The sequence below is a fragment of the Lissotriton helveticus genome, chromosome 3_1, assembly GCF_964261635.1.
Source record: "Lissotriton helveticus chromosome 3_1, aLisHel1.1, whole genome shotgun sequence".
Taxonomy (NCBI): domain Eukaryota; kingdom Metazoa; phylum Chordata; class Amphibia; order Caudata; family Salamandridae; genus Lissotriton; species Lissotriton helveticus.
The window spans coordinates 1,409,716,168-1,409,860,346 of NC_136061.1; the positions used below are offsets into that span (position 1 = coordinate 1,409,716,168).

General features: G+C 43.8%; 1 protein-coding gene across 2 annotated transcripts; it reads left to right on the forward strand.

The window, feature by feature from the left end:
• Positions 1 to 6,063: 6,063 nt before the first annotated feature.
• Positions 6,064 to 111,958, forward strand: TFCP2L1 (transcription factor CP2 like 1). 2 transcript variants are annotated; one of them, XM_078682068.1, is made up of 15 exons: positions 6,064 to 6,357; positions 20,744 to 20,892; positions 55,951 to 56,027; positions 56,850 to 56,955; positions 65,334 to 65,440; positions 65,551 to 65,703; positions 66,326 to 66,436; positions 68,246 to 68,337; positions 72,059 to 72,107; positions 72,203 to 72,296; positions 76,264 to 76,354; positions 76,438 to 76,538; positions 90,360 to 90,502; positions 92,383 to 92,434; positions 110,779 to 111,958. In XM_078682068.1, the coding sequence occupies exons 1-15, from the start codon at positions 6,296 to 6,298 to the stop codon at positions 110,814 to 110,816; spliced, it is 1,425 nt and encodes a 474-aa protein (XP_078538194.1). In that variant the 5' UTR covers positions 6,064 to 6,295; the 3' UTR covers positions 110,817 to 111,958. The 2 variants fall into 2 exon arrangements, with proteins under 2 accessions (XP_078538194.1, XP_078538195.1); XM_078682069.1 differs by lacking the exon at positions 56,850 to 56,955 and having other exon boundaries at positions 6,128 to 6,357; positions 65,318 to 65,440.
• The last annotated feature ends 32,221 nt before the right edge of the window (positions 111,959 to 144,179 follow it).

Consider the following 144,179-nt stretch of genomic DNA (forward strand, 5'->3'; position numbering starts at 1 on the left):
TGGGGCTAAGTCTGCCATGAAAAGATTAAAAAGATGCGGTGCCAGAACACAGCCCTGCTTGAGGCCTTTACTGGTGTTGATTTTTCTTGAGAGCCGTGTTCCGTTCCCCAATTTTACTTCCATCCAGGTGTTGGAATAAAGGAGTAGGATTCCTCTCAGTGTTTTGTCCGGGATGTTCCAGCTGCGCAGTTTTCTCCATAAGATGTTACGATCTACGCTATCGAAAGCCGCCTTTAAGTCGATGAAACATAGGTGGAGGGGCTGTTTTTTCCGTAGATATTTGTCGGCTAACACTGAGAGAGACAGGATGTTTGTCATCGTCCCGGTCCCTTTCCTGAAGCCTGTTTGATTGAGCGGTATTCTCTTTGTGGCATCAGACCAGATTGTTAGGTCTTCCAGGATTAGGGATGCAAAGTATTTCGCCTCCGCATCCAGGAGGGCGATCAGTCTGTAATTTGCCGGGGATGTTCTGTCTCCTCCTTTGAAGATGGGTGAGATTATGGAACCCTGCCAGCTTGATGGAATTTGATTTACCCTTTCTATCTCGTCAAATAGTTTTTTTAGTTTTCCGCTCCAAAAGTCCGGATCAGTTTTGAAGATTATTGGTGGTATCCCGTTCGGGCCCTGGAGCTCCACTGCCGCGAGTGTTTCTTAGGATTTTCCTTATGTCCTCTTCGCGGAACCTTGTATGTTTGGGCTTGTTTGTTGTCTCCTTGATCTCCGGTGGCTGAACCATGTCATGGTGAAGACTTGTTATGAGGAGATCCCCCTCTGATGATTGGTTTGTTCTGCCTTCTTCCTTCGGGTGTTGTGTCTGCCTGCGATAAATTTTGAGTTCACCGCTGGAAACGATGCTCGCTTTGCTTTGTTTGTCTCCTTTGTTGGTATTTTGTTGGTTTGCTTCTGTGTTGGGCTGGTCCGGGGTTACTTGCGAGAACCTCTGTATTAATAGCGCGGCCCAGTCCGCTTCTTGGACGTTAGATGTTATTGGATTTGAGGGATGGTTTAAACTGTTTATGATCCTCCAGAATGCGGTTGAGTTGGTGTTCTTTGTCGTGCAGAGTAGTCTTGCCCAGAAGTCATCCTTAACTGATCTTTTATGTTCCCACATTTTCTTTTTATACTCTTTCTTAAGGTTCTGTCTTTGAGCCCAGTCTTTTGGGGACGTGGTAGTCTTTGTTAGTGCTCTGGCGTTTCTCCTTATTTCTGTTTTGAGCTTTACCAGGTTCTTTGGCAGTGAGTTTTTATGAATTGGGGGCCTTATTTTTTTTGTGGTCTATTTAGTTGTTGTTAACTTTTTCGCAAAGTCCTCCCATTTTTGTATTTGGTTGTCTGTGGTTGTCTCACTTTCCATTTTTAGTCTCTGTACGTTTGCCTGCAGCTCGTCGATGTTGGCCGTTGTCCAATTGAGTCGTTTCAGGTTAGTGGTAGAGGAGCTATCTCCCACTGACTTGAAGCTGCGATGTTTGGTGAGGTTTAGATTAAAGTAAGTGTGCTGGTATGAATGATCACTTTTTGATGTGTGTTAAAAATCCTAGAAAAAGAAGTTAACTTTCAAATCTCTTTCATAAAAGGTAATTTACTTATTGACAATGTGCTGCTTGGCTTCTGACAACTCCAGGAGTTAGAACTAGCATTTCTTCCCACTGTCCGATGATTTGTGGCTGACTTTTGTTCAAGGGGTTAGAGTAGCCTTAATATTACTAATTCTTGGTCCCCCATTTGACACTGTTTCCCAGCGTTGCTTATAAATCAACTTGTACAACCTAGAATTTAAGGTACTCACCTGGTGTGGATTACCTCTAGCCTATTTGTCAGTCATTCAAAGATCTTTATTTCGGCCACTAGGGCCACAAAAGCACATATAAAATAAATACAATACATTACATGCACATTGTTGGCAGTATCCTATAGGTTTTTTAGAACCCGATAATACCTCGCGGAAAAAATGTACATCTCCTTCTTGAGATCTTGAGTTGGCAAAGTCAACTCCTCTTATCACCATCCTAGAAAGGATTTTACAATGTACACATAGTATATGGCCTTTACATTAGCCGCAAGATAAACAATAAAGTGCATATGCGAAAACAATGGACTGGTTTTAAGAGAAAGGTCAATTTCATTCAGATGTGGGATCTTAAAGAGGCGCAAAAAGAATATATTTATGTAACAAGGTATCAAATTATGATGTTTAAAAAAGACAATTTCAATAAAAGGACAATAACAATGTTAGGATAAAAATGTGGGCATAAAAATTTTAAAGAAATCCATTAAAACACTGATTATTTAAAATAGTGCTAGAACTAGGAAGCAGCAATTAAGTTCATTAATTTCAAAAGGAAAAGTATAGGTCCAGTGTGACATGATAAGTAGTGGTGAGCTGGAGTATGAGCGCTTCTTTAAAATGGCACTATGAGTACACCACAGAGAATACAAGAAGTGCGAGATAGAAAACACAATGGGTATATCTGTGTCGTACTTAAGTAACCTATACACCTAGTAACAGTGTCTATACCCCAGGTTCCTGCACAACTGTAGCAGCCAACGAGACCTTGACCAGGGCAGAAAAATAGCACATGAATTTCAGTTTCCTCTTCTTTCTCGCATGCTGGGCAATCCAAACTATCCTATTTGGGAAAACTGAAACAATCTGCTCACTACCTATTTCCGTTACCTACTAAACCTCTAACTTGTGGAATTTAGGTCTCTGCTGTTTAATCTTTATTATTCCCAGTTAGCCTTACTCATACAGTCCTTTGGTTTCTTGATGACATCTTGCCTATTGTGATAACCAATGCAAAAACAACAATTGATGGACAGAATGCAGAACAATGTCATGCATTCACCCCAGTACATAGATATTGGCCTAAATCCATCGTTTTTTTGCTCACCATGCCATTCCAGTTAGAACCCAGCCATATGCAAATCAGTCTTGACCCTGTGCTCATTCCGTCCATCATTTGTTTGCGTAGCACTTTTTACCCCAAGTGGAATGGGTATGCCCAGACGTGGGTCCCTTGCTCACTATGCCACTGGATTCAAGCTAGCCTGGCTAATTAAGGGTAATACCCAGAAACTGGTCCAAGGATGCTTGTTTCCCGTCCAAGGAGGACCTGGCTTGGCAGTTCGGTCTGGACTGTTCCCATGAGACACAGGGTCAAGACTGATTTGCATATGGCTGGGTCTAAACTGGGGTGGCATAGTGAGCAAAAGATCAATAGATTTAACCCAGATCTCTTGGCAGGGGGTGAATGTATGATTTATTTAGCCTACCGTCCATCATTTGTTTGCATATATTGATACCCAAATCATAATCCTCAGTGACAATCTGGTGTCTTCCCAAGAATATGTTTGGACTTGCATTCTAGCACTTGATATCTGGATGAAGACAAATGTATTAAAACTGTATAGTTATAAATCAAGGGTCGTCATTTTTAAAGGATCTCATACTATGTGGTTTTCTCTTTGGTGGCTGGTGGAACTAGGTAATTCACCCACACTGGAGGAGTCAGCAAAAAAACGTGGATTTATTTTCCAGCATCTTCTCTTTTTTCAGAACAGACTAACCATGTTTAATTCAACTGCTTTTATTACATCCATAAGCAACACAAAATAATGCCTTTTCTTCCCTCTCACTACCCTGAGACTGTTGTACTGTCAATTATTTTCTCATTAGATTATGCAAATTCCCTCTATCTCGCACGTCCCACCTTTTTGTGTTCAGTACCCTTCAAATCATTCAGAACAGTGCTAGGCTCCTCATCTGAGACTGCTGCATCGCTATACCATTCCCTCTCATTGTTCTGCTGTCTAGTGGGTTTTTGGTTCACAACCCTCTATCTGCAAGGCACTGTGTATTTGTCATTGTGCACTGCAAAAAAAAAGGTTCTACCTCTCTACAGCACTTGTTACATTCATTCCAGAATCCTATAGCCTATACCAACCAAACTCCTGTGCCATCCTAAAATACGATGTTCCTGATTGGAGGCAGATCTTTCTTTTTTCGAATTGTGCAGGACTGGAACTCTGTCGCTTTTGAGCTACGGTTAAACGCCAATCTGTCTAAAAACACTTAAGACTGTCTGTTCTCCACTGCACATCTCCTTTGGAAATCTCTTAGTTCCAGGATGCTGTTAGCGTATCATTTTCTATCATCCCATTCAAAACAACAATAACTAAAGAAATGTGCTCAAATGGCACCATTTGCTACAATGTTACAAAATGTCATGAGGAAAGGGGGAGGTGAGGAAGGCTAAATACATTGCAAACGTATTTTGAAGGCCTAGTAGGTTGAGGCCAACGCATCAGCCCTAGTGTGTTAAACAGTGTTTAAAAGTGCAGCATTTATCACTAACTGTCTAAGAAACTAAGAAACTAGAACTATACATGTCACACTACAAGTTACACTGTCCCAATTTATGCACTAATATGGAAAAATTGAGTGAACATCTGAGTAAGTGTATCACTTTTGGAGAGCTGTAAGCCTAGCTTTACCACCTAGTTTAATTAATGTAATGTATTCCCACTTAACAGAGATTTAAAATATATGCAAGGCCTCTGGAATTATGCAATTGAGTGGCGATTTTCGCCCAATTATAGATTTTCCACCTTTGCCACATAATTCATCATCTGGCACATAATATGAAGATTGGAACAAAAAGAATATTGTTTCTACCACAGACGGTTCAAAAGTTGCTAAAAATGTAACAACACATTTTTTCCAGCAGTGGAAGGCTCTTTGCAAAGCTGGACTGGTCACCTTTCTGTTGCTTATTGTTATATTTGGGAGTTAAACTGGTACTAATGAGGTGCAACCAATGGCCAGAGCGTATTACCAAGTATAAAAATGTCAGAATAATGAAGTAAAACTATTACTAAATGTGTAACATTATGCCCCATTATTTGCCTTTTTGCTGCTTAATTTACTCAACCCTGCATCATAATTTGGCCCTCTTCTGCCACATAATTTCAATGTCACTGAATATATGTACATATTTTATTAGGATTATTAGTAATATTTTTAATCATTCTACTGATATCTAAACTAGGTAAGTTGCTTCTTGCAGACAAATAATGGTCAATTGATTGGATGTCACTTCCTGTTGTCACTTCCTGTGAGGTTAAACCTTATACAAATAATAGGGACCTCGCATGTTCGTATTCTGCCCAGGGCTCCACAGAACCTAGGAACGGCCCTGCTGAGCAATGTGTGAAAACGGTGCACCTTCCGTGTTTCATGCCAAGAAGTTGCAGCGCAGGTGTCCTGCAACGTTGCCAAGTCTTGACCAAAAATGAATATCACAAAAAGTAAGAGCTGAAGGTGTGCTGTTGGTTATTGTCCACTTTTAAGAGCTTTGGATTTTGATCCCTGTAAATGTCTCTGGTACGGGATCGTCTAAACAGTAAATGATGGGTGTAGCCTTGGCTTTCTCATGGAGTGTACTTTACAAAAGTACAGAGGGTGCGGTTCCCTGCCAAAAATTGATGTACATTATACAATATAGTCTGACGTAGTTACCAAGCGGAAACTATTTAAGTCGGTAATACCGAAATATGAGAGAGGGGCCACTGGAAAACAGTTCCCTGAAACTCGTCCGACATATCTACAACTCGCAGCTAAACCCTGAGGGGTCACAGGTACGGTTAAACCTTGGTACTTTGTTGCGCGATATTGAACTGGGTCTGCTGACCAGAACAGCTGCTCCCTTTCCATAAAAGTATCGTGATGTCACCACAGCACTTCCGGAGAACAACCGGAAACAAGGGCTTGTGAAGCAGTGTAAAAAGGTTCTTTGGCAGCTCTGGGGACCGTAGAGTAGGACATATTTACGACGACGTCACTCACAGAGATACTTCGGCGGCAAAGGGCTACGACGTCACCCCGCAGCCTGAGCACGTTTTGCCAAACGTATGAAATAGTGTGCGGCATTAGTGTGACGTCACACAGTAACTCCAGGGCAAAGGGAGCGAGTGGGCGGAGCGTGACGTAACGAAAAAGTACAGTTTCAGAAACCAATGGAAGGAGTCGGAAGGACGGGTGCGGGGCGGAGGCGTTGTGACGTCACGGGGAAGGGCCGCGAGGCCGGCAGGGCTGGGCTGGGACATAAAAGCGGCGCGCGGCCGGCCACAGCCGAGAAGAAGAGGCGCTGGCTGTAGGGCTCCGACCGCCTGCCCAGGTGCACCGCGCCGCGGCCGCTGCAGCCAGGTGGGGGACCGCCGCTGCCAGCATCGTCCGTAGGTCGCCGCCGGCCCCTGGGCGTCTCCCCCACCACCTCGCCGGCTGCAGCCTGCGAAAATGCTGTTTTGGCACACGCAGCCTGAACACTACAATCAGCACCCGAGTGGCAGCTACCTGCGGTAAGTGCTGCCTGGGTGTGACCCCTCCTGAACCCTAGCTTCCGCTTCCAGTATGTCGTACACGGTCCCTCCACTCTGAGTTCTGACCTTAGAAGTCGCCCTCACAGTGAAGTGGCGCCCACTGGCACGTTCACCCTCAGTTTCAGTGACCCATGTCTTGACCCACGTTGTGTACAGTTCCCATGATACCCTCGCTTGCCAGTCTGCCCACCGCCCTCAGGTGTTCCTGTTAGCCCCCCTCCCCCCAGCCACACCGTTTAGTTTCCACCCACTTCCTCAATCTGTATGCTCCATTGACCCTCACAGTTGTCAGTGCATGTGCACCCCCACAACGTGTAAAGCCACTTCCTGCTGTCTGCACTGATCTGGAAATCTAGCCTTTCATGACACCCCCACATTGAACCCCTATCGCAGTGTGGTGTTGTGTAACTCTGACCCATCTGCTTTCCCCATTTTAGATTGCCTTAATCATCCGGCTCTTCAGCAATCTCCCAATGCAGACCGAAGGGCACCTTAAGCCCCTTGACATAGACTTAATGACGCCAGCTTCCAGGGGTGAAACGCATAATGGTGCCCCCCTCCCCCAAGTGATATGCGGGCCCCTAAAGTCTTCCACATTCATTTGTCTGGGGCTGCATTCGCCCGCCTGGAATAGTCGTTTGGCCCAAGACGGGTTGGGGACCCTCTTGCGCCACAAGCTGGTCTGCGTTACTCCCGTCTGAGTCCTCACAATGACCTCTTACCTCCTTGGGTAAATATTGACACTGTGGATGTGCGCCGCAACCCCCCACGACCACACCCACGGTACCCTCTGTAGCATTTATGGTAGATAAGCCCCCTCCAGTCAAGCACGGGCCGACAGTGCACAAGCAACCATCTGAGAAGCCAGTCTTCTGTGATATAGCCTTGGTACAAAAAAAAAACGCACTTTGCTCTCTTTTGCCCAGGGTCCTTAATCCGACCCATTGCTCCCAAACTGTTGCAATACCGGCAGTGCTTAAAGTGGGCATGTTCTGTCAAATGGTGAGTAAGTTCCCCTACGTCTTCCGTTTGAAAGGGGGACTACCACCACTCCCCGACACTTCTGCAACCTTTTATTGTAACTGTATTTGTATAGCGCTTGCTATCCCTGACCAGGGATTATCGAGTGAGTACATGCTGGGGTGTAACACACAGGCTCATGCGGTGCTGGGGCTCATCAACTATTCAGGGGGACCCTCGTTCAGCCCAGAACCACTGAAAATCTGAGATACGGCAGTCTAAGGAGGCAATCTTCACATTGTCAGGTGGGTCCCATCATTTAACGCCATTGATTTCTTGCACTTCTACGATTCCATTTCAAGCACTGAAACCCGAATATCAGTGACATGTTCCCTTTTGGATTTAGTGACGTTCCTGCTGAAGGAGAACGTTGTTTGTTCCTTTTTCTGAAAGTGTTCTTGATATGAAGATCTGTCTGTGCAAGGTTTGCTCCCCCGCCCCCAGTTCTTATTGTGTTCCTTTCTCCATTTAATCGAGCTTTGTGTAATTGCTGTGTAACCAAAATACCCCTTCCCACACCACGCACATCCATCTCACATTGCTTGGATGCAATGGTACTTTTGTGCTGTGCAAATAACAAGTAGTGATTATTGCAAATAACATTTCCCCACTTCTGAGACATAACCTGCACTTTCTGTGACGAGAGTATCACACGTGGCACGTTACAGTGCATTTCCCACAAAAGTGTAACATGGGAATTTCGGGCCAACGATATGTACATGCGAGGCCTCGGTGATTGTTACAGCGCAGTGTGTAACGCATCTTGAAATTCCATGCTGCATCGGACAGAGAAGAATACATTCTTCAAGGGTTTAAGAAGGCCAATAAACCAAAGGGGTTCGAATTGTCACAAGCATACCGTCAATGCGGGGTAAATTTAGGCCGAAGCCTCCCCCCCCCCCTCCCCCTCCCGGCCACGGCCACTAACGGCGAACAAGGCTTATTTGAATATTGCGCTTGGTGCAAATTCCTAATTGGTCGGCAGTGAATCCAGTTACCCCCTTAGAAGTGATAAGAATGGGGGTGACAGGTGGTGTCATGCATGGTGCAGTGTTATGGACCTACCCTGCATTATTGGGGGGGGGGGGGGTTGTTAGGTGGGGTAGTGATTAAACCGCCCATGCACGGTACAGGGTTCGGAGTTGGGGGAGGGCAGTGGCAGTTCCACCATTCTTTAAGAGTTGGTGGGAGCAAAGGGCAGGTCACACTTAAAGTAGGATCAAGCTGGGGCAGTGGGCGTTTCCCTGGAAAACAGGGATTCGCATGTCGAGGTTGCTGTGGTGAGCGCGTCACAAGTGTAATGTTTCAGAGATCGGGGCAGTGGGAATTTCAGGCACAGGAACTACAGTTTAGATCCGAGGGGAAGGGCAGTTGGTTTCATAATTCATCGGTCTGCAAAGGGCAAATTACACGCGCTGGACTATTGAATAACAAAATATTAAGTTCTTGAACGGGAAACCAACCGTCAGCGCGCCTAAAATATTTGATGATTAAATTACAGCAATCAAACACTCGTGAGCTGTTCTTTGTAGATCCGTGTTCTGTTAAAGTAACATAGCTGAGACACGGGGCCTGCCTATAGAATATCACAACTTCCTTATAACGTACTTTTAGAATAAAGGTGCGCATACACATAAGGTTTGTTGAAATGCGTCGGTGGGAAAAGGATGTCCTTCCAGGAAATATAATTTACGTATGGTTGTGATGACGGAGGCTGTCGAGTAGACGGGGCGGGGCATTAAATGTCACTGATGTGGTGTTTCTGGTCTATTGCACGGAACGGCCAGCTGTCCTCATCTGACCACATCACGAGACGACGACACAACCGGCTGATACCTATGTCTCTGTTCGGGGCACATCGACTTGCCCCACCTGCGGTTCCTTTCCGTGTCATATTGCCCCTTGGTTGGAGCGGGGCTCCTCACCGCAGCCAGCGGCCCCTTTGCGCGCCATAAAGAGCGGCAATGAGGGGCAGTTTGCTTGCTTAGGAGATTCCATTCACTCTTGTACATTTCACGTGTGATAATTCTTGGGGAAGTGTCATTTATTACGATTTGGCGGGGAAGCGCCTGGGGGATGCCATTTATTTTGCGACCTTGGAGTGGGTTAAAGGGACGGGGCTGCCTTGCAGATAGTACTGAGATAGCGGAGCGGATTGAGCCCTTGCTATAAAGCTTGGCAAATCTGATGCTGACGGCACAAAAAAAACTCTGTCCTGAAAGTATCAAGAGTGTTGACTCTTATGCTAGTCACACGATCACAGCAATTGCTTTAGTTTTTTGTAATACTCTTTTAATAATAAAATGTTCTTGCTTGGGGCCGAGGTGCCCCTAGACTATCAAAGATCGGGCTGTTGGTTACATAGACAGCTTAGTCTTCATTCCAACTTTTTTATCCATCAACACCCTGCCTGCTCTTTTCTCACTCACCCTTCCAGGTTTCTAGTTTCCTCCACATGGAGGTTTTTTCCCCATCATTCTCCACTTCCTACCCCCCCCCCCCTGTGTGTTTTTCGCTCTTGCTGTGGGTCAGAGGTCGATGATGAAAAATAGGTGCCGATCCCCAAAATTAATTCTGGTGGGCTCTGCCTGCATCAACGGCCATAAAGACCAAGGTACTGCATCACGAGCCTTCAACGATCCGTGCAACAAGAGTTTTCATTTACTCACAACCGTGGCCGATCCCCCCCCCCCCTCTGAGGCCTGACTCTGAGCCGGTGTCCAGGTGGTACCATGCGACCTGTAGTAGACTGCTGCACGTTCAAGCGGAGACCGGCTCTAAATTTAATCCCCACATGTCGGTTGTCTGTGGTAACACATTTAATATTGTACTCTTTCATTTTTGTGCTTGAGTAACTGCCCTGACACAGAAATGAATGAAACGTGTGGGTGTGATAAGCTAGCTCCAGTTTTTTGAGGTTTGGTTTGAGTACTTAAATAACGTGGTCCTTAATAGCATGTCAATGTCCCAACAAGAAAAGATGAAAGGTGGTTTGCGCGTTTCCAGACTTCGATTGGTACTCTCCAGGCTGCATCCAGATGTGTGCACTCACCACTCTGTTGATTGGGTTGTGAGGTTTTCTATAACACCCATATACCAGCTTCTTGGCCTTTGACGCTTTTGTTTTTAGTCTTCGGTCTGTAGATGACCTTCTTACCAATGGGGTTTCCAGTGCCAGTTTAAAAACCGAGCTACAGATTGTTGTGGATAGTTTGAAGGGTCATTTGGTCTTGCGATCTTACAGTCCAACCTGTGTGGAAGGGGCTGCCTCTGCATTGTGGCTCACCTTCGGTTTCCTTCTTACCGCCCTCCATCTAATCTGACAGCTGTCATTCGATTGATGCAAGTTTATTCTCAATAATCGTATGCAAATGTTGTGTTCTCCAAATGGAGACTCCCAATGTTACTAAGAACGGAGTTGGTTTTATTGTGACGTGCTTCTATGGAATTTTAACGTCTCTGCAGAGCCCCATATTGCACCAAACGACCCAAAATATGAGCACATCATGTCCGCAAAATGTGATCAATGGACTCCTGGGCTTCTAAACTTCTGGTAATCGTCAGTAACCTACACTTCACCTCTGTATTAACCACCAATCAAGACTATTCTCTCAAATGTTTTTTAGACTTTGCCATAAATCAGCTCACTTTTTACTACTATTGATGGTAATGACGAGCCTTCAGATCAGCGGTGGCCACTTCACTACTTAAGAATCCCAAAAAATCTTCTCCTCCCTATCTATTCTCTTCACTTGAAGCTTTCACTTTTCACCAATTGTAAAGCCTACTCTCCTGGCTTTGTTTTATTCATGCAAACTCATGTGCTCTCCTCTGCAATCTGGCTTTGAAGCTACTCTTAAGCAATAATGCACACCAAAATTGACCCTTTCCTCACTCCGCATTTCCTTCACATCATGGTTGCTTTCCACAGTAGATTGTGCTCCAACGTGAGCCTTAGCCCCCCCAGAGAGCAGCAGTTGTACAAATCTTCCCCATAGACGCCTACTTTCTCTTCTGCTGCTGCTCATTGTACACCGTTTTACGCTCCTCCCAGTAGGTGACCCCTGGGTCCTCTTCTCTTTATCCCTACAAATGATCTCCTTTGCTGATGCAATTTGCTCCTTCAGTTTTTTTGCACCCTCATATGGAAACCATCTCGATGCTCCTATTACCCTCTCCACCCTTATAATTTGGAATCTCAGACTGCCTGACAACACTTATTCACTCCCCCGACAACAGATATCTACTTTGGCCCCATCTACCTTGCCTCCCGTTTCTTACATGTGCCCATTTCTCTTCTCCAGCCCTTGACTCCGTCAAAACATCCTGATGGTGACTCATATCTACCCCAGCACAAGAAAGCTGTGTGCCAGTCTACTCAGCATGCATCTGCAGTCACCAATCGTATGCTTCAGATACTATCATTAAAATCTACCCTCTGCTTTACAGACTACCATTCCAATATTTATAAACTTTCCACTAGCTTTGGTTCAGACTTCCCCCCCCCCCATATATATTTCACAAATTCCCACAACTTCTTTTCTCAGCCTTTTAACATCTCCCCTTGCTTTGAAGCCTTCCATGTGTTCTGGTTCCTCCATTGGAATGCACACTGTAATCATTAACGGGGTGCAGCCCACTCTAGTCTTGCCTTAAGGGGGTCCAAAAAACTACCTGCTGTGCTGACTGGTGCATCACAGCAGGTTACGTGTTCCTCAATCTCTTCCTGGTGGTTGCTCACCATCCCGTCACTTTGGTAGATATGTAATATTTTCCCTGATAATGTCACTATTTACACTAATCTCGCATCACGTCTCATCACCTGTGTATCCCCTAAACTGATAATTATCCTGTGTATTATACACATTCCCGTGTACATGGATGGTTGGTGAAATGTTTTTGTTCTGATAAATACGAAATTCACATACAAGTTTTACTAGATTGTCCAGGGCTGTCTTGCGCTTTCACGTGGGTAGACTTTAAACAACATTTATTCGTAATCTGGACTCTATAAATGAGTTAATTGTTCATGCTTTCTCCATTATAAATTCACGGTAGTCTCCAATTGGACACATTCTTACCCAATATACATTACTCAGAAACGAACGCAATCTAGGACCTATTGCTATATTCCATCTCTCCCCTCACCAACCCCCCTCATCCCAAATCTGAACTGTCGGGTGAGACCAGTATTTTTGTAAATTTAAGCGCACTTGCTCCCAACAGCTGTATAGATGACACAGGTCATAGCAAAATTGCTAAGGGTGTTCAAAATGTGAGTAGTTTACTTTTACACAATTACATGACATTTCAGGAAAATTACACAAATATGGCATTTTGCACAATGCGTGTGCCCTCCCATCCCAAGCCGATGCAATGATTCAGTTGTGCGCTGCCAAAAATTGCACCCAAACATCAGTGCCGAAAACAGGAGCCGCTCATGTTCTGTCTGTCGTGTTATTCTGGTGCTTCCACAATAGATTTTTTATTTATTCTTTAATCTGAGCAACCTTCAATTACTCCACATGGTGTAATGGAGTAATTTTTCACAAAAAAGCGTAATGTGAGCTGCCAGAAATTACACCAATTATGTTAGCGTAATTAAAATTTTGCTCAGGATTGGAAATTGGTAATCTGCTTTTCCAGAAAGAACTTCAAACATTTTAGTTCAGCCTCCTAAGAGCAGGTTTGAGATGAGCGTGCCATCTTGTTGGAGGCTTCTACTCTGGGTTTAGCTTCACACCCGCAGTAGCTTGACTGAGTCTTTTTTTGGTTGGCTTGAGTACGGTATTTAGCTGTATGGGAGCACTGCATTGATAAAGTAAAGGGGATTGTGAGATTTTCGCATTTTACAATGCTTTATGGTGAGTGGTGCAGGTTGTTACAATGCAAGTTTAGAAATATGATAAATGCCTATATGGGCACTGCTTGGATTCACACAATCCATAGAAGTTACAGAAGAATAAATGGGGGCTCAAGCCCCTTTTCTACCATAATCAACAATATGGACATGCATAAGGATGGATGGATGGACAGACTGACTTTGCTTTGCGCTTACTGCTGAGGCTTGATACTGCAGATCAGGATTTAAGCCCCCCTTCAAGCACTGCATTTAATTACTGCGTACTAGGGCGCCGAGAATTATGCAGCAGGGGAGTACCAAATTACTTGCCCGGGTTAGTAGAAGTACACTTGGAGTTTTATAGATACAGTAGAGAGTTTAATTTCCATGTTCTCCCCCTGGCACAGTTTAACTTGAAAAAAAACTTTGCTTATTACGTCAGAGATTCCATGTCAGAGAAACTAACTGGTTGTTTGCATGGGCAATTTTATTGGGATTTTATCTTGCTGATTAGCTTTAACCTAATTGTGCTCTCATTCCTTTTAAAATCCTAAATACTTTGTTACTACTAGAGATAAAAAACAGCATGGTGGGAAGTAAGCTGTGCTTTGACCTGCAGAAAGGAATGTGCTCTATATTATAAACAAGTTTAGGAAACTCTGGCTGACATACTGTGTTTAGGTGGAGAGCTGCTTCCTCTTGTGGAGTTCATCCTCAACGGGGCCGACACTCCAAATCTGCTCCCCCAAATATGTTTTTCTAGCAGAACTTTGAATGGTAGCATCTGCTCATTTGTCGTCATTGGTGAGACAGAGAAGCAACAAAGCCTGCACCCATTAAATCTTGGAGCAGCTAGGTAGTGTCCCTGCAAGCTAGAAAACGATCCTTTTATACATGGTGATGCGCAGAGTGTAACCTCACAATTAACTCCCTGGGGTTTTGGGGGCTGTTGGCCAGTAGAATTATGCCGTTTTGCTGATGTTTTCTCAATATTTATGTATTTGCTGAAATGCTCACATAACCAATCACTTGTGGCATCATAAGCATATAAAAAAAAACACTACTTCATGTGTTGATGCACGGTGGCAAGTCTTTCACAAGGGTTCACTTGTCACTTTTCAGTTGCTTATTGTTGTATTTGGGCTTTAAAACTGGTAGTAACGAGGTGAAACATATCCCGGATTGTGTCACACTGTGCAAAAATGACACAATAATAAAGTAATACGACCACAAAATGTGCTGCATAATTTAGTCATCCTTGCTACATAATCCAAGTGGCCCTGGGTATGACTTTGAGGTGAAACCTCAAATGGGTCAAGGCGCCCCTCCAGTCTTAGCTCTTACACAATATTGACTCTGCATACGTGCCAATCCACTCACATGAAGGCTTAAAGGGAAACATGCAAACGTCCTACATGTGTTGTGACCTTAGTTCTGGTAGTGAGCATTTTTGTACACAACCATTTGGTAAATGAAGGGAAGTGAAGCACAGGTGAGTGATTATTTCTACAGGGTCCCACATGGTCTACCAGTGTTTAAGACTACATTAAAACTCCAGTCTTCTATTCCGATCAGCGACTTTAGCCACCAGACCACCAGTGCTTAATTTGAGCCAGTGGTTTCTGGTGCTCGGCACCAGCACTTAACTGTCAGCACCAGCACATAATTGCCAGAACCTGTACTCATGACACCTGCCACATGGTTGTTATGTTTGTGCAATTTAAAGATGATTAGAAAACAGTTTGATAATTCAATATACATTGAAAACAACTAATACCTGCCACCCAAGCCATTCTTAAAGCTTTGGCAGTCTCAAACAGTCTGACTTAACTTTTTGCAGTGTGATGGTTAGTAGTTGTAAGTACAGTGGCAAACTGCGGTGGCCTCTTGAGGAGGGCCCATGCACTTTTTTTTTTTTTTTTTTACAAATTAAGCACTGCAGACCACAATAGCCTCAGGAAATCTGTCTGCCTGACATGACTTTTCTGAGAACAAGCTGGGGCGGAGGGTGGTGAAAGCATTGTATAATGATGTACAGCACAGCTTGCTTTAAGCAGTTTGAGTAAGATGATGGATTGGGGACACCAGTTTCAGGGCTTGTTGGAAGCGGATTCAGCCTGCTCGTCTCATTTCATGGTCTAGTTTTCCGAGGCAGCTAACCTCTGTATGAGGTTGCTGGGTGGGTAGAGCGAAGGAGAAATCACTGCACGTGACACTCGAATGACATCAATACAATGTGGGGACTTTTTTCTATTTTTAATAATTTTTTTCTCTTTTTTTTGATGAGGGTAGTGAACATTTTGGCAGAGCTCCCAGGATGGCCTTGTGAACAGTGATGTTGACGTTAATGATTGGACTAAATGATACTTTGTAGTTATCTCTTATTGCTTAAAATAAACTCCTCTTATTGTGCTTGCTTCCTAAACGTCAAAGCAGAACGAGTGTCTGCCTGAAATTCCATGTTACTTAACACGTCATCTTATAGATGGTCCTGGGCCCACCTCCTTTGAATCTCACCTTCTTGCACCTGGATCCAGTCTGCAAACAGAGGATGTGACTTTAGGGCCAGAGCTGCGACTATAGAATCGGGAAACCAGGTGTGAGTTTCGTCATCAGCTCAATATCCTGTGATTATGTGCAAATCACTTAATCTCCCCGTACCTAAAAAAAACCCAAGAATGTGATCTTGTGTAATCGAATTGGTGCTCATGTATAGCAATCCAATACCTTCGGGTTGAGTTTGCGCTAAATAAAACTGCAAATAAAAACCCTCACATTACCTTGCATGGTTTCACCTACCCTGAAAAACTTTCCCACCAAGCAAGAATACTACAATTCTGTTAACTTCAAAAGTATGGCCTCCAAAACCACCTCATCTCATCCTCTTTGGAAACTAAAGTTCAAGTGCTAAACTCCTGTTTTTTTCACTTTGGGAAGTTTGGGAACAATTTTTAGATCTTGAAATTTGGGTGTAATTGAGTCCTGGGTCTCTTTTGGAGGATCGATTCAATACATATTCATTGGGACCTGAGGTTGTAGTGCAGTCAGTCTTGTGGTGTAATAAATGAGCTGCTTAATCCGGACCCCACAGGCCTGGTTTGCACATACCTTGGATGAGTTGTAGATATATTTGCTGGAGGCTAGGCAGTGGACTACGGTCACAGGCGAAGATTGCAGAAAGCTGAAGGCTCAATTGTGGCCTTAGAGCCCCTGCTAGATCTTCTAAAAAGAGACAGCAGTCTCCAGAGTGCCTCGAGATTCCTGGTCAATATAGCTTGTATAATGCAACCAATGAAGACTGCTCGCGAGCAACATATTAAGCCAGATGGCAAGTCATCTGTTTTCTTTCCTAGTGCCCCTTTGGTCTTCTGTAGATGTGAAGTCTGTAATTACACTATTACATTGCAGCCGAGGTTGTTTAATGCATTCCCTCCACTCACTTTCTCTATCCTCATGATCAACGTAGCAGAGACTGGCAGGGTTCAGGTCTACAAGGACTACTGCCTGGTGCCTCCTAGCAGTTTAGGCTGTTTCATGCAACATGTTGGGTATTGCACACGATATCTTTAATACAGTGTGTGGAGTAATTTTTGCTGAACTGCTTTTACAGGATCAGCCTGCTCTGACCGTAAACAGGTGCTGGGACTCATCTGTATTGGGGAGTGTTGCAAAATAGTATAGTGGGATGCTGTAGGGAATTATTTGATCCTTCAAGAGGCGGTTCAGGGAGCCATTCCACCATCCACAGCTCCGGATCCTGGGACACTGAACGAGATTGGCGGGACACCCATCTCCTTTGGTGACTGGCTTCCCAAATCGAGCATTAACTAACAAAGCAATATTTTTGTACTCATGTCCTTTGACCAGTTTCACAATCTTTTCTAGAATGGGCTGAGCAGTACACGTTTCGCACTCAGTCCGCCATTACCACAGTATAATGCTTCAGTATGGATTGTTTGTGATGTCATTTAGGGACGCAGATTTATGTTTGATTGAGTTGATGGTTGAAGTGCAGTGAGCAGGAGCATGAATATTGATGATTTGACAGTGGTGGCCAAAAAAGGAGATGGTGCAGCAATCTTTATGCGAAGTGGGATGGAAAATTTGACCTTGAACTACCCATTTCTTGTAGAGGGTTTTAATTGATCCTTTAATCCTGGTATACTTTTGTGGCTTCCATCAAAATGTTTACTTTTTCATCACAGCAATATTTGAATGCCTTAATTTGTTGATGCAGTGCAGCAGGTTAGTTGACTAAATGAGACTGCCAGTGGGGTTTTAGCTTGTGGAACACAACCAGGACCATAAACCCAGTGTTTGCCTTACACTGTCTGCGTTGAGTATGTACACGAAAATGAGCGGTGACTAGTGTCTAGTTCCTTAATGGCACAACACATTTAAATGTTCTCAGTAGGCTGGTAGTTTCTCCCAAAGGTCGGAACGCCTTTAACACTCAAATTCTAGGTATGTTCTTGGAGAGTTAATAGTGCCTGAACCTGCTGACGAATGGATTATATCTGCGCTGTTCATCTGAGGCCTAAAGCTTGCTCTTCTGACGCGACAGTTATCACATTTTGTAGTGAATTGTTGCCACTGCTAGAAAATGCACCTAATGTAATCTTAAAAAAAAAAGTAATTTTCTTTTTTTACATCCATGAAGCCAAGCAATGGGTTACACCCATGACCTAGGTAGTTGACCATGTTCTGTTCTGTTTATCAATTCAATTGAGTGGTTTTGGTTGAGCAATCTGTGGTAACACAGACGCAAAAGCTATTCGCTCAAGGTGAAAAGAGACAATTATAGACAAACTGCGGTCTATGCACAGCCAGCAAAAAATAAGTGTTCATTTGCACCTAAATAATGCATAGAACGTGGTGTGCACTGGTGTAAGAGCTATACACTCAAAACTCAAATTTTCACTTGCTGCCAATGGGCAGCCTTGGCCCTGAATAGTGCACGACATAGTGTAAGCGGAGGCTGTAAATTATGCTGACATCATTCATTGAGTGACACCAGGGAATTTGAGTGTCTTGTACAACTATAATGCAGCTCTGTATTCTGCACCGCAGTGTCGCAACAGTGTCTTGCAGGACAATTTACACCTCTCCCACACCTCTGCACGAGGTATGTGGGATGTATCCGAAGATATAAAGGGTGTGTCAGCGACCACGGTTGGCTTTCCTTCCATCTCAAAATAAAGTGAGCAGTGTTTTTTATGACTTTGGTGGGCTGAAGCAGCGTGCATTTAATATGCTGGACTTTAGCACACAAATGTGGCAATATTCACACAATGGCATCACAAAAGACTTGAAGCAAACATTTACACCCATTTGAGCTCAGTGGATGGTAATTTGGAGCATTGCGTGTCTTCATATTCTTTTTCATCTATTTATTACGCATTGCCTGCTTGTTGATTGTATAGTCATCATTGATCAGCCCAGAACACCTGTAGAGGTTATGTGCACCCTTCGGGCAACCCGCTTTTGTAGTAGAACTTCCCTTAAAACGACTGTAGGAATATAGAAATGCATTTTACCATCAGCACCCTACTTTGCTGCTTCCATGGCACATGAGTCTGCATTTTCATATCCTTTGGTAACTAAATATTTGTCACCTTCCCTGTTTCTGTGTGATGTATAGCATTTCTCCCCAGCTGAGTTTGAACATTAAAACACTGGTAGAGGAAATCGGTGACCAAAGTGCTACCATCATAAGGTATGGTGGATGTAGAAGTGTGGTAGATCCATTAATGGCGATGCCCACTAAATATCTGGTAGGTTTGTCAATTGTAAAGCTTCAGCGTGATAAATTGGATACTGCATCACTAGATTAGGCGTATAGCAAAAAGCTTTAAAATATTAGTTTCAGTTGCTAACATGAAGCAGGCTGTTATAACTGACTTTTGACACCTACTAGGCATATCCTGGAAAACTCGTGATTAGAGGCGGTCTTTCAAAAATCCAACAAATGCACCTTAAACCAGATTCTGATTTCTCTCAGCTTGAAAACCCCGTTTACTGGGTAAGGTTGGTACATTATTCGATGCTCATGAACACCTCGCAAATAAAATGCACTTAATTGGCTTGAGCTGCATAGCCAGATTTACAATCAGTTTATCCCATCTCCCGATTCAAGAAGCATTTGGTAGACAAACATGACTGTGTGGATATTTATTTTACTCTTGGACTTCTGTTGTCGCTTCCTTTTTCTCAGTGCACATTCCAGAATAGTAGATTACATTTTAGCAATGAAAGTGTGAAACGCAAACATTATCCTTATTTCATGAAACGTTGAGTAAAATACTGTCTTTTTGATGGAAGCCACTGCTTTGGAAGAGGTAAGTATTAGCTCATAAATGTGATGCATCCCAAAAGACTCTGTGACCCCCTAGTAGCAATTGAAGCCTACAAACAAGCTCCCGTGCTAGTTTAAATGCAGAGAAAGATTGATCGTGTTGAGTGGTATATTTCTGGGTGTTAAAGCGAAGGGGCTTGAGAGAACTGCGCCTAATTAACCCCCTTAAAAATATATCTGAAGGTCAAACTGCCAATCAGTCAGAAAGGTTAATCTTCAGTGGCTACATACAGTTGATCCTCTTTTCTCTTGGTTATTACCATTTTAGTATGCTGGAAATCAAACAGTTGGAATATGCGGAATTTGATATCAAACAGGCCCTTTTATGCAGAAAAAGTGGGAACCTCACATTTCTAGGCAGGTGTGACATATGCTATTTATCCTTTACAGTGTTTCCTGCTCATTATTAGCTCTTAAGGATGTGTCTGCGGTAACCAACACACCGTAGAAGGCTTTGCTATTTAGTTCATGTTCTGCAGTCTACTAGCCAGGTCCATTTTTAATAATTAGAAAACCATTATTGCTTTACTTCTTTATAAAAAATAGACATCAATTATTAAGCTCTTCGTTTTACAATAAATCTTTGGATTTGACGTTAGTATAAAAAAAATGGGCAATCTGTTTAGAATAACATTCTAGCCAAACTGGTCAATTACAGAAATAAGTTGATGCTGACTTGGTACAGGTGTTGCACATTCCTTAACAACAATATATTTCTAGTCTTGCTATGACATAATGTAACAGTCCAACTAGGGTATAAAAGTTTGTAGATGTAAGCCAAATAGCCATCAGATTACGGAAAATAAGTTCAATTCCACTTCCTTATGAAATGAGAATGGAATGGCAATGTTCGGGATCATATGCTACTGCTTTTGCCTACTTTGTTTATTGACCCTGAATACATCGAAAAATCAGAGAAGGGGAAATTATTCAGTCCGAACAGACTCCTTCAAATCTAGGTTTTTGCAATCCATTCTACTGTTTATATGAGAGCAAAATTAGATTTGGGAATGTGCTCCCAGTCTCCTTTTATGTATTAACCTGCAAAATTTAGGAAAGCGTACACATGTTTGTCATTTTAGTAATAACTTTAGTGTTTGAGTTCAACATAGCTTTATGGTTAACTAACTGTAAGCATTCTGTTTCAGTGATGTCCTTGCACTGCCAATCTTCAAACAAGAGGAGCCCCAGCTGTCACCTGATCACAGCAAACTGAGCCCTTTCCAATACGTGCTGTGTTCATCAACTTCACCTGCTGTCAAACTACATGAAGAGACCCTGACCTATCTGAATCAAGGTGAGATGTGTGTGGGGTTGGAATAATCCATCAGGTGTGTGAAGGGGTAACCAGTTGTATGCAGTGCAATTTGCTGATCTCAAAATACACCAAAAAGTCAACTGCTTCCTAACTTCTAACAGCTTAATTCAAGAAAGTTCTGAGGTTCGTGTTTGGACAGGAAAGTTTTATCTGGCATGGGAGATAACCAGGCAAAATTCTTCAACATCTACGTGTGAATGTGTGGTTATTGAATATTTCACTAATAGGTTCCAGCCCTGGAGTGCCCTTAAGTTAGGGATTCCGAGGTGAAACGAGGAATAGAAGCTCCACCTTTATTTCATGGATGTGTATGGTAATTCTTTTTTTTCTTCTTCTTATTCCTCGTCTAATACCACTTTCCAAAACACCACCGCCCCAGCAATTGCATCTTTCCATATTATCTGGTTAATGTCTGCTTGGTGGATAATCCATCAAATTTGGTGCTAGAGCATGCATGGAAATCCTTTTATTCATGCTGACTAAGATTTTTGTGAATCCCTTTAAGAATTAAATTATAACATATCTGTTTTCCATAGATTTCAGGTTTACGAAGTCTCTTGAAAGTATGCCACTCTTGGGATCGGAAGTCCTCTGAGTTGTACTGCTTTGAGCAACTAAATCCATCCCTTTTCCTGTTAGCATTCTGCCTGACTTCCCAGTGAGTAAATGGAAAAAGGCAAGGGATTTATCAGTTAGCATCTTAATGATTTCACATCACACAAATGTCTTGTCTCAGCTGATATAAACTGGTAACCTTCACCCAGTAGAAGTGTGTTGTATTACTGTTTAGTGAACACAGCTCTCTCCATCTCTTACCTCTACATTGTTATTAATTTACTCTAAGGCCTCTCACTCCAAAGTAAGTTTTGTCACCAGGCACAGTGATGTGCTGTTTTTCTTGGTATTACACTAGTGACTGTCAACCTTCCAGCCTTGCCGCTTTGCGCTGAATTTACTCAAATCTGCTTGCAACATACCAAGACCAGGGTAACTGCATTACTCTATAAACAATACTTCCATCTTCGACTAGGTGATGTTTATTACCACAGCTCTGGCTAGTGTGTGAATCAGTCTTAAAGTTGCAAGAGCAATTACTTAAAAGCATTGGGCCTCAATGACAGAATAATAGATCGAAACAAAACAACCCCCATAAACCAGCATTTACTTGGCTTCATGTCAGAGAAGAAAACTATTCAAAGAGTGCACACTGATGCAAGCATAGTAAAAGGACCACTTGAGGCCCAGTCACAAAATCTGATGGGCATGCAGTTGGAGACAATGTAAACATCCATGAACTAAGCAAATACGAGTAGATGGACGGAGCGCTGAAACTTTTCAGACACTCACAGATCTGGGTTGAATCCATAATCCTCCTTTAGTTCACTTCGCCACCCCAGTTCAGACCCAGCTAAATGCAAATCAGTCTTGACCCTGTTCCTCATGGGAACAGTCCAGCCCAAACTTCCAAGCCAAGCGTTCTCTGGACTGGTAACACCCCTCATCAGCCAGGTTATCTTGAATAGAGTGGCAAAGTGAGCAAGGGACCCACATCGGGGCATACCCTGCCAACTTAGGACAAACAAAGCAAACACAAGGAGATGATGGATAGAGCGCTGAAACTTTTCAGACACTCACCTCCAGTCACAGAGCTGGGTTGAATCCACCATCGTTCTTTAGCTCACTTCACCACCCCAGTTCAGACCCAGCTAAGGAAGGTCAAGCCAGATTTGCATACGGCTGGGTCTGAACTGGGGTGAGCTAAAGAATGATATTGGATTCAACTCAGCTCTGTGACTGCGGGTGAGTGTCTGAAAAGTTTCAGCACTCCGTCCATCATCTCCTTGTGTTTGCAACATACATGAACTGCCACACCCTTTATGGACTGCCCAGCCAAGCCATGCCTAATCATGAAAAACTTAAAAGCCAATGAATCAATGGGTCTGATTCAAAGCCCAATCTCTGTGCACTTTTGTGATTTTTTTTGATGAATTGATGACATGATCTTCTTTGAAGTCCAATGCTTTCTGTAGCCAGACTTAAAAAAAAATTAATGTAAAATCCTTTAGTGAAGGATGAACTTCCACAGTAAAATTTGGTCTGGAAGCTAATCTATTCTGGCTAAATCTTTTTAGGTAGAGCAGTAATTAAACGTAATACATCCACTGTTTGTTCAGTGTAACTTGAGTTTCTTTCTTTTGTTATTCCTTACCAAGCCCTACCATTCTTTGTTGCGAAGTTAGGCAATTGGCTGAACCTATTTTAAGTCTTTCTTCTAGGACTAGGTGGATCTAGTAAGAATGTCACAACATTCAGTGCATTGTGATTGTACTCTTTTACTGATCACCATTTGCATCCAATTTATTTCTGTAAGATAGAAAAAATGTATCCTTTAGTTTCTTAATTATATCAATACATGATTTCACGAGTGTCCCCCTGCCAATCCCCATATATAATATATTCTTCTCCCCACCCCCTGGACCTGGCCTACAGGGGTGGGGCATATAAATCCAGTGCAAATACCTCGCATGTGCAAGGCTTTTTTTGTGTGTTTTTTGTTTTGTTTTAGAGGATTTGGACCTGGCCCTGAGTCCCCAAGATGGCTGCCACCACTTCCTGGTTGTAGTGGTGACAGACCATTAGATCTCGGCTTGAGATCTGTCGGTTATGCAGATCTTCTGCAACCATAGATGTACATAAATCAAATTTTAAAAACCCCAGTTATTTCGGAACCAAGATATACTTTCTGCAAAATTTGGTGTAATACTGTTCAGCGGTTTGGGCTTTTGTCTTGTTTCAAATCATATGGGTAAATTGCATCGGGAAAAACGTGTTTTTTGGACACCCGTTTTCTCGCCCACGTTTGAATCACCGTAAACCTTTCCAGACAGCAGCTGAAGTGAATGGCAAGCTTGTTTTAATTATGTGTCAAATGGTGCCAAAGCAATTAGCAAATCAAACACTTTGTATATGGAAATTTTTCTAGCCCTAAGTAGAACTACCTACTGGCGACCATGTGTTTGCAATTTTTTGTAGATGTGCTCACGTTGTTTTCTTGTATATCAAGGTAACCTTTGTTGCAGCATAATTTACACTGATCTTCCTTTGTGTATAGACTAAGCCCCAACAACTTTTTGTTAACCTACAAATGAGCACATTAAAAAAAAAATTGAATTTGGGCCAGTCAATTCTCCCATTCACCAAAAGAATACATGTAGAAGTAGACTGCTTTGAAAGCTTATATTTTTCTAATGTACTTTGCTTTTTCACTCTACGAATTAAGAAATTCAAATCTAAAATGATTTTGGTAGTCCAATGTGCATAATACGTTGTGCAGGGATTTCATTGACTTTCTCTCTTTGTATAGTATGTTTCTTCCAAATTTAGAATATCCTTATTACCGTGGGGTGGAGCAGAAGGAGTTAATCTTATGAATGAGCAATCTGAATGATTTGTATTAATTGGGGGATTGATGGAATGCAAGTTATGTCTCACTTAAAGTTCCAGAGGGATTCCAAAATGTTGTGATTTTCAATTTCTGAAGTTTTTTGAAGCCCGTTCATACCAGCGCGTTTCACTGCTTAGTCTGTTCATGAATCTCTGCTTTGTCAACATGAAATTCTAGGTACTCGGCTAGCACAGCAGCCATGGTGCTGTGATGGGAAGTTGTTTTTTATGCTAACTAGTGGCTATATTAGTTTCCTATGGCATCCTTGAAACACTTGGCACCTAAATGAATGGCCTTCCTTCCAAACTGCTTGTACATCAGGTGGTTAACTCCTTCTCATGCGGTTTTATTTTTCCAAACAGTCAGCCTGAACTGTTAAACTACTAGGATAATTTCCAAATATAGCTTATGCATAAAAGCCCCAGTAGAAAATTAAGATGTCATGTTAGCATGTAAACTGCAGCATAACACGAAAAATCCTTTCTAGATTATTGCATTTGACTTTTTTTATCTCTATTTTTGGGGGATGAAGCCACACGTCATGGAAGTGGCAGAGAGCTTATACCGTGTATACGTGTTGTCTCCCATTAACTCTATGCCCTCCACAGGTATCTTGTTTCAGTTAGAATACTCACTGTACAGTGTTATACCCACCGGAACACGCCCTTCGGCTTGATATTTCAAATTACACATGGAGAGCAGTTCAGGCACGGTAACTCTGAGCGGCTTGTATTTGTAGACATAACTATTCAAACTCTCAAGCATTGTTGTGCTAGTACACTGGATGTCTAATAGGAAGTACATAAGCGGTCATTAAAAAAGGGCAAGTGGGACAGTGCCACAAGTCTGACTGCAAGTGCATGCAATCAAAAAACCAGCACTACTGACTGCTGTGTTCATGAGTCCATTTAATTCATGAAGCGTTGAGATGTGTTGAAGCAGTTGCTCTCATTGCACCTGTCCCACCACTGTCCAAGATGGGAGTTCATATTTTTGTTTAGGTTATTGTAAATCGATTTGACCTTGTGCCACACACTGGTATGGCGGATGTATGCTAAAATATTTCAACACCACTATCCAGGCCTTTCTAACAAGTTAGGCATATACCTGGTACATACACAATACATGTATAGGGTTTTACCAGTGGTGCATTTGCACATCCTTTGGTGTAGTGTAGTTCCTATTATCCCAATAGGCTCTGCGCATTGGAATAATACCTCCAATAGTATAGACCTAGACCAGACGTTAACTAGGTCTTCTACTGTCGATATTAGACTTAAAGTTTTGGGTTTGCCAGCTAGCTCAGAGTTCACTAGAAACTTTCTCGAATAGGCAAGGAGGAGTTGAACCTCCCTGGATAGACAAGAAGGGATTTAGTTTCTGACAACCATAGAACATGACAACTTTGCTCTCCCCTAATCAAGAGTGTATCTCGAGAGTCGTGTGAAAACAAAAGACAACTTATTTTACTCAGTCAGTACGTGCATTCTTAGTTTCACCAGATTGTAGAGAAAAGGAAGAGACGGGCGTGTTCAATAAAAGATGTTATTTATTGATCAGTCTCTTTTCTCGTACAAGAGAAATGAATCGATATTATTGCAATACTTATGGTTAAGTAAAGTGCATACAATAAAAGCAGAAGTATAAAATAATACTGTAAAAACATTTATATGGTTTCTAAGCCATATGGTGGTTTAAAATGGATAAAATAGATACATACATATAAACATTTGACTAATCGTACTCAACTGGTGCTTCTAACTACGCCTACCCCAGTGTACCTGACCTAAGCCTAATACGTGGGCGGGGATAGAAAGTAGTAGTTTAAGTTAAGTTTGTTTTGCCAAGTGACTGATTCAAGAATTCTCTGCAAGGGGTTATTCAGTTCCGTACCTTGAATCTAGGATGATTGAGGGATGGTATCTCATCTTTGGTCTCGCTATTCCAGGTTGCCTGCAAGGGCTGCTCGGAAGCGCCGGAGCTGGATTTCTCGGCAGGAGAAAGGCAGCGTCTCGTTCTCAGCGCGTCAGGAAGGCGGGGCAGCGTCAGTGGGCTTCGGCAAGTCTCGCTGCTCCGATCTCGTCACCACCGCGTGTGTTTGCTTAAGGCAATATCGGTAATATTTATACCTGTAAGGTGCCGAGATTGACGTAAGGATGGACATAGATACGTCAATAAGGATGTCATACGAGCTGGTCGTTAGCACATTCTTTTACTGAAGTTCTCGGTGAAATCAAAACAATGGCCGCAGGGTTTTTCCCAGGTTGTCATAGGTTTGATTTGTTTTGAGAACTCCGTATGCCTTATCAGGGGCTGGAGGAATATTGCTTGCCTAATTAGATGGCAAGCGTTATGACCTAATCAGATAACGCGCTCCTGTGCCGTGGTCTGGCTTAATCAGATAACGGTTTCTGCATCATGGGATGGCTGCTAGTTAATTTGTTAACCAGAATAGGGTCAGGAATAGGGGGATCGATACAGAACCTATAGGAATACATCACGCTGGTGCTCGTTGCCATGTTTTCCCTGTTGCAAACTAAGATATAGAGCAGTTTGCCTATACAACTTGACCCAGGGTTTACAAGACCTAAATGGTGCAAACTGAGGGCAGAGTTTTTATGAAAATTGTGGCACAGCAAGTCGCCTTGCTGTGGTACTTTGTGGCACAAGGAAAGGGTAGGAATGCACCATATTCATCCAAAATGGCGTATTCCTATCCTCTTCCCTTGCGCTGGTGCAGTTTTGGCAGCCTAACGCCAACGCAGGGACATCTGCATCATGGTGCAGTGGTGCTTGTGTTGTAGGCAGGTTTTGTTTTTGTGCAGGAAGTGGCAACTTTGTGCACAAAGAAACCCAAGAAGCCGAATGCAGTACACAGAGGAAATTACGAAGAGAAATAAAGCGTTCTCCATGTTACTCCTTCCCAAGGAAGACAAAAGACTTTGACGTATTCCCAGGTTTACAAGTCCTTGTAAATCTGGGAATGTGTCAAAATCCATGGGAGTTGCGTGTAAACACCCACTGCAATGCCCATGGAGAGCTTACCCAGGACAGAGTAAGGCAATGCAGAGATTTGCACTGGGTTGCCTTACTCCAGATATATGAAGCCACTGAAAGTGGCTTTCTAAATCTGTCGAGATTTGCACCACGCATATACACCATTGTGTGGTGCAAGCATGATACAAACCACATAAATATGCCCCATGATGCTTAATTTGTCAGAACCTCAGTTTAGGCAGAAGCAGGAGTTTACATCCAAATTGACAATTGTAGATCACTTGAACTGAGCTTTTAAGTTCTAAATGATAAGAGTTACACTTGTCTGCCAGTGTCCCATGTGGTCATGGGGTTTGACTGGTCTGTATTTTTAGGTCTCACCTACGCAGCGGACATGCGTTGCACAGGAGGACCTTTAGCCGACGCACTGCTCTTTTTGGAAGAGCACAATTGTGCTTGTGGCGGCATCCACCTTGCGGGAGCGAGCAGGGGCGCACCACAAGCACAGTGCTTGAAAATGAGTAGATGGCACACACATGCACACACCACTCCCGGGCTCACTCCTGCTCCCCCTCTCTCACGCAGATAAGCAGAACAAAAGCAATTCTAAAACGGAGCTGTTTTTAAATGCTCATGTCTGCCTCTGAAACGGACCTTGGTTTGAATTGTATAGTTTATTATTTCCTCATCAGAAACATGGCAACGGTTTTGCTGTTTCGCCATTTTTTATTTCATTACTACAGAAGAATCATAACTTGAACACACTTCAGTTTCATTCTGTTGGGACTGCTGTTCCATGAAATCTCCAAGATTCCGAGTTTTGTGACTGCATGCATTTACTGTCTTGTGACAGATGACCTTGACAGACTCCATGTGGTGTAAATTAAGTCAATTCTGGCTGCTGACTGGCACACACGGGGAGCTGAAAAATACAACCAGGTTTCACAAGACCAGTCAGTACACAAGATGTCACCGAGCTCACACTCACCTGAACAAACTGGGCGTCTAGATGAAAGGAGCCTAAACGGACTGAACGCCGGAGGCAAACTAGTTTCTTTTCTTTGTGAGCCACTCTCACTGCAGGCACAACGTGTTTTTTTTTTTTTTTCATCAAAGGAGCATTGCGTTTCAAATTTTATTGTATCTAATATTTGGCCTTTCTGCTCTCCCATGTGCCCCCTTCGAGATCCTCTTCTCCGTCCGCATTCTGCCAGCACACTCCTACCCAATAGTCGTCCACCACGTCGACCACCACCACCACGTCGACCACCACGTCGACCACCACCACCACCACGTCGACCACCACCACCACGTCGACCACGTCCACCACCACCACGTCCACCACCACGTCCACCACTGCCACCAACCGTGATGGGTAACTTGTCACTGGAGGGCAGGGGTAATAGGAGTGTCAACCCCGGCTGTACATGGGACATTTAAGGATGCATTGGGTGCGAGAACTGGAACAGGAGCTAGAAGTATTAAACCAGACCCAAGATACATTATGAAGAGGCGCAATGTCACCGGGGCTCCTGTAAAAGCACTCGCAGCATCTCTACCTCTCAGTGGCATACCTGCACAAGCCACTCACTCAAAACAAGCATTGACGTAGCCAATAGGTCTCGACTTTGGGGACCTTATAAGGGTTTAGCAACACTTGATGTTGCACCAAGGGTATTGTGCTGGATAATTAAACCACTTATAAGGTCCCAAAGGCGAGACCTGTTGGCTAAGCCAATGCTTGTTTTATTTGTATTTTGTTATTGAATTTTACTCTTGAATCAGTCTGCAATCCAGCACGTAGAGGTTTTAATAATTTCTTATTACTTGAGTTCAGACTATACATAGGCTATGATAACATTCATATATCACTTCCCAATGCTTTGACGCATAAGGTGTTACATCAAAACTTGTTATGCATTATGCAGATTCAGCACTTGTTTACTTAGTCTAGGTGATGCATCCTATATCAAGTTGGAGTAGAGGAAGGGTCTTTCTCACCTCCTGCTAGCCGGTTTGCCCCAGCCTCTGTGCCTTTTATTTGGTCTTATTCTAGTGACTGTTTTAAGGTTTGTTAGATTACTATGGGCAGGATTAAGAGTATGGACTGCTGAGCCCATGGTGGAGGTGCAGTGGCTGTCGGTGTCCACCGCACCAGTGATCCGACCGCCGTACTAAAAGTATGGGGGTTGGACTGTTTTGGGACCATTGCCACAGATGGGACTCTGCGATCCTTGGCGGTGGCGCGGCAGTGTGAGGCCGCAATATGCTTGGTCGGACTGCTGCAGCGCAGCCAAGCATATTGCGAGTTTCCTCATGGTGGTGTTTGCACCATGAAACTGCTTCCGATGAGGAAACTAAAGGGGCCCTACAGCCCCCCCGTTGCGTCTGGCCATGAGGATTCATGCAGAGGGGGGCATGTGGTGACCCGTCTGCTTGCGCACACATTTCCTGCATGGCATGAACTTAACAGTCTATGCCATGCAAGAACTTGCTTCTGTGTTCCAATTGCGCTGCGTTGGGAACACCAGAGGACTGCCTGCCTGACTACTAGAATACTTGTAATCTGTCTGTCAGTTGAGTTTGGCAGGGTGGGGGCATGTTGCCCTGCTCCGGCATGGCCAAACTCCTAATCGGGCCCTAAGTGTTTGTATTAACCAATGTAATGGTTTGACACAGTAGAAACTGTCATGTGAATTCAGATCCAATGGCATCAATATTTTTTAGGTCTGGCTTGCTATTGCAGCAGAGTGTGACCTATTACCAATTCTTCAAGGTATACAAGGTGAACTTTGGGTGTATGCCACACACTTCATTTATAGAGTTGGTGGTTGAAGAGCATTATTCCTTTACTTGGAGTACCTATGAAGATGTAATGCTACAAGTTACTATTAGGGAATGAGTAAAGGGGTCTTAACCACCTATGCTACATTCTTCTGACTATCTTTGAATGACTAGTAACTGAGGTTGCTCCGGGTGCATTCCATAGATATTTAGTATTGGCTAGCTTCCTCCAGTAGGCTTGTTCACTTTACGTACAAGCAGTGGCGGCCGAGGCGGGGTTAAGGGGAGATGGAGGGAAGTGGGTGTTCATTTTTGTTTTTTTAAATTACCTTCTCGCCTCATCTCTCCTCATCTCTCCTCCATAATCCCTCACCCGGCCAGAACAGGAAGCACACCCAGGCTCCCCATTACTAGTCCCCACGTTGTAATTGGTATGAGTGCTGCGGTTTGGCGCTTAGACAGGCAGCGGGGTGTATGTTCTCCACCCAGGATGCAATACAGCCTGGTTGTAGAACATGCAAAGTGTGCTTAAATGTTTGGCCGGCCAAACATTCACGCGTACTTGCTCGTAGAGTAGAGCAACCCCGCACAGCTTCAGCAGGAACAAATACAATTATAATAACGTTGAGTTAATATCCTTTTATTTTTTACCTTGGCAGAGGAGCCGCCACTGCATACGAGTTCTGCTTCTGTGTGATATTTATTTTTCAAACTCTTTATTTATTTTTACCTAGTGTAAGTAGCAGCATGCAAATGACAGTGGCTTTTAGCATTTCTGGGACCAACATTTGAAGTTAGAACCTCGACTATTTACACAGTTGCAGGCAATACTGTGACTGCATTACACGACAGAGTAAAACCAGTCCGACCGTCTGGGCACTGAAAGGGAGGTTTTAGGGCTAAAGGTATTGAGTCCCATTTTATTATTTTACTTTCATGTTGGAGATTGCAGATAATCAATACTTGCGTAACTCATTGTAACTTTTGCGTTTTGCCCAAATGTGAAATATTTAATTTGGGAATAGGCAGTACCCGTAGGTGTCTCTACTTTTCTTGTAGAAGGTATGTATTCCAGGTCTGCATATACAGCGGTTAGTTAACCACTCTGATAATTTTGTTTGTTTTTTTCTTTTTGTTTATAATCTTGTTTGATCATTTTCTATTGTACTTGCGAAATGAACTAGTTTTAACACTTTAGGCATGTAAAAGGAGCATATTGTGCATGTTGGAAACCGATTTACTTTATGGGGACTAAGTGTACGTGTCAATTGCATGTATTTTACTCTTGTTGCACCATGTTTCGAATCTGAAGGATGGCCCTTGCTTCGTGTTCCAGTTCCATGAATTTATGGAATGGAGCATCAAAATTTCAAGGTCTTACAATACTAAAGAATTTGCAAGAGCAGATATGTGTGTATTTTGCATATATTCTTTCTTAATTTGAACTTTAAGGGGCATATTATGATGTTGGGCGAACGGGACCGACTGACCTCCGGTCAGGGGTCCTGACTGCCTGATCATGATGTGATCGCACATGGTGCAGTCACATCCCCATATTTCCCTATGGGAGCATGTGTTGCGGCTGTAAACCGGCCGTAATACATGCTCCAATAGGAAAATGTGAGGTTGTGTTAATCCCTGCACCCTGTGGCACGCACCTCAAGTTGCAGGGATTAACAGGGTGGCACCATATGTGCTCCTTCGGCCCCAGCTGGAGGCCCCAAGGGAAAGTGAGCCCTGCTAGGGGCCCACAAACACACTTTCAATCCTGCTGGAAACCGTGCATCGTAATCCGGACAGTGTAAACCGCCGTCCATTTGGATTACGGGCTGGCTCTGACAGGCTCAGCCCGTCGGAAGCCAGCCAGAATGACTGGCCGGTTTCAATTCTGACCAGCTGTATCATAATCAGCCAGTCAGAATTGGAACCGACTGTGTGTCGGAAAGCCTCCGACCTGAGTTTGGAGGTTTTTTGACACTCATCCTAATCAGCCCTTTAAAATTTGAGGGGCTCTCAAAATGGAAACACTAGTGAAGTTCATATTAAATAGCCTACAGATATAAATGATTTGCATGTGCGTTTTTTTAAAAATGGTGGATGAAGTCTTTTTTCCTATGACAGTATACATTTGAGTAGGTGTGTAGGTATTCCTCCAAGTCCTGCAATCGCAAACTAGTTTGCTCTGGTCTTTCACGGTTTCCACTCGGACTTTGGCATTCCTTTTAACTTGTGTAGAGCTGTAATGCAGCAACTCAGCTCAAGCCCGCATTGGGGAGTATGATGTGCTAAACATTGAAAAGAATGCTTTCATGATTAAAGTCAAGAGAAGCTGTCTCATGTGGAATGGATGTTGACACTATGCTGCAAACTCACACTGCTGTCAGCCCTCAACAGCACTTTGCTCACCTCTCGCTTTGCATTTGGGTCCGAAAGCAACACGTTAAGCGTATTCTTGGCCATTGGTGGTCGTCTTGAGCTGGGACTAGCATTTCAGTAGGAGTTCGCTACTACCTGTCTATGGTTTGAAAAAGTTCACTCCGTTAAGTTAATCAGTCAGTGAGTTTGCTATAGACTAACTTCAACAACAAAGGTATACACTTGTTCCAAGAAATCCTTCTTTAAATGGATTGATCATCCCTGCACTACTTTGGTTTATTGAGGTAGATCCAGCGTGCAGTGCAGTTTCGGACTTTACTGCAGGTTAGCTATCATTTGTGGCAGCAATGTCAAAGGGATTGCTTTTTGGTAACTACAATGAGCACGAAGATTTTGACGAATATACATAGGCAGTGTGGTGCTTCGTGGTGGTAGCTACTGCTTTGAACTGTGCAGCAGTTGATTGAGTCCAGTTGGGTCTGAAGTGTTGCCTCACAATCATTGATGGCTAGTAAACAGACGGTTCTAGCAAAAGGTAACTTCAAACATTTTTTCTTTTCTTGTTTTGAACGTTGATAGGATTGTTTTCGAGGTGCTGAATGTTCAAGCTGTCTTAAGTGATCCATTTAGAGGTATACATAGAGCTACCAAATGGACCTTTCATGGTAGGAGCCGATGCTGAAAGGATTAGACTTCAGCCTAGTCCTCAGGGCAAAGTGATGCCCCTCTGTACTGTGTTATGGGGTATAGAAAATAAGGGAAGGAAATACATTTATCAATTTCAATTGACAATTTCAATGGGTTTTTCAGATATTGATTACAGAAGTGCCTTCGTACTTGTGACATTGTGAAATGTACATGTAGTATCCACTCTCTAAGGTAATAGAATGATTACACCAACACTGTATCCTTAACTCTACCAGTTATTTCTGCTACTCCCTCAACCCTGTTTTGTAATGGGATGCAGACATGATACATTGCTGCCATTGCACCGAAGAGCTGGGCAATCTAGGCACTCTGACTACAGTGTGTGCTAAAGGATAAAGGGCAAAGCGATACAAAAGGGGATGATGGACAGAGCGTTTGAGCAAATCAAACACTCACCCCCAGTCAACTGATCTGGGTTTAATCCATCACCATTCTTTAGCCCACTCAGCCACCCCAGTTCAGACATGGCCATATGCAAATCAGTCTGACCCTGTGCCTCATGGGAACAGTCCAGCCCGAACTGCCAAGCCATGTCTTCCCTGGACCGGAAACAAGCATCCTGGGACCGGTTTCGGATTCATAATCCTCATCAGCCAGGCTATCTTGAAAAGGATAAAGGGCAATCAACAATGGCAGGCGTTTGCCCTCAGTCTACTGCATTGGTGCTCATTTCATGTTACATAATTCGCAACTAAAATTAGGGATGATTTTCAATTGTTTAAGGAAAATGTCTATTATACTTGCCTGTCTAATCACTTCTGCAGGTATCTTTTAAAAACAGACTTTTGAGTCCAAGACCACTTATTTGAAATTGTCGATTGGCAGTTTATCAATAAACTTGTTTGTTCACTGTTGGGTATTGGCATGAAACACTGTTAACAATATTACATTAAGGGTTATATTTATGTAATATATTTGAGATCTTTTCTGGAGGTCCTTTCATTTTGTTTCTCTTGATTTATCCTACAGTAAATTAATATATTGAAGAGAAATATCAATGTAATCAATTAATTTTTTTATATCTTTTTATTAAGTAGCTAATGTTCTATCTGGTTCCTCCCATCAACATCATGCACAGCCGGTTTTGGTTATGAAGTTTATAAAATCCCCTTTCAAAACTCTTTACATCAGCTTGATTGCATTTGTATATTTGCATTTGTATACCGTGACCATCCTTTATGTGGTATCATAGCTCACTGACTAACATGACGCTCTTCTGAAGACAATTAGATCAAGCCCTATGCTTGTTGTTTTTTGAGGGAGATTAGTCGAGGGTAGGGTCCATGTATATTGCTGAAGTTTGTGTAGATTAGTGCAAAATAGGTTGAGTAAGATCCTAGGTGATCTTTGGGTTGTGTATTGGCGAGGCTGTCTAAAAAACGAATGCTTTTTTTTTCTTGCTTTGGGTGATGAGATGGCTATTGCTCGGCTGGAATAAGGTTAACAAACTGCTGCTAAGACACAGAACAAGTATATTAGTTTGGTACAATGTCCAAAGCATTTTACAAATGTGATCTATGTTGCAATACAACTGCAAGACTATGCGCCATTCTAAAGAACCTGCTAATACTTCTATGTAAATAAAAAACATAGCTGTTAGAGAACAAAGTGCGATCTTAAACCCTTCTGAGCTAAGTACATTTTAATTGGTGTCCCTTCAACTCTTTGATGCCCAATAGCTATCTATTTATTACATGCATTGTTTGCTGTGTAGGAAACTCATACTTCATACATAAGCTACTGACAATCAAAACAAAATTCTAAACCTACACCTGCTACACGGATTTAGTATTTGTAGCTATGTTGGATAATTTGTGTTAAACTGGAGCAACCCGCTTAGACTGTGATGGCTAATTTCTCTTCCTCTTTGAAACCTGGAGGAACAGCCAACAGCCAACAGCTAGCAGTTAACCACTGGCTCTTCCTTTTACAAGGGTTTGGGCTAGGTGGATTTTTCCGCTACCATGTCACCATCAGCACTAGGTGTCAGACACTTGCAACTTAAGTTACACAGTGCATCAGCTGCTAAAACAGGAAACCTGGAATATAGTTGATCGTTGTTAACACTATCGTCGGATCTGCAACATGAGGTAAGGGGGGTTGGGGAGGGGACCCATAGCCAATGTAAGTTCATTTAAGTCTTGCAGCTACTTAAGACAGTATAGATTGAACTTGTTGTATGCACACGATTGCTATTTTTGGATGTGTCTTTAATTAATTTTGACATTTCAAGTTAGTGAATGTGTGCAACTGCAACCGATCCATTGTTTGGAATTGCAAACTTCTTTAGGATGCAGTACATGGAGTAATAGATGTAGGTGTGTTAATTAGGTTCAGTTACTTTTTAAATAATGCCCCTTCCATAATTCACAATTATTATATTGTTTAGTTGGCATAATTTCACGCTTCCTCCAATTTAAGATTAATGTACAATCTTCACTTGCAAGAGGCTAGTTTGAGCACTGAATCTCTTGTAGGAGCTGGTGAAACTGGATGTGAACCTTGCTATTCGGTTACTTGCTATGTGTGCGGAGCTTTCACCTATCACTTTAAAATCTATAAACAAAATGACGAAGAGCAGATATTTTGCATGTAGGGGACATAGCACGTACATTCTTCATGCAGTTAAATGTCTAGAAGAATACACATAATCTTTGCCAAACTTCGTTTCGCTTACTCATAATGTTCAGGCAGTTTGAAGAGTTATTTGTTTGAACAGTCACTTTTTATTTTGTTAAATTGTGTATTTAAGTTTATCTTTTTAACGTGATCTCCTGAAGATGGTGTTGTAACATGCTATGTAGATATTGCTGCATTACGTTAACGGTAAGACCATTTTTGGCAAACTATTATGTTTTTCCCATCCATCGTGGGAAAAAAATCAGAATAGCAACGATGCCTGATTAACTATACTGAGTGACATCGATGTCGCTTTTGTAACCAGTCAGTTTAGTCTATGAAAGTAGATTGTGTTTGTGAAATACTAAAATGCTTGTAAATTTGGAATAATGCAATGCTTGTAAATTTGGTCTGTTACAGAATGTTCTATTGCATTTGCAGTGGTTACTGTGATGGCCCGCAGATCAGTTTCTTAATGGTACTCCGTTTCCAGGCCCACAGTTGCAGCTCTAAGTTCTGTATGTCTGCGGCAGTGTTAATTTGCCGTTTGACTCCAGCAGTGCAGCAGAGCCCATGCACAAAGACCTTGCCGCATGCCACCTTCTCTCTGTGCAAGCTGGCAGAGCTGCGAGATGCCAGAGACTTCCAGCAGGGTTGGCTGCACGGCCTGGTGTACTCCAGGCCTAAACACAACCCCCTCCACCCTAACTGGCTAGAGTCTACCTTCAGGTTATTGTGGAGTCCACCAGGAGCTGGGTGTGATAAATGGTCACCGTTGGCACAAACATTCATCTTTGTTCTCAGGAGACACAGCGGGATAGGTGGTCATGATTCTCTTACTCAGTGCTGTGTACTCGATTCAGAGGTGTAGCTTCAGTGGTGTGGCAGAGGATCCATTCTAGCCCTCTTGCAAGCACAAGTCCATGACACAGTGAGGGTTTATCCAATTTGATGTTTACTGAAATTGCTTGGTGGGTTAAACATGGTTTAGAAACTGTGTGGTTTGAGAGAGTTCCTTCAGCTGAAAAAAGCACTCTTATTTTAATTGTGTTGCAAATGAATACTGCTGCTTAGTACTCCCAGGTTTTTTTCGCTGATTAGTTTTGGACCTTTATGTCAGGCGAGTCTCTCTACCAGAGTCCCAGTTATTTCATGGTAAAACAAACTGCACATGTTTACTTCCTGCGTCACCTTTTAAGATAAAGGCTGCTGTAATGCAGCTAGGGTAAGGGGCACTGGGCTGATTCCACATGAAGACGTGTGTGTGTGCGTGGGGGCACGAGTGTGGCTGTGCACACAATTTTAAACTGCACATTTCGCTTGTCAAAATGCCCCTTTTGTCAGACCTAAAGCTTAATTTGTTTTAAATTAAGCAACCCATATATAGGCCTTATGGCCCGTTAAGGCAAAGGGCAGATATTTAAGAGTAGGACATGGAGGAATAGGTGTTAAACATGTTCCTACAGTGAAATAGCCCCTCCCCCCAAAAATATTTTCGCCGTAGCAAGGCTAGCTACTGCCCTAAGAAATCATCATGCTAGATTGTTATACTTATTAAATGTTAAATTCAAATTGGTAACAGCTAGAAAAATACTGCTTCCACTTATTTTTTGACTTATTTTTTTATTGTAATTTAAAGTCCCCCTCAATGGTGAGGTTTGATGTGAAATTATTATTTAACCCCTTCGATGCTCATGACGGAACGGTTCCGTCATGAGCTACGGTTGAGCTGTGCTCATGACGGAACCGTTCCGTCACGACCACACCCGTTTTTATTACGGCCCAGCACCGGAGGGGGAATCGCGGTCGTGCTGAAAAGGTTAAGAGATGCCGTGTTCGAAAGTTGGCTTTTTCTGCTAAACATTTCTGTGAATTTCCATCTACCTGGACGGATGAGACCTCTCTCACTAGAAAATGCATATTGGAGCCCGACGGCGCACAAAGGGGCTGGAGTGTAAAGTGAGTGCGTCTTCGAACAGAATGGCTAGGGAGGAGTTGGGACCTGCCCTGATTACACTTCAAAGGGGCTTTTATCAGCACATACAAAGCCATCTGACGCAAGCCTTTTGACCAGAACTGCAATCTGGAAAGTGAGCAGATTAGACAAAGGGGAACCCCCACCCACAAGCTGAACTGGGCATGAAAGTGGCATCCCTGAATATGAGGTAGAGAGGCCCTGTACCTGGACTGACCGCGGCAACACCATGCACCCCAAGGACACTCCCCCCTGATGTCCTATTGGACTTAGGAATCAGTCTACAGCTGTTACCAGGACTAGAGGCTCTCTAGGACCAGTAATGTTGGCTCTTACCCTCCCTGAGGACCAGTTGGTTGAGAACGTGAACACCACTGCCCCAAGGATGCCCTGGAAGATGGCCAGGAAGGTCATTGGGTCTGTGGAGGGCTCAGCAGAGGAAAAAGCTGGTGCAGGTAGCCAGTGAAACCAGCTCCCTGCAGTGTCAACCCCTTATAGACCATAAAGTCTGCTGCAAATGCTCTCGATGGCTAGAGCTCATTACCAGGAAAACAAGTCCAAGATCATTGGAATCAGCCCACCTGGACCGGAGGTAATCCTAGCTAAAACTTTATGACCTTTCACAATGCCGAGAGAATGTAGTTTGTGGGGTTCTGCTGCATTTTGCAGAAAATACCCCTGGGTTGGACCATGGCCCGGTCCAAAGCTATCTTTAGTTCATTCTTCGGGAGCTTGCATGGGGCCCAGACTTCCTTTGGGCTCTGAGACCCCATCCATGGACCAGCATCACTTTGATGGGTCCCAGGACGGGGCGTGGTCCCAGCCACACAGGGCTTGTCCCGCTGGGAGCATTAAACAAGCTGTGTTGGCTGTCCACAGGGGTTGTAGGGCTACCCCTACGATCCCAAATGTGGAAACTGTCTTGGTGTCCCGAGTGGGACTGGACACCCGTGACAAGGCTGCATGGATAGAAAGAATGCACCTGAAGCCGCTACTAAAATATCCACGGCTCCTGGGCTAGGAGCCCCCATAATGCTTTGTGGGTAGGCCTATCTGCATACTTGCCTTTTGTGGTGCCCAAAGAAAGCCGAGGCACTACCACCATGCTTGGTTCATGCAGAAACGCAGCAGCCCCCTCTTTGATTAACTTTTTCAAACTGACCCTTTATTTCTGGGATCATAAAATCTATGCCACCTGCTTTTCCTTCATTACACTGAAGCATGCTTAAGGATGGAACGTTTGTTATAGAGCCTTGAAGTACAGGGCCCATTAGGGGTTAGTTTTGATGGAATTGTATGTGTCCTAAAAGTGTATGTAATACATACACCCATGTTATAATAATTTTGAAATGCATTATTGACAATATATTTTTGACAGTGATTTTGGTTTTTAACAAGCTTTTCAGTACTTTATTGAATGTAATGATTACATTTAAATATACGTATTCATTCCAATGCCCAAGTGGTTCTTTTGAACATGTGCATCATTGACCTTTTACGTGGTACACCTTCAACAAAGCCAAAAGGCTTGCATTGTGTATTAACGTGATGACCTTTAAAGTGGGCCTGTTGGCTTTGTCAAAAATCACATTCATAAATAAAGCAAGCCCATTATAGCTTTGTCAAAGTGATGCCCCTCTGTATTGTGGTGATCTATCTGAGATAAGTGGAGGTGTACTATGATTTTGGGGGTCATAAGCTCGCGATCCATTAACAGTCGAATGTAATTTCAAAAGTTCATCTAGGATATTTTTAATTGACTTAATGTGTATATATTTGTAAATTAATGCGCACTGCTTAGTAGTGTGTTTAATAATAAATGCACTTTTCCTTTTCCAAAGAAAAAGCACCAGCAGGACAATCCTTTATTGTGTACCAGCGAATGGTGATTACTAGCCCACACGGTCTCCCCGAGTAGTCCTTAGACTGCTACGACACCCTGAAAGTCAAGTGCTACAATGGGGTGCTTTGTCCCCAGTATGGGGAAAATTAATGACCCATTTCTTTTGCCAGGCCAAAGTTCGTGGCTAACTAATAACCCAATTTCTTACAAATCTAATTTAATAGAACTTTGTAAGATCGTTCCTTTTTTTTTTTTTCCCTCTTCTCTTTAGAGACTATGTGGCATGCACCTTCACCTCCCTATCACTTCCTTCCCACCCACAGACATTGTTGGCAGTAGAGCAATGGTTTGCATTTTGTAAAATTGTGATCGTAGTTGCTCTAAAGATTCTTTTTGTGTGACTCCCAGTGGGTGTCTTGGTATATACCAGTAGCGCAGCCATGAGAGGAGTAGGACTAGCGTGATTTATGAGCTTTGACTTGTAGTACCTTTCTAACTAATTTTCTAAAAATGTTTAGAGTGTGCTTTGAAGCAGTTTCATGTAACTTGCCTTGTTAGAAATCAAGTGCACACCTGTTTGACATGGCTTCAAATCCTGCTCGGCTAAATTGTTCTCCATATCGTTTTTTAGGTCTCGCCCTGCGATTGCAGGCCAAAGGCCTGCTGTCGCAGAGCGAGACTATTGTTATCATTCCGGCTTTCAAGGACTCAAAGGGAGCCGGAGAGGACAACAGACTGTCACGCGCACGCAGCAGCAGCAGCAGCCTGCCGGGATCAGGTCGCGCGCATCAACAGGCTCTTCACAACACATGCACAACACACATACAGCCCCCCCACGCATACACACACACATACATACATACATACAGAACCCCCCCGCATACACACACGCACACACATACACAGAGAACCCCCGGCGCTTACACACACATCCCTTACCTCGTCTCGGCGTCTTCGCGCTCCCTTGCCCCCGCTCCTCTGGTGCGCGCGCACCACTAGTTTCGATTCCCGCGTCGGCTCCTCAGCCAATCAGGATGCAGTACTCCTTTTAGACATGCTCCCTCTCTGGTCCGCTATCATTTCTAACTGCAGGGTGCGTCGTGGCCCCAGCAAAAACGGCAGCATGGGCCAATCACCTTTGTTTTTGTAGTAGTAGCAGTTTAAAGAATCATCGATGTCTGTAGGTGTGTGGCTCTGTGTGCCTCTTGTATGTGTGGCTTCGTACTTGTATGTTCTGAATGCAATATACAAAAGGCAAACATTACAGGTGCCCGTTTCTACGACGCTTTGTACTATTCCTGTTTCTATTGTGCGCACACTGATCACACCGAGAAGAAACACGACGCTCAGTAGAATAAAGCGTGGTCAAACTGGAGTGCCAGGTTTAGAACGTTAGCAATTTAGACACATCCTCTCCCTTCTGCCCCAATAGTAAGGACTGTCCCTATAAAAACATCACATGGGACAACCAGTGCTGGGACAGACTGTGAACCAGCACGATTCTAGTTCAGGAACAGCGATGGACCAGAATTCAGGTTGGTTGCACTAGATCTTTCCCGAATATGCCCCAGCGCCTGACACCACCACACATTCGAGGGTTCATGCACATTCAGTTCACTTTGATGTTCAATAGTGCATCCTGAAGGCAGGCACTGTCCATCGCCCGACAATAATTAACTTTTTCTGTTCGAGTTGTCTGCCCGCTGGGAGCAGCTGGGTGTCAAACAGAGCAGCGGAGGTGGAACCTTCCTCTCAGATTCAGCAACAGACAAAGGTACACTTGAATGTCACTTCACAAGTTTCCAAGATATATACACACCATAATATGTACTACCATCATTAACATCCAAGCCCAGTTTAGCAATTCAAAAATCAAACTTGCATTACAAAAATTAAGTTAAAAATCCACAAGGTCATGTTGACTGGAAATTTTCACATTGTAAAAGATCAATAAAATATTTTACAAAAACCACAAGGATTAAAAATTATACCATACAGGATACATGCAGATTTTTGCAGTAGGCACATCAACCCTCTGAGCTATTTAATGATTCAAAGCTATAACCAAATATTGCATACAGATCTAAGCAGTTGTTCTAACCACAGAGTTACCAGTATCAAACGAGTAACCTCACCTCCCTAAACTATCTTAACATTAAGTTTGTTGCTAGAGTAAATTCTTCCACCATTGGTGAGTGACATCCCTACCAGGGCAGGTATTCAACAGCCCTGGTGGCAGACACACTGTCCATCTCGATTTGGTGTTTCCGCTGTGCTGCGTGAATGCCACACTCGCCGAGTATGCCTGTGTGTATGACCAGTGTCACAGACGCAGGTGCCAAGTGAGCAATCTGGAAAGTTTCCCTTTTTCTGGCCTTTGTACGTATACATTTATAGTGGGAAAGTACACACAGAAATACCACAATGCAAAGGGATGAACGTACGAACCGCACCAGGCACACAGCTACTCACTGAGATCTTTCATTTGCACTTATTTTCTGGCGCTTTTTTGCAGCGTGCCTTTCAAGATCATCCTGCACGTGTCGCTAAATCCGAAATAACTTAAACTATCCATACCAGATGCCTGCTGTTGCCAGCCCCAAACTGCTTCACGGGGTAAGAGCGGTCACTGCGAAATCCGCGCCGGTGTTGGTTCCCTGCAGCCAGTTAAAGAAACCATGCTCAGAGCCCTCTGCTGTTCCACTCAGTGTCAGACGCGTTCTTTCTACCGGCTTGTTTCCTGTTCTATGGGAAGACCCACAATGCCTTTCTCATCCATGTCACTTCCTGCTCTGGTTGGCAAATTTCAACCTTGACTTCACATTTGCCATCCCATTGTGTGGTTCTAGTGTCTCCCTCCGGCTCTTAATCTCAGAACGAAAAAGCTCGTTTAAATCAAAATCTAAATATCGAATTGTTTCACCTGTCGTTTTATCAATGGAGGAAATATTGTGTTCGTTACGAACACTGTATTTTTACGTGTTTCTTTGAATGTTAAAATCGAATAGGTTACATTTGGCATGAAATCTTGCGAGCAAAAATGCATTTGCTTCATAGTACAGCAGCATGAGCGGGAATTGCGTGACTAGTAAGGGTTGCCAATTTTGTTAGAAAAAATAATAGCCATTCGTTTACGTTTTTGCTATTCTGGAACTGTGGAGGTGGCAGATAAAAAATAAATTGTGAAACATTATCAGGATTTCTCTGGTTGCTCAATAATCATTCTGATACGATTTAGACGGCTAGACATTACTTTTTTTTAAAACGGATTTCTTAATGTGTTTTCCGTTTTAGGTGTAGCTTTCAGAAGGGGGAAGTACAGGGTTTTATTGTTTTTCTAATATTTTTACCAGCCTGGACTTAAAATACAGGTCGGATGCCAAGCGTAGCTCTACACAGGTTGTTTTTTCTTTCTTTGAATTCTGGGTCTAAAAGTCTTTATTTATTACATTATAAAACCAATACTACAAACCACAGAACTCAAAGAACAAGCATTGGCATAGCCAATAGGTCTAGCTTTTGGGACCTTATAAGCATTTAGTTATGCAGCACAATATCCTTGGTGCAACAACATCAACTGTTGCATGGCTAAACACTTAAAAGGTCCCAAAGGCGAGACCTATTGGCTATGCCAATGCTTGTTTTAACATTTTGGTTGTTTTCCAGAACCTTTGAGCTTGTTCTTTAAATATCTCCTCTCCCCCTTCCCTTTAGTGGATGTTGCTGGCCTTAGTCCATGTGCTTATTTAACTCTAGGTAGGCCTTCCCAATTTCATTATGTGTGGTACTCTAATGCTTTTATAATACAGCGTCGGAATACAGACTGTTCACCTGGTTTTACCTGTGACTTGTTGATAGGCTGGGACGCGTTATTCGGATCTTCTCAGAGTGGTGGAATGGGGACCCATATGGTAGAAACTTGTTTTGTTCCCCCTTAAGGCGGAGCCCTCAATTGAACATCCCGTTTGTCTGGGTTTCTCTTAATGCCTTATTTTGTCTCCCCTCCCCCGTCAGCTTCCCCCCAAGGGCCAGCACTGATTACCTTCTGTTTAGGAAATACTCCAAGTTCTGGTATTTCCAGTTTGCCATCTGTCACTTTACCACATCTGAAAATCTTGTCCGCTTGGAATGTCCCATATCACTGGCACTCCTCGTGAAGGTTATTAAATAATAAACGGTCTTCATAAACAACGAAAACCTGTGCCTCTTGGACCATGCGACCAGTTTTGTTTTTAACATACTTGGTTAGTGTTTGTTATTTTTTTTTTTTCTACTAAGCATATGACTGTAATGGGGTTATGAGGTGTGTTGGGTCCAGTGGAGTGTTGCAACTGGCTGCTTATCTTCACCGTTTAACCCTTTACCAAAATATATTAGGGTGCTTTTCCTTGTTAGCTTTTTGTTTAAGTACATTGGTGAACTGGGATTTTTTTGGGTATAGATGTATAGATGTATAGGTGTGTGTGTGTGTGTGTGTATATATATATATGTGTGTATGTATATATGTATATATATATATATATATATATATATATATACACACACTACACTAGTTAAGAGTGCATAGTAGGCTTGAAGGTCTATGTGGGAAGTAATTACTTAGCTCGAACTTGCACTTTTTTGTGGGTATTGTGTTAATGTTTGTATGCTAATGTAATTTAATAAATTAGTAATTGCTATTATTTAGATCTGACCAGAGGTCCACATTGCTTTCATTTAGTCTGACCTTTTTGTGGTAACATTTTGGCAGATGTCGTATCCTATCTATGCAATTTGTTGGAGTACCAATAGTGACCATATTTAGTTTCAGTACAATTTGGAGCAAAATATTACACAATTAGAGCGTCCTTATTTGGCAAATGATTGAGTTCCTTTTTTTCTGTCATTCAAAACATACCTCCTAGAATAACTGTGCCTACAGTACAAGGAAATACCATGAACTTCAATTAGGTTTTATGAACCGGAATTGCTCTTACATGCTGATGGAGAAACTAAGGGGGCAAAAAGTTTCCACATCTCAGGGACCTACAATGTGATGTGGGTGCTGATATTTTAAAGTCATTTGAAAGTCCTCCGAGCAGTACTGCAATCTATGCAAAAGCAAGAAATGTATGTGGTTTTGCACAGGCAGTATGGCGAAGTTCTGTACTGCTGATAACCTCTGGTTTCGTGCAGTGCTGGCCTTTATCTTTTAGAGGTCAAATGGACTTAATCATAGACTTCTTTAACAGCTTATTTGGAAAATAAGACTTCAGTGTGACCCATTTCCATGCTTAACCATTGGAAAAGTGTTCCAAGTCCCCGGGAGGAGGCCTTGCATTATAAGAGGCTGTACATACCGTTGCAATTTATCTACTTCAAATGCACAAAATGTGCTCATAAAGGAGCAGGACAGTCATGTCAGTTGGTGTTTGGTTTACTGAATTTAAAATTTAGAAGCTGCTGTATAATTCAGTGACCCACCTTGTTAGACCTGTCCGCCTTGGGGTGGTTCCCCCCCCAAAGATTTTGCCTTCGCCCCTACAAATTTGTTCTCCCCTATTTTTGATGGTCTTAGTACTATGCACACTTTACCACGGATAACCAGTTCTGAAGTGGTTGTGCTGTCCTTAAAACACTGTGGAATTGGCTTGTGCTCAATTGGCATCTTTAATTTACGTGTAAACCCATAGTTGAATGGTGCCACATGTACCCAGGGCCTGTACATTAAATGCAACTAGTGGGCCTGCAGCCGTGTTTGTGCCAACCACTTAAGTAGCCCTCCTGAACATGTCTTGGACCTACCATTGCAGCATGTGTGTACACTTTTAAATTGCTATTTCGACCTGGCAAAATGAATGCCCAAACTTCCCTTTGTAATTCACATACGCCACCCCTAGGGTAGTGCTTGGCCAGCCCCGAGGGCTTAGTGCAGTGTATTTAAAGTCAGGCATGTACTTTTACTTTTTTTTTTATGTCCTGGTAACGAAAAACTCCAAATTAGCTTCTCAGTTTTGCAATGCCTACCTCTTCCATAGGATAGATAACATTGGGGTTACTGTATTACATTTAATAAGCTGTAACCTGATATTGGGAGCAGGTAAGCAAGTCTGTTTTGGTGTCTAAAGAATTGTAATTAAAAACCCTCTAATGGTGAAGTCAGATTCTGAAAATGGCTTTTAGAATTATTGCATTTATTTGTACCAACTATTTGGTGTCTGCTACCAATATTCTGGCCCACATGACTAGGTGTAATTGGTCTTTGTATATGTCTCCCAGACAAAAGGGAAGCTAAGTGTTGGCAGGATGTGAAAGTGTGATGATTAGTGACAATTCCTCCCCTTCATTGATTTAAAATCCCTGTCTGAGCCCTCTCACAAAGGGGTTTGACACTAATCTATTGTAACCCCCAGACAATCTGGGGCCGGGGCGGAGAGGCAGGAAATTCCAAGCACCTCTGAGGTGAGAAATGCTTCCAGAGGATTCTGCCCTTCAAGGTGGTCACCAGGTAAAATTATTGGACATCAGACACAATCTCTTCAGTGAACTTCGGGACCTGTGGACTCAACCAGGAAAGGAGGTCTGCTGTAATGCTGACAGGACTGTCACTCCCCTGGCTGCTGTTTGGAAGGACTGCTACCCTGCTGCACTGCCCTCTTTTCTGGGTGAGAAGGCCTGGACGTACATCTCTGAACACTGGACCCCAGAGTGATTGTAAGGGCTACTTGACTGGCCTCTTGATCAGAAGCCTCGGGGACATAACATGCTTCCAACAACCTTGGAACTAGCACCTGGACTCTGCAATCTGTGAGTCTCAATCTGCCAAGTGGTGACACCCTAGTCCTGGACCCTTGGAAGTGGGGTCTGAAGGTGCTCTGCCAGCTCATATGTGAACCCAGCAGAACCAATGCCTTACCTCTGCTTCATGGACTTCCCCAGTGCAAGGACTTCTCATTACCGCTGCACCCTCATTGTATCCGCCACTAAATGATGCAGGTCGTCACATTGCATGCCTCAGGTCAACAGCAGCTTCATTGAAACAGGGTTCCGCATTGCAAGCCCACAGGTTTCTCAGAACATAACCATGCGCAAAGCAATCACAATGCTTCTAATTGACTGCCTCGGCGGTGATGCAGGACCTCACTTCTCAGCTCCTCAAACGATACTGCACTGCTTACACTCAGCAAATTGCATCAATTATGTAGTATATCTCAGCCTGCATTAATCAGACACTTCATTGTCCTCTACATGAAATCTGGTTTGACCCCCTTCCCCACTCACCTTAAAGGAAACTTTTTTTCCCCAAAACCCTACCCATAAATTGAGCTTGCATCCCATCATTGAGTTACAGCAACCAGTAAGCAAACTTCCCTATGCACCCTTTGGGCCTGCCTGCACTCATATGTACTTTACTACACAAAGATGAAGCCATTCAGTCAGCTGTCACTAACTGCTGACACCCATTTACACTTTCTTAATCCATCTGTCTCTCACCTCTGTCTAATGTAGTGCTTCTCAGTCAACCACTACAACCAGAAATTCCACACCAGCCACTCAGCACTCTGGCTGTTGGCGTGCAAATATCCACTTAATCAGTCACTAACATCTTTACCTATATAACCTAAACTATATACTTACCAACACTGCACTGCTCCCAAACCTCATTTGACGTTGTTACTTCAAAGTGCTGATAATGCAGTACAACTATACATATGAAATGGGAGACAAGCTTTTTGTCTACTACAGAATGTGCATAGGACTTGCAGTCCGATTCACTGTAATTCACTCACCTTCAATTATCCTCTCATTGCCGGAAAGTTTCACTGTATTCATATTTTGTCTTTCAAGGTAGGCAACCGTATGTTTTTTGGCGATGCAAAATCTGTCTTGAGATGTAAGACAACCATGTCATTATCCTAAGTTTCTCGTATGGCAATGTACATGATGAGAATAGATATCTCACAACATAGCTGCTATGTTCTCCTGCATCCTCCAAGAGGCATGTGGGAGGTATTGGGACTCTAGTGCAGGGTTAAAGCACACCCCACCATCACTCAATAGGGGTGTGAAGGTGGAGTTGGGAGGGGGTATTTTTTCTTCTTTTTTTTCTTCATTATAGCAACTCTCCTCCTTTTGTAAAGGAGTCTAGTCACCCTCCAGTCAGCAAGAGCTATTAATCGATGCACCATCAGTATGGCCATTAAAATTCCTGCAGTCCCCTGTAACTGATTGTGTCTCACTGCAACCAAATCAACCCTGCACATCATATGTTCATCCATAACCCCACTACTTTTAGTATATCCATGGTTAGTAAAACTAAGTCTGCTTAATTTCCCACTCTCCAGCAAAACAGTTTCTTAAATCCTAGCCACCAGTGTAAATTGGATGGATTCATATAAAAATGTAATTATATTCACAGGTGAGCTTGTAATGGGTGATATGCAAACTACTTAATGTTCAGTGTGTACTGTGGATATGTGCCAATTGTAGGCTACACAATTTGCAACAAATTTCCTGAACACACCTGGATTTGGGATGCTTTAGTCAACCTAAACCTTACAAATCCTAATATTTTTTTATCTTCACATTTGCCCATTTTGCTCCTCAAAGTTACAGATGCCGGCAAAAAGTCACCCGGTGAATTTCCTCAAATTAATGTAGTTCTACGAATTCTGACATCTGTTCTATTAAACTGGGCTTTCCTAGTCAAGGGTAAGACATTTGCATCTAGTTCTATGTCAACTATTGTCTCCGCCACCTCCCCTTTATAACGCTGCAATTAATGGAAACCTGGTTTCAGATCCTTGCAGTGGACTGAAACTATTGAATGTATCCCTTGGAAAGTGATAAGGATTTAACTAATCCTACATGACTACACTAATCTGTGAAGCACAATAAAGCATGCACAACATGCAAGACCAGCAGTAAAAGCAGGCACCTCTATTCCAGTGACAGGTTGATTAGGCTGAGACTGTTCAACATTGTCCACTAAACACATCACCAATACCTAATTTGTCCCAGTTTCTCAAAGTAAGGAACATTTAAATTGCAGGTACCCTATTTCCTGCAGCGATCAACATCGCTCCCCTTAAACCATTGCGACATATTGAATTAAGGTGCAAACAGATGTAATAGACAATATCTCAAATCTAAAATTATATTACTTATAACTCCTACTGTGGCCCACTATAGGTTCAGGCGTACTATCACACTATTAAAATGTAAGAGGTTGATGGGAACGCAATGACCTTCAAGCTATTTAATTGCCATCTTCCTGTTGGCTGCACGCCATACCAAAGTCTCATTCTTAGCACATGAAATTAAAACTGATTTTCTTTTACTACCAATCCGAGTTCTTATCTCATCGTTTTCCACAGTGGTTGTGGGAAATGCTAAATTTTTGTTGCTGAAAACAATTTAAATGTAATCACTCATTTTTATTCCTCCTGCTTAAGTGGTTTGTAATTTTAATTAACTACCCACAAAACCTCATTACAATCTTTTTAGTGAAGTTCCCTCTTGGTGATGCTAAAACAATGTAATAAATTTGAAACCTTAGTTGTGCTAGTGTGTCCTGCCTCTATAAAATTATGCTCTATCTTTATGTATTAACTCGGTTTTATTAAACAGCAAAGGAAAACATTGCAGTGAGTACAACCACCCGCACCTGTGCACCTGTGTGAACACATTGCGGGCGAGAACGATTCAGTAGCGTGAACACTGCCAAGAAATGCTCCCATCGGGCGCGTTAACACAGCAAGCCGCCTACAACCCAACCGGGCCGGCCGCGTCTTAAAGGCTAAAAGGCAGGTGCAGGTGGTATCGATTATGAAACATGAGTATCAAAGGAAGAAAGAAGGAAAAACAAACCCCAGCCCCCCACCCTCCACCCCCAACCACCACCCTCCTTGTCCACGGAGCAAAGATAAAAGCTAAAAATTGTCTCCTCTCTAAGAGGTTCCTCAGGCTGCAGCACCATCTTGGGTCTTGCGTTTGCGTGACTGCTTCTTAGGGTCTGGGAGCGGGGTGTCTGCAAGGCGTAGCAGTCGCAGGCAACTGGGGCAACAAAGTTCTCGGAATTCTCCCGTCAGTAGGGTCCAGAACGGCCGCCATAGCTCTGCAAATTCCTCCCCCCTCCCTGCCCTTGCCAATGACAATTTCTCCATCCCCAGAATCGCCCATAGCCGGTGCAACCATCCTATTTGTAAAGGAGGCTGAACGGCTCTCCAATGCGCTACTATATTTTGTACAGCTGCCCCAGTGCAATTGCAATAAGCCTCCCTCTCCTGGATTTTAGGGGGTACATCAGGGCGTTGGGAAGGCCCAGCAGGACATAAGCAGGATATCTGGGCAGTTGCGTATCTAGGTGTGCGTCTATCAGGTCTAAGATTGATTTCCAATAGGCCTGCAGGCGGTCACAGCTCCAAAGCAGGTGCTCCAGTGTGCCAAGCTCCCCACACCCCCTCCAACAGCGGTCGCTAACTCGGGGGTCCCATTGATGTAGTCGTTCAGGTGTTTGGTACCAATAGGTGGCTACCTTGGTCATGGTTTCAGTAAGGCCCATGTGATAGGCAGAGTGTCTGGCTCTGTGGTAAACCCCCTCCCATTCCTTGCGTGTAAGTTGTCTCTCCAAGTCCCTCTCCCATCTGGTCCTCCCTGCGTTGTATGTGTAGATGTTAGTGAGGAGTAAGTGTTGGTACAGATCGGAGATTAGTTTCTTATCAGAGGTGCGTGTCAATAGCCATTTCTCGTATGGAGTAAGGAAGCGCTGTGCCCCGGGCCTGACCGACGGCTGTAGCACCCAGTGGCGGACCTGCAGGTAGGGCAAGCGATCCGTTTCCGGTATGCCGTAGTCCTCGTTCACTTTCTGAAAGGGAAGGATGCCATTATGATCCAACATATGTCCCAAATTCCTGCACGGTGTAGTTCTCCATATCGCGAACGCCCGGGGTTCAAGGCCGGGAGAGAAGTCAGGGTTGTCAAAGAGCGGCGTCATCTGGGAGGGGAAGGAGGTAAGCTCCCGCCGAACAGCTACTTTGTCCCATACATCCAGGACGGTGCTCGTAATGAGCGATGCGTAGAGGTTGGGGGGCCTATGGCAGCGCGGCAAGAACGGGACACCCTGGAGTGTACGACCTGCCACCGCCTGGTCCTGAAAGAGCCAGTGTTTCCTTGATTCCAGTTGGTGCCACTCCACCAACGTGCGCAGCTGGGTCGCCTGAAAGTATAAGGTGAGGTCGGGCACTCTCACCCCACCATGTGCGGGGGGGGGGGATTGGGGGGGAGGGGAGTATAGCGATCGCGTGTTTAAACCGCGGGCGGCGGCCATTCCAGACAAAGCGTGCCAGATCCGCTTGCGTCCTCTGAAGCCATCCCTTCGGTGGGTGTAGAGGGAGGGTCTGAAACACATAGAGGATCTGCGGCAGCAACGTCATTTTGGCGGCCGCAACGCGACCCAGCCATGACAACGTAAGATGTTTCCATCGTCTGAGATTGTCGCGGAGGCAAGCGCTGAGTCTAGTATAGTTGGCATCTACGGTGGCCCGCACCGTTGGGCCCAGCAAGACTCCCAGGTAGGGAATGGTGGACGTCGACCACTGCAGGTCAAATTCAGCTTTGGCGTCTGCCAGCACATCAGGTGACGATTCAGAAAAGGGGGTGGTGATGGACAGAGCATCTGAATTAAGCGGAACACTCATACCCAGTCAAAAGATCAGGGCTTGGTCCGTAACCGTTTTTAGCTCACTGCACCATCCCAGTTCAGAACCCGGCTACATGCAAATTAGTCTGTCCCTGGCCCAGTGCATCATGGGAACAGGGCAGACCAAACTACCAAGCCAATTCTTTACTGGAAAGGAAACCAGCTTCCGGGGACCGGTTTCTGGCATTGCAGCCGTCTTCGGCCCGGCTTGCTTGAATCCTGATGGTGCAGTGAGCAAGGGACTCATGTCTGAGCATACCCTTCCACTCCTATAGTGGCCAAAACGATTCAGAAAAGGGAGTGGTGATGGACAGAGCATCTGAATTAAGCAGAACACTCATACCCAGTCAAAAGATCAGGGCTTGATCCATCACCGTTTTTTAGCTCAGGTGACAGCGATATGTTCAAGGCCTCCGATTTTGCAACGTTTGCGCAAAAGTGTGGAGCTCAACAAAGAGCGCCTGGAGAGATTGCATCGGATTGGTTAGGGAGAGTAAGATGTTGTTGGCGTATAGACTGATCGTGTGAGTGTCCCCACCGAACGGGATGCCTGTGATGAGGCTATGGTGCATAACGCGTTGGGCCAACGGCTCCATATAGAGCACGAACAGGAGGGGGGAGAGCGGGCACCCCGGTCTGGTTCCCCTGCCTTTCCGAAAACGTGGGGAGGTGTGGCCATTAACTCGGACCGCAGCGTTTGGGTGGCGGTAACAATTAAATATACGGTTACTGTGGATCTCCTACCCCGAACCGCTGTAGCACCAGGTCCAGATAGGGCCAGTGCTCCCTATCGAATGCCTTCTCTGCATCGATGGTGAGCAGCATGCAGTCCGGCCTCGTCCGTGACCCAGCCTCAATAAGGTGAAGGACCCGTCTGGTGTTGTCGCTGGTCTGCCGTTGCGGGATGAAGCCAGCTTGGTCGGGCTCCACCAGCTGCTGCATATATGGTGCCAGCCTACTTGCAATAATGCCGGTGTATAGTTTCAGGTCAATGTGCAAGAAGATCGTCCGATAGGAACTACAACGGGTGGGATCTCGCCCGGGTTTGGGAATCACCGATATTGCTGCTTCCAGAAGATCTGGGGGTATGGCGCCAGGTTGCCACTTGTGGGCAGAAGGTCTTATAAAAGGCCGCTGTGTAGCCGTCCGGGCCTGGCGATTTTCCCAACTTGAGGCGGGAGGTCACCTCCTCTAGGCCGATGGGCCGGTTGAGGAACGTTGCCTGTGCTGCATTCAGGGACGGGAGGGTGGCCCCTTGAAGGTAATCCTGGCCAGACTGTAGGTCGAGATGGTCCGCCGAATAAAGTTCAGCGTAGTAGTCACCAAAGGCTGCGGCGATGGCCGCGTCCTCTGTGATGGGGGTGCCGTGGCTAGACTGGAGGGTTCGGATATGTTGCTTCTGATGCTGCTCCCGCAATCTACTGGCCAGCAATTTCCCGCAGCGATCCCCGCCTGTGTAGTATGCGTGTCTGAGGCGCATAGCGGCATATTCGGCCACATCCTGGTCAAGTGCTACTAACATCTTCCGCTCTGTACACAGCTGACGCCACGCCCGGGCTGCTCCAGTGCGCTGGTGCATCTGCTCCAGCTCCGTCACACGCTGTGTGAGTTCGAACCTTTTCTGTGCGCGCTCCCTATTGTTAGCCGTGGCTATAGAGATAAATTCACCACGAAGGACCGCCTTGAGAGCTGCCCATTGTGTGGCTTTGGAGGTGTCATCGTTAGCATTGTGAGTGAGGAACTGAGCGAGTGCCAATTTAATCCGTTCTAACGTGGTTGGATTCTGCAGGAGACCATCTCGCAGCCGCCAGTGCCGCTGCGGGCCGGGCGTGTCCGGAATAAGGACGCCACTACCGGGGAGTGGTCGGACAGGGAGGCCGGGAGGATCTCTACATCTCGTGCCTGAAGTACCAGCTGGGAGGAGCACAAGAGGTAGTCAAGTCTTGCATATGTTTTGTGGGCCACGGAATAATAGGTGTACGCCGTGGGTGTGCGTGTCTCCACAGATTGGTGAGTTCCAGATCCGAGAGGTGAGTGTCCTACCGCTGATAGAGCCCCCACCTGTCCAGACCTCTGGGCAGAGCGGTCTGCAGTGTTGTGAAAAAAACAGGTAAGGTCGCCCCCGAGCAATAAGTGTGGGTGCGTGGTGGCAGTGGCAGCCTCCAGGGCAGCGTGTAAAAAGTTCTCTTGACCCTCGTTGTGAGCATATATGGTACCCACTAACAAAGTCTGACCCGCAACTTGGAAGCGGTGGACTAGCAACCTACCCTTGACCTCTGCCTCTTTCTGCAGGACCCACCCCTGGAAGGATTTGGCCACCAAGATTGCCACCCCGGCTACCTTTCTGGACGTGGACGAGAACTGCCAGGGAAAGGCTCGGGACTTGATTCTGTGTTGGTCTTTGGGCAACAAGTGTTTCCTGCAGGTGGCATATGTCTGCCTTCGAGTGCTTTAGGAGGGATAGGACCGCCTTGCGCTTGATGGGGTTATTGAGCCCTCGCACATTAAGCGTAAGAACAGTTAAAGGGCGCGACATTCTAAGCGGTTATTTGGGTTGGCTGCGCGCTGTCTGATCTGCAATAGAGAGGTATGCCGCTGTGACCCTGGCATACTACGGTGTGTGCGAATTGACCGAGGACACCAAAAAGGAAACTTAAAATTCCGTGGACAAGGAGAATTCCCCCCCCCCCCCTTCCACCTGTCTCCCCCTCCCAAACTCCCTTCGACCCCCAGCCCAACCCCAATCAACAACCCAAAGAACCCCCAAAAAACAAAGTCCTGGACCAGTCACAAGTTCGTGGAGGCCCATCGGTCAGATCAGTAGTGGGTAACGTGGCCTTAGCAACCAATAACTTCCAGTGTCAGGTAGGGAATGTGGCGGTGTCAGCCCCGCGGCTCCCCGAATTCGGCTGGTTCTCCAAGAATCTCCCGGAAGAGGTCTTGTAAGTAGCAGGTGACGCTGTTTCCCTCGGCATTTAATGGAACACCCCGCACGCGGGCGTTGTTCCTCCGAGAACGGTTCTCAGGGTCCTCTGTGTGTGCCTGAAGGTCCACTTGCTGTTCCCGGAGTTGGAGCACCTCCTGTCGTAGGAATTCAACCTCTTCACTGCGTGCTAGATCTGCGGATTCCACCGCCGCCACCCTCTCGCCCAGGCCATCCAAATCTCTGCGTAGTTCGAGTTGGTCCACGGCCAGCTCTTGCTTCAGGGTCATGAAGTCGTCGCGTAGAGTATTGAATAGGGACTCCAGGAATGCCCTCGTGATAGGAGCACCCCGTCGTCCTGCACCAGTGCATCTGACGGGGCAGTGGGCGAGGGAGGCGTGCGAGTCTTGTCCCCCTTCACTGCGGTCTTGGCCAGCATGTCAGGGATTGTGGGGCCAGCTCTGCGGTTGGTGTTGGCCATAGTCCCAAGACGCCTAGTGGCGCAGGGTGTGCAGAAGAACCCTCGCCAGGGCACGGTAAGCAGTCTGGAGTCTGATCAGGGCGGTGGGGCGACCAAGCGAGTGGGCTCCCCCACACTATCCGCTTCCACGAGGCGCGCCGGATGAGGCGGTGAGCAGGGCACAGTAAGCAGTTTGGAGTCCAATCAGGGCGAGGGGGTGCCCTCGTAAGATCAGTGCCCACGAGGCTCGCCGGATGAGGCGGCGGGCAGGGCCACTCAGCTTGGTGGGCTCACCGGTCAGCGAGGCAGCGCAGGTCCCCGAGGGTGTCGAAGGCCCAGCCGGGCCTGGCGGGTTTACAGCCACTGATAAGGCGGACCGTGCTCTCCTACACAAGTGGGGGGGCAGCGCCAGTAGAGATGTGCTCCGTCTACGTGCCAAGGAAGGTGAGTCCACTCCCCCCCCCCCCGGTAGGCCCCCACCGAAAATGCAACTGCTCACCGTGTGCTCTGGGTGGTCACAGATGAGTCCTGTCTCTGCCACAGATCCCCCCCCCCCCCCCCCCCCCCGTCGGCCGTCCGCGCGGCAGGCCGCCGGTTCCGGTCCTCCGGAGGAGGGGGCCCCCACAGCGTCCTTCAGCAGCTGAGCTCGTCATGAGCATGGAAGGAGTTAAAAGGTTCACATTGTTAACTATGGTTAAATATGGGAAAATAACCAGGTTAGAAGGAGGTTTAAGGGAAGAGATTTCTTCATGTGGAAATGTGTTTTTCATGTGAAGTCATCTGGGCATAGAATGCTCTAGCCACCAAATTATATTGCAACCCTTTCTTCCTGAAGAAAACCTGCAACCCTACTCCAGTACATTATATTGAATTGGAAACTTTTTTATTTTCAGAGACCAGGGCCCATCATAAGCTTCTCCTGGCCCTCAGCCGATTTGATGAATTCCGTAGTTATACTTACTCCAGGAATATATGGAACTGTTTGCTAAGGAACTTTAAATAAACATAAAACGTATTTTGCCTCTAACAAAGCGTTGCGTCATATTGGATAAAATGGCTTATAATCCTCAGTGACTCATAAATGTTTAGCCTGTTGCCAGAGTAACTTGCGTTTGTAATGCGTCAATGATTCGAAGTGCATTTGTAGGTGCTGTTTGTATGAACTCTTAATTAAAACTTTAATGAATCTGCTCTAAGGCTTGGCATGTTTCCCTTTAAATCTTGCAGGCCAGTCTTATGAAATCCGGCTCCTTGACAACAGAAAATTGGGAGAGTATCAGGATTTAAATGGAAAATACATAAAGGTAAGTTTTCTTAATTTGCTGAGCGACTTTGATAAAGCAAACTTGTAATTTGCTTTCACGGACTGTTAATATTTTTGTCAGTGATGTTCTTGCCAGGTCTCCGCAAAAGTCCTAAAGTGCCCAGTTGCTACTTCCTGCCACAAAATATTCATGTCCAAATCGCAAACTATGTATTGGCTATGTTCACTGGGGTCTTTTGTATGAGATGTATCACATTAGGTGACTGCTTTGCAGTTGAATTTGGACACTATATACTTTGGCAAGGGCAGTTGTTGGTGAGCGCAGTGGAGTGGGTGGTTAAAGGGTTGTAATGGGTAAGACAACTTTGCACGAAAGGCAACACAAAGATTTGTTTTTCCTCTTCGCTATGAAGTGAAACCATTTCTGTATGTAATGCATGGGTAGGTACGGCTCTGGAGGCCTGGTATCTTCCTTCATTTTTTTTCTTCTTCAAACTTGTTCTCATGAACCCATTGCAGAGCAGTACTAAACATGGGCCGAACCCTTTAAGTAGATTTCGATACTTGTGGTTGTCCCCTCTTGGCAGTCCACTCCCGAAAACGTATTCAGTAGAACACAGGAAATGTATAACTTTTCAAGTAAGGGAACCTCCTTGGAATAGGAAGGTCCGTGGATATACGTCTGAGAATTAGACTTTGCTCTTTGCTAGCCACCTCTAAATCTTTGGGTGGCTATTGGAGTTGAATAAGAATTGTCTTTTTAAACTATGAATCCTTTTTGTTTTTTCCATATCCCAACTTCTGTTCTCATTTCATTGTCATTTTCTGTAGCTCATTTGTTTTTGATTGTTCTTTTCATAAGAGCATCATTCGTGTAGTTTTCCATGATCGACGTTTACAATATACAGAACACCAACAACTAGAAGGCTGGAGATGGAGCCGCCCAGGGGACAGAATCCTTGATTTGGGTATGTCTTTTAAAAAAAAAAAAAAAATGTTTTATTTGTTTGCTCTTTTTGGTTCCCATTCGGTGCAGCACTGTTTAAGCTAAACACTTGTAGTGGGCCTAAAGTTAGCACACTTTAGTTAATAATTTACTATGGAATAAACTCTTATTTGTAAAATACTTATTCTTATTGGGTTCAGAGTTAAGTATCTACTTAGGACAAACCCTTGCAAGAAAAAGTTCCAAGTGATGCTTTCGTGTTCAATATTTCAACTTAACACTGCCACTTTCCTGCTGTTCATCTATTGCTGGATTTTCTTTGCTAGATGTTTGGCATTCTGCTCATGTCTGTAATCTCTTTACTTTGCTACTTTCAACACCATCAAGCTACTGCCTTAAAGTTTACTTGTTCCAAAGTGTAACTGCTGTCTTACTTAATGTGTTTGCTCTCTAGTGCTTCGGGTGTGCTAAAGTCTTTAACCTGCTGCCATGGCGGCTTCCCTGTGATTGGATGGTTGTCTTGAATATGAGGAATTTCAGATCCAAGGAAAATTCCTGATTGAGTAATCAATTTTGGTTTTGTAAACTAAAACCACTCCTATTTTTATGTTGCAACTGATCTTCTAAATGCTTGATCTCTTTGCTCGTACTCCAGCTTCGCTCTGAAGTGAGTGATTTTTTTTTTTTTTACTTGAATCCCTACAAATATCTTACTACCTTGATGATATAAAATCCAAATTGAATGTCTCTAGTTTTGGTAAGGGAAAGTGGCTGTGTTTTATTTTTGTTCTCTCCAACCCGTTTCGGAGAAGAAGTGTACATTTTCTTGTATTTTGTTTAGAGCTCTCTCCAATTTAGAGCCATTCAGAGCCACTTCACTTTTTTTTACCTTATTACTTAAAGCATATCTGCATCTTTTGGGTGGTATCATTTCTGTTTTAATTCACTTCCTTTCAGAGTAGGTGTAGCATCTGTTTGGAGACTTTACTAACGGCCGTTTAATTTGGGCATTTGCCTTAAAATATCCATAAAATGAAAAGGCTATGATTCTGGGTAGTCTTAACTAGAGAACATTGCTGACCTCTGGAGTGCCTAAGGACTGACACCGCATTTCCGGCCCTTTTGTGCCTGATCCGAACTTAAGCTATATTGTGGTGTCTTACTGTAAAATAATTAAATTACATTTTTTTTTAAAGGCTTTTATCGGATAGTTCAAGTCTTTGCAATATGGATTTTTTTCTTCCTGCCTTTCCTATTTGGGTATGCTTCATGAGCGTTTTTGACAAAGCTTGATATCTTTAGTATTGAAATTGTCTTTCAGTGAATTTTGCACGTCTATAATTCTGTTTTTAGCATTGATGCTGGAGTGAAGTCATGCACAAGGCTCTGTGGCATATAGATTACAAAGTAGACAAATGTATCTATTCTCTTGCGCACACATATTAGTCATTACACTCCATTATTGTAATGCCATCCCATCCAAGCCTCACGTTCTTCCATACCCCGACCAATTGTCTTATCCAATTGATTCCAAGTTTTGACTTCAACCTTACAGCCTTTATTTGTTTCTGATAACTTTACATGTAACTAGTTCTCAAAGAATGCTTTTAGAGAAACTGTACTTAAATTTCAAATCATATCATAACCTTACTGTGTCCACTTTTTTCTCACTGCAAATCTCTTGTGCTCTCTACTCTTTGTTCCAGCTCATACCTTCCTTCTGGCCCATCCATGACATTACATGTCTGCACCTTTCAATATTATAGCTCATTTAGCATGACTTGACATTACCTTTAGTCTTCATTCTTATTGTTTCTACCACAAATATATCATATCATAATCATTCCTCTTTGCTTATTCATCCAATTCTCATTTGGTTGTTCAAATCTGCATTTATCTCCTCGTCCCTCTGGCTTCTCTCCATTACATAATGAGACCACTGTGCTTTGTAGACGCACCCCATAGCAATATAAGAAGGCCCCGCCCCTCCATAACTTCTGTTCTTTTGTGTCAGACACTGAAGGGTGAGGGCTGTGCTCTCGCTCCAGCGAGGTCTTGCTTTAGTGGGTTGATATTTGATCTTGCTGGCTCGTCTTGTCCGGCCGCATTTTAAAACATCCTGGAGTTCATGATTTATGGTTTTCTGCTTGGTTCATTCCTTCCTTTGGGAATGATTTCACTTGGTCCGAGGTGGCAGAAGCATCACAGCGTCCTCGTGGGCCAGAGATTTCTGAGCAGTGATTGTCTTGTGGAATTCGGAGGAGGCCTCAAGGGGGTGTCAGCACACGTTGGGGCGGTGCTCTCCTCGAAGTGTGGGCCTGGAAAACTTAAGGATGTGGGTCCTGGTACGAACGCGGCCAAATATTAATGTGGTGAGTTTACTGGGAGCGGTGTCCCCACATAGTGTGACAGATTTTCTTTGGTGGTGTTTCCACTGGCCGGAGGTCTGTGTTGCCCTCCTCCGTTCAGGGTGGGCGCGGCCTGTTGACCAAGGACTAAGTTCACCCAGCCGAAGTTCTGCAGTGCCTTCCTCGGACAGGCGTGGGGCAAGCTGTGTTGCGCGGGCAACCTGTTGATTGGCCTGCTTCTCGTGGAGGCTCTCTAGCTGCATAGTGGCACCTCTCTATTCCTACTTGCAGTGCAGCAGGATTAGATTGTGAAATGTCAGCGTTCCCAGTGTTGCGGGCGCTTTGGGCCGGTGATGCAATGGAGGGATACGTTGGAAGGCCTGGCTTCTGGGGCATCCTTGGACTGTGGAAATCCCTTTGCCTGTCGGGTGCTTCAGAGCGGTGCTCTGAGTGTCGCTCAGTCAGGTTGGTGGAGAAGCAACATGGTGCTGCATGCTTTCGAACTTTCCATGCTGCATGGTTTTGTTTATGGGAATAGTGTTCCTCTCAGTGAATGCATTGCATTACAGCCCGTTAGGAAGTGGTGCTCCTTTCTACTAGCAAAACTGTCGCTGAAGGTAGGACTTTTTTTTTTTTTTTTTTTTTTTTTTTTTTTAATAAAATGTGTAGCTGTGCTGTACATTTGTTTGGTTGTTCCTGGGCAATGGCCTGTCCATTTTTTTCATTGGCTGTTGGTTTTCCTCTGTAATTTTCTGTGTGGTTCCATTGTCTTACCTTGATGGTAATCGCGTCGATGTCGCTACCCTTGAACGCCTTACTTCAGGGTCTAGGGCGGGTCTTCTTCAGGACTTATGGGTGTGGGGTAGTAAACATGCGCCTTTGGGGTATTCTTGAATTATGATCCCCGTGGGTGTTCGAAAAAATCACCCATCAAGTAGAGCCGTCCGGATTCAAGAACGCGTGGTTCCTTACGATTTAATATATCAATTCCCTATATGGTTTCCAATAATTAGTCAGGATGTTCCTCATCTGTGACTCAACCGCAATGAATTAGGCGACCTGATGTGTTTTTTTCTTCGTGTTCAATCTTTGGAAAGCGTTGTGCACAGGATTTAAATTCCTCCATGCACTGCTCTGGCGCTACCACTTGTCACTCACTTGTTGTATATAACTCACTTTTTCACGAGTACACCACATGTCACGTTGCATGCACTGTATTCATATGCGCCGTTCAGTATGAAGTATTTAACTGTTTTTGATTAAATTATGTGTATATAAAGCAAAGATTTTCATGAATATAACTAATACAGTGATTAAAAAGTATAGTGTTACACTGTTCTTCTTGGTATGGGGTTTGCTTTTTGAGAATAGCGGTTATCTCCTAATTCTATAAAATAATCCTTTGATTAAATAAGAATTTTTTGGGAAAGAGTTATATATATTTTGAAGTAATCAGTTGGCGTGCCTGACAGAACCACTGTATTTACTAAATCGTTCTGAGGGATACCGGGTTACCCCATAGTGATCTACATTATGGGAGAGTAGGTGTGGCCTATTGGTTTAGATCTTCGCCTGTTGCTTTGACTGTTATGGGTTTGACTCCTAGTGTTTCAATGCTTGTGTTGGCTCAGTTACAATGTTGGAGTGTAGTTTTTCCACTGTTCTGTTTGCAGGGCTGGTGGTCTGCTGTGCCTTTCTTTGGCCCGGGTGCGAATATTTCAGTTGCAATGACTTCCCACTGTTACCTGAGGCTGTCGCTCCGGGATGTGGTCTTTAAACTCTGGTGTTTGGGTCACCACTGTTGCACGTGTTGGTTCCTGACTGTCATGGGGTGTTTGGGGCACCTGTTATCTCTTAGACCAGGGATGTGGCCTGTTGGTCAGGGATGCCGACTTTAGACCTAGGGTAAGCAGTCGGAGCTCCTGAGTCTGCTCTGCATCTGGTGTTTGAGGGCAAACCAATATTTCGCTGTACTTTGGGACCGTGGGCCTGACCATGTGTTGCTAGTGTGGTGCTCACGGTAACATTCCAATGCTCTTGGGCCATGTTTCACTCAGTATGAAACATTTCTTGGCTTAAACAGTGTGCTGGTTTGTTCCTTCTCGTTGGCTTCCGGATGGATTCATTCAGAACCTTTTATGGAGGATATGTGTCATTGTGGCATAGTGGTTAAGGTTTTAGGCTTTCAAGGTGGAGATGCATGTTCATGCCTTTGCTCTCTTTGCAGCCCTATGCCTAGTGCATTACTCTGAGCATCAGAGGGTGTTTCAGTTTTGGGTCCAGGCTTTGTTGGTGCTGCGTTCACTAGTGCCTTGTCTTCCAAGCCTACACTTTGCACGCTTCAATCCAGTTGGTGGGTTAGCTGGATTCCGCATCGTCAGCTGAGTCCGTCCCTGTGTTGTGCCTGGTGGATAGTTCTATCTGTTATTGTTCTGGAAGGCCTCATGTTTCCATCATTCTGGGCTTGCTTCTGCCTCCTCTGGTGGTTGGGCTGCTGTGGTCCTTTTTCTGCATCTTGCTAGGCCTGTGGCATTGGCTTTGCTATTGCACCCAGGGTTTTGGCTGGTGAGCATTGAGTCCTGGGTGGAGCCTGAGCATTGCCTGCTTACCCATTTTCTTCATCCGTTCTATACACGGGTCCGTGGGGATATGTTGCCCCATTCTGTTGCTATTGTTTCTGTCTTGACACCTCTTTTTGGCAGGTTCTTTCGGGTGGCTTTTTGTCCTCTGTTCGCAAGGTGGTTGGGTGCCTGTAGACGTCTCACAGCCTCTGGTTGGTGCTCGGGCTGCATAATGTGGGGCAGTGTCAGCTTGATTTTTTTTTTTCGTGGATCAGGCAGAAGTCTTGCCGGGAGGGGGATCGGGGGGGTTGGATGTTCTGGTCCTGGTGGCGCTACTGGCTAAATTCCTGGCTGATATGTTGGGGGCTATACTTTGCCAGCGTCTGTTCTTCATGAGCAGACAGTTCCTCTGGTTGTGGACCTGGAAGGAGTTCTTCCAGGATAAGATGTTCTCCTGGTCCTAATAGTCCTTTTCCAGTACATCTTCTATGTCTTAGAATCACTTGAATGCTGGGGGACTAGGGTTTCCATTGTGAAGGCTTCCGTTCCTGTTCATTCCATGTGTTGCAGTGTTTGGCCTGGTTGGGTTGGCTGCTGGATGTCACTGCCTGGGCGGTGTCCTTGGGTTGGTGCTCCAGCTGATTAACCACTTGGCTGCTAAGGGGTTTCCCCTCCCGTGCTGCAGATTTGTTTCCCATTATACATGACGAGTTGACCTTGTCATGAGCACAGATTCAGTGTGCCTCATGACGAGTTCACCTTGTCATTAGCATGCAAGTGGTTAATGTCTTGTGGCCACGAGTCCTGTGGATGTTGATTCCTGCTGCAGTGTGTGTGGGTGGTTGGCCTGTGTTGGTTGTGGCGCTCCTCTGACTGGGTAGCGTTTATTCCCTCTAGAGGCTGTCCTTGCAACACCACTTTTCCATGTGGTCTCATGGGGTCTGTCAGGCTGTCCTTGCAACTGCTCTTTTCCCTGTGGTTTTGTGGGGTCTGAATGGCTGCACTCATTTAGGAAGATGCGTGCCTTATGTTAAGCTCCTGTGTCTGCAGTTCTTAGTCTGCGGTGGATTCCCTTCTTCCCATATCTGGGCGACTCTTGGTGATTGGGGGCTTTTCTCCTCTTGTATTGTTTACAGGTGCAGACGTTGCTGGTTCTTCCGTCTGCTCTTGATTGTTTGGAGCCCAATTGCAGAAGGTTCTGGGGATTGACACGTTGGCAGGCTTCATGGATGCTGTAGGTTCATTCACATTCGCTGGTGCTTGATTTGGCTCCTGTTCAGACAATTTTCTTTGGATGTGGCTGCCTTTTTCCCCGGGTTTTTGCCACAGTTTGGTTTCAAAGCTGCTGATGCCCTGCCTTGCCTTTGACCGTTGGTCAATTGTTCGCTTCCCTCCACTTCCTTTGATTCGGTAGTCTGTTTCAGTTGGGGGCTGGGGGAGGTTGTAGGGGCTCATGTTGTACTGGTTGCTCCAGCGTGGTGCCGCTCTGTCTGGCTTTCGCTGTTGCAGGTAACGCTGGCAGGTCTGGAGTGACTGCTTCAATTGGTTCTGTCTCCCTTGAGGTTTCCGAATCTCCTGATGCCTTCTCTGGCCAATCTCACGTTGATGATTGGGCTGTTATATGGGGTGGCTTCATGTGAAGGGTCTCATTCTCGGTCTCCTTTTCTGTGCTGGCGTACGGAAGGTTGCTGCCAGGTTGTCTTGTGCTCTGCATTTGGGACCGTTTCAGGGTTATGGTGATCGGTCGCATGTGGTGACATTTTCGGTTTCTCAGCCCTGGGTTCTGGTGTCCCTCCAGGATGGGCTTTTTAAGTCTTTCTGGTCCCCTTGTGTGGGTTTTGTATTGGTATGGGCTGTGTCTGTGAGGCACAGGGGCCTCATGTAATGAAGGTAAGAGATAGGGACACAGATTAATGCAATTATGGTTTAGTAATAAACGCATTACTACTTCCTTCTCTTTGTTATTTGGTGAAATGACCTATACTGAAATGTCTACCATTTTCTCCTCTAGTTGAATGTTATTTGTGCTCCTTTAGCTACTGGCAGACGTGTCCACTCATTGAAGTCTGAGTAACCAAAATATGAGCTATTGAGAATGTGTTCAATCTGTCATAAATCCTCTTTCCAAAGGAAATTAGATTTATCAGCCTACAGCTATTTTAAACAGTTTTGTACTGTGTAAGTGCGGGGGTTCGCTCCAGTTAGTTTGACACCGAACAAGCTCATTTCTGATGGCGTGGGAATATAGACTTGGATAAATGGCATGCAAATAGAGATAATATTGACTGAGAATATTGGCATGCAAGTCATGTGCACTTGATATGCATAGAAATAAACAAAGGCTAACCACCCGTTTCTTATTCTAATGGAAAATACACACTTTGCAGGAAACCATCTTTTAATCTCTATCTAGAGGGACTTGTGCCTTTTTCTCTATAGGTCTTTTGTTATCTAAACTGGACTTTAATTGAGAATTAGTCACACATCCTGGATGCTCTTGTTTCTTGAACTGGAGCAGTAGGCCCATGCGTAGGCATTTTCATCATAGGTTAAAATTTGTCAAACTGGTGCTACAGATCTAAATCCTTACAGCATTAAAAGAAGAGTAAGCTTTACGTATATAGTCTGCAGTGTAGTTTGAATCCAGTTATGTTGGAATTTATGGTCTTCTGAACACCCACGGCAATGAGCCCTAGGCTCTGCTGTCACGGTGAGCATAATTAATAAAGACTGAATAACTAGGACATCAACCACGACCAATCCAACTTCAGTTCTCTGCCGAAGCAATGGTAGTAACCACAATAACAAATTCTTCCCTGGCATCATGGTTGAACAACACCATTGAGGAGTTTGGTACACCCTAGCTGTATGCAGCACAACTAGATTGGATCTGAAAATGGGCTTGGGGTAATACTCCCGTCTTGAGGAGCGAGTGAAGTTACTTTGAGGAGAGACTTTCTTTCTAAAACATGTTAGATGGTAGGACAGAATTGTCTAAAGAGTGTACAGATGCTATTTCAGTACAACTTTGATCTGCACCTGTTATTATACTCCAGTACTTTGAATATTTACAGCTTGCATTAAATACAGAACATTATTATAACGTTAACTTGGTTCCTAGGATACTTAACCTTGTTGTTTGATAAAATTATGTATTCTCCAGTTTGCCTGTGTTTGGAAAAATAACTTTAAAAGCTTGAATCACAAGCTGGTAGACGTCACTCACCTCAGTACAAGAGGTGAATAATAATTGGAAAGAAATATCATATTAAAGTGACATTAGCATATTGGTGCATTTTGCTTGCTGGTTAGAAATCTAAAATTTTGCTTTGAGATTCTGTTGGAAGTGTTATGTCAGTAGGCGAATGGCCTATATTACATGCAGTGTTTAACACCCTTTATTTTGCAACAACCCAATGGATTGTAATTGTGGACGTGGCAATTGTGTTTCAATGTAGTCTTTTTAAAATTTTAGGGGTTTTCTCCTACAGATATCCCATTATCAGCTGGTATCTTAGACCCTCGGGCAAGCCCAACACAGTTAAATACTGTGGAGTTTCTTTGGGACCCTTTAAAGAGGGCTTCAGCATTTATTCAGGTAATGTAAATATTGCAAAAGAAAAGAATTGTGCATTGTGCAGATGTTTTCAATTTTCAGTAACTGATCATACACATCCTTAATCATAATTTTACTTTTTTTAAACCTAGGTGCACTGTATCAGTACCGAATTTACTCCAAGAAAACATGGAGGTGAGAAGGGAGTGCCCTTCCGTGTTCAAATTGACACGTTTAAACAAAATGAGAATGGTGAATACACAGAACACCTGCATTCTGCAAGCTGCCAGATCAAAGTATTTAAGGTATGACACTTTTCTGAAACCATTCTTGACACAGTGGGTTGTTTGGGTTAGTGCATTAGTGCACTAATGCCTGCTGAATTGTACAGATAAATGTGTGCTGTAAAGCGGGTATATGGAAATTCGCGAGTTAAAAACAAAAGTATCTTACCCACGCCACATAGAATACATTTAGCGTGTGTGTTAAACATGGATGTTTTATATTGATGGTGCTTCTTCAGCCGTAAAGCGTTTGCTAATGAGTTTTGATGGCACAAACCGGCAACAGATATTAAAAGGATGAGCTCTTGGAGTGAACAATTGCGTGGGCTGGACCAAGGACTAACAGCCTCGCTCCGATTGATTAAAAAGATCAAATTTATGGATGATTTTTCTGCTAGGGATTGCCGGTAGGCCAGAGACACTAAGGAGATGGTTCTCTTTCTTTAACGGTGTATTTGCCATAAACTCGATCTACAATTAAACCAAAGAAAATGCAGTATCTTTGGATGGGTATCTGAATGAAGTGGTGTGTTTTTGTGTGACGAGGGGGGGGCGCAGGTTGTGCTTGTTTTTTGTTTTTTTTTCTTTTTCTTTGACATGTTTGGGATGCTTTTTGGTTTAAAGAAGTCTTGTTTGCCTACAGCCCAAAGGAGCCGACCGTAAACAAAAAACTGATAGAGAGAAAATGGAGAAACGGACAGCACAGGAGAAGGAGAAATACCAGCCTTCTTATGATACCACCATCTTGACAGAGGTGAGCTTGCTTGTTAAGAAATAAAGCATTAATTTGCTTTGCAGCGGTCTTGATATTCTCAACTTCTGACCAACGTTGATGTTTTGTCCCTTCAGTATCATTCAGGAAGTTTAGTCCCCCCACTTCTGGAAGTTGCCTGACTATGATTACCTAAGCCTGTTATCTCCTAGTAACGCGTTGCTTTCAATTCTGTAATTAAGACATCTGAAACTAATACTGATTTCTGTCAGAGATCCCAAGGTGGTCTGTGTGATCACAATCTCACTATGTGTGATCTAGGATTCAGTAAAGGTAGCTGTCCACAGCACAACAAAGCATCAAAACATTTCTGCTTGCAATAGTGGTGGATCAAAATAGATGTGTGGTGGGCTCTAAGAGACGACCTAACCCTTGTGGATTTTCATTCCATTTCGAGTATTCAATGTTTTGGAATTCATGTAAAGTGTGCTGTAAGTTTGGTTGAAAAAATATTTGCACCTCAATCTCTAGCTGCATCAGGTGTTATTACTGAGTGGATTGGTATTTAATGAATGATCATGGGGCTGGGTATAAGGTGATTTCACAGTGGAAGTTTCTTGAAGGATCTTGGGCACAGTGACTTTAGAATGACTACTGGAAATTGTATGCTTTGGTACAAGAACCACGATATGTGTAACTCCTAGAGAAATTGGCTTCCACACCGTTCTTGCTTCGATGTTTAGCAGAAAATTTTAGCAGATTTGTGGGAGGAAGTGTATCTTTATCAATCGCTCTGTCCCAGTCTTGAGTGCTTGGTACCTTTAAGCAGAGGAGCAGTTCCACTCCTGCTTCAGGGCTATTTGCAGAGTTCTGAAGATACCCAGAGTTGATGGGGCTGTGTTGTGTCTGAATTATGCAGTGAAGAGCAGAAAAACACGAGTTGTAATGAACTGGAATCATACAATCTGGCAGCGATTGGTTTAACATGCTCGAACTAAACACCATTTGTAAAGATGGTCTTTTACTACGTTGCTAATAAAATACGATCATCTTCTAGTTTTTCTGTAGGAGTTGAAGACAGATTATTCACCTTGTAACATGTTTTTCTGGTCTAGTTTATTAAACCCTTGTGCACCTGTACTTTGCCTACCTCTCCACACACAATACTCTCTCCTCCCCACTGTGAGTTATTGTGTTTTCACAGCACAAATATTGAACAGACCTCCTTATCTACATGTAGCAATAAACAGTAAATGTTGTTCGCTCTTGTCTTGCTCATAGTACTTCCACCATTACACCCCATATACTAACATTCAGCAGTATGCTTTCCACAGAATCTCCAATATACATTATTCACAACCAAGGTATGCTGTGAGTGTACGGTTGCATACAACAGCTCTCGCTGCCAAGAGCTTTATCATCCCTTCCACTCCACTGGGCAATGAACTTGACTATAGAACCAGAAGATGTTAAAGCCCGCTGTCCTGAACATTGCAACTCCAAATCCGATGTTCACAGATTACAGATAAAAAGATAACCTCCCTAATCAAGAAAAAATGCAATAAATGTGGCACATCTTCATAATAAGGCTTTGATCTTCAGTGGTAACCTCTGAGCCATGTGTAAAGTCTTTGGTTTGCTGAATACTATGCATGCCATACCCGTTAGAGAAATTACACTAGATCAATGTTGATTGCGTACCTTAATTGTGCAATGCAGATGGTTGAACCTGGCATTCTGTTCTAGACTTGTGCAGTTTCCTTGACATGAGCCATCTGCCAGGAGTACGGCTCTTGCTCTGCTTCATAGTTACAGCAAATGTATACTTATTTTTAAAATGTGTATTTTTAGTGTTCCCCTTGGCCCGACATGCCTTGTCCAGCCAACAACTCTCCTTCTCCAAGTTACAACAGCTCCCCAAACAGCTTCACCATGCCAGATGGGTACGTAACTAGATTTTCTATTCTGTTACACTGCAGCTACAAATGTCTTAATTTCAATCTAACAAAGAGTCCACATTTGGACCACTACCCAAGTGGTAAAACTGATATTGCATGCAATAGAAATACCATTCCAAAATGGATGTATATTATGCACCCCACCCCCGCGCACCCCACCCCCGCACACCACACTTTTTATTGCTTTCATAGTGGAAATTTGAGTAAAGTGAGTACTGCTAACTGTTAATGGCAGTCGTAGTCATTAAAGTCTTATATATTTTGAACAAATCAAGAAAGGTGCCAATTCGTACTGCCATGTAAATTTCCTTTAATAGCCATTCCGCTGTTTCCAGATTGTAACGGGTGAGCTCTATTTTCTCAACACGTCTGCATACTTTCTTAAACGTCGTTGGCACTATTCTTAACTTTCATTATGTAGCCTTCTAGCTGTAGTTATCAGATTTATTTTTGTCTTATTTCAAATCTATAAGTGCTGTTGGGTCTGTCCGGGAAACGCTGGGACAGCCAAACAATGATGGCCTTTTATAATGTTCATACTCAAAGAAATGCAGACTGTACTGTGACTCTTCCGTCCCAGTGTTACTTGCAGTTGGATCACACAGAGTATTTTGTGCCTAGTGGGAAGATTAGAGAGGACTGTGGAGCTGATGGCTTGTCAGCTGTTTCACCGCTACCCAGAATAGCAGCTTTTATTGTTCACCGCACAACTCTGAAATTCATTTGATCTTGTAGCTTTCAGACCATATATAATTATAGATGTGTAACTGTGGATAATGGGAAAGAAGGGTTCTGGATGATATCGAATTGATGAAATTGAAGCACAAGTTGTCTTTGTCCCTCAAATCCTAAAGGTGAAAAATCTCCTCTTTGAGTTACATATGCAAAAGTTTATATTATGTACGACCCACATCCCCTAGACACTTTCCGAGTTGCTCACCAGAGATTGGGAGGACTAGTGGGGGAGCCACCCTCTGCATTATCCTCTGTCTGCCTTCAAAAGCACGTGGGAGTTCAACAACCAAATACAGAACAAATCACTCTGCCCAAAAAACTTGCCTCCCTGTCCTCACCACCCTTGGTAAAACCAGTCTGCTTCCTATGCAGTGCTTCAGTACCTGGCATAATGTGCCGTGCATCCACACCACTTTCTGCACTGTCCACCCCATCCCTGCCATCTCAAGGCTTGCTCTCTGATCTCCACGTGAGAGCAGGGAGCCAGTGCTTACTGGCAGTAGCTCTGTGAAAGCCTCCTCAACACTCCCCCCCCCCCCCCCCACCCCCCCATGTCTGTAGAAGGCTAGGGGGCAGGCAGCATGTCACTGCCAGACAGAACATGAATTTAAAGGTTTGAAAACTAGTATTTTCCCCAATGGTGTGGCTACGAAAGTGGTTCCTCAAGCCGGCACACAAACAGAGCTTCATTTAACATTAGTTTACAGTGCATCATTCCTGTTACTTTTGTTTTAATCTGTTTAGGTTATTTCTTGTTGATGTAAAACACAAATAAATGTCACTGCCTACAAAGGATGTTCTAGTGGAATGTGCCATTGGCTGTCCAGATGCTATTGTGGGCATACAAAAAAGGTCACATCGAACTGGGCTGAAATGTAGTGAAATTACACATTTCTGTATGAAGTATGGAGCTCTTGCGCAGTGCTTCTAAACTGACCACTTTCAACATAACTTCATAAACAGTGATTTTAAGGCATTTCATTTTATGTGTCTCAACACCAACTTCCTTGTTTCCCCAAAGTTCTCTCCACCTATATCCCACAATCACTAATACTGCATGATTCGGGAGACCACATTCTACCTTCCTGAATGATTCACAGGAGCAAAGTTAAGGACATGGGATAGTTCACAATGAACGGTCAAAGTTTGTTTTTTTAACAAAAGGAGAATAAAGTCAAATGGCTTTTAAGCCTTTAATCAAACGCCGAAGGACGTTTGAACTTAAGACCTGCAGTGGGTGAAGTTTTGAGCCAACCTCTCGAGCACCCTATGGACTATTTTTAAGTCTACTGTGTGAGCTCTTGATTCAAGATAATGGGAGACTGTACAAGCATTTAATTTAATATTTAAGTGCGTAGTATCCAGTGTTTGTTCATGAGAGCCTAATCCATGACAAAGATTTGAGGTATCAGAAATTCCACGATATACATCAAATGCTGGAAATGTTAGGAGATGTGAGGAATTCACATGGGCAACAGCAGGGTGTATACCACTGCATATAAATGCGTACCAGTGCATTTTTACTTGCATATGCGCTTGTTTCAAACAATTTATTTCAAAGTTAATTCTACCATCTAGTGCACAAGTTTTTTTGTTTTTATCTCTAAGTTTTATATCGCGCAAATGTGACCTAAAATCAAGTATCCAAGCTCTTTACATGAGAACCAGTTGCGTTACATGAGGACACGTTTATTTTTGTTGTGCACGGGGAGATTCAATGATTTGCCCAGAATCACAGGATGTTGAGTGTTGTTGCCGAGACTCGAACCCAGTTCTCCAGATTTGAAGACCACCGCAATAACTGTTTGGCTACATCCTCTCCCAAGCTTTAAATGCAATAATTAACCTGTTATAGTGGAGTCAGGGTGGGTTACGCATACTTCTCACTAGGAAGTAGCATATGTGACCCTCAGTAGAAAAGTGGACTGACAGACTATCACTTCGCTAAGGAACCAGTGTGTCTGTCCCTCGTTGAAGTTTATTTCATATATATATTTTCTTGAATTCAACGTGGCCATTTCATGGCAGTGGGGAGGGGGTTTTAAACATTTCTATCATCCTTATGTCAAATATTTGACCATTGCAGAAACTGGTGCATAGCCAACACGTATGGATGTTTAATAGGGATTGCAATGCCGCATCGTATTTAAACATTCCACACATCAATTTGATGAATTCGCAGTTTGAGTACAGAAACAGCAAAACGAATTCTCAAACTGCAGTCAATGGAAGTTTGATTGTCCTTCTATATTGGACCGTGTAGTTCCAGTCCAGTCCTGGGCTTTCATGCAACAAGCTAATGCATTCTGTGTGATGTGGTCTTGGTTGGTTTGTGTTGAATTAATGAAACTAATGCATCTGCTTAAGACTGGTAGGATCACTGTTGCATCCATTTTGCGTTTTCTCACTTATCTGCCCAAAACCATTCCCCATTACCGGACCTCTGCAGCCCATCTCCTGGTATGGATAGCCCCTCCTGTGTCTCCCTTGACTTTCCCACAGCATCACTTCCACCCCAAAAAAAATGGTCCGCAAGGGCATGTAGTAAGTTGGTCACCCTAGTAGAATTGCTTGTTTTATTTTTTGTTTTTTACTGAACCTGCCCTTCGGTTTCCTTCTTACTAGTTACTTGTCACAAGCTGACATTTGAGAAGCTTTACTTTAATGTTGTTTATCAAGTATTTCGAAGTTTGTTTCTTGCCATTATAGTAAATGCATACCTTTTTTGAGGTGAATGAGCTGTACTGTCATCTGGGTCAGTGTACATTGAGAGTGTGCTAGATTTTGTAGACCGCTGTCTCAGCCAAAGCAACTTAACTGACTTGGGTGGTTACTAAATGGTGCCCAAGCAAGGGATCCGCATTTCCTCCGTCTAGTGGCCTTGCCCAAAAAAAGAATAAACAGTTCAAATTATTAAAAAGAACTAACATTTTTTTGCTTTTTTCCCTATGTTATTCCCTTGCACTTTTAGAAACAGTTCACCAACCCACCAAGTGGACCCTCCGCTTCCCAGCAGTGATGTAAGTATGTTGGGATGATGTTAATATCATGCTTTTCTTTTTTAGGAGACTGGTGAAAAGTTTTTCAAGACTTCTTAATTCTTTTTGCCATGTAGCACCTCCTCCCCTCTGCCAGCATCCTGGATGCCCAGCAGTGGCTTCAACGCAATCGCTTCCCACAGTACTGCCGGCTCTTCTCCAGTTTCTCAGGTAAGTGGTTTTTTTTCCATAATGTTCTTCCACCATCTGGCAGAGCAGTTAACTTTATCTTCACAACTATTGATATGAGTTTAAATTTGAGCTGTTGCATAATTTAGTAAACTAGAAGATATGTCCACTGTAGAGATACCATCTTGGCACTAGACTGTAACCTAGTAGTGGTGGAGCCTCTGAGATGGGTGCAGGAGATGGGAACTGGTTTGACTTTTATCTGCTCAGTTCCTCCTTTTTAATCTGCTTTCTGTATTCAGTACGAGAAAAAATGGGGAAACTAATAATCTTAGGGACCAGGGTAAATTTATTAGCCAAGGAAAATACTAAACGAGTAGAGTAATTTGAGATTAGCGTTACCCCCAAAACAAATGTCCCACAAAAGAGCTCTAAAAATCACAAAAGCACATGGGTACAATTGATAAAAACAAACAGTCAGGCCCAACGATGTTTATACAAAGAAATAACCAATGTAATGCAGTCAAGAAAATGGTACTGTAATATTAGTAACCTAGTACAGAAAAGTGAAGTGTTCATGTGCCTCACCAGTGACAGATTCTATATTCACTTGGGAAGGGCACTAAAAAGCTCACTTATCCATTTAAATTTCATAGCAGTGTAATCTCATTTTGTATGTTCACAATGGCATGGAAATTACAGAAATTACCACATTTAGTATGCAATGCAAAAGGCAATCCAGCCAACCTTTTGTCTGAAGAACATCAGACAAAAGTTGGCTGGGTTGCTTTTGGATACAGAAGGAGACTGTTTGCAGAATACATCCTGTCCCCCCTACCATACTGGCAAAAAAATGTTTTTGCAATTGACAAAACTGACTTCAGGCCTGGATGCAAAACAATGGATAATTTAGCGACATTATTAATTCTTCTTATTCGCAAGGCTATACAACAAGGAATATCTCTAAACCATTTGCTTTGTGGATTATTCTGCTGCATTCGAAAAAATATATAGAAATGTACTGTAGGCTAAACCTCCGACATTCAGCATAGACTGTGTACTGCTATATTTGATCATGTTACTTCATTTGATCATCTGGTGGCAAGTCAGATTGTCAGGGAATTTGGCTATCTGTTCCAAGGTCAAAATTGATAACTGACTCCAAGGCTGTGTCCTCGCCTCGCTTCTTTTTTCTGTTTGTCTCAGACATAAGTTTCTACATCCATAGACCCAACGTTCTGCCTGCAAAACTGGGAAATTGCTTGATCAGTCATCTGGCTTATACCGATGACCTTGCCAGGTGCTCCCCAACTTCAACAAGCCACCAGAATCCGCTTGCAGCACTGAATTTAATCAGTTAAGCGGCTTGTACGTAAATATCATAGTAAAATATTCTTTCCTTAGGAAAGCCGATGAGGAAATTCAACTGGGAACTTGTGGAACAGTCTGTGAAAAACGTGGATAATTATGATTATTTGGGCTTGGTTTATTTTGGATACAAAACTGTTCGTGTTGCAACACCTGGAAAAACTAGCCTAAATCTTTCATGCTAACTAAAGTCCTGAAAAGATTTGCACAAATATAGGGCGGCTGGGCGCTCAGTTCTGGCAATTCATGCCCTAAAAATCTGTTAAAGTCCTGTCTTATGCTTCATTAGCACTCCATTCGAAGAGCTTATATGAACTGGAAACTGTTTTCATACACCAGTTACCATCACTAATCTGCATGCCTCTAATTTCAAGCTATGATTGGTAAAAAGTATTATTTCTATGACTGAACTTCATGCGATGATTCAGTAAGGGGTACGATTTTTTAACAACTGACGCCAAACCCTTCGACCCTGTTTATTGAGTTACGTTGTTGCATTATTACAAAAACATAACTTACCATCGAATTAAGAGCTACTTAAAATGTCGAAACCTAATCTTAAATAAGTCCTTGGCAAAGGGTTACAGGAGTCGACCCTATTTACCTATTTAGATATAAACCTGCAGAGTATCTTTTGGATACACAGCACTACATTGATTCAAACCTGGAAGTTGCATCTAAATGTTTAATGTTTCGTCTTCTTTGCATCCTCCTGAAGCAGTTTGAGGTTTCTTGGAATATTACCCACCCTGGCCAAACCTGTGGACTCTGTAAAAAGGTCCAAAAAATCTTTGACCATATTGTAGGTTTTGATCCCGGCCTGAGGGATATCCAAAGTAAATACTACTTACTAACTGTCTGGATTTTTGCTTTGAACAATAAAAGCCACAAGGGGATATTTTTTCTCTACAAACCAATAGCCCCATTGGGAAACTAAGGGCCTTATTACAAGTTTGGTGGTCTTGAAGCACTGCAGTGGTTCTAGTAAGACTGCTAAGCCAGTTGTGAACCCTCCCGCCGGATTCAGAGTTGAACACAGGGCAGGCGGGCAGGCAGTGCGGCAGTGTCATGGTGGAGGGCATGTTAGGCTTACAGGGGAGCCTAAACAGGATGCCAACGCTGTGGCGGCACCTACAAAACATTTGTGGATGGTGTGGCATGCACAATGTTGTGCATGCCATACAGTGCATGCACGACCATGCAATTTTAAGGGGGCACATGTGCCCCTGCATGCACCCCCATGGGCAGATTTGCCTTTGGGGCCCTGTTGGGGGTGGCGGGGTCCATTTCCATGCTGTTCCCTCAAGCATTTCATCACTAGGCCCCTGCCATGAAATACTCGTTGGAAATGCTGGTCGGAATCTTCTTGGCGGTGTCCGCACTGTCGCGATTCCTGCCTGCTTTAAATGCCACCCTCTGTGAGATCTTGGATCCTGGTGCTAGTCTTGTGGCAGTCCTGCTGCCACCATTGGAATATGGCGGTCTGACTGCCTGGTGGCGGCGGTTTGATAACTGCCATGAGTATGGCAGTCCCAGGACTACCGTACTCCCAACCGGGCCCTATGTTTTTGAACATAGCCTACAACAGACTTAAACTTCTGGATATCTGTAACAAAAAAGTTATAACCGTGCCCATTTACATTTTAGGTTTCTGTTTTATTTTTTTTTTGTTTTTTTCATAATGTATTTTTTAACCTTGGTTCCTGTCGTATGCTTATTTAACTATATTTGTTAAGATGTTAAATAGCACTGTGTAGAATATTTTCGTCTTCTATCGTAGCCATCTATATGGTCTAAGTTTTTCTTTGTAATTTAAAAAATGTACACAAAGTATTGCACACGAAACAAGCAATGTATGCACATTCCATTAAACGGAGAGAATAAGTGGCTGTTAAGGCAGTTTAATAGGAACGAAATGTGTACTCAGTTAATCCGTTGTATGGAAATTCCAGATCAATAAATCCCACTTGTTTTATGGCTTTATAGAGGTAAATAAGTCTGACCCCTTCATTGATAGGTTATTTATAGTCATCACCATTTTGATGGCTCACCCTTGAGGAGGTAGCTTTGAGCTTTGCCAAAGGCCCAAACAGAACTGAGGCTTCCATTAAAAATCAATGAGTCTCAGCTAGGTTGCATATGTACAAGGCAGCCATCCATTTCCAAAGCCAACCAGACAGGTTCGACCCACTATTGGACTACTATAACGTGTAACTGTGTTTCTGAACTCAAATGGCAATATCATTGGTTACCAAAAATACCCTAAGCACAGGGCCGGACTGGCTACTGGGCGTTATGGAATGCTGCTGAGCTGGGGGCTGATTTCGTTGATGGGGACCTGCGTGTACTGAACGAAATTCGTTTTGCTTTAATTATTTTGAAGTACACGCAGGTCTCCATGTACAAAACCAGCCCCCACCTCGGTGAAATCCGCCCCCCAGCACGGCAGAATTCCAAAACGCCCGCTAGTCAGTCCGGCCCTGCCAAGCACAAATTACTTTTGGGTGTAAACGTTTGCACACGCCATGTAGTCCATCGGTATCTTTGGCAGATTATATGCGTTGCTGAAAATGTGATGCTTTTAAAAAATGTTAACTACATTACTGTCCTAGAAGCAATAGAAATCATTGACTTTTTTTAGGTGCCGACTTACTAAAGATGTCAAAAGATGACTTTATTCAAGTTTGTGGCCCTGCTGATGGAATACGACTTTATAATGCCATCAAAGGAAGGTTAGTTCCGTATGCAAGTTTTTCCCTTCCATGTAATTATTTTTCTCAATCAATATTCTAATAATTATTGTTTATGATTACAGAAGTGTGAGGCCAAAATTAACCATATACGTGTGCCAAGAGTCTGAGCAGAACAGGTTGCATCTCAATCAGAAACGAGATAATGGGGATAGCAATATGTGTAGTAAGTATGTTATGTTATCAAATAAATGTCGGTCACCTGCATTTGTTGGGCAAGAATTTACAAGGTGTTATGTGCTTTTTTTTGACAATGTACACAGTATTACGTTGTGGTGCACATTATTTCATTCAACATTTTGTTTTAGTATGTTAACAGGACATGAAATCATTGTTTAAGGCAGCATCCACGTTCTGTAATGCAGACGTGACCACTATGCAATAAGTGCCCTTACAAGGCTTTCTGACAAATTGATGATTCATGGTGTGCTTGGGGAGCCTTTAATCACAAAGGCGGCACAATCAAGGGCAACGGAACTGCAACTATGAACAGCACATCCCAAGTTGTCACAAGCATGCCAGGGGCGATGCTCCCAACCCACCCTGGGTCCCCACCAGTGCTCCCCCCAAAGTACTGAGGTAGACTGCATAACTTCACACTCATTCAGTACACGGATTGCGATTTCTGGCAGGTGTCCAGAAGCTGTGTGGTTGTGATCCAAAGGCTGTGGATGGACTAGATGTTGTGATTGTGTGCTTGAGACTGGTCTGTGCTGAATTTTGCTGGTGTATGAGATAGCTTGCCTCCAGGCTCACTTTTTGTCTGCTGCATTGTATGGTTTAATATTGATCCCATGAAAAATGTTTGTGGTTTTTTGTGTTCCATTTTTTTTCTCCGTTATAGTCTTGGCTTTAGGCTGCCTGTACTTGGTTCTGTCTTAACATTGTTACTTCTTTCAGTCATGTGCACTCCTGATTCGGATCTAACTAGAAAACGCAAATTGGCTTAATCCAGTTATTTCCTGTTTAGTGTGCTATATTTAATTAAGCCTGTCATTTCTGATTCTCATTCGGTGATCTTTAGCCTGGACATTAACACTTCTTGTGAGCCTTATTGGCGGTTCCTTTGCTCATATAACACCTTCACCACGTGACGGTTCCCTTGGATGTTAATTAAATTTAGCTTTCTTTGGCTTGGTTTACCTTTCGCTGCATTCGGTTTAATTTTGTATGCCTTTTATTCAAAGCTTCTGTCCTACGAATGCAGTTCATCCAGTTTGAAAATATCTGATTGGTGATGGGACAAAGCTAACCCAAAGAAAAATTGTTTGGTGTAGATACCAAAATGTTAAAGCCTGGTATTACAATATTATTTCACTACGGCTCGCACATATGCTAATCTCTGCCTTTTTGTCTCATTCTTACAGCACCCAAACCTTTCACATTTTATTTTTAACGCTTGCGTTTCTTGGATGAGCTTTAAATTGTGCATTTGTTCGGATACTGGAGATTCACTTTTATTTTTTCCCGTGTCAGTTAACGTTCCCTAGTTGTGGTTTTCATTTTCTCCTCCTTTATATTGGTTTTTCTGTTCACTTGCTTAGTGGTGATGTGCAATACAACAGAGGTACATGATTGTAATTTTAAACAGTTATAGAATAAACCCATAAATACATTTGAGGATTATGTGTTGGAGTGCAAGTGTGCTATGGCTGCCATCTTAGTATGTTTAGTATAGAAAGTGATTTAATACTTGGACAGTGCTCTTTTAAAAACTTTTTAGAGAACAAGTGAACTGATCAGAAGTGTAGTAGAGTCTGGAGTGTATCCAATGCTGGCAGTCTTTGAGAGGTTTCTTCAGTTCATTATGTATAATGAAAGGTCGTCTGGCTAGCATTTTAGCTTCGCTCTTAATCCAACTAATATGTTTGAAATAGAACAACGTGCGCCAGTTAAGATAAATCCAGATGTCTTTATTCAGGATACAGTGAAACCCCTCAGCCCCCACTCTCCCCTCTGCTCCAAGCGACTCCCTTCACAATTCTCTCCTCCTAATCATCACTCACAGCTCCATGGAAACGAGGACACTTAGGTTCCATGTAGCCTATGATGCATACATTCCATTGTCAGCAGGTATCAATCAGTTTAACACAGAAGCAGTTAGGTTACTGATGGCTTTATATTCACATCAATAAGATGCTGCAATGTTATTGAATGTGGTCCTCCCAGATCTGTTAGACTATTCCTGCTTTTGTGCTGGAAACTGTAAAACGTCTTCCAAAGTAATGTTCTTCGCCCAAACCTCAAATTGGACTGCTGTACAAGTAGTTTTCTGTCCAAGTATTGATCCTGTGGTGCAACTGTAGTTTGTATAATGCTACCTTGTTATCTCAAACTGTGTTGGATTACCAGTTGACACCTCCATTCTTTTCTTCTGTTGGACTACTTGTCTTGCCTGAAGTCTGGCCCGTGCTAAAGAAATATGGCAATATAAAATTGGGAAGAAGTAAGTGCAATCAAGTGACTAAATAACTCACTATGATAACAAGTCTTCTGCTACAAACGTACATTGCATTTGTCAGTGGATGAACCACCATACTCGTCATTTATTTATTTTATTTTGAAAGTTTTATATAGCGCGAACAAGATCTTTGCAGATATCAGAGCGCTTTACATATGAGGGGTACGAGCATGTGAGTGAATAACCATTGGGGTGGGGGTGGTATACGAGGGAGCATAGACAGATACATCAATAATGATAAAAATACAAATAAGTGGTAACATAAACAATCAGGTAAGTCAATATCACAAGTCATACAAAAATGCAAAAGGTTTGAACAAGTAGTACAGCTCAAAATCGAGTCTTTGAAGTTAATCCCCAGTAATAATTCAAGTGCATTTAGCCATGAGGATAGCTTTTACTTTCTTAAAAAGTATGGTAGAGGGGATGAGCCTGGTTTCAGGAGGGAGTGAGTTCCAAATCCTGGGTGCCATTCCTGAGAAGGAGCGTTTATAGGTTTTTTCCTTGCGGAATCTTCTGGGCTTTAGCAAAAGATTGTTTGTGCCTCTAGTGTTTCTGGAGCCTCCAGAAACGTGACGTAAACATGATAAAACATGACGCCTTATTTGCTATATGTGAGTTTAGTAAAAAAAATCCAATTCCACTTGCACTCCTTTCCATGCCATTCATGTACAGAATTTGTCCCAACCCAATCAGCAAGCGCACCATTTAAAATGTCATCGCTGTTTTAAATAAATACATTTTAGATCATTCTCATCTGTGTGTGGGGAATCCATATATTTGTGATGCTGTAAACGCCTCCATAGCCGTAACTACCAGACATGCATTCACACGATTCAAAAAACACATAGTCTTAAACCCCTTGAAGATTCAGAACCCTCGTACAAAAGTGCTGCCAGTCAACTGCCGGAAGGGTGAGGGCAGACAAAACATCCAAAACCCGGTGTTGTATTGGTTAGATAGCAGGGAGACCAAAGAGTCAAATCAAGAGCCTGCAACCCACTGCAACCAAATGGACCCCATAGAAACCAGAGCATAATGAACAACCACTCCAATAATGCAGCACCCATGACCAACAGTAACCCGTAGAAAAAATATTAAAGAAATTGAAGGCAGAAGGGGCTGCGGACCAAACAGTCTCCCCAGTGCACTTTTTAGGCAGAACATTGCTTTTTGGGCTCACTACCTATTACCCTTTTTTAATCCAATCTTCCATTCTATTACCATATAAGACTTCTGGAAAGGAAGCCTCGTGCGCCCTTTCTGGAAGAATGGAAGCCAATCTTTGCAGAGCAATTACAGGTTAATTGTTGATTTGGAAGCAAAACTGTATGCATCATGTTGACTCTAGGACCCTAAAGCTTGGGTCAACGAAAAAGCCTTATACCAAAAATGCAAACTGAATTCAGACCAGGCATGGGGACTCTTACAAATCTAACAGCACTTACAGCGTAGCTGAGGAAAACAGCGCAAAACCCAGCTGTTCGCATATTTCTTTGACTTCAAATTGGCCTTTGACGGGTCCCATGTAGCTGCCTTTGAGCAAAATTGGTAGACTCTGGCATCCCAGAAACCTACTAAAGGCAATCTCAGCACTGAATAATGAAACATGGACACAGGTGGGGGGGCGTGACTAGCCATCGGTGGATGCGAGTCAATTTGGCTCCGCATCTTTCCCCATTCATCCCCTTGCATCTAGCCAGCATTTGAATATCAGCAGGTGTGTGATCCCCCACTAAAGCTACCCGCCTCAAACATCAGTGAATTGCACCAGCAGTTCCGACCAAAGTGATGTTGCGGGCGATAAAACTCCAGCCCTTGCCCGACACAGGACGCTTGCAGTCGCCATAGAGCCATCCCAAGAACTGGCCGTGTCCTGCCTGACAACTCCCACTGGGATGGAGTGCACGCCAGCGGATCCACCAGTCGGCGGAAGGCGACCTAATCACCCAGCCGGGAGGCTTGTGCGCTTGGTGTGTAGTGGGGACTAAGAAGAGACGGATGTGCTGGAGTCGAAAGCCAGCTACGTAGACTCATCTGGGCTGATCCTGGGCCTAACGAGGTAGTTTGTGTGGGCGGTGGCGGCTCACCATCATAAAATCGGAGGATAGACGCACAGTCGGGGCGGGGTCAAGGGTGATGGCCGGGCTTGGTCTGCGGCCCACCTTCTCGCCCTCAGACCGAGGCAATACAGTGACCTGCCCGAAGCCGTGTCAAGGCAGTTGAAGGAGCGATGTCCATCTGCGAGAGCCTGGAGGTGAGTCCCCTGCCACGAGGATCCTGGCAGGTGGGGCCCAGAGGGTGGTTTGGGCCTAGGACCCAGCTCCGGAGACCGCACATGCCACAAACACCAGCAAGGCCCTCTCACGCCTGCCATTGGGTTCGTGAGGCCCCCCTTTTAAACTGATTTGCAACCTAGCTAACTGCTGCCCACACAGCGGGACATTATCCAGCAGATTGAGGCACATTCGGACCTGTGTGGTTGGCTGCTGGGCTTGATCAGTCAGGGGTCATGTCGGGCCTAGGCCACCCCTCTATCATGTGCTCATACCAGAATAGACGCGGAGTGTCTTTTTTTTTTTTTTCTTCCCTCCCCCTCCCCAGCACTGTGGCGTGGGGGGGGTGGATCCTTCCTTGTCCCGAACCGTCCAGTAGAGTGGCCCATTGTGCCCCAATCGTGTATCATGAAAAGAGCCCAGTTGATAGCCACCGTTGCCAAACTCTGAGAAATGTTATAGTTCAGGATGCCAACAACTTACATTTTACACTCTTAAATGATATCATCAGATGTCTGGGGAGTGACAGCCAGTGGGTGAGTCCAGGTCCCTGAACCAAGTGGAGATAGAATCCTCTTCGGTCAATAACTTGGAGGACTCTACCTCTTGGCTGGAGGAATGCATCGTGACACAAAGAGCTACCGCCACGTAAAGGGCTTCTTGTCTTTCCGTCAAAATTTGCTCCTGGTCAGGAGCTGCCAATGACTGAGTATGACCGTCTGATCCTGTCCCTCTGCCCCTGCTTCGGCCTCTTCTGTTTTGGTGCCAGGGGAGGTGGGTCATTGGGTAATCTGGGTCCGGTTGCCGAGCCTGCTCCCTCCACCCAGTCACAGTGCCTCCCTAAATCTTAGGCGGCGCTTTCGAGTGACCACATATTCAACATGTCACTGGCCACACTCTGGTGTTTAATATTGGGCCATTGAGAGCCTTTAGCTCTCGAGAATGGATGCTCCTGTTTACCACGTTGGTTAGTTATGGCCTTGGTGCAACATTTATTGGCATGGGAGAGGGGTTGGCCTAACGGCTAAGGCGCTCGACCTCGGATCTGGGTTCGAGTCTCGGTAACGACGCCAAAAACCCCCTGTGATTCTGGGCAAATCACTTAATCTCCCCGTGCCTAAAATGAAAGTGTGTCCTCATGTAATGTAACTGGTGCTATGTAAAGCGCTCTGATAACTGGTTCGGTTCTAGTTCGCGCTATATAAAACTCTGCAAAAAAAATGGCTAAACTGCTTTACAAGCAGCCGGCAGTCCGGGTAAAGACAGGCCCATATGTCTCTGAACCTATTGCAATGGGAAGAGGAACCACACAGGGGTCACAGCTCTCCCCACTCCTCTTCTCCTTAGCCATAGAGCCCTTGGCAGAGGCCCTTCTCACTGGGGGGGGGGGGGGGGGGGTTGGTGGTATCCCCCTTGGGATGGAGTACACACAATCTCACTGTACATGGATGATATTCTGGTGTATTGGAAGGCTATGCAATCAATCCCCCGCCATCGTTGGCATGTATCCTAGGAGAATTTGTGGACCTGTCTGGGCTGAAGGTCAATGTGGCGATATCCTGCTTTTACCCTTTTAATGGTCCCTATCCAGACCCTGTGTATGTCCTCAATGGGGAACGTGTGGAATGGAGAGCTGATACCTTCTGCTATCGCTGCAGCCTTATTTACCGTAAGAGGCGGACATATCAGATAACAACCTAGGCAGAGCGCTGACAGCAATCCACTCTCAAATCTCCTTTTGGAGCACACTTCCATTATCTGTGACTGGTCGGTTTGGCCTTACCAAAATGGTGATCCTGCCACAGCTTTTATTCTACTTTGCAAACTTACCCCTGTGCTGTTCCCTGTCATTCTTTCATGCTCTTGAGAACACTGTCAGACCTTTTCTGGGCCAATTCTTGCCATCGAGTAGCCATCTAAACTTTTTCTGCCTGCAGACAGTGGCAGCCCTGCAGCACCAAATATGGAACAATATTATCTTGCGGTGCAGCTGCAGTGGGTGGCCAGGTCACTAGCCGTCCACCAACTGTGTGACATGCTACCACACAACCATCCTTGTCCCCAGCCTCCCTAGTCCACCTATCTCAACCTTGTACAAAATCCAATGCACCAAAGCCTCTACTTCTCAGGGTGGCGTAGAGATGTTGTTGCAGGTGCCTATACATTACCCGGAACACAACGCCATACACAACTGCCTTACTGCTTCAATGCACACCTAGGGGCCATGCAGTCACCACAGTGGCCGAGCTGCACAGTTTGGGGGCGGGGGAACTCCAGGATATGGGAGACCTGTATTGAGTTGGTGTCTTGATACCATATGCCACACTGGTCGATGAGGACTGGATGCACCCCGGACGATTCTTGCTACATCGTTCACTCCTGGCAGCCCTAACTGCCAATGGGGAGATATGACTAACACCTAATAATCTAGCACCTACATGTGATGGGTAGTGGCAGACACCTCATACGGTGGCTTGATGCTTCCCTTATGCAACCCACTGAAATCACATTAACACTGCTATGGCTCCATGGGGAGGGGGACCTGAATCACCCATTCACTGATCTCGATTTGGCGTCCGTATAAGATGCTCCAAGCATATCCCCCGAAATATGCGTTTCCGCCAGATCCAGTATTATATTATACAGAGCATACTTCATCGCAGCCAAGATCAAAAGATATTTTCATTGTACTGATGCCGCCTGCCCTCGCTGCCACCTTGTTGATGCAGACCTCCTACACATGCCATGGGAATGCCCTTTCCTTCAGGGATATTGGAGCCTGATCACAGATGTCCTCTTCCATTGCACAGAATGTGACCTTTTTGAGTGGGTTACTTGCATACTACACCTCTATAGCAGAAGTAAGAAGCACAATGTAACCTCTCGCTTCCTAAACTTGGGCTTGGAAGTAGCTAAAGGGTTGATCACGAGGAGATAGAAGGCCCCTGACTCATCGCATGTGCTGGCTTGGAGGCGCTCCCTATTGACCTGGACTAAAGCAGTGAGCTTCGCACTATACCAGGAGGATATACTCTGCATCCGCAAGCTCACAATTGCTACAAATTGTGATGCAATATTGGTTGAACTGCATAATACACATAGTACAGAGTTGAATGTGCCAGATCCAAATGACAGTGCAGCTTCCGAACATGTGCTTAGGGAACAGCACAGAGCCGCTGGCAGGTGTGTGCACTTTTGCCATGGCTGTGGTGGATATCCGAGTAAGCGCCAACCTACTCTTACATGCACCGAGTGGGGAGGTCGGTGGACAAATTGGGGGTGGGGGGTGATAATAAAGTGCTTCTGTTCAAAACACAAACCTTACATTATGTTTTACTTTGCCTCGGTTCATTATTGCCCTCCTCCCCAGTTAAGAGATTACTACAAAGTAGACACTTACTGAAATTGCTTCCAAGATGTACCTGGATGCTTAAAACTGTAGTAAACATCCGAAGTCCACTGTGATGATTCCCCTTTCACGTTACTCACTTGTGCATGTTCATTTTTATTGCAATTTGCTGACACATCCTATTCATCTCTGTACCATTTCACACTGTACCAATACGACTGGGGCAAAGCATGTGTTACGCTGTAAATGTTTGTAAATCAAATAAATAAAAACAGATTTAAACAAAAAATAAACATGGACACAGATTAAAATAGATGTCAGCAGAGTTACGAACAAAATCAGTACAATGAAGGGATGCGTCTTAACCCCAATTTTGTTTAATCTATACTTCGCCGATTTAGAAAGCCATCTTCCACAAGACAAAAGCTAGCCCCTACTTTAACAGAAAATACTATGCTTACAGTATATTGATGATACTTACACATTGAGCCAAACACCAATTGGCCTGCAGTCTACTATGAACGCACTAAAACATATATGTTTGAGCAAGGCTTAGATCTGAACTTAAGTAAACGAAAGTTGTCCACACCTAGTAGGTCATTTACCTGTTCCATCAAGGGCAAAAAGGTAAAGGTAGCAGTCACATACAAGTATCTGGGCATCAACATGGAGCACCAGATGTTCTTCAAACACCATCTAGCTGCCCCACAGGCAAAAGCACATTTGCAATCCGGCTGCTGAAAGAAACCCAGCTGCCCCTCATTTGGACTGCTACTAACCGTAATGGCATCTCAATGTATCCCAACAGTGGCATACGGTACAGAAATCATGCATGATGTCGAAATGGAAATGCTCAACAAGTTCCAAGCAAAAGCCTGCAAAGCAGTAGTCTCCATACCAAAACGATACTCTCTTCGGAGGACTCAAATTTGGCTTAAAAAAAAATCCAAAACTACAAAGACGGAATGCTTTTGTCCAATTATGCTGGAGATTGTGCACCTATGAGAGGAGTTCTCTAAACAAAATTGTTAGATGTGAGTCGAGGAACAAGCAAACACAATCTTGGGGAGAATACTTAGTACAGGCAATAGATGAACTAGGTATCTGAGACTGGGGGGGGGGCAGTAACACGGAAAGAGCAGCCTTTTGTTGAGTAGCTGACTATTTACCCAAATATCAGCCTTATGTAAATAATTAGAGTTGCTTCGTAAAGAAATGGCATGCTTGGACAGTAATCAATTCTTACAGAAGCTTGAGCCCCCGCAGTAGGTACGAGCCTGCATTTCATTGTCTTTAACCCGTTGAGTGCTTGTGACGTGAGCTCGTCATGAGGCACAGTGGAGCTGCACTCATGACGAGCTGAGCTAGTCATGGCCGTTGGAACGTTTGCACGTGGGGATCATTTCCCCGCTATGCTGAACGTTCCAAAACTGGTGTGGCTGTGACGAGCTCAGCTCATGAGTGCAGCTCCACTGTGCATCATGACGAGCTGAGCTTGTCACAAGCACAGCGGCGCCAGTTCAAGTTGTACCGTTTTGTGCACCTAGACATCAAATTTTATTCCAACCTGGAAGGGCCTGTTGCCTAACCCATGTCTCCTATACAGATAGAAACTAGAGTCAGCATTACACATATTTTGTACATGCCCAGCGGTCATGGGCCAAAGGAAAAAGCTACAGAATCCAATATTCTTAACTTCACATCCGCTTCTGCAGACATCCCTTAACCATTTGATTGAGTGGAGCTTCTATCCCCTTGGCTTGCAGGTAACCTTTTTAGAACTGGCATTGAAGTAACTTAATGGCATTGGAACAAAACTGATACGGTTAGCATGAACGTTAATAACTCCTCACACAATGCACATGCTCTTTACAATCAAAAGCAAGGGGTACAAAAAGAACCTTGCAGCTCAATGAGTTATCCCTTGTTCCAGGTTAAAGGCACACAGTGAGTCTCCGTCGGGCAAAAGCTAAATTAATCTATTGCCCCTGAAACTGTGATTTAAAAAAAAAAGCTGTTTTGCACAATGCAAGGATGGCCCACGACACTTATGATGTATGAGGTCAAGATAACCTTTAGAAAGCGATCCTAGTGGTAGCTGTGGAGAGCAGCCTTCAGGCTTAATCTTGAAGGAATGTAAAAAAGCTTGTTTTACCAGAATATCACCTCCTGAATGACTAAATTAAATGAGAGCCACACAGTAGTTATGTAAAAATATGTATTTATTAATATAACACGCTCTACTAATCCCTACACAAGATTAGAACAAAAAGCACACAATACTGAATCAATAGAACAATCGTAAGTAGCACAATGCACAGGGGGAGACCGAACCATATACTTAAAAAAAATTGTATAACAATCATGACTTGACACAGTGCCTAGAGCACGTAGAATCGCTGGGATCCCAAGGAACCACCCAAGGCAGTGGCACATTGAGCCCACGGAGGATGGGTGCAGTGAAGAAACACGACCGCGCGCTCCGTACAACTCAATGGGAAAATCGCAGTTGCAAAGTTATAGTTTAAGGACACTTCTACGAGGACTTCAAGCAAACCCGTTGGAATATACGAGGTTCTAGAGCCCACCCACCAGTGAGTACTGGAGTACCTGTTATACCTACCCTAGAGGAGCCGGGTACCTACCCCAGAGGAGCCGGGTGCATAGGAGTCAAGTGGTGTCAAACCTTTGTCGTTTTCAGTGGAGAGCTGCAAAGTAAGGCGAAGTGTCCGGTAAAATCCAAGCATGGATTCTAGGTGAGGGGAACCTGAAAGCAGAAGGCACAGAGTCTGGGTCATGTCATGTGACCAAGGGCTCGGTAGTCGAATGCCCACCTATGTCTGGTGCTTCAGGTGCGAAGAAGGGACGCTTGACGCAGCCACGGGGACCAGGAGACATCGAGGACAACCAGGATCCAGAGGTGAGCTGTCCCATGAAGGATGCCTAGTGCTGAGGGGTCATTGTCTGACTGGAGCACCAACAAACCTTGGCAAATGCAACCCACGCAGTCAGAGCAAACTGATTATGGTGTGGACCAGCAAGGTCCAGGGGACTCCAAGCAATGGGGAGTCGGGGCACATCTGGAGCAACCTGGTAAGCCCAAGAACAAACAAGGTGACCTCTGGTCCATTGGACTGTGGGTCCTGGCGAGGATCGCAAGGAGACCTCAAGCGAGTTTGCAAAGCGCCAGTCCACAGAACTCGTTGAGTGGAGGCCGGATATCTTCGGTGCAAATACTACTCTGGGTCAGGACTACACGAAGTCCCAATGCATAAGCTCGGGGATTGCCAACAAGCATATGCACTTGCAAATGTGCGTGGTACATAGGGATTCAGGTTGCATGGTCCCTACAAGGGATATAGGTGCCAGAATCGCTGAGGTCGGATCAACCTAAGGGACCTACGGAAACCCACCTCCTGTGTTGCTGAAATCTTTGGAGTCCACAGGAGTTCTGGAGAAGCATGCCGGTCAGATGCGCCTAGGTGCCTGCTACTGCATGGGAATAACTCCTTTACTCCAAGGGAGATTCTTCAGTCATGCAAAGTTGTGCAGGCAGTCTAAGTACTTGGTTTCTTCTTAGTAGAATCTTGTCCAGGTAAAATCTAAAGTCTTGTAGTCAGGTAACCCACGTTATACCCACAGGAAGGGGTTGTCAAGATTCTAGGTACCCTGCTAGGGGAGGGGCAGGACCGAGGGGTGGCTATACCCATGTCTTTTGTCCAGTTTCACGCTAGAGCAGTGACCAGTGGTTCCCAGGACCGGTTTGAGCTGGACTATGCACAGGGACACCAAATGTGCCCCCGGTGCAGACTTTCTGGCACTGAGTGCACCCACCCAGCCCCAGTACACTAAACTCTGTCTGGGAGGTGGTTACACTTCCCTGTGACAGGATGCCTATTGTCATGCCTTCTTCTGCGCAAGCTTGGCTCAGCAGCAGGAGAGCGGAATCGTGTCTGTGGCTGGCAGCGTCCATTTTGAGCTGCCCAGGTCGAGAAAGCTGGTACCGGGTAGACCGGTGACCCACAGTAGTGGTTTCAGAAGGGTGGAATCATATCTCCCACACAGTTACTGGTGTGGTGGTATGATTCAAAGGTGTTTGACACCAAACACAACGTGTTTCTAAGTAGCCGTTTTAAAGTTAGCATTTACCGTGAGGTTATAATACACTTAGACATCACAGAGAACCCCAAAGAAGGGTTTCCGAAGGCTGCAGAGGGGCCCTACTCATGCAGGGTCACCCTCTCACGTAAAACCCTGCTTTCAGGATTGAAAAGGCATGCCATGGGGTGACTGATAGGTTTATAAGTGTAGTGATTTAGATAGATATAGTGAACCTATATCTAATTAAGTGGTGCGAGCACCAGCTTACACAGGCTGCTGTAGCAGACCTGTTGTGTCATTCTGAATGGCCTCTCAAGGGTGGCCTAATACATGCTTCAACCCATGGGATGCCTCTGTGGTACCTTCTTTTTTGGGTACATGGTGTACCATAAACTAGGTACTGACAAGGGTACTCCAGTGTCTAATCTGGAGTGTACATATATAGCCATTTCAGGGAGAAAGCAGATAGACTTGGGTCCTGGATAGCATGATCCCAGTCAGACTAATGCAAAAACAGTGACATCAGCAAAAAGTGGGGGGTAACCATAAAGAAGCATATCCTATTTCCCAACTCGAGCCATATTAGGTTCTCAATGGAGCAAGACGCTCATTAGCCTTAATATTTAAAATCGGTCTTTCTATTTATAAATGTAATCAGTATGCTTTACTTGCGTGTTGCCTGACATTATTTGCAAGAATCACTTTTGTCAGCTGTATGCAATGGCTTTTATTAACCGTGCAAATAAGTTTACTTACTCAAACAGAAGTGGAGCCAAATGCACCAAAATCTTAACCGTTGCGCTGTGGCTGGAAATCCCCCGCCGTGTGGGAGAATTCCACGTGTGCGCAGTTCGGATGGCCCCGGGCCATCCTCTGCACACGCCCACTGTGACATCAGACGGCCGGGGGCCGTCCGATGCACAGAATCAGTTAATAGAGTATTACTGAGTTGGAAAGTTTCACTGCAAAGTTTCTTACAGCTGTACAGCCTCCAGGACTAGACCTCATCTCTGTTTCTGAGAGCCTCTGATATTTAGACTAGGGGTGGGCGGAATTTGCGTAATCGCGTTACGCAAATCTCCGAAACGGTAAAAAATCTCCGAACACGCAGAAATTCTGCGAACCCATGAAATTGCTTGTTTCCTATGCTTTTTTACTGTTCGCAATCGCTGTTTGCGTGCTCGGGGGGGGGGGGGAAATATCTTGCGGACATGCATTTGGAGTATGCAAACAAGCAAAAAAAAAAAAAATTGCGAAGTCGCTGAACGCAGAATTTTGGGACATTTTACGTTCTCCGCGGAATGGAATTTACCGCCCAGGCCTAATTTAGACTTGATTAGTCTAACTTCAACAGCTTCAGTTGCATACTTTTCCAGTCATTTTCTTTTCACCAAAATGTTTACCAATCTGATTGCATCCAAGGATGTCGTGTGGTCTCCAAGCAGCACTGGAGTATTTTTCCCTTTCACGCGAGCAAACAGATTTTCCTTTGGTGTATTGCATCATGCCTCCTCCCGAACCCTACCTTAAACATTTGTCTGCTCAATTATTTTAATTACTTGGCTGATTGTTGCTGAGTGCTGTTTTACCTGGTGGATAGTAATGCCCGAAACCTAAAGTAGGATTACTTTGAGTGTATGTTACTGTACATTCTAGCTTTAAATTCTACACTTGAGGCACCATACGGAGATGTTGGGCCAGTCTGGTTGTATTTGTGAGTGATGTGTTGGGTTGTGTAGAAATGCAGCAGTTTGATCCAATGAAATGAATCTGGTTTTATTTCTTCATAAACTCTTTTAGTATACCATGCTATTTTCCTGGAGGAGTTGACTGCACTGGAACTAATAGAGAAGATTGCCAACTTGTACACCATTTCGCCGCAGCAGATTAATCAGATCTATCGGCAAGGACCAACTGGGATCCATGTAGTTGTTAGTACTGAGGTAAGGGGTTTGATGTATTTAATATTGCTTTGGCCAATTTGATCTGTGGCTCAGGAATAGAGATGATTGGAGGCTTACTCCCCTCAACATTGCACGTATTTCAATTCATTGCTTAGTGGGGGAGGAGTTTCATTGGAATGGCGACCACTGAGGACAAATCAAAATGGACTTTTAGATTTGAGAATATTGCAGGATTTATGTTGAAATACCTTGGTAAACAGAAAGATAGCATTTTAAGGGTCATACTTGCAAATCCCAGCACACTGCTTATGGTGTTATGGACCGAAGAGTCTTAAAGTGAAACAAAATAGGTCACTCATTAGCCTTTATGGTCCCAAGACCAGAGCTAATATTAGTCTAAACCTGGGGCTATCTCATAATTTTACTTAATGCATCATTTGTCTTGGGTATGCTTTTTTTAAATTTTTTTTATTCACACTAACCACCAGACACCCAACCAAAATTATCCTCCCTCCTCATCTTAGTCTTTCTGGCCTACTCGTACCTTAATACACCCACCCGCTTCCAGGGAAGTGTATGTTTAATCAGTCTTGCATTCCTGGAGCTCCTTGTGACCTTTAGCACAGTTTTGTGCATTGTAGGGGGTTAAATGTACTTAAAATGTATCTCTGTTTCTTTCCCATCAATGGAATCCAATGTAATCGTTGACCATTAAAGCCTCCTCTGTTGTGGCATCTATACAATAGTTTTACGGAGGGCTCCCAAATCCATGTCAGGATAAATTAAACTTGTTCATGAAATTATACAAATCTTTTTTACGGGGGTTGCGGTGTTAAGTATCTAGTGGGGTTAATCATAAAAGTAACCAAAGGTCAGTCAGTTTGTTGCTATACATAAAAAAAAAAACGAATGAAGTTGAAATGGCATTATGTATCCAAGGTATTAAAGTGTAAAGCGTGTTTTATTAACTTCAGAATTAAGACTGTTTTTGTGGATAAGACATCCAGCACACATTGAAAATTACAGATTCCTTACCCATGAGGAAACCATTACCTCCATCTATGTCCTGAATGAACCATATAGAGGCAAGAATATAACGCCAGTTCCGTTATCTCAAGCCCCCTCACCTATCTTATCCTCTCGAGCTGGGTATGTAGAACAAAAGTATGTTGAAATGCTTTCCACATATGTTGCTCAACAGAGCCCAGGAAGTAGAACAGCATCACTGCATAAGACTTCCTCCACCGATAGTAACCCTTTGTAGGCTCCTAATGAGCCTACAGTCAACCATAGCATTGTATTACCCATGCTGCTTCTGAATGGGATTCTGTGTAACACCAACCCTCCACATTCAAACACCTGGCCGCGGTCACAAGGGTGGGTGGGATGGTGTTTCATATACCAACTTTTCATAAGCATGAGCTATGAAATGCCTCATGTTGTTCATTCTGTATTTGCCGTAATAGAGGCAGTCACTGTAACCACCACATAAGTATTAATTTGAGGAGCCCTGAGCATTGTATTTTACAAGACCAGCTCCTAAGTAGAGTTGTCAAGGAGCTCTAGATCTCCATCTTGGTGTTGACCTGCTTCAAACCATTTTAACTACAAGACCTGCTGAGTTCACTTGTTCAGGTTTGTAAGTAAAGGGATTTTTTCCCCCTAATGACACTTAAATTGACGACGTAAGAATTCGGACTGCAATTTAAGAAAAAAGATTTTCATAGGCACTGCCAAAAAAAAGTTGCAAAACAAACTTAATAGCTGTGCCGAGTTCCAGCCCCCTCTTGCGCCTTTTCCTTGCTGTCTAATTATCTTTCCATTCTGGCCTGATATGCCACTACTGTGGCAAGGTATGGAGTAATGTTTTCTACCTGTAGCCACTTGATACTTGACTATATATTTTTTTTGTCTTTCAGATGGTGCAAAACTTGCAAGACGAAACCTGTTTTGCCATCAGCACATTAAAAGGTAGCTACCAATATTAATTACTGGCATGTCTCTAGAAATAAACCCAATGACCTGGTGGAAAAGAGTTTGGTTATGTTTACAATCTCTATATTGTGCTACGGTACCTTGTGTAATAGCAAAACTGCTCCACTTATGCACTGGATATTGCGTGAATAGCGTCCAGCGATATGGTCCCTGTAAAATATCTGACTTAGACTTTGCAGGGATCACTTGGAATATGGCATGTTTCGATGTAATTGCCAGAAACGTCCCTGAATTCGATTGAGTGACCTAGGCTCAGTCTGGGCAGTTGTCTCCAGCATTGGAATGCTCTGTTTGTTTAGAGGTGCTTTTATGTAGAACTACGGGGCTCTTGCCCAGATTGCTTGGCTCTCCATATTTAAAGAGAATACTACACCTAACGAGTTTACTTTTGCAATGGGTGGTTTACAAATCAGATCCCTATGGTAATCCTGTCATTTCAGTTTCCCATTGTAACTTCTAGGGCTTTTTCAACCCAACTGCCCAATCTTTCTCTATCCTTGCTCCTCTCTTCCAAATTTCATATAAGGAGAAGACCCAATGCTTTGTTACTCTATGGAGAAGAACAGTTCTGCAAATGCATCCACAAACAGCACTATAGGAAAACGTGCATCTCTTCATTGTGAATACAGGGGTGGCTCCTCCGCTAAGGCGGAGGAACATCGCCCCACTGCTCGCAGAGCAGAAAAAAACTCTTGTCTCAGGCAGGCTAAACAGTCATGCGCACTTTGCATTTTCTCCACCATGCTGTAATGCACATCCTAGTGAGGAACATGCACAGGCTCCCTGTCCCCTTCTGAGCACTGAACCACTACACTCAGACCATCACATCGCTGCATTGTGATTGGTTATAGGAAGCCCAGGTGCTTCCTGGTGCTGACCTCGCAGTGAAGGGCGGCAACAGGACGGAGAAATAACAGCCGTTTAAAAGGTAAGTGCTTTTAAAAAAGGCTTTTTTTCCACCTCCCGTTCCCTGCCAGCTGCCACTGTTTGAATTTGCATGACATGGAAAGGATGGTGTCAGGTATTACTAACAGCTGTTAAATATGGAAGAAAGTGAATAAAGTTACATTGGAAAAAATAAAGTGACAGGATTCTGAAATATGTGGGTGTTATTTTCAATGCCCAAACAAAAGTATTGGGTGGAATGCGTGTTTGTAAAGCAGTAGCCGGTCCTGTCATGCCTACTTTCTATATTCAGTATGGTGAGAAGTTGGTAGTGCAAGCAGCTTCCTTCAGTTTGTATCTTGATGGGAGAGGAGAGTAGTGACTCTAGAGCCAGTACAGAAATCACATGTAGTCTTCGTGTCTTGTCCAGTGGCTGAGAGGGTGCTAAACATGTTTGGTTTTGGATTTGTTACAGGGCAAGCTCTCCATTTTCACCTAAGAAAATGTAATTAGTAGCATCATTCTGTTGTTCAACATGTAATACTGGTTGCAGTATGTTGTTTTTCCACTGTACACGTCCCCTTGGCATCCTACTGTGCGGTGCCAAGGCATGAAAGTGTGAAGGTTCAAGGGTGGCATCTTAAGTGAAGCATCAAGGATCGAGAAGGCAATGTTTTGGAAATAGCATGTTTCAGAGAACACAATAAATCTGTTGTAGCTGGCACACAGTGCTTGTATTAAGTAAAAAAAAGACATATGTGCAGGGGCTCACATTTTGCAATTAAGCATGCAATGAAATATACTTAAAGCACTTTTAGGGCCTGTTTACAAGTGAGCCATTACATTAGGTTAAAAACATCTGTTGGAGTAGGAAATTGCAAACACAAGTGATGCGATTTTTATTGCACTTGGAAATAACAGGTGCGTTAAAGATCACTCGCTTTGTTAAAATTTTGGCAGTTTAAACAAGCCGCAATTTAACATGGAGTAAAAGGGGCAATATTACTGAGACATACAGTAAGGTAAGCACCACATTTTGCATGATGTTCTCCAGAAGGTCACAACAGGCAATAATTGCAGATCTGATGCATTCTAAGTACCTTGCTGTCTTACTTTTATATGATGCAATAATGAACTGTTGTAATCAGTCCCTTAATGTCTAAGTGAAAAGTTGGGAGGCTGTGGAAGGGGATTGAATAGTATTCAAAGGACAAGACCATCACGTCGTAAGAATAACTTTACTACTGCCGTAATAAATGAGAGAGGCGGGTGTGAGGCAGAGAGCATAAGGGTTACAGCTCAGCTATTGCCATTGTAAATGACAATGCCATTTATTTATCAGTTTTCAAAACCAACACATAAATAAAAAACTTGTCATTTACAGTGCCAATAGCTCTAACTTTTGCAAAGGCGAGACCGTTGCATTGTAAATGCTTATCTTTCTGAACGTCACATCAGGACAGGTGCTTTATGCGTCGGATGTGTTAAACTTCACTCGTATTGAACCTTGGGACTCCTTACCACATCTAGAACTTTGGCCATTTTACGCGATCTATGTTTTTGACCACGAACATATGCCACAGACCCAGACGATAAACGCTGATCTTTTAGCCTTGAAAAAGTCATCAAAAGACGAAACACGTGTCGGCTGTCTCTGTTCTTGTTCTCTGTGTCAAGATTGAAGAATTTAAGAAAATAAAAGAATCACTGTTTTTGTACACAGCTTGTTTTAATAGTGTTCATATTTCTCTTTAGCTCACTAAAGCTAATAACTCTGACTTTGTAAGGTTGTGCTCTGTCAACCAAATTTGTACCTCCTACAAAAGCCTTTGTTTGTTCTGTGTACAACAGATTTCCTTCCCCGCAGATCTTCCTATGTAGCTGCAGAGAGGAAGGGAAGTGCATCTGAACCCGCCCTCTCCGGAAGCAGTCCCTGCAGCCGCAGCTCCCAAAATCCCCCACGCAGGAGGGACTACCATACTGTAGGAAAGAAATTAGCACTTGAGGGGATAGTGGCAGCAAGGGAGCAATGGAGAAGCAGACCGAGTGGCGGCAGATAGGTAAATAATAAACGGATGAGTAATTTGAAGAAAGAAATTAAAAGCAGGGATAAAGATGTGAGCCAAGGAAGAAGGGAAGCGCGCAAACATACAGACCGGCAAGGGGGACACATGCAGTAGCTATAGACCCGAAGACAGGTCTGGGGGAATGGGGATAAACGAAAATCGACCAGAGCTAAGTATATATGTTTGGAGAGTGACAGTAAAAAGAAACCATTAAAACGTTTCAGAGAGTAAGTTTGCAACATGTATACAAAAAATAGTAATGCATGCATGCTCCCTTTTTTAACTTTGGAAACAGTTTTTTACGCCCTGCCACTTTAATATCATCAGCCACCACTGAGGCATGCGCTGCCGTCCAGCCAATTACAAGGCTAATGAAAGTGGGCTATCAAAATCTGGGCCTCACCAGCACAGTGCAGCAGCCCAGAGCTCAAACCCAACTGAAATGAATTAATTAAAAAATGTACGCAATATCACGGGTAGCAACATAGCAATAGTGGTTTGACCGGATACGTCGACCTTCTATGAAAGGTGTTAAGTCTCTGGAATTTTTTCTTCTTCTTTGTGCCATGCTATGCTTTGTGCTAGACCAGGCACAAGTCCTAAAAAAAGAAGCGGGGGACGCTGATGTCACGATGGGGAGTGATGTCATGAAAGGTGGCTTGCACCTTCAGACTCATTGCCTCCCCTCGCTCACCCCTTAGATGCTATTGCATCAGAGAAGCCAGCGAATGAGCAGTGTTCTGAATGAGCTCCGATCTCACCCCAGAGAGGCCAAAGAGTGAATGTGTGGCTCCATTTGCTCCAGTTATCAAGCTCCCGGAAAAATAAGTCTGGACGCTATCCACCCGCGTGGTACCCTGACTCTAGGCCTGGTGCTAGAGCGTTATTTGGCACTGGCGGACTCGGAGGAGGTCCATCATGGGGTAAGTCGTGATGGGGTGACACCATGAGTTACCGCACTGGGTGACACCAACCCTAGTGCCGCCACTGTCAGCTCGGCAGAGGGCAGGGTGAAATCTTGAAACAAGCCTGACACCACTGGCCGCCCTGAGAAGCTGCTGGGATATTGCCTTCTCATCGGACACTCAGGACCCCTTAAAGATTGGTATTGTATTGCTGAGATGGGGTCTGCAGGATGTGTAGGTCAGAAGCCATTGCCCTAGAAAATCTGTTTTGGTTGTAGTTTGGCAAAAACAGAATTGTCCTTCAGTTTCTGGTTCTTCCTTAACAGTCCAGAACGAACGTTAAAGTTGTCTCATAGTTGACAGGTAGGAACTATCAAGCCTATTGTGGCTTTTCAAAATGAGTGTTAAAAGCCAGTCCGAACTGATTAAAAATCTTAATCCTCAGTGGTTTCTGAGTTGACATTCTGTCATATATGACGTAACCTGCCAACAGTACTAGGATTTTGTGGTAAAACTGCGAACAGTATTAGGGTCAAATTGTCGGCATGAGACTTGAAAAGGCTGGAAAATTAGGATGGAACCTAATGGCAGGAGATCTATGTTGCTGTGAATTCGAATGTGGCCTAGTACCCCAAAACTCTGCATCTGCCATAATTTTGCTCGTTTCCTGGAATCACTGCTGCAGGTCCTTATTTGGCCACTAAATATTTCTGCTCAACATGCAACGCTGACAGGCCAATTTGTCCAGGCTGCCACATGTCTTTTCCCTTCCGCAAGAGGCTGCGAAGTCTGCTCCTGCATGCCTAGTAACAAATTTAATGCCCTATCCCCTTTAAAGCAGCACACCATCAAGGTAGCAAGGCTAGAAATTGCTAAATAATGCTAGAGTGTTTTTGTTTTCCCATAATAAAAGTTATATCGCTAGGGAAATCAATGAGCTGCTCCTGTGCAGGAAGAACCAGGTGAGACAATCTTTGGACTTTTCAACCTGGACCTAAGTTTAGGGGGCGTGATTGTAGAGCGGGCCTGGTAGTGACATCAAGTGCTTCTCGAATCTCTCAATGATATGAATAAGTGAGATGATTTATAGAATACAAACAATTGTTAAATGCCCATTAGGTTGGACGGAAAGCGTGACATTACGTAACAGGTAAACAGGATAATTTTATGGAGAAGCTAGTATGCTGGAAGACCGGAAAAAGGATGGGAGAAGTAGAGGATAAAAAGCTCTGGAAAAGAGCTGACCAGGTTGGGGAAAAGGAGCAGAGGAGATAATGGATGGGCAAGAAGAAAGAAGCAAAGAAGAAAGCAGGAAAGATGGGAGTGGGGAAAGGGTTTAAAGAGACTGGATTGAACAAGTAGGAATGCAGAAACCTGAAGACGTGATAAAGGAAAGGCTTGAAAAAGAGTAACTTAAGGTGGCTGAAGATGGAGAAGCACAGTTATCCGAAAGAAAGTGACTAGGTGAAAGAAACTTTGTCTCCGTTTATAAAGCACATATATTTAAATTTGCCAAAGTCGCGCAGATAGACTGTATGTCTAAAAAAATGTATCAAAAGAAACCAGTTCTCCCCCCTTAGTAACCAATGTTTTGAGAACGGCTGTGAATGTGGGCTGCCTTTTTTGAGGGTACCCGGACCTATTTTTGACCCTAACGCGGCGAGCTAGGCTGCGGATGTATACTTGTTGTGGCTGCTGAATACTTTTATTGCTGATTTTAATAGCATTCTGTTAAATTTACTTTGTTTTGTGTAACGCTCACTCCTACCTGTACTTCGCCTCGCTCGTGACCCCGTTCCGTCCCGGCTCTGTGCCGTTTGCGCGGAGGGTCAGTCAGAGGAGCGACACTTCCTGCTTGCAACACCACTTCCGCCCTGCACCCAGTCACCGCAGGTTAGCGGTCTAGTGTTGCTGAACTTGCGTGTATTTATCCCCGCTCCCAGCACCCGGCCAGTGACTAACGCGGCGAGCTAGGCTGCGGATGTATACTTGTTGTGGCTGCTGAATACTTTAATTGCTGATTTTAATAGCATTCTGTTAAATTTACTTTGTTTTGTGTAACGCTCACTCCTACCTGTACTTCGCCTCGCTCGTGACCCCGTTCCGTCCCGGCTCTGTGCCGTTTGCGCGGAGGGTCAGTCAGAGGAGCGACACTTCCTGCTTGCAACACCACTTCCGCCCTGAACCCAGTCACCGCAGGTTAGCGGTCTAGTGTTCCCTCTCATAAGTATAAAATGGCAATATGGCGGAAGCGCAGCGGACGAGCGCAGCGGGAGCGCCGACTTCGCGCCAAAGTCGCGCACAAGTCAAGCCCGTCTGCGGCCGATCGGGCCCAGGGCCCCGCCGTCATGCCCATTTTTTTTCTTACTCCCCCACTGACCTTCATAAACTCAACCTCCCAGGGCCCATCACTGGTCGCGCTACCAGGGCTGCCCAACAATGCGGTATTCTCGTCCCCTCGAATATCCCTGTCCTTGAAATACCCTCCTCCCTTGAACATTCTTCCACCCCTTGTACCTCCACGCTCCCAACACTTGCTCCTCTGAGGGTGTTGTATTTAAATACCCGCTCCTTAGTTCGCCACCAGCTCGAAGTTTTCCAACTATTGCATGGTAGCACTATTGACATCCTCCTCTTAGCCGAGACGTGGCTAACCGAGGACTCTGGCCCTGACATTCTCGCAGCTATCCCTGTAGGTTACTACATTATGCAAGCTAACCGTCCTGTCGGCAAGACCGGTGGAGGGGTGGCGGCCATTATCCGCTCTGAATTTAAAGTTTCGGAGCTGACGACGACCCCCATTCCCAAAACTGACTGTCTCGCCCTCAAATTTTCCTCACCCAAATCCTCATTTGTCTGTGTCCTAGTTTATAGGCCCCCTGATCACATGCCTCTTTTTTCCCAACTCTTCGGCGAATCCATCTCTCAGCTCTCGATCAATCATGCCAATATCATGATCATCGGAGACTTCAACTACTGGCCATCTGACACCCGCGAAAGCCATCTCTCTGCTCAGTTTACTGACCTGTTAGCAGGCATGAATTTTCACCACCATATTAATACCCCTACTCACTGTAAAGGTCATATTCTGGATCAAGTTTGGACATCCAACCTTGATATCTCCCTTCCATTTGTACTTCCCTGTTCTTGGTCCGACCATTATTCTATTTCCTTTTCTCTCCATCTTCACACTCCCCGCCCCCCTCCTCTTATTAATAACTTATCTGCTCGCAATTGGAAGAAAGCCAACACAATCGATTTCCATACTCTATTGGCTTCCTCCGTTCCAGCACCTACGATCGCCGACCAGGCTGCCCACCTTGAAGAATGGCTGTTATCTGCCTGTGACAAAGTTGCTCCCTACAAAACCATTAAAGCTAAGCGTCCCCACGATGCTCAACGGTGGTTTTCTGAGCAGCTTAAGGCTGAGAAACTTGCTCTTCGGCAGGCAGAGCGCCGTTGGAGACGCAATTATGATCCTCAGCTTAAACTGGTTTATGTAGATGCCCTGAACACCTACAAAAAAGCTATTCTATCTGCCAAAACAGCCTATTTTTCCCAAAAAATCTTGGACTCTAACACCAAAGCCAAAGACATTTTTTCTATCGTCAATGAGCTTTCCCTGCCCGACAGGATCACTCCCCAACCAACCCAAATCTTGTGCGATTCTCTGAATTCTTACTTTATAGACAAAATAACCACTATCAAAGACAACATCCCTCCCCCCTCATCACCTCTTCCATTGCCTCTCCCCCCCATGAATCCTAGCCGGTTGACTCACTTTCCACCAATCTCTCAAAATGAATTCTCCTCGCTTCTTCTCAAGGTTAGCTCAGGTTCCCCTAATGACTGCTGCCCCCCTCAGATCCTTAGAGAGGCTTTCCTGGCATGCCCTGGCCCCCCATTAGCCTTGCTCAACAACTCTCTTGCTACTGGGGAGGTCCCTCGTTCTTTCAAACAGGCAGCTGTCATACCCATCCTTAAACTAATGCTGATCCTACCATTCTAAGTAACTATCGTCCCATTTCCCTCCTTCCCTATCTGGGCAAAATTCTGGAGACTTACGTCACCCGCTGCTTGAGTACCTTTATCGAGAATTCCTCCTTCCTGGATGCCCAACAAGCTGGCTTCAGACCCCTCCACTCCACCGAGGCGGTCATAGTGGCCGTCATGGATGCCTTGAGGAAAGGTGCCGACAATAACATCTCTCAGGCCCTTGTCCTCTTGAACCTGTCGGCTGCTTTTGACACGGTCGATCACACTATTTTGATCGACCGTGTCAACAACGCCAGCATCCAGGGGGTGGCCCTCGACTGGCTCAGATCTTTTCTGAGCCACCGGACTCAAGCAGTTCACTTATCTACCTTTTCTGCGCCCTACTGGCCTCTCACCTGCGGGGTCCCTCAGGGCTCGCGCTCTCACCCTTATTGTTTAATTTGTACCTACAGCCCCTTCTTGTTTCCCTCTGTAATTCTCCGGTCACTATTTTTAACTACGCAGACTATCTTCAGTTAATTTTCCCAATTGACTCTCTTCCTTCCTCCCGTTTCAACTTTCAAACCACTTTGCTCAACATCGCTGAGTGGATGCTCCACAGTCAGTTAAAACTGAACCCCACAAAAACGGAGCTGGTACTTGTAGGGGGCTCCACTAATCCGTGGAATTCCACCTTTTGGCTCTCTTCCCTGGGGATTCCACCTAGCCCGGTCAGCACTGTGAAGTGTCTGGGGGTGGTCATCTCTGAGGACCTCTCTATGAGACCTCAAATCAACGCAGTCACCTCATCCTGTTTCTTCCATCTAAGGCGGATTCGTAAAATCAGCAGGTTCCTCACTAGAGATGCCCTAACTCTAGTCATCCTAGCACTGATCACTTCCAGACTCGACTATGCCAACACGTTGTATGCCGGAATTCCATCAATCCATCTCCACCGGTTACAACTTATCCAGAACCAGGCAGCCCGTTTGATTTTCCGCCAGCCAAAATATCAGCATGTCACCCCTCTTCTGCGTAGCCTTCACTGGCTCCCCATCACTAAACGCTGCACCTTCAAACTGGGTTGCATTACTTTCAAAGCCCTATCTGACCTAGCCCCTGCATTCATTTCTTCCTGCCTGACATGGTATGTTCCTCACAGAGACCTTCGTTCTGCAACTCTTAATCTCCTTGTCATTCCCAAAACCAGACGCAAAAAGCATGGTGGTCTGAGTTTCTCTGCCATGGCCCCCACCACCTGGAACGCCCTTCCTACTGCACTCCGCCTCTGTCCCAACTACGATCACTTTCGCAGACTGTTAAAGACCTACTTGTTTCAGTCAGCATTTCAGTAACTCCTCCACCCCAGCTGCCGTTATGTCAAGAGCGCCATGAAACCGTTGGTGAACGTGCGCGGTACAAATATTTTTAACGGAACGTAACCCTATTCCATTCAATTCAAATAGTGCTTTATTCGAGTGATTACTCATAAAAGCAGAATATACACAGAATTATTAAAACAGAATAAAATTTACAGTCAATAACAATGACACTGCACTAGTGAATTCATAAAAGACACATAATTATAAAATTTCTCACAATGCTCATTGAATAGTTAAAAAGAGATAATTACAGTTTAAAAGACTTGAGATTATAAAAACCATTAGGAGTCCAAAAAGCAGTGATGGCAATCATAAAAACAATTAGTACAGACAGAGAATAGTTAAATAACTAGCAGTCTCTATCTAAATGCAAAACATACGGTAATGGCAATAATCATAAACAAATTTTGCAGTCAGAGAATAGTTAACCAACTAGCAGTCTCTGTATTTTCTCCAATGTCCAACCTATATTTTTATCTATTGCTACTACTATCCATACAGGTCGGCTTAAACGTATAATAAGGAGTGAAAATATTGCAGACAGAATAGTTAAACAACTAGCAGTCTCTATCTACATACAAAATAATTTGAGAAACAACAATAGGATCTTAGAAAGAAGTTTTGCTAACAGAAAATAGTCAATTAACTAACAGTCTTTGCCTTATCGCCCATGCCCAACCTGTAAATTTAGCTATGGCTATTACTATCCATGTAGATGAACTTGAACATATGATACGAAGCGCAACAGAACTGCATGTGGTCCCAAGGTTCCTGCACATGGGTGCTAACCATACACGCCTTGGAATACAGTAGGCTTTACAAGAAAACAAGAAATGACCAAGTGTTTCCTTACCCATGCCACAGGCTGGGCACACGTCACTCCCCCCTGTACCCCATTTAACAGTCAATGATTTTAATGGGAGGGCTCCAGCTCTCAGTTGGAATAAGAGCTTTCTGTCTCCTGGCTTTGTAATAATATCCCAATACAGCTCATACACGGGATACAATTTAGCCTCAAGAAAACTCAGACATAGACCCTATGCTAGATTGGTTCAGTCTCCTATTGGCAACGTTCTCCCAATAGATGTTTTTTAGGACCAACTTAGTTGGGAATAGAGCACCAGCTGGATCTAGCCAAATCGAGCTTAACCCAAGCTCGTATAATATAGTTTTCAATGATTTTAACCAACTAATTTTGTGAAAGGTATCCGCTTTTATAATGTCGCTAAAGCCTTCCGCATAGTGCAAGAACTCGGGGGTAGTCCAGTCTACGCCAATACAAAATGGGCCGTAAACTGGCCAAGTCCTTAATTTGTTTCCTACCAAGATCGTATGTTAAGGGCAATAGCGGAGTGCTTTTCGGTGTACCAGTGAGTAGCCGTAAAAATTTGTTCTCTGAGATTTGCAAAGAATTCAAGTTTTCAAAGCCCCACATCTCCGCTCCATAGAGTGCAGACCCAATTGCCTTTGCTTCATAGACCAGCAAAGCTGGCTTGACAGGTTTGGTCAAGACTTCTTGTGTTCTATATTGATGGCACCTGCTAATTGTTTGTGTCTCAGCGTAGCAATGTTTGTGCTGACTCCTCCTATTATCTGCAATATGGATACCTAAATAAGTAAATGAATTTACAACCTCCAGAGGCCTACCACTCATAACAATATTTGACTTAAAACTACGATGCGGTTTAAAAATCATGAGTTTAGTTTTAGATGCGTTTACCTCTAGTCCATGTTCCCCACAAAAATTTTCAAAAATTAACAGAGCACGCTGCAGACCACTAGGGGTTTTAGATAAAATTAGCGTGTCATCCGCAAACATCAATATTGGGATTTTTAGACCTGAAAGGGAGGGAGCATATACTGCAGCTGGTACCATACGGGAGACAACACCATTTATAAACAACGTGAACAAGGTTGGAGCCATTGAGCACCCTTGTCGAACACCTCGCTCTACAGAGAAGTCATCTGTGACCATACCATAGCCACCCCACTGAATTTTAGCGTAAGTGGACTCATGGAGGTGCATTATCAAGGTAAGTAATTCCTCGGGTACACCCAAACTCTTTAGGACTTGCCACAATTTGGCCCGTGGCACCAGGTCGAAGGCAGCCCTCAGATCGACAAATGCCACATAAAGACTGCCTCCACCCAGCACCACAGTTTTCCATTGTAGCAATTGAAAACGGAACACTTGGTCTACTGTGCTTGTTGCTTTTCTAAATCCTGCCTGATAGGGGGATAAAATGTTATTATCCTCTGCCCAATCAAGGAGCCTATTTACAACTACTCGACCAACAATTTTTTGCAGTGTCTATTAAGCTTATTGGCCTGTAGTTACCTGGCTGAGCTCTGTCCCCCTTTTTGAACACAGGAATAATCACAGCACCTCTCCATGATGCCGGAACCTGTGCTCCCTTAGCAATAAAATTAGTAAGTAAATGGATGTATTTACACCATCTACCTTTATCATTTACAAAAATATCAGCAGGGACGCCGTCTAACCCAGGAGCGCGCCCTCTGTTCACTACATTAATAGCAGACATGATTTCGTTGTAGGTAAAAAAATTCTCTTTGGAAAAAGACATAGTAAACTCGTCCTCCCCTATAAACTGATTATTAAGAGCATATTGTGACCTAAAAAATTCTACCCAATCCCCTTGTGGCACGTTGTTGTTGGGGGGGGGGTTCCTGTGCTCTCTCACTACCCCATTTTACAATATTCCAAAAGACTCTAGTATCCTTTCTGTCGCTAGCTTTTTTCAGTTTGCACCAGTGTTCCTCGTCCCAAGCTCTCTTCGCTTTAACTATGCAAGCTTTATAACCCTTTCTTGCTAGGGAGATGGTCACAGGCTCCCTCCTTTTAATGGCTTGACCCAGAACGAGTCGTGCAGTCCTACATTCTGCGTTGTACCATCTTGCACCTTTATAGGCAACTCCCCTGTTTTGCTTAACAGGTTTAAAAAAATGTTTTTTAATCTTGCCAAAGAGGGAATCATGGATGTTGACAACATCCCCCAAGTTAGAAGAGGAAGCATTAATTGCTTCCATCGCTATCATAATTAATAGCATTAATAGCCTGCAGATCTGTCTCTATACTTGCCCATTTGAGCCTGCGCATATTATTTGCTGGGATGGTCAAAGGTGGAACAGAAGCAATCGGACAGATCGAATTAGTCCTAGCGGGCCACCATTTATGCTCCACGCATAAGGGGTTGTGATCACTCTCGGGTCTCAATAACTTCCATATCACTAATAAGTGGCCACAGAATCATGCTGCATATGACATAGTCTATGCGACTTTTGTGTCTCCCATTATCAAAGGTCATGGAGCCGTTCTTATCCCGTGGTGTTCTTCCATTTAAAGCTCTCATCCCTTTATCGAGACACATGGTGTTCAGGGCTATTATGTCCTCTGTCCAGCGCGTGACTGGCTTCACCTGGAGCTCAGGGATATCCCAATGGGAGTCCTCTTCTGCCCCAAGCAAAGCTTCACCCGTGAGCAGAGGCTCAAACGTCTGATTAAGGTCGCCTGCTATAACAGTACTATTGTCATGGGAATAGGTTTCATGGATATTATCTAAAGCAATTAGGACATCAGATCGGCCACCCTTAGCACTTCTGGCATATATATTCTAAATGTCAAGTGACCCTACAGTATCATTAGTTATCCTAATCAACTGGATATCTTTGTGGTTCGTCCCTATACTTTTAATTGCAATTTTGAGGGATTGTCGGACCCAGATTGTAAGGCCCCCCCATTGGTCTCCCTTTTGGACCCTTTGTCGCTGGTACAAAAAAATTCAGATATCCTATCATAAAAACAGGTTCACATGCCCAAGTCTCCTGGAATATGCACACATCAAATAAACTAACAAAGCTAAGCCAATCCCCACTATCTAATTTGGAGGATGACCCAGCCAAATTCCAAGAAATTAAATTCGCCCCCAATACTCCCTCCGACTGGCACTTCAGAAATTACATTCGTTAAACTAGGTTCGCCTGCTGCTGTCACTACTAAACTTAGTTGGGCTAAATCACTTATACCATCATTATCGTTACCTGCCGCCAAGGAGCCTACTACAGGATTACAATGTCTAAAAGGTAGGGCCTTATTTATTTGAGGTTCCTTCCTGTCATGCATAAACCCTGGTTTAGCCATCGTTCTATGTCTACAACAATTATCATTCTGAACGGGCAATTTACATAAAGTCTGCTCAGTTATACCTGATAATACTGAACTTTTGCCCCCAAGAAGTCAATCGCAGTCGTTCAGATTAGAAAGGGTTGAGTACCTATTCTCCACATTTAATCCCCACTCATTGGATTGGGCTACCCTCCTCCCCTTTCTTGTAACAACGTTCCATTTTGTCCTTAACGTACACCGATTCGGAACCCCCCCCCTTTCCGATGGTAAAAAAAATCCAAAGTAAGTGGGATAATTTCAGTGGATCTACGCTGTGGCGGGAGGATATATGGCAGTATATTAGATGTAACATCAGGGTTTGAAAAGTTCAAAACAACACAGTCCCCCCGGAAATTTTTATACTGTTTCCAATCCACTCCACCCTCCTGGCCATAACTAGTTCCTCTGCTAATTGTTGCTTCCCCCAGGGAGTTATCACCATGTTGTCTGTCAACCAGTGCAATGCATTAGACATTAAGGATGAACTGGTCTCGTTCTGTTCTGGACCCAGTTTGGGGACATTAGCTAGGACAAGGACTAGAGGAGAGGCCTCAACTATAAGTTCAACTGAGCCCTTCATAGGTTCTGGAACTGTAAATGCAGCTGGAGGGGCAACTTCCCCCTGCACACTGTCTAATGCTGCTACTTGGGGAGCCGTCAGTTGATTCAAAAAAGGGAGTGCCCCTTCACCACCCACAGTTGTAGAGGTACACATCCCTAGCTCAACTCTATTAGCGACTTCATCAGGCAGCTTTTCTACCTCGGCTAATGCTTTATTAAGTAAACCCCCCAGTCTGTGAACCTCACTCGTAAGCTTTTCTATCATACCGACCAACGGTTTTACAATTCCTTTAACCTTAGTGTCTATCATGCCCAACAGTGTCTTAAGTTGCTCATTAGTTGGAGTAACAGATGAAGATTCAATTTCTCTATCTTCCTCCACCAAAATGTTACTAGGAGGGGAAACAGGCTTTTTCCGACTTGATCGAAGTCCTCCTCGTTTAGGGAAACCCTTTCTGGCACCTCTATTGATGCGCGACGGTCGTACTGGGGTGGGGACTTTTTCCTCAATATGAAGTAAGTCAGCCTCCTCCGCATTTACACTGACTTCCGCAACGAGGTTTGTCTGAATAGTATCCTCATTATCGTCAAAAACAGGTATTGGAGCAGCGCTGCTACTATTATCTAACTGGGCAAATTCAGTCAAGTCTGATGCCAATAGAGTTGGTGTCGATGATTTTGGGGATACACCCAACCCAAGTGAGGATCTCCTATCGCTGTTGATTTTCGCAACTACCTGGACTAGAAAGTTGTCCATTGTATTTTTAGCCGAGGTTGACTTGTTAGCAGACATAACGCACCAGTAGACAATACCCTTTCCAGATAACCTTTGTGGATATACTAAAACGTGTGTCGCAATCCCTTAAAACGTTTAGACCAAAGTGCGTCAGTATCTATAGTAGTTAGAGTGCTGATGGAAGCTCAAGGAAAACAAGAGTCTCACCTTTACGAAGCAAAACAGGCAGAGTATCTGGCCCAGCCTCTGACAGTCTCGGACTGTCTTAGACTGTCCGCCCTTAGTCCGGGCTTCGTCCGGCGCGTCCCGCGCGCGACGAGGGACCTGCCGGCGCTTTATGATGCGCTGCCTGGCGCGCTGGTTGTTGTTGTCGTCGCAGCCCCCCTAGGGATGCTGGGGGCTGTAGTCCGGCCGGCGGAGCCAAGCCCGGCCGGTCGGTTTGTCTTGCGAGTTCTGGTGGAGCCAAGCCCGGCCGCTGCGTGTCAAGGTAGGAGCCTTCAAATCAGGCAACAGGAGTAGAGAAAAGAAAGACGGGGAACTCTGCCCCTGCCGGCGCTTTATGATGCGCTGCCTGGCGCGCTGGTTGTCGTCGTCGCCGCAGCCCCCCTAGGGATGCTGGGGGCTGTAGTTCGGCCGGCGGAGCCAAGCCCGGCCGGTCGGTTTGTCTTGCGAGTTCTGGCGGAGCCAAGCCCGGCCGCTGCGTGTCAAGGTAGGAGCCTTCAAATCAGGCAACAGGAGTAGAGAAAAGAAAGATCTGTACGTGTACGTACGTGTTAAAAAGTTGATATTTTACCATTCTTGTGTTTGTACTTTGCACTGTGTTGTGACTTGCTTGGTTGCTATGCATCCTCAACAGAGTTCCATGCCCCTGCTGCTCAGCCAGAGTGTGAGCTTGTCTGGCATGTTGATTGTTTGTAGGATAGTGTCAGTTTGTGATAGGCTGAGCAGCAGGATGCTGCTCCTGGTGGGGCTGATCCATCTTATTTGTAACTATGATCCAATAAACCTACCTATAATGTAGTCCACAGCATTTGAACCTTGATTACAACACTGTCGCAGATCTAGGAAAAGAAACCATGTGTGCCAGAAGGTTATGAAGATTTGAGAAGAAACTAAGAACTAAAAAAGCTTAAAAGAAATTGTATCTACAGCAAAATGAAGGTCGAAAAGAAATTGAAGCTTGTGAGATTTAATGTGCCCTGGACACAGTCCTACCAGTGTCTATTTACACCAGACCACCTGCAATCCAGGACATTTGAACAGGTGTGCATCTGAATGAAATTATGACTGCATCAAACTATGTGCACACGTTCCAGCAGTGTGTATTCTGTAGAAACCGTGGTCTCAAATCATCTGACAGCCTGATTGTGAAGGTGTCCACCGAACAGTTAACAGACAGAAGAAAATCCGCATCAGCGGTTTCGGGCTGAAGTGGATCTTTATTGGTGTTCAACTGCATAGCGAGCTGTGAGTATATACAGACTTCAAGATGATGAATGTAAGTAGCGCTGTTTAAGTTAAACTCATGGTTACTTCAGCATTGTAACGTAGTGGGCGCAGCATGAACCGTGTAGGTGGAGTGGCCATGTGGAATGTTACGCGCAAGTCATCAGCACTTCTCTTGGTTTCCAGCTGCGAGGGAAACCTGCACTCAGAACTCCACATCTGCAGGAGGAGAGAGAATGAACCGGACGCAAAACGGCACAAAGTCTTCAACTCTGACCTGTGTTGTACTTCGGAGGAGCCGCGAACTGGGTGGGAGCTGTGTGTGTATTGGAGCTGTAACGTTGCATGCAAGAAAAAAATAGAACTCTAACGGCTTCAGGAAATAGCTGTGTTGCACGAAGGCAGCATTGCATAACAGCGCGAGTCTGGAATCAAGCTGTGCAGTGATCCAACCGTGTCCGCCACTAAAACTGCAGTGGGCGTGCATAGTACGCAGTAAGTGAGGTAGGACCGGAGAAGTTCTTGGCGTGGTTTGTGGAAATTAAAGGACACCTTGATAATGCTGTGTCCAGGCAGATTCCAGCGTATTTGTCAAAGGCTCATGCTGTGACAACACTGGGAGTACGTTGCAAATTTTGAGTTAGAACAGAACTTGGCAGGAAATGTTTGGCGCAGACCACGGTGACCACTTTATTTGATTTTCTTTCTTTTAGGGTGGACAATAATGACAATTTCTTATGAGATGTGTACTAAGAGGAGTTTGGGGTGAGAGGTCGCTCACTGGTGATCTTGAGTTTTATTGGGGGCTACTGTCCAATGCCATTTCCACTTTATGTATGTGTGCTAATAATATGCTGCATTGGTGTTTTTGTTCTTTAAGGGTGTGTTAGGTATGCCATAAGTTTTGTTGCCTGTTTGGCCGATGTACTGATTTGGGTCATGGTGTGAAGGTTCTAGTGTGGGGGTCCTAGGGTGAGACCATGTTCTGGTTCTGACTTGTGACAGATTTTTTTTCTACCCTTTCTAAGGGGTTAAGGGCAGTGTTTTAAGCCAAGGAGTTGCTCCCCTCCTGAGGCTTTAAGGGAAAAAAGGCATTGTTTTAGCACAAGGTACCACCTCTCCCATGTCCTGTTTGTGATGCTGGGGGAGGAGTAGATATGTAGTTGCATTGTTGTGAAGTGTGATTTTTAGCTCAATGTTACCCGTCTCAGTGTTTTCATGAAGGATACAGGCTGGTCCTGTGTTATTGTGTAATGTGGGAAATGAGTGGTTGTTCCAGTTTTTGGGTAACCTGCACTCTTGCATTGTGTGGCCTCTTGTCCTTTTGATTTGTGGAACATGTTGTTCTATTGTATCCTTAAGAGGGGAAGATGTGTTGTGACTTGCTTTGGTTGCTATGCGTTCTCCCCAGAGTTCATGTCCCTGTTGCTCAGCCAGAGTGTGAGGTCCTCTGGAATGTAGACTGTGGGATAGAGTGCCATGACAGTTGGTGATGGACTGAGCAGCAGGATGTTGTTCCTGGTGGGGCTTAACTATCATTCTGCTACTATTTACTTGTAACTGTGATCTATTAATCCTACCTATAATATAATCCATGGCATCTGAACCTTTATTACTACATACTGCATGGTTAGATTTTTTTTTTAACTAGAATGAAGTGGGTCTACTTTTTTTTTTTTTTTTTTTGGTTTGGTGGTGCTTTAAAAAGTAACACATTGAGGTAGGATTTGAAAGAGTAGGTTGAAACTGGCCTTTCACTGAATGGTTTGTTACACCGATTTGTCAAAGATGCCTGAACCTAGACCTGCATGCGGCAATCTAGGCTCAGTAGCACTCACCGAACGGTGGGAATGTGGTGGCAGATTGCTGGAATCTTGGCCTAGAACTCCAGAGCTGATCAATGCACTGTTACTGAATTACACACGACTCAAGGGCCCAGCCCCAAGACAGTGTCTGACTATGTTTTGAAGGCAGTTGTGTTTTTCCAGATGACTGTATTGCTGTTGAGAGCATAGACCATGTAGTGTGTACATTGCGGTTTGAGTATGTGTGCCGTTTACAAAGTAAAATCCCTGTCCGAAGTTGTTTTGTTACTGTGCTTTTAATGATGTGCAAGTGCCTTATGTTTGAGCAGTATGCACCTACACCACTTTACAGAATATTGTATGTGCTTTCTTGCAGCCGAAAGCAACAATGGCTACCATATCATTTTAAAATGAAGACTTCATTTGGAGATCCTGGCGAAAATTAAGAATTCTCAGATGATGGATAACCTCAACCTTGCAAGACTGGAAACGAGAAACCAAGTATTAATAGATCGGTGTGAGGAAAACCCTACTTTATCAAAATAAAAGCTCCAGCGTTTTCTGTGGTTCTGCTTTGTACTTACAAGTGCCTTAATGTTAAGGGACAACACCCGAAAAAGGGATAAAAAGCAAGAACTTGGATTTGTAGTTTCTTGGAGGGCAGGATGATATATATAATTTGGTATTTATAGCAAGTAAGATCTGACTAGCTTGGCAGAAATGATATGTGGCCTTACTTTTTTTAATAACACCATTTCACCAGTTTAAACGTTTCGCCCAATTAGTGTTTGTTTTATTTTAAAGAAAAATCTGCAAATACTGCCCGTTCATGCAGAACAGTGGTTTTGGTTGGATAGAAATATAGGCACTGAATCTCTGTAAATGTCTCCTGCTTATTTTGCTCCCTTTTAATGTTGCCATACATTTTTTTTTACTTTTATATTAAAATGGCTCCAATGTTCTACAAGTGTTTATTATTTTTTCCGCTGGCACTATTTTTTTTGTAGAAGTCTTGTAACAAAGAAGGGTCTGTGAACGGTTTAGTGAAATGATAGGAAAGTGACAACTATGCCACTTTTGGCTAGTTTACAAAGTACGCCACCGGTTTGTCTTTTATGGTATTGTAACAGATGCGGTGATTGGTGGCATTTAAATAGTGTGTATACACAATGTTAAAATCTTGCTTTACTCTAACTTTGAAAACATGTATTGTTGTAAAGTAATTGAAGCCGATTAGGAAATTGATTGTATTGTGCATTGCTTTGTTCTAGAAAACAATGTATACATTTTTGCAGGTACATCTAGCATCAACACTACTTTTCCTTATATTGCCATTTTGCCTATTTTTACTTGTGTACCTTGGTTCTCATTACTGTTTAAGAACGATTTGCTGATGTTGCTTGTATGTAATGCTGACTGCCATTGCATGCTTGATTGATACCTGTTGGGGCATTAAGTAGAGAGTCGTACTGCTAGCCCTAGGCAGTGCTATTTCTGGCTTGGGCTGTACAATGCGTCGACTCTGAATAAATCTGGTCTCATCACCCAATAAGAAATACTCAAACAGAACATTCTGGATTACCCATTGAGTGTTGTCAAATGGGTATAACAAACGTTATTTTTTCCTGTCCTGCATGGCCCCTTTATAGTAATGGATGGCAATAGAGCACTTTTGCACTAATGCAGAACATGCTTTTGTCTGACTTATCAAAAGTGCTTTCTACTATTGGGTGCTCTAGGCGTGCTTTTGTGGTAGCTAGTATTCCATTCCTTCCTGTTTTCTTTTGTTTTCTATTCTATGTGGTTCTTTCGTGGTACATCTGGCTCCCATGGAATTATGCAATTGCTCGTTACTGTTATGGTGGCTTTTTGTGTATAATTTGACTAAATGTGAACTAGATTAGTGAACTGGCTTTAGTTATGCCCAGGCAAAGTTATTCGACTCAACAGTGATTTTGTTTCCGTGCCTTCCAAATTTTTGTGAAGGTTTGGCTGGAAAAATCATCATACTTCTTTTTATTCAAAAAGAAAAAATGTGAACTTCATGAAATATTTCTTTATCAAATGTAAAACAACTTCAGATTTGTGCAGGCTTCATTCTGCACACTGTGCATAGCTTTCCTGTCTCTCCAGTTATGCCTCCTGCCACCTGCACTGTGCATCAACTGCCAAACCTGACTGATAGACCATATATCTTTAGAACTGCAAGATCTAGTCCTACCTAGTATGTCTGTCCCCAGAAAGACATGCCAAAATACCTATCTTTTGTATTACATCAGATAGTAATTCTGTGGTGTTGTAGCTGTAATAGTTACAATAGACCAGGTGAGTGAGTGTTAATTGCGCTGGGGTATGACAATAGTTAGACTGAAAATCAGAAGCTCAAAGAATAAGGTTGCGGTCACCCACCATCAACCCAAATGGGTAATGTTCAGACAAAGCCACATATAGAAGATAAACAAAATATATCCTGAGCTGGACAAAAGTACATACACACAAGTAAACAAATTCCAAAAGATGAGTGATCTTCATATCTTCCTTTATTAATGCTGTTTTTCTTCATAAAACACACTAGCCGCCAACACGTGTTTAGTCTTGGTGTAGTTAACCATAGACTTCGTCAGGGCTAGAATATTATTATCTACATAATCAAAAACTACAAAGGTCATACAATACAATATACTCACTAACCATCAGCTAATACACACCTCCATTGTGCCCTATTGTTAATTACATAGTGGCTGAATGCACATACAACAAACCCCCTAGTCAATTATCTTTTTATACTATAGCAAACAGAATATTAACACGCCAAAAGCCTACAGGAACACAAGTAAAATCTCCCCTCTTATATAAACAAAGAGTAGTAAAGTTTAAGCAATAGACACATAATCAATGCTTAGTATTGCCACTTATTTACCATGCTTATCAAACATAGTAAACTATTTCCGTGATAGTCATTAGTTCCAAGAAGGAGAAAACCAAACATGAAATGGTCCACTCTGTGTCTCAAACCCATGCAGGAAACACCATGAGTGATTAAAATATAAAAAATATAACTGAGAAGACCACACACAAGACCAAAGTATATAGCCATATTCATAAAAGTGTTGCGACAAATCGCAGGAGACAGTTAGCCCAGAGATAAATGTGCAGACAGATTGTAACCCCAGAGTCTTTTTACTGCTCCTAATAAGAAAGTATACTCACCTATAGCTAGAATCAAATAAAGCTCTCCATAATTCACGAGAACATTTAAAAGATAATCTATAATCAAAAGAAATAACATAAGAAAAAGACCAGTCGATATATCCAATTTAGACATGTATCTGATAATCACTAGATGTACTGAGAGCCACTCGCTCGTTTTTCGGAGGCTGGAGAGCTTTATTTGATTCTAGCTATAGGTGAGTATACTATCTTATTAGGAGCAGTAAAGACTCTCTGGGGTTACAATCTGTCTGCACATTTATCTCTGGGCTAACTGTTTCCTGCGATTTGTCGCGACACTTTTATGAATATGGCTATATACTTTGGTATTGTGTGTGGTCTTCACAATTATATATATTTTAATCACTTATGGTGTTTCCTGTATGGGTTTGAGACAGAGTGGACTATTTCATGTTTGTTTTTCTCCTTCTTGGAACTAATGACTATCACAGAATTAGTTTACTATGTTTGATAAGCATGGTAAATAGGTGGCAATACTAAGCATTGATTATGTGTCTATTGCTTAAACTTTACTACTCTTTGTTTATATAAGAGGGGAGATTTTACTTGTGTTCCTGTAGGCTTTTGGTGTGTTAATATTCTGTTTGCTATAGTATAAAAAGATAATTGACTAGGGGGTTTGTTGTATGTGCATTCAGCCACTATGTAATTAAAAATAGGGCACAATGGAGGTGTGTATTAGCTGATTGTTAGTGAGTATAATGTATTGTATTTTATGACCTTTGTAGTTTTTGATTATGTATATTATAATATTCTAGCCCTGAAGTCTATGGTTAACTTCGCCAAGACGAAACACGTGTTGGCGGCTAGTGTGTTTTAAAACAGCATTAATAAAGGAAGATATGAAGATCACTCATCTTTTGGAATTTGTTTACTTGTATTTATGTACTTTTGGCCAGCTCAGGATATATTTTGTTTATCTTGTAGCTGTAATAGGGTCGTCTCCTGCAATACAGAAGATAGATTTTTTTTTTTTAATGTTTGATTTGCACAGTGATTCAATTGCTCATATGCTGGAGGCCAGTGTGGGCAAAATGCACACAGGAAGCCAGTGCACAACCCTACTTTTGCTTGACTTTCCTTGCAGTGCACCTCATTTGTACATGCTGGGGCACTAAAAATGTAGACCAAAATCGATCAATGAAAATTTTGTGGATCTTAACAGCCTCTTTGGCTATTTTCTCATCTGAGGCTACTTCAGCTTTGTAAAAGTGACTCTTTTGCAATTTTGCCACCTGATTAGAGTTTCTGGCTTCCCCTGTCATTTTCAGGTTCAACAGTGCAATGCCCAACACCTAATAGAATAAGTATAGGCCCTACTTATAAAGCTTTGCCCTGAGTTGGTGCCTTACTCCTGGAATGCTATCAATAAGTCACAACTATGCCTCAACCATCAGCCGGAAAAACATTGTACTGTGGTCCAGTGTTAGTATGAAAACAATGAACTGGAAAGTCAGGGAACACAGTAGGTTTCTGCTAGTGAAAATGGTAAGTTGACAGTCCCTACCAATGTGAGCTTCCATGATTGCATTTCTCTTTTATGCTTTCAGTGGGATTGTGGGCCTTGTAGTAAGTTGAAATCTGTTAAATCCCCAATACCTCTAACTATTATTTTGACAAGGATAATTTTAGTTTCAACAATAATAGGATAGTTGCCAACTCGTTTGCTCTCCAGATGATTGTGCACACCGCTAATGCAGTGGCTCCTAACTGTGCCTGTGTGAAATCTGGTTCTGCCACATGGACATGTAAAGCTCTCGCAATCTGTTGCCTTACTGCTTTCAGAGCCAGCACTTCTACTGAGTAGAGACAATCCTATTGTCTTATGTGTTAGAGAAATCTTAGTGTATATTACAGTAGACCCCCCCTCAAATTTGATTCATATCTATGTCAGGTGGTCAAACTCTTGGAGTGTTGGTTGTGAAACTTTTTTCAACTATTTGTCCGAGATTGGTAGAATGCACCAGTGTTTGAACAGCACTTGATATACAGTAATCTCTGTGATGACAAATCTAATAGACAAGTTCCAAATACTTTCCGCTGGGTTCATTTCAGCAGTATTGGGGGGGTCTGGTGTTGTTGGTTCTAATGGGAGAAACAAGGTGTAGTTAAAATAAATGCAAACTAAGACCATGGATGCTTATGATCAGGAGGTAGCTAGAAGTCACTGAAAAATTCCTCCTAGCAGTTACTTTACATGTTACACCTAAATATCACCAGGTGATTCCACCAGGAACTATAATCTCTGAACAGACATTCCAACGAAGGTGTTTGCTTTGGAGTTAAGAATTTCCATTGCTACTTGACACTGCAGCGTATTTGCAGATGCTTGTGTGGATTCTTCCACTTCTGTCTTGTTGAAACAACAATCATTATGACTTAAAATTAAACGCCACACTTTAGGGCCAGATGTATGACGTGCAAAATAGCGCCTCGCAAATTGCAAGTCATTTGCGACTCGCAATTTGCAAGGTGCTATTTTGCATGCACAGCAGTGTGTTTAACACTGTTTGCGATTCCCAATGGGGTCGCAAATTGCGAGGCTCATGAATATTAATGAGCCTCTCGCAATTTGCGAGCCAATTGGGAATGACAGGCCCTCCCAGGGATGGGGGCCTGCGGAGCTCAGCACACCTTCATGTCAGGGACTACTTTTAAATAAAGCAGTTTTTTAAAAAATGCAGCCCGTTTTCCTTAAAGGAAAATTGGATGCATTAAAACCCCTTCCTAATAGCGAGTCGCAATTCCTAAATAACGAGTCGTAAATAAATTGTGACTCGCTATTTAGGAATTGTACATGGCCCTGGGCCATTTTGCATGCGCAAACTGGTTGCAAACCCATTTGCGAATGCAATTTAGGGTTGTGCATCTGGCCCTAGGACTCTTAGTGTGTGGATGTTTTTTTTTTTTGCACTCATTTATACACCACAGTATGTGCCAGAGCTGTAATGGTACCTTTATTGTAAAGATTATTTGAAGAAGTGGAACAAGGACACCGTTGGGCACAGTGGCAAACCTGTTAATACTCTGCCTCCAGTGAGGTTCCACAATGGCCTTATGTAGTGATGTCCTTCATGCCTGGGCTTTCTGATACAACCATGGCAAGTTAAATAGCAGAACATCTGTGCTTTATGGAATTCTTGCTGTTAATGGTCTTGCAATCACATTACAGAATGGCTTACCATTGTCTCTTTTCACACCCTCCTAAATTTGGTAGTGGCCCCTGAAATGAAAACAACGTTTATCTATGTTGTTCTTCTGCCGCTTTGCTATGACTGTCTTTGTGAAGCAAGATTGCCCCAGATGCATCCATACAGATGACAGTTGAGTGATTCAGAAGGCACTGATTAAATCTTCACCCTTACAACTATTATTCAAAATCTTGTTTTGATTACTCAGAATATGAAATTTTGCTGCAAACTTTTTTCCCCATACATTGACAACTTGTGTTTCAAGATGAGGGTGCTTCTTCTAACAATGGCAAATCATTTCTGAAAGTACATTGCATTTTTTAAATATGCAGGGTTCTAATTAATTAATACTTCTCATTTGGGGTTATAACAAATCCATTTTTAGATGGTATTGTATAGCTTATGGTGAATGCTATTACACATCACATTTATGGAAAACTAATGTCCACAGGAACTCATACATGATCCAAATATGTTTATGTCGCATGATTTTTCATTGTTTAAATATTGCAGTAATTATGTAGGTAGCATTACTTTGCTGCTGTACTATAATCTTTCAAACCTCCTTGTTCTTATTTGTTCTGTGTCAAGACTTCTATGAATGATACATCAAATATCATTGAGTTCCTTTAGAGATTATTTAAAAGAAGGTAGTGAGGAGTTGCATATTTTCTAATGTTAAAAGTTGAAAAATGTTTACACATAGTTAAGGATTAACATACAAGTGTAAGAAAATTGGCGTGTATGAGTGCTCCGAGACACTGGTCATTTTAGGTCAGTACTATTGATTCCTCACTCAAAAACAATGTCAATACTTAGTTCATTTGGCTGTACTAGTCCTCTGTTTTTGTTTGTAATTTGTAGGAACTAGGGGCATGCATTAAATTAAGCACATCATGCTGGTTATTTTCTTTTCTTTAGGAAACCCCTGTTACATAATTTTTCGTTTGTAGCTCCTGTTTTTGTTTCAATGGTACATCTATCTTGTAGTGCTAGGCATTTTATAAATACTTTCCTTACAGTCTTCCTACAAGTTCAAATATTACATCGACATTTTTAGAACATATACTTGGCCACCTATACATTTTCAGACTGTCAGTTCTATGCTCATTCCAGTGTTACTTTATAATTGTACAGCAAAAATAAATAACATACATTTATGGCCCTCTGTTTGGATTTGGAACCCAAGAGGCGTTATGCCTATATTATTGCAGAAATTTGCGTTTTTATTTGGTTCCTGAGAGGTAAATTTACTCTGCAAAGACATTGTGCAATTGACAACATAAATGCTGTAATATGCATGAATGGATAACTCCTTTGAGAGTAACAAATGCATTTTCTACTAATCCTGTATATATGTAAATATGTTTAATGACATACTTGTAGTTATTTGTTTCTGTTAACTTCTGCACTCAAGCACTTGTACAGCTGGGTCATACTGACCAACATCAAACAAATACAAGATGTAGCTCCCATCTGGAAAACAAGCACATGCTACCTAAATGGTGTACATACTCAATAACATTGATCTACTCTGTGAATCTCAATTATTCATGCTCTGTTAATTACTAGTGAACGAGTTTCACAATTGTTACCCTCATATGAGTTACTCCATGACTTGCTAACTAAAGGGCTTTCTTTTCACATGACCAGTGTCATCTCAAAAGGATGCAGAGCTTTTGATGTACATGTCATGCATGAGATTATGTCCTGACACTGAAGAAAAAAGAACTGGAGATACGAAAGGTTATACGAAGAGTGCACCCACTATGTTGCCTATAAGTAGTCCTCACATTGTTCAATTTAGGAAAATGTAGCATAAATGCATTATTATCATTAAATATATATATATATGTAAATGATTAACTGTATATCTAGCTTTTCTATAATTTTGATGTATAATAATTGATACTCTTAATATACACCACAAGCACTACAAAGACATATGATATCATTGTAAGATAATATGATACTTGCCAAGTCATAATTACTTTAATAAGAACATTCAATGGTATCGCCAGTTTGATTTTACCTTTAAGACCTTACTTGCTCTTCTGCAGCTTCGGGTGTAAAATCCATGCCAGTAAATACTGAAATAAATTAAATTAATGCTGTACATCACTTGGATGAATAACTTGAGCTGAGTTAAGATTTATTTGGTGCCTCCTTAATTACTGTATACTTTTCAGTGACACATTGAGTGTGTTCATAATTATAACACAAGGGAACATGAGGTGGGGCGCTTATACCTTCAAATCCCCAGCTATTTTGTGATGGATGTAGATTTTTTTTTAAGTAATATTATAAACTTTTGTGCTTACCATGTTGTCATTGAGACTGGCTGATGTTCCGTTATCAGTACTCAAGTTACAGCAGTTGTATACAGTGACAAAGGTCCAAATTCTAGCACAACCGCTGAATTTAACAATTTTCCTTGTAAAGTAAGTGTTGGCAACTGTACACAATTTCAGTATCTTGGGGGTGCAAGTCAATGCAAGTAAAACCAGTTTCTGATGGAGAAAGCCTTCTTTTTTTCTTGGTGCAGTGTATAAAAAAAATGGGAGTAGTCTAAAGGCATTAAGCAGTATGTCTTGTTTTCTCAAACTGTTGCTGCTTTTAACGCTTTGTTTGCTGCTTTACCACAGAAAGAAGCCAGCAATTTTTTTTAGTGTTTCATGAAGTGATTTCATTCTAACCGATCCTTGGGGAAGGACTAGTGATATGCAGCCTTACACTGGAAGGGATGCTGTCTGTGATGCAGTTTGATTATTCAAGGGTAAACGAATGCGGGAATGAAGTAGACTTGTAGATGATGTCCACAGTAATGTTACTGCCATGTTTTGTAAATAAAGAAATGAAAAGCATATTTTGCACTCACATTGTACAGAGAGAAAAAAGAAAACTGTAACTTGAATCTGTAAAACAAATAAAACGTTTATATAAAATTTGCCCTTCCAAAATGTTATGAATTGAGCTTTTTTTTTTGTAAGCCTTGTTCATTGTGCTGTTATTTCACTTTATTAACATCTAGTTGCTGATGATACAGGGTTTGCCCAAATCAGGTAGGTACTATAATTTTCCTGTGAAAGGTGTGTTTTTATTTTTAAAAGGAAGTTTGGGTGGTGGGCCCTCTAGTTACTGTGTGCTTGTACAATCTGACTCTGGCTGAAGGGTTTAGTCTTGACCTTTACATTTCTATTGACATTTTAGAGTACGCTCTGATGAACAATGATGATATTGAAAGGTAGGTACCAACAGCCTCTGAAGACTTAGGGCATTAGTGAACGTATTGTGAAAAGTGATAAATTATTCACAAGCCTCTTTTTTTTTTTTACCACCACGTGCTAAGACCTGTTTAGAGGAATGTAACTTGATTCTGGTAGCCAGTGTAGGGTCAGTAGACTCTTTCTTGGCATCATTTCCCTGAGACCAGCTGTGTTCTGGGTTTGAAATTTACAGGCATTCTATAAGCTGTGTTTTTAAGGGCCATACTGACAGAATAGCGTACAGCTCTGAATTGTATATGGGGCTTGGGTTTGGCGCAAGTGGCAACTGATATAGAAAAAAATGGACAAGATGGCAGCTGACAACAAGAATTGACAAGTGCGTATAACTGGCAGGTATCAAGGCTATAGGATCATTTATTTTGGTTTTCATACTTTATAAGCCAAATACAGGGAAAAAATCTGCCTTCTACACTTATAAGTTTCTTTTGCTTACACAGTAGGCACCATTCAGTAGGCTGTGTCTCTGCTTGTCCCATAGGCCTCCATAAGCCCTAGTATTGTGACGTTGGTAAAAGAGTAGATATATGCATATTCTACTATATCCTTTCCCAGATGCTTTCTTTACCCTGCTCAGACAGTGGGTTACCTATTAATGTTTCCAGTTTTTCAGACACCATCACATACATTCAAGGCCTTTGGCCATATAAAATTCCATTAAAAGTATTTCTTTTTGGCTTTGTGCTCATCAAAGGGAGGTTGATTTAAAATTAATCACTGTGCCAATCTGTAATCCCACATATTAGAAGCACCTGACAACTGGGTTCAAGGCAAACTGCCATTGCATGTAGACCATACCTAATCCTAGGCACCTCCTGTTTTTATTTCATTGAGTCCGTTCTCCTTCCCTGTCTGGTGCCACCTGCCATCGAAAAAGTAAACCTAAAAATTATTCTTTTGGCATTCAGCTGGAAAAACTGCACCAGCTGTTCTGTTTAAGACATACATTTTAAGCTCGGAGAGAAGTATCTGTGAAGCGTAGAAGTAACCAGCAATAACTTTCTAATGGAGAACGATATCTGTATTCTAAGGCACATCCCAGTCTTACCATAAGAAGTGTGAGTGGAATGACCAATAAAGCTATAATTGATAAAATATTATTGGAAAAAATGTCCTCAGCAAGATGAGTGGCTATGATGATCTGGATAAACTCTTTAATATGCAAAGGTAACATTGGCTGAGCACTGGGAAAAAGAAAAGCACAGAAGTTTCGAACAATGATAAAATTGGAGTCCACTGTTCTGTTAAGAGATAAGCCTTAGAACAAATACGTTAGAAAGTGGTCCTTGGTCTTTCTCACCAGGTTACAGATAAGGTTGTATGTTTGGGGAAGGGGCATAGTTGGTGTAACAGTATGGAGGTTGCACATATCAATGATTGTAATCCTATGGGGGGGGCTGTGCCCCCCCTCTCTCATCCCTCCGCTTGTGATAAATCATTAAGGAGTAGCTGTGGCCGAAGAGGAGAGTGCCTTTGTTACTAAACTATTGTGCATGAATGAAAATCTATTTTTGCTAAAAATGCAAAGTATAAATCATTGTGTTCATTTGTAGCTATTTAGAATGTAGTAATTAGAAGATTCCGAAACAGGAGAAGATGAAGACTGTGACAGAGTAATATTTTTACTGTTGAAAGTACAAGGTCTCAGCTGGTAAGAGACATAGAGCCTGATTTGGATATCGATGGATAGGTTACTCTGTCACAATTGTGACGGATATCCCATGGGCTGAAATATAAATCCCATAGGATATGATGGGATTTATATTTTGGCTAACAGGATATCTGTCAGTTGTGATGGAAAAACGCGTCTGCCCAGATCTAAATCAGGCACATAGTCCTATATTAATACCTACCTCACTAAAGCAGTTCCAGTCCTTACTGAAATCAACAGACTTCCCAGAGGGGTGGTTCTCTTCATTCATCCTGAAGGGTTGCTATAATTTGTTTAGACCCAACGTTTGACCAGGAAGGATTTTATGGTGGGGGAGGGAACGGTAGGCAATTGTTTTTTGTGGAAGACGCCCCAGGTTTGCAAACTGGCCTTCATGTATGCTCCCAAAAATACAGTCACCCAGTTGTATGTAGCAGCTCATTCAGTAACACACTTCACAAATATCTGTTTTCTATTGTTCAGACCCCTATAGCTCCAAATTACACTTCTAGAGGTCCAATTTGTTGCATGTTTACTTAGAATAGTATATTTATTTTAAATGAATAAATACTTTTGACCCGTATGTCCCACACAATGAGGAAATGACAAAGCCATCTGTTATCAAAAATTCTATTAATTTTAGGATTTTTTTTGAAAAATATAACCAAAGTTTAAAAAGAAATCACTTTAGACTTCAATATTAAATATATTTTTGGCATCATATCTTCCTTTTCTGCCATCAATTGCATACCACAGTCCTAGCAATCGCTCAGTACTCTACCCCATCCGTTCCTAACTGTCTGAAATGCATTGTTTTACTCTAGATGTGAAACAAAGACAAAGACATCAAAAATGTCATGTTGTTTGACTGTCCATAGATGTTATGTTTAACATGCACGGTCTTACCGTTTTTCACAAATGTGTTTTCTATTGAACTTCTTGAATAACCCATTGTTGTTCCTCCATTAATTTCAGCATAATTGTCTCTAACGAGAACGTAGATGTATGTATATATGGTTATGTTGCCAAGGTATATAGGTAGTTAAATCCAAATTGAGAAGCTACTGCATAAGTCTGAATAATTATTTCAATATTAAGCTGACTTGTGCAATGAGCTCTCATGAGTTGACCTATCGCAAAACACTGATTTATATGAAGGACAAAGATTTGCACAATCTGCACATATAAGAAACTTAAAACAATATTTTACACACGTCAAGACACAAAATTTAAGTAGCTTGCCAAATGGTCAAGTTTAAATAAAATTGCTCCCTGGAGAATGAATTTGGTGATCATAGTACAAATATAACCGCAAAATGTAAAGAACAAGGGTTTCTGGATTAAATGAGAAGGCATTTGAAAGAGCAAAAGAACAGATTAGATCAATTTAAAAAAAAAAATGACCAAAGCAGCACAAGAAGATGGGAAGTGCATATTGATTACAATATTGAATCCAATGACATCAGAAATTATTTCTAAATAGTGGCACTTAATCTCAGATGACCCATTCATTCGGAGTATTCTGGGACGATATCCAGCAATAACACGAAGATCCAGATCAGTTAAAACATGTATGCAAAAAGTCACCATAAAAAAGAACCCAGGCTATTAAAGAAAACTAATGGCTTTTGTTTTTCTTGTAATCATTTTTGAACGTGCAAACTTAGCAAGTCTCAAAGACATTTTGTGGCTAATAAAGAAAAAGTATGAGATAAAAAGAAGAAAAAAAGGCTTGCAAATCAAAAATATGTTTTTCTCACAAGGATATTCTAATACATACACCAGAAGCCCCCAATATGTCCTTTGCAGTAATGGATACTGGAACACATATATGTGCTGTCAAAAATATTATTGATGGCTATCCAATAGCTCGAAATGCCCACATATTTCACGATGATAAGGTTATCCAATGATGTGTTATGATAGTGATAAACTCAAAGAATGACGAAACAGTGTATTACATCCCTTAAGGCAAACATCTCAAGAAGATATAACTTGGATTAAGAACATCATAGTCCTTTGGAATCGGTACCCAAATGGGAAAATGAATAGTGAATACATGAGTGGTTTAGTACCATTTTGATTGTTGAAAATGAAATGATCTAAATATAACTTTGCCTCCCCTGGCACATATAGTAAAATCCACCATAAATAAACCGGGCCAACAGATAAAATCCAGTTCCCTCAGTGGACCTGGATTGAATCTGTAGGTGCACAAACTTTTCCTAACTGATCATACCTAAAGCATGGCAATGGCAAGGACCGGGAGTGGTGTGGTCTTGATACAAACTTTGGTACTCACCTCAGTGGACCCGTCGATTATACATTTGAGATTAAGTCCAAAGATCAGTACTGAGGGTGGAACAGCCTTTACATTGCAGCAATTACCATGCAATGCCTTTACCACCCATGACTTTACAATGAAATTGTGAGTATATATATCAGGTAAGTGTGTGTGTATATATAAAAAAAAAATATATATATATATATACATATATGTGGTTATAAAACGGGAGGTTTGGGGGGATTGCCCCCAATTAGGAAAATATTTTAATGTATAATTTATAAAGAAGGATGTTTTGGGGTTCTTTCCCCGCCCCCCCATTAACCAATTATTTTTTATTTATATGTGTATACGAAAGACCGAAAAGGACTACATATCCCAGAATGAACATCAGTTTAATTCACCTGTTCAGACCCACTAAAGGTCAATTAAATATGCGCAGGAGAATGCCTTTCGAACACACTGCATGCACCCTGGCAGCCTGTGATCAAGTAAAGAACTCTGAAGAGAGAATGCTGGGTGCTTTTACTAAAGAATTTGGCGAATCCATCTGCTGTGGAGTGCATCTTTGAAAGTGAGGACACATTGGTGAATTTTTAATGTAATGGCCGGTCGGCTGTGAAGACTGCACGACCCCCGAGTGGGGCCACAAAATCCTGAAAATCTGGAGCTTGATGGGACAGCAGATTAGCAGAATTACTTAGAATTCACAATTTGGAGGCCCACTGGAGGGTAATGTTAAAATGCACAATGCTTGTTTCACTAGAGACAGAGAAAGACTGAAAGGGATTACATATCCCAGCATGAACATCAGTTCAGTTCACCTGTTCAGACCCACTAAAGGTCCATTAAAACAATTAAATATGCCAAGGAGCATGTCTTTCAGATCAGACACACTGCGTGCGCCCTGGAACCCTGTGATCAAGGAGCTGTGCTATGAAATGCGTTAGGCAAGTAAAGAACTCTGAAGAGAGAATGCTGGTTGCTTGTATTAAAGAATTCAGTGATTTAATCTGCTGTGGAGTGCATCGTTGAAAGTGGGGACATATTGATGAACATATAAGATATTTTAGGAGTGTCACTTAACTGATATACTTAAAATTTCATTGTGAAGGCATATATGTGGTAAATGCATTGTATGGTCAGTGTATGCATGGTGAAGGCATTCGTTGTAATGCCATACAGCTGTACTGAGCTATTCTCAAGAAACGACAAAGGTTGTTGTTTGAAGTCTTTATGTAATGAATGAATAGGCAACATTTTATGAAATATGCTCTCAGAGTTTTCAGCAAAGTGTACAAATCATAGATACAGAGAACTCAGTAAAGTTCTATATTAAATCCAGCATAGATTCACCTTCTAAAGGTAGGTATTATGCAAGTTTCTGTACACCACGTCCTTATTGGACTTTAGACAAAGACTTTCACACATTTGTACACACGTACATGTTTCTCAGGATATGCAGCAATAAGAAACAAGCAAGGGCAATGTTTTCTTAAAGAATACGTTTGAGGATTCTCTTGTAGTATTACATGGGATTTAGTTTTTCTCACAGTTTATTCAAGCATAATACTTGATACATAGTACACCTGAGACAGTTAGAGTGTCCCTGCTGTAGCACCGTGCTGGGAAAAGTCTCTGAAAACATCCTTTCTGTTATAGTGGACTTGCACTTTTTGATTGAGAACGTAATATGAAAATACTAATTATCAAGTGATACACTACAACAGTGATTTAAACGGGAGGACAGTGTATATGTCAATATATTATATTACAAACCCAGTTTTTAACGCATTTAAAATGAGAAAAGGGAAACAATTTTCACAATCCCCCATCTGATAATTTCAGAATCATCTCTTCATTTCTTTATTAGAATACAATTTAGGGTTCTTTTCTTTGGATTCTCCCAAGTCCTTCAAGGTTTTGTAGAGATCACTTTGCATTTAGTCAACTTTTATGTCAGTCAGTTTCGAATGAATGAATCCTAAAAGTTCACAGAAAGAAGTGTACATTCAAGAATAAAAGTTTCTACACCAAAAATGTAAAATATACAGGAAAAAGACAGCTTGCGGGCCCTAAAGATTACTTTTACATTGCCTACCGTTTCCTTATTATAAAAACAATTTTGATAAAACTAAGCCCAGAGCTGCAAATGGAAATAGTTGATAATGACCATAAATAATTAAAACCCTCCTTATAGGAGCAAGGACAAATTGTATTTAAACTCGGTTTAAGGAAACGCACCCAAGGGTGTTTGTATAATGTGCAAAATAGCATATTGTACTTTGTTGTGCTGAGCTATTACATGGACAGTGGGGTAGTCTCTCACACCACCCCACCTGTTTCAGAAAAGAAAGTGCAGGATGCCTAAGCGAAATCTAGTAATTAAAAAACGAGAGTGGGCTAACCGGCTAAAAGACAAATACAATTTTTGCAGATTTGGGGGAAAACAGTCCAATCTTCCTGTGGCCAGTGTGATAGTCTCAATTCAGATTGATACGCATCTTTTATAACCATTTTCATGTTAGGTTGTATGGTCTCTGGATTGTCATAAAAGTTTGTTAGACCTATCTTGTAAAAAGTTTGTTTGACATAGTGTAACCACAGGACTGCCATTGCATTATCTAGATTCATACAATCTCTTAAAATGCATAGTGAGAAGGAAAGTTGTTCTGTAATCCACATTTCCCCCCCTAGAAACAGGGGGACCATGTGTATGCTGTCTTCAATATAGTCAATGCCCACTTCAGAATGGCAAAATGATGTACGGGAGCTATTAGGGATAAGTAGAAGTCTCTTTAAAAATGTATTCCCTGATGTTTGAATTTGTACGCTCTTATTGTATCCGCAGACTCCAGCCCCATAAGTGGCCCGACAGCCATTTGGATTTATTCAAAGTTATCAACTCAGCTACAGGGTTATGGCCAACTTTAGCAGCAAAGCGAAACAGCCCCTCAATGGCTCTACTCATTTGTTGTACCCTGGATACTATAAGTTGGTCTCAATTTAAATTAAAGTTAAAAACATTCCCCAAATAGGTAAAATTCTTCACTTTGTCAATAACTTTTCCTTTGACTGTATATTTTCGTGTTTTCATTAATTTTGGCCCACAAACCATAATAAAAGATTTTTTTTTTAATTCACCTTAAGATCTAATGACAACATATACTCAGTAAAAGCGTCCAGGCACCCCTGAAGGCCATTGGCTGTCAAAGCCATCAGAACTGTGTCGTCAGCATAAGACAGCAGAGGTAACTGTTTGCCTTCTATTTTTGGGAAATCCAGATGTTGGTTTAGGAGAAAATGCTCAAGGCCATTGGTGTATACCAAAAACAGAACAGGAGCCAATATGCAGCCTTGTCGTGCTCCCTCTGTTGAGACAATGGGCTTGGTCTTTTCTCCCCCTGGCCTGTAACGGATAACTACAGAGGTGGAAGCATGAAGTCTACGTAGGAGGGTAATGAGTGATTCCTCAAAGCCCAGATCTTCTATTAGTGCCCACAGCTTACCCCGGCACACTGTGTCCAAGGCGCTGGATAAGCCCCTGAAGGAGAAGTGGATCGATGCCCCCCTGGCCTTCATGTGCTTACCCATGATCATGCAACACTGTGTGGGACAACATTTTGCCCCAAACCGAATCGCACAGCAAAGTTTTGCCTCAAAGGCTAGAAAAGATAGTCCATATAACACTTCAAGTTTCTTCCATTCTAAATATGAGCTTGTCACTGACTTTCATGGCGGGAAAGCGCTAATTATTGGCCCAATCAGGGTGAAATTATGAAGGATAAATGTAGGCCGGAAGTAGGGAGCTAATTAAAATACTGTTTGAAGAAAGATGACGAAGGTTTAGCCTGTGAGTTGAAAGCAGGTACGTGTAACCGCCGTTTCGTTTGTTTCAGGCTCGAGGGGGAACGTGAACTGTGTGTGAAGATAGATGACGGGAGAAATGGTAGAGCGAAAGTAAGAAATTAATGGGAAAGAATGCATGTATGAACATTGAATTAACTTAAACGGAGAGGATGTTATTTGTTAAAAGGTTTTGGCATACGGGGATGGTATGAGAAAAGTTGTGTGTGAAAGTGAACAGGACGGTTGGAAATGGTTTTTGAGGTGGCGCGTTTCATTGACGTGCAGTGTCAGGAGGTAAGAGATGATAGAAGAGTATGAGAATGAGAGCGTAATCAAAGGCACGGAGGTCGATAGTGTGTGAGAAATTCAGAGGAAGTTAGGATTTAAGTAATATTAAGTGGGAGTGAGAGAAGTCGTGTGAATGGGAATTGAGAGTGAGGAAAGGGGTTGTTGAGGTAGTGTGGTGGTTTTTGGTGTGAAATCTGAAGGTGAGATAGGAAAGGAGCGATTGGGAGAAAGAGTTTAATGTAGGTTATGGGAGATGGTAGGTTTGAGCTTCAGAAACAACGGTAAAAACATGGGGTAGTTGGCTATTTGGTGGAAAAAAAGTCCAAAGGGTTTAATAGAGTCAATTGGTTAGCAAGAAGTCCGGTTTACCATGAAATTGGAGGGGCTGTATAGATAGTGGTCAGGAAGGATATTTGTAGGAAATGCATAAGACCTTGTTGCGAAAATGAATATTGATTGATGTTAATGATGTAGAATGTACAGAGATGGGTAATATGGTAAAGATTATGCATTTTATTATTTAGTTTCAGTCCCCCCTGACGAAGGGCGCTTGATAGCCCAAAATGCATTGGGTCTCTTTTTTAAATAAACGCTGCTTTCAACAAACTCCTGCATTTGTCGTGCTTTAGCAAGAGGTCCGGTTGGGCAAAGCTTCTGCATTAGAAACTTGGAGAATGGCAAAACAACCAGCGTGTGGATTGAAATTAATTGCGGATTAAAAAGGATTAAAGAAAAATGGAGAACATGGCTAGAATGGAAGAAACTTGAAGGTTCATATGGACTATCTTTTCTAGCCTTGGAGGCAAAACTTTGCTGTGCGATTCGGTTTGGGGCAAAATGTTGTCCCACCCAGTGTTGTGTTAAATATGGTGCTGTTTGGGCAGGGCACCCAACCAATACCACGCATTCCAGGACAAATATTGGCGAAATATGGATTATGGGTTTAAACAATAAGTGTGCATCCCACCACTTCAATTGTACCCATGATCATGGACAGATTGAGGCACTGCTCAGTTGTTCCCATTCCCTTCCTAAACCCGTATTGGGTATATGATATTAGGCCATAAGTATTTGCCCATGACTCTAAACGTGCAAGGATTACCCTTCCTATCACCTTGCACGTGGCATCTATTAGAGAGATCGGCCTGTAACATGTTGGGTCATTTCTGTTTCCCTTTTTAAAAATGGGCACCACCACTGCTTATTTCCAAGATAGTGGAATTTGGCCCACTATGACTGCTCTAAAACATTTAGTATCAAGGGGCCCCATATCACTGGATTTCTTTTAAAGATATCCAAGGGTGCACCATCTGGCCCTGGAGCTTTGGAATCAATACCCTTTTGCTGGGCCTCCGCCACTTCACCAAAGGACAGGAATGCACTTAGCTGCTGAGCAGATTCAGGATTAAAACATATATCTGTCTGATAATCTTGGGTAATAACATCCTTTGGGTTAAAAATCTTAGCAAAATGAGACTCCGAGACTGTCCCCGTTATATTAGTTTCCACACTCCTAGACTCATTTGTAAAAAGTGGACGGTTTATCACCTCCCTGAAGCTCCTGGAATCCCTTAGGGCACTTGCTTTTTCTAAATCATCCCAGGCCTGGCGTCTCAGTTCGTCCTTTCTACATTCTATGGTCTTTCTATGGGACTGTCTGGCTTCTTTGATCAAAGTCCTATCACGGGAAACTATGCTTAGTGCTTTCTTTAGAGCTTTATTTGCCACTGAGCACTCCGTGTTGAACCATTTGAGTTCGGGCAGTTATGTTTTTTCACTGATCTAAACAGGTTGTTGGCCACGTCTTTGCAGATGGTTTCAAAACTCTGTATAATGCAGTCTGGAGGGCTGGTAAGTTAGACAGGTCATCACTTGAGTTAAATTTGTCCTGATGATGTTCTCCTCAAAATTGGCATGGTCAATCATACTCCACTTTAACCTTACCCCTTGATTACAGTTACATTTTATTGGGCATACCACAGCCCTCCCCTTCTGAGCCGTAACTCTTAAAGAGGCCGTTAGAGGATTGTGGTCACTGGCCGAGTTAGGTAAGACCACTACCTACCTACCTGAGATCAACACAAAGTCAATTGTACTAGTTTTGCCCCCCCCTTGAAATGTCGGAGTAGACACCTCCACCCTGTCAACCAGTTGTTAACCAGGCATAAATCGTTTAATAAAATAATTGAATTTAATGCGTCACCCTGGGGAGTGTGTGCAAACTGGGCTGGAGGTTGTTCATGAAAGTCTAAGAGCCCACATACTTTATTACAAATATGCTGACATAAGATGCAATTAAAGTCTCCGACCCAGATGAAACATACCGGGGAGAATTTTAATGCTATTTTGTCTTCTTTAAGTGAGTTTATAATCCCAGATCTTTGAGGGTAAAAAATATTATAGTACCAATTGACTAATAATAGGGTTGCGTGGATCAGATTAAAACACAATTAGCTGGTACCAAGTGGAGTCAATTACTTTTTCTATTATGAGACCCTCATGTCAAGTCTTTCTCTTTCTTCCTCTCATTGCAGACACCTTCTTATACCCACAATCTATACCTTTTCAAGATGAAATTCTCTTGCACAAATTCAGGAAAATAAGCACACATGCACTGCTGACTAGTGTTAGAAATGGGGATCTCTGGCTGGCTAAGGCTTGCGCCAAAGCCAGGCAGAGACCACCATTCTAGTCAGGGAAAGGGAGTTACATGCCAAAGATAACCCCTGCTCACCCCCTTGGTAGCTTGGCACGAGCAGTCAGGCTTATCCCGGTGGCGATGTGTAAAGCATTTGCACAACACACACAGTAACAACATACTAGGCACACCACAAAAGGAACTCCACACAAGGTTATATATAAAAATAGCCTTTGTATTATGATACAACACATTGGATAGTAATCACACAATATACACTGTGCCAACTGGCACGGGCAATATTTACAGGGGATTATTTACACATGGCAGGGCCACGGGGGCCACTGTCACAATTAGCACTTGGTCAAGAATAGTAAAAATAGGAACATATCATAATCTCAGGACACAACCAGTAACCACTGTCAAACTCAATACTCCGCGCCAACCTGTAACCTAAATCATAACAGATACAGTATCACATAAGGCAAGAACTCTATTCTGCGCCAACCTCATAAGCGAACATATAGGGTGGACCATTATCTCCTAAACATACCGTGCTTTAGGAAAGAAACTTACTAACATAACCTGTAGTATGGAATAAATCCAACCTAGCCCATGGTAAAGGAATAAACATCAGACAAGAGGTAAAACCTAATGAGCATTAAAAGCACATCTATAAGCATAAATCAAGGTGCATAACACATACTATAAACATCACATTTCCTAGCACCTATATAACTCACACTAGGTCCTTATGTCCCATAAACCTAATAGTCCCCAGGGCCAACTGGCCATCCCTAAGGGCCTCAAATGCCCTCTGTCCAGAGTCAGGGCGTGCTGCCAATGCAGTGACAGTCATGGGGGCGCACTTGGCGCAAACCTAAACGTGGCAGCTGCCCACTACTTGCTGGGCAGCTGGGAGTCTCAAAAGCAGGCCTAAACATTGCAGCTGGCACTAAGTGCTGTGCAGCTGTGTCGGCAGAGATGGGTCAAATGAGTGCGTCTCACTCCTGGGTTTAACATGTCCCCTAACAAAAGAAAGAAAACCTAAACAGTGCAGCTGCCCACTAATTGCTGGGCAGCTAAGAAAGTTAGAAAATGCTGCAGGGGCTCTCAGTGGCCCTCAGGAGAAAAATGTGCAACATTGGAGCCCTCTAGGCTCTACAAATAACCATTTGTCTGGGAGCACTCTGGCTCCTGGAATAATGTTGCTAACTGTTGGAGCCACCTAGACTCTTTAGAACAAATTATGCCCCCTAATAACTCATGGGCCCCCCTGGGCCCGGGTAAATAAATGTGGCCACACGTTGGAGCCAACTAGGCTCGGGGAGCAATGGGGGTTAGATATGCAGGTATGTCCGTGGGGTCCCTCTGGACCCTTTAATCAATTGTGTGCCCCTTTGGTGGAGCGGGCCCCCTATCCGGCGGGGCTCGCTCGGGCAAGGATGCAGTCGTGCCCCCCCTTTCCCAGCCCTCACTCACCGGGCTCCGGTACGGGGGAGGGACTGCTCGTCGGTCGGCCCCGGTCTCCGCAGCGGCGGAAGGCGAGCTCAGGGGCGGTCTTGATCAGCACGACGCGGGGCTCTCTCCTCTATCACGGTAGCCCTGCGGTGCTAGGGACGGCCTTGGCCGCCACTTCCCCTCTTCACCCGGGCCCCCTCCTGGGATCCGGGGCTTGTATGACGAGCCGGCAAGGCTTCGCCGGCACTCCACTTCCGGCCGGGTGCAGGCCCGCCCTCCTACCAGGACGACAGCTTCCGGGTCGCACTAGGCAGCGGCCCGGCAGCAACTCTCGCTCGGTGGCAGGTTTTCAGCGCGGATCGGGCCGCAACGGTGAAACGCGGGGTGGGCACCCGCTCTACTAATAGTTTTAAAAGCAACACTCGGGCAAAGTTGCGAGGTGGGCACCCGCGCATACAAAATAATTAAATAAGCGGGGTAGGCTCCCGCATGAGTTTAAAATTAGAATATAAAAAATAGGCGGCCATGCGGCAGGCTGCAAAGAGAGGCGTGGGGGCAATCAGGGAGGCGCTTTGCAAGGAAAACCCAGCGCTACCTCAGCAGAGTATAGCCCCAGCGCTCCTAAGGGATAAATTGAAGGCGCTTATAGTGTTAACAGTCCAGCACTCCCCCCAAGCGCTATAATCGAAGTCCAGGGACAAAGAGATGGGGTCCAAACAGCTCCTAGCCAGGGAAAGTCTTCCAGCCCTCCCAGGCCAGGCAGAAGGGTCAAAGGGAAGTCCTCCAGATATCCAGGGGCTGGGCAGGGCCCAGGGAGGCAAGCCTTCCCCTGAGGCCCTGGCAGATTCCAGTACAAGACAAGAACATTTTTCAATGGGTCACAGCCCCTTTTTATACACAGAAATCCTTTGTCTACAAAGGTGCAGGAAAGGGGCGAACCAGATGCAACTGGTCCTGGAGCACTTTGTTTTGTTCAGCTCCCCTCTCTATTCACAAGACAGGCCAGGCACATCAAACACACCACAGGGGGTGGAGCCAGCATTGTGGAGGGAAGGCCCAGCCCTATTCAGGTCCCAGGTGCACTCCTCCCTCCCATCAACATGCCGATCTCTCCATTCACCAACGGGGCAGACCCATCCTGACTCCTGGAGCCAGGCACACCAGCCAGCTCCAGCCAATCACAAGCCAGACAGTCAATTCACATTTACTGCACAGACATGGCAATTTCTAAAAGTGGCACTTCCACACTAGACACATTAAATCCACGCACATCATCTCGTATAATTTAATCTCACGAGTTTGCACATACCAAACTCACCCTTGCACTCCCAACACATCAGGAACTACCATGGACACACATATCCCCCATGCATTCCTATGGGAGGGCAGGCCAATCTCACTACACACACTCAGAGAGAGCGCACACACTTTACACTGGGCCACAGTGCTAAAGGGCGCAGAAGCCTAAAATCACTACCACCATGCCAGAGGCTAAAGGCAAACAGTCTAGGGGTGAACCTGCAAAAAGGCCAAAGTCCAGCACAACCCCCTTCCAGCCAAAACGCAGGGTAGACCAATCACCACCGTGATGGGCTTCCCTGCTTGGGGCGATAGAACACGGACGCGGGCCCACACTGCAGGGACACCTTCTGGTTCTACGCCACTCTGACCTCACATTGTTCCTTCAAAAAGATAAATACATAAATAAGATGGGAAAAAAAATTTGGGCTCAACCAGGCTACCCCACTGGTACGCCCTAATTGTCCAAGGCCAGGACCAGGCCCTAGGCCACCCAAATACCACTGGTCCTTGCCACACCATAGAGTGGGGGGGCAGTAACCCCTGGCATACAATAGCCATTCTCCACCCTCCCTCTCAGTGCAGTTCCTAACTACCACTGATCCTTCAACTTAGGGTCCGCACCCTCAGGCTGACCAGAGGTCACGGGCAAGAGTGCCCCACCCTACCTCTACTTCTGGGGTTCCGCACCCTCCCAGGGGAAGTACCCACCAGAACACAACTCTCCCACCAGATCAGGACCTCTCGCCATCAACTGGTCTACCACCTGGGATCCACATTCACCGGCTGCACCGGGGTCAGAGGCGAGGACTCCCTCCCTCTGCACCCCCTTCCAGAGTCCTGTACCCTCCCACTGTAGAACAGGGTCTCTTCACTTAGGATGGGCCCCACCTGCTCTCAGGGGTACACCCAGAAGGCAAACAGGCCAGGACACTGACTACAGCTGCCCTGACGTCCAGATCGAGAAACACCGGCTACTGGCTCCCCAACCGAGGAACGTACCCTTTGGTCAGATGCCTGGCGAACCAGGACTTCACGACTGTGACACATAACTAATGTGGCATGCGACAGTCTGCCTGGCGCAGAACTCACGACCTCCTGTCCAACTGACAGTGCGTGTCACCCAGGACAGAAGTGGCTCCACCACGGCCAATCATTGGCGACCCAGCCCTTCTGGCTGGCCCCTGGCCTACTGGTTCCCACTGGGGACACCTTCCCCCTCTCACTTCTCAACACGGAACCCCCCCCTGCATTCACTGGGTTACTACTTCACAATTGCCCGGAGAAACAGGGCTTCCTGGGAGTACATCTACCCCCCCGAGGGTGACACCAGACTAATGTGTCGCGTGACAGTCTGCCTGGCGCAGAGCTCACGACCTCCTGTCCCTTTTGACAGTGCATGAAGATGCCTCAGGACAGACTTGGCGTCCCCATGGTCACTCCTATGAGCTTCAGCCCTTCCGGCTGGCCTCTGACCCAATGGTTTTTCCACGGGGGACTCTTTCCACCTCTCACCCGTCCAACTGGACCTTTGCACCCTCCACCTAGGAGCGGCACTGCTAGACACTGAAACTAGTGGGGGCCTGACTACAGACACCCCAACTCACCAAAACAGGAAGAACCACCTCGAAGAACGGTCCAACAGGACAGACTAGGCTCCCTACCTGGTGTTCCCTCATGGAACCAACCAGTCCTGGAGACCAAAGTTGGGGTTCTGAATACGACCAGGGCCTCACGCCACCAGCGAGTTTGGGCGTGAGGCCACACAACCTTCTCACAATAAGGGTACCTATCTGGGCTACTCTGAACCATCTCCAGCCGCGAGGGCGTGAAGACACCTGCACCACTCTTCTAGGGTCACTTCCCCATACAAGCTTCCAAGACTCAAAGAGAACTTACACCCTCCAACAGGTGTTGGTATTATTCTGAAGAACATTCACTTGCCAGGCTCTCTCTGACAACAAAGACTGAAGAGCCCTTTAACACCTTTTAATATCCAATCGTCCAGTGCAATACAACATTCATCCAGACTCCCCCCACTACTGGTGAGATAGCATCTTACTGCCCCTGAAACACAACCTGTAGCCCTCACTGGCAACCAGGTACCATACTCTGGGAACTGGGAATGGGACTTCTTGCACTGGATTGCTGCCACCACTGGATCCCACCCTACTGGGGATACCAAAAACAAAATCAACAAACTGCACTTAGGGGATAATCTATCCTCCTGAGCTAGTTGCTCCATGCCAATTAAGTTACCACTGTAGGCCAACCCAAGAAATAGCAGACAGTACAAGGGCAGTCACTCCTCCAGATTCTCTGGTTTCTGCCCTTGGCAGGACACCCAACTCATATTTCAACATAAAACTAATTTCAACAAAAATGACATTTAGAACAAACTTACAGACACTAATCCCTAAACATGTGACTATCTAAAACGCAGAGCTGTAGTGCAGCCAGTTGTCACTGCGGTATTGAGCAAACTCAAGTCCTATCCTCACCGCTGACCACCAATGTTAGAAATGAGGATCTCTGGCTGGCTAAGGCTTGCGCCAAAGCCAGGTAGAGACCACCATTCTAGTCAGGAAAGGGAGTTACACGCCAAAGATAACCCCTGCTCACCCCCTTGGTAGCTTGGCATGAGCAGTCAGGCTTACCCCGGTGGCGATGTGTAAAGCATTTGCACAACACACACAGTAACAACATATTAGGCACACCACAAAAGAAACTCCACACAAGGTTATATATAAAAATAGCCTTTGTATTATCATAACACACATTAGATGGTAATCACACAACATAGTCTGTGCCAACTGGCACAGGCAATATTTACAGGGGATTATTTACACATGGCAGGGCCACGGGGGCCACTGTCACAATTAGCACTTGGTCAAGAATAGTAAAAATAGGAACATATCATAATCTCAGGACACAACCAGTAACCACTGTCAAACTCAATACTCCTTGTGAGAAGTTGGCCTGGTATATGATGGTCACTATTCTAGTGAGTACATTGCACCAGTCCAAACAACCCTTATGGTGATGGTTGTAAAGTCAACCTTATAGACCAGCTATCCTAGTGGTAGCATGGACAAAGCAGTCTTAGGCTAAACTCAAGAGGGCATGTGAAGCCAGCTGTTTTACCATATGCAATCCCTTTAATACCAAATGACAGGACACCACACAGGTTATATATGTAAAATATATATGTATTTATTACTAAATTACTCCTCTGAACTCTTTATGAGGTCAGAGGCACAAGCACATAACAAGAGACTTAATCAACATACAATAAGTTGCACAAAATACAGTAATGCCCTAGGGGCACTTCGAACCATATACTAAAATAGTGGTATAAGAACCACGTCACGAACAAAGGATAGGCCTAGGGCCTGGAGAATCGCTTGGGCTACGCTGTACTACCAAAGGATAGGGAGCAGGAGACCCAAGGGATGCGTGTGCAGTGTCTTTACACACACGCGAGTTACCATAGAGTGAGAATGAGACCTAAAGAATTGGAAACTAGTTCTTTTAGGTCACTTCCGGATGGACTAGGAGAAAGCAACTTGAAACTAGGACACTAGGATAGTCAATACCCACAGGAGTTCCGAAATACTCGCGTTACCTCACCCACAGGAAGCGGGTGCATAGGTGTCAAAGTGTGTCGGGTTTCGTTGCTGAATCCTATGGAGCTTGAATAAAGATGCTGTAGGCGACCAGGAGAGAAGTGTCCGGTTGGATCCAAGGGCGGATTGAGGATGAAGAGTACCTGAAAGCAGAGGGGGCAGAGTTTGGGTCACTAGCCAGTGACCAGGAAGGAACCAGGTGATGTCGTGAAGCAATCAGGTGATGTCGTGAAGCTTGTCTCTGCAGCCACGTGGACCAGGAGGTGTCGACGACAACCAGGAGCTGGATACGGACTGTCCCACAAAGGTTCTCGCTGTCGCCGGTGTCGGCCTCCGGATTGGAGTCAACAAGCCTTGGCAAAGGCAACCCACGTAGGAATCGAAGATGGCTTAAGGATCAGACCAGCAAGGTCTGATGGGCTTCTCCTTTTCAGGGAAACAGGGGCCAGTCTGGAGCAACCAGACCAGTTGTGTAAATCAAAAGGTTCATCGTCACAGAGGCCACTAGCCAACGGGCAAGTGACCGGACAGAAGCGTCAAGCAGGAAAATGCAGAAGGGCCCCACGCAGAACTCGTGGAGTGTGGAGGGCTGATCTTCGGTGCAGTTGGTGCTTGGGGCTGGGGCTTCTCAATCCCCAATGCACAACTTCGAGGGTGCCTCAGAAGTTGCACGGAAAGCAATTCGCTGGCTTTCCAAGATGGCCGGTCCCACGTCTCTCGTCGCCTCCACGGGTCTCAGCTCTGCTGTGACTGTGGATCAGGCTGTTGGAAGTCTGGAAGTCTAGGTCTTGTCAGGCTCTCTGCTCGGGCTCCGGCGGGAGCGTCGACAAAGCAAACTGTTGATCGCTTGATGATGCCTGCTTGCACAGAGCGGTCATTCCTTGACCACAAGGGAGATTCTTCAGTCTTCTATGTCGAGTAGAATGTCGAAGGTCAAGAGTTTCATTTCAAGTTTCAGTCAGGATAAATCTAAAGTCTTGGGACTCAGCTCCTACCTATATACCAAATTTAGGGGCTGGATTACCTGCTAGGTCCCTCCTATGGGTGGGACCCAGGAAGGGGGTGGTTACACCACTTTCCCTTTGTCCAGTTTCGTGCCAGAGATGGGGCTGGAGTGCCCCAGCACTGGTTTGAACTGGACTATGCATGGGACACCTTGTGTGCCCCAGGCAGTGTCTCATTTCATTCAGCCCTCCCTGCCCCAATACACTATGGCCTGTCTGGGGTGGTGCTAGCACCTCTCAAGACAGGAAACCTATTGTCCAAGCCTCCCTCGCTGGAAGGACTCGCAGCAGCAGGAGGTCAGACTTGTGTCTGTGGCAGCAGCATCCATTTTGTGATGCTGAGGCTCTGGTTAACTTTAACCGGGATTAGTAGGAAAAACATGTCTTCCCCCTCTAGAAGGGTGGAATGCTACCCCCGTCGTCAGAACTGGTGAGGGGGTAGTATTCCAAAGCGTATGACACCTTACACGACATGTTTTGATAAAGCCAAACCAAAGTTAGCATTTAACCGCGAGGTTCATAATGCACTTAAGAGTATATGGTATGGCTATATCCTAGAACAGCTATAAGGACATGGTTCCGAAGGCTGCAGACAGGCTCAGCTCATGCTAGAGCCTCATCTCACATAAAACCAAGCACTCTGCCTCCAGGATTGTTAAGGCCTGCCATAGGAGTGACTTATAGGTTTATATGTGTCTAGATATAAGGTTAGATATAGGAATACTATATCTAAGCAAGGGGTGATTACACGACCTTGCCCCACCCGAGTGATCAGCCAGTTGTGTCATTTTGGATGGCCAGCCAGGGGTAGCAAAAGATATGCTGCAGCCCCTGGTAAGCCTTGGGTGCACCTATGCCCTGGGTACCTATGGTACACTGTACAGGGACTCATAAGAGTGACCCAATTCCCAATTGATGATGTACCTAAAGTACATGGTGTGAATTTAGAGAGAGAACAGCAGGGCTGTGGGTCTGATTAGCAGGCCCACACCCACATCTAAGTCAAAAACCAGTGAAGCAAAAAGCAAAAAGTGGGGTGACCATAGGAAAGCAGACCCTACTCTCCTACACTCCGCGCCAACCTGTAGCCTAAATCATAACAGTTACAGTATCACATAAGGCGAGAACTCTATTCTGCGCCAACCTCATAAGCGAACATATAGGGTGGACCATTATCTCCTAAACATACCGTGCTTTAGGAAAGAAACTTACTAACATAACCTGTAGTATGGAATAAATCCAACCTAGCCCATAGTAAAGGAATAAACATCAGACAAGAGGTAAAACCTAATGAGCATTAAAAGCATTAAAATCACATATATAAGCATAAATCAAGGTGCATAACACATACTATAAACATCACATTTCCTAGCACCTATATAACTCACACTAGGTCCTGATGCCCCATAAACCTAATAGTCTCCAGGGCCAACTGGCCATCCCTAAGGGCCTCAAATGCCCTCTGTCCAGAGTCAGGGCGCGCTGCCAATGCAGTGACAGTCATGGGGGCGCACTTGGCGCAAACCTAAACGTGGCAGCTGCCCACTACTTGCTGGGCAACTGGGAGTCTCAAAAGCAGGCCTAAACGTTGCAGCTGGCACTAAGTACTGCGCAGCTGTGCAGGCAGAGATGGGTCAAATGAGTGCGTCTCACTCCTGGGTTCAACATGTCCCCTAACAAAAGAAGGAAAAACTAAACGGTGCAGCTGCCCACTAATTGCTGGGCAGCTGAAATAGTTAAAAAATGTGGCTGGGGCTCTCAGTGGCCCTCCCCTCAGGACAAAAATGTGCAAACGTTGGAGCCCTCTAGGCTCTACAAATAACCATGTGTCTGGGAGCACTCTGTCTCCTGGAATAATGTTGGTAACTGTTGGAGCCGCCTAGGCTCTTTAGAACAAATTATGCCCCTTAATAATTCATGGGCCCCCCTGGGCCCGGGTAAATAAATGTGGCCACACGTTGGAGCCACCTAGGCTCGGGGAGCAATGGGGGCAAGAAATGCAGGTATGTCCGTGGGGTCCCTCTGGACCCTTTAATCAATTGTGTGCCCCTTCGGTGGAGCGGGCCCCCTATCCGGCGGGGCCCGCTCGGGAAAGGATGCAGCCGTGCCCCCCCTTTCCCAGCCCTCACTCACCGGCCTCCGTTACGGGGGAGGGACTCCTCATCGGTCGGCCCCGGTCTCCGCAGCGCTGGAAGGCGGGCTCGGGGGCGGCCTTGATCAGCACGACGCGGGGCTCTCTCCTCCATCACGGGAACACCGCACTGCTAGGGACGGCCTTGGCCGCCACTTCCCCTCTTCACTCGGGCCCCCTCCTGGGACCCGGGGCTTGTATGATTAGCCGGCAAGGCTCCGCCGGCACTCCACTTCCGGCCAAGTGCAGGCCCGCCCTCCTACCAGGCCGACAGCTTCTGGGTCGCACTAGGCAGTGGCCCGGCAGCAACTCTCGCTCGGCGGCAGGTTTTCAGCGCGGCTCGGGCAGCAGCGGTGAAAGGCGGGGTGGGCACCCGCTCTACTAATAGTTTTAAAAGCAACACTCGGGCAAAGTCGTGGGGTGGGCACCCGCGCATACAAAATAATTAAATAAGCGGGGTAGGCTCCCGCATGAGTTTAAAATTAGAATATAAAAAATAGGCGGCCATGCGGCAGGCTGCAAAGCGATGCGCGGGGGCAATCAGGGAGGCGCTCTCCAAGGAAAATCCAGCGCTACATCAGCAGAGTATAGGCCCAATAGATCCAAATATAGACTCTAATCCTTCCCAGGCACCTGATCATTCCAGCTCAGTTAGTTTATGCATTATTTTCGTGATCGATCAGTATTGTAGCTGTCAACCTGCTTATCAATGCCTCGAATATAAGCAGAGCGTGAATGACTTTGTAAACTCCACCTTCCTTTGTGAGGAGCAAATCCAAACCAAGACTAATTTGCATATTCACAGCTCTCATTGCAAGCAATTCTTTATTAATTGTGGTTAACACTCCTTCTGTGTTAGTAACAAGCTGATCTACCAATGTGGACAGCTTTCTAATCTATACATCATTCAGTGCCACTCCGATAGAAGGTATGAGTGTTCCAGAAATATAGCTAAGGATATGGTTAAAAGTATGCTTGCTTTGTCATATGAATTCTTCAAGAGGAAACTCTAACACACTAGTGTGATAAATTCTAGGGAAAACTAGGGCTGCGTAATAAATACTTGCCCAGTTGTGCAGCAGTTTGAAATAGGCCAATTTATTACACACTTAAAAGAAGCCGTTTATGCTCACCTCTAATTTGGAAAAGGCTTCTCCCATAACAAAATAATTATGCTCACATTCGCTAAATCCTGATTTTTCAACAGTCTTGTTTCCCTCTTGTTGCTGTATATAAAGACCCCTTTTTGGTGATGTCGGTGCTCAATATCGGCAGAGGTTTCTTTAAGATCTCCGTACTCTTGCCAATAAAATGTTCTGCACTTGTCTTTCTTTCCCCTTTCTCTTTGTCTATTCTTATCCTCTCATTCATTTAATCTACAAATACTATATAGAATTTCATCACATACTCACGCCGATCCCTTGACGTAAGCCCTTTGTAAGAATGATTTGCATGTTTAGTAGTCCAGAAATCAGATTTGCACTGTTTACGATTGGCACATCTTTTAAAGGGTTATAAAAATCAGAGTAGAACAATTTAATGGAATCATGTTGGTAAAAGAGGTTTAAAAAAACACATCAGGAAAAGGAGTGGGACCAAGGTAAATGGAAATATGCTGCCTCCCCCCTCCCTCATTTGCAGACGCTGGAAGGTAAGAGCATATAAAGTGATCTACTTCCATATGTTTCACATATTTAGCTAGCATTTGATAATACACATTAGAACACTGGAATGTTGGTAGCTCCATTGAAAACAATGGAGTGCTTCGGGCTTATAATGGCTGGTATAAGCCCAGAGCTCCAACATTCCAATGCTTCTTTGTTCACAGCTCTGGCTGTGAACAAAGGCTTCAGGGAGCCTGAGGGGATTTCAATCACCTCGCGCTCCCTGAAGGCTTTGTTTTATTTGTTAGAACAGTCTGCCCTCTAGTGGCAGAATGTTGTAATAGCCTTTTAGCCCTTCGTAGCAGGGCTATACTATAACCATAAACACACTCTGCTTTGGGGCATGTAACACCTTGCTCTAGTGTGCAGGTGTAATGACTCCAGACTTCAGGGTAGAAGTTGTCAGCATGTGAGAGATATGCTCTCCTAACAGATAACAGTCCAAGAGCTATGCAAACTTAGAAACAGAAATGGCAATTGGCAAATCTACAAGCAAAATCTTGCAGTGCCAAGTTAATTTAAATATGAATCTCATGATGATGGTTAATCCTCTAGTGCTACTCTATTGTCACTGTCTTATCTCAAAAGATACAGAGATTTTCATTTTTGTTCTGCATCATCTGGAGGCCTACAGAAGCTACAGTCCTCTGACTGTTAACTTAACTCTCTGATTATCCTTTCAATGTCTGCCAGTGATCAAGGTGGATGTGCTCTTGGTGTGGCTTTTCTTGATCTTAGAAGGGTTTCCTCAATGTCAGTCAAGCAATCATCAGATTTGAAGTAGATTTTTGTGGTATGTTTCCAGTCTGGGCATGAATATTTTCTGTTGACATTTCTCTCTCTTTTAGATAATTTGGAAGTAGTGAAGTCTAGGCTTTCTTCCATGATATCAGGGTGGTCAATCTGCTCTGGTTCTTCTAACTCTCTATCCTCTCTTATTGTCTCTGGTCTTTTTTAGCTGTTTTGGGTGATTGTAGTTCTTAGCCAGCCTTCCTCAGCTGGTCCATGATTCTTAGAGGTGCTCAAGAACTCCGGTTCTGATGAAGCTGATTCACTCTCAGAGGTAGAGCGTCCATGACCCGCCCTGCCCTCTGACTCTTGCAATTTTGGATTCAGCAAGTTTGTTTCAACTTTTCCTCAATCCAGTGTTTGGTATCTCAGTGGTTGCCAGAAATACCAGCACGCTTGGGTGACTCTCGTCCCTGATGAGGCTTACCTTATGGAGACTATATCCTCAGACTGGTCTTCCTCTTCCTCCAAATCCTCAGACACTTTAACCCAAGAGCGACTTTGGGAGGCAGTGGATGTTGATTCTGCTTCTTTCTTCTCTTGCCTCGCCCCCTTGGTGTGGGAGATATGTATCCAGTTCGGCAGACCAGCACACTTGACTGCAGTGTTTGTGAACAGGATCACCCTATAATTGCCTCTCCAGCGCTCCTCCAAGCAAGATTTGCAAACCTGTTTCTTGACATGAACACAATCACCGGGGCTCAAATTAGGGGTGGGCTGAACTTGTGGAGTTACATAAAAACTTCACAAGATTCTGCGGAGTTCCGCGACTGGGTGGAATCCAGCACGCCGCGCTGCTTGCTCTGTTTTGTAGTGTTGGGTTCCTGCTAACAACACCGCACAGCACACTGGAGGGTACTTCTTCATTCTGCTGCTCGAGTAGGTTTTCCACTCGAGCTACAGCTTTCTTAACATGAACGGGAGTGGCCTGCCACAACCGTCTGCGTTGATAGGTCTCTCTGGGAGGCATTCTAGAAAACCGAAAATCACGCTAGAGGATTCATATTCTTGCCTACCAACTTAAATTGGAGTAAGTGATGTGATAATCCTGCATTTTATCCATTATGAATTGTAGGAATTGGTTTTATTATTTTAATTTGTTATAAGGGCTATACAGTGGAACTATGAAATGACATTTAAGCTAAAGTCTGGAATATTGAGATTAACTCCTGATGTTTAAATCTTATCATGTAATATTTTGAAGACTTGTATTTGATATTTACTCATTTAATATATTAATGTGTTTTTATGTATGATTGTAAAACTTTTATGGCGTTATAGCCAAAATAAAGTTATTACTACTACTACAGCAGGTTTTGGTACCACTGCAATTTGGTAAATTTTTTGAAGGTCCTGCACTACCTTCCATTTTGTGTTGCTTTCTGCA

What these genes read in the sequence shown, in the direction of transcription:
- TFCP2L1 (XM_078682068.1), top strand. Translation starts at nt 6,296, where the DNA reads ATGCTGTTTTGGCACACGCAGCCTGAACACTACAATCAGCACCCGAGT. An exon ending in GGACAGAATCCTTGATTTGG is followed by an intron (nt 56,956 to 65,333) that starts GTATGTCTTTTA and finishes TTTCTCCTACAG; the next exon opens with ATATCCCATTATCAGCTGGT. An exon ending in TATAATGCCATCAAAGGAAG is followed by an intron (nt 76,355 to 76,437) that starts GTTAGTTCCGTA and finishes TTATGATTACAG; the next exon opens with AAGTGTGAGGCCAAAATTAA.